This window comes from Limanda limanda, chromosome 15 (assembly GCF_963576545.1).
Source record: "Limanda limanda chromosome 15, fLimLim1.1, whole genome shotgun sequence".
In the NCBI taxonomy this organism is placed as follows: Eukaryota; Metazoa; Chordata; class Actinopteri; order Pleuronectiformes; family Pleuronectidae; genus Limanda; species Limanda limanda.
The window spans coordinates 5132949-5254844 of record NC_083650.1 but is presented as its reverse complement, the minus strand read 5'-3'; the positions used below and the strand labels follow the sequence as shown (position 1 = coordinate 5254844).

The 121896-nt window shown below is 44.0% G+C and overlaps 3 protein-coding genes across 4 annotated transcripts; 1 reads left to right on the top strand and 2 right to left on the bottom strand.

Moving 5' to 3' along the window:
- Positions 1 to 417: 417 nt before the first annotated feature.
- LOC133020941 (girdin-like) lies at positions 418 to 57902 on the top strand. Of its 2 annotated transcripts, none has more exons than XM_061087712.1 (35): positions 418 to 480; positions 622 to 722; positions 11346 to 11454; positions 24516 to 24585; positions 29982 to 30040; positions 30758 to 30841; positions 31285 to 31425; positions 32099 to 32271; positions 36078 to 36159; positions 36677 to 36835; positions 37294 to 37440; positions 37589 to 37733; positions 38211 to 38389; positions 39938 to 40075; positions 41046 to 41229; positions 41346 to 41476; positions 41572 to 41865; positions 42054 to 42236; positions 42604 to 42882; positions 42983 to 43107; positions 43469 to 43607; positions 44126 to 44302; positions 44403 to 44564; positions 45678 to 45955; positions 46175 to 46318; positions 46799 to 46985; positions 47585 to 47730; positions 47816 to 47908; positions 48450 to 48652; positions 50550 to 50627; positions 52171 to 52407; positions 52575 to 52622; positions 54321 to 54413; positions 54683 to 54960; positions 55967 to 57902. In XM_061087712.1, exons 1-35 carry the CDS (start codon positions 418 to 420, stop codon positions 56885 to 56887), a joined length of 6030 nt encoding a protein of 2009 aa, XP_060943695.1. In that variant the 3' UTR covers positions 56888 to 57902. The 2 variants fall into 2 exon arrangements, with proteins under 2 accessions (XP_060943695.1, XP_060943696.1); XM_061087713.1 differs by having other exon boundaries at positions 52572 to 52622.
- Positions 57903 to 63512: 5610 nt separating this feature from the next.
- On the bottom strand, positions 63513 to 109763 carry camk2g2 (calcium/calmodulin-dependent protein kinase (CaM kinase) II gamma 2). The gene is made up of 21 exons (XM_061087014.1): positions 109623 to 109763; positions 108216 to 108310; positions 88238 to 88297; positions 87071 to 87125; positions 86533 to 86598; positions 84420 to 84492; positions 81190 to 81292; positions 80875 to 80958; positions 80683 to 80777; positions 78932 to 79054; positions 78083 to 78166; positions 77838 to 77880; positions 76795 to 76854; positions 74247 to 74287; positions 72069 to 72149; positions 70688 to 70732; positions 69421 to 69475; positions 65711 to 65786; positions 65444 to 65538; positions 64715 to 64966; positions 63513 to 63788 (listed from the first exon to the last, which is right to left on the bottom strand). Exons 1-20 carry the CDS (start codon positions 109685 to 109687, stop codon positions 64734 to 64736), a joined length of 1632 nt encoding a protein of 543 aa, XP_060942997.1. The 5' UTR covers positions 109688 to 109763; the 3' UTR covers positions 63513 to 63788; positions 64715 to 64733.
- A 7685-nt stretch (positions 109764 to 117448) lies between these two features.
- si:dkey-174i8.1 (arylsulfatase I) lies at positions 117449 to 119769 on the bottom strand. The gene is made up of 3 exons (XM_061087704.1): positions 119465 to 119769; positions 118627 to 118959; positions 117449 to 118532 (listed from the first exon to the last, which is right to left on the bottom strand). The coding sequence occupies exons 1-3, from the start codon at positions 119767 to 119769 to the stop codon at positions 117449 to 117451; spliced, it is 1722 nt and encodes a 573-aa protein (XP_060943687.1).
- Positions 119770 to 121896: the final 2127 nt, after the last annotated feature.

Below are 121896 nucleotides of genomic sequence, written 5' to 3'. Positions count from 1 at the left end.
ACACATCTGGATCCTGTTCGCTGCTGGAGACCCCCCCCCCCCCCTCATTGGATTTGATTGGATTATTTCTCCTTAGAATTAGATTCCTGTGCGAGCGGCTCTCGTGTAGATAAACCAGAGGATACACGCGTTTATTAGCCCTGTTTGTTTATTTCTAACAAAGAAAACATGTGAGTCCTCGTCTCCTCCGCGAGGCAGACGAGCCCCGACCTCTGGAGCAGCTGGATCCTGTGGATTTACCTTTTTTCTTTGACCTCCTCCTCCAAGAAAAAAACCCCTTCGGGAAGGAGCCTTCCGCCGAAATGAGCCTCGATTTAATCGAATCAGCTTCCTGAGCGGAGTCTAAACAAACCAACACTTCTCACTGGGAGAAGCACATTGTTTTGTTTTTATCCCCAAATAAACGGAGAGAGCAATATGGAAAGCGAGGTTTTCACCCCTCTGCTGGAGCAGTTCATGCTCACGCCTCTGGTCTGCTGGGTAAGATCCTTAATGAGCCATTCAAACACACTGATCCCATCAATTAACCCCCCCCCCCCACACACACACACACCCACCCACCCCTGTGTGTGGTCAGTGATGATCCTAACACCTTTCTTTTCCTCTTCTCTCACTTTCCAGGTGAAGACAGTGGGCCAGCCCTCAATGGCCGATGGCACCAAGTTATCGGAATATGTTGCGTTAGTGGACGGGATTTACCTGAACGATATCATGCTGGAGATGTGAGTACCCCCCCCCCCCCCCCCATCTGTCAGGCCCCTGTCTGCAGTGGCCCCCGCACTGTCACAGGATTGGCCTCATGCATGCCTTGGGTCCTCAAACGCACCACGTTCAGCTGACTCCTATAGGCGTGATCACCATTATACTGTAGACACTTCCTGTAGTTTGACGTGTAGATGAATGCATGTGCAGCATATGGGGTTTGATTTGCATGCAGGGTCTGTGTAAGATGTGGAGGAGGGTTGAGATCTGCTAACTCACCCCGGGGCCTGTTTCTGTGGGGTCATCATCTCTTCAAGGACTCAAGCCTCAGTCCAGCTCCTGCGTGAATTGGATTGAAGTGAATGTAGGCTATGCACAAAGGGACCTTGTATTAAGGCCAATAAAGGGTCAGACTGTCAGAAATCTTGCAGACTGCTATTGTTAGGATCCGTGCACACTGTCTGCGAGCATGCACGGTGGAAGGAGGAAGCAGTCCCCAGCTTCCCACTGCTGCGTGTTTATATTTCCTCACCTCCCAGTGTCATCTGCAGCCGACTGGGAGACACCCCCCCCGCCCCTGGACGCTGCAGCGCTACCTGCTGTGCTGTAGATTAAACTGGAAATAGAAGCCTTAAGCAGGGACGCAGCCCACACAGCAATGCATCAGCTCACACACACACACACAGACACACACTTTGTTTCATTTCATCCACTGAAAGGGGAAGTAGGTGCTGCTGCAGGTCTCCTGACGGTGACACATGATGTTTGTCGGACGAGCCCGAGGCATCAGGTGTCAAATCTGTGACTTTCCAGTTGTGAACAATCACAGAAAACAATTTTTCCCCTTTCTTTGTCTGGCTCCACAATGCCGCGGCTGTTGCTTCCCTCTGGCCAAAGAGTTTTTCCATATTTTCCACTAATGCTCCTCTCAGCATTCAGCCCTCCTGCTAAGAGAGGAGCGGTTCACCATGCTTGCTTCCAGTGGAATGGATTTTTTCACTTCTTAAGAGATTTTACTGGTTCCCATTTTAATGGGATACCATCTTGCTTCAGAGTCTCCCACCTGAAGGTTAGTTTGGCAGATTGCACACGTCTCTCTTTGCATTTGTACCTGTGCAGAATTGACTTAAGCATGTAACGTGAACTGTTTGGAGAAGGATTAAGCTGGAGCTGTGTTGCATGAGGAGCTGATTAACCCGACGGGCTATTTCCTGTCTCTGGTCGGTGTCCTCTTCCTCCTCCTCCTCCTCCTCCTCCTCCTCCTCCTCCTCCTCCTCCTCCTCCTCCTCCTCCTCCTCCTCCTCCTCCTCCTCCTCAGCCTTCTTCCTCTGTCCTCCACATCCCGCTGCTCGGCCGTATCACTCTCACAGGATGATGCTTTCCTCCAGATTTCAACCATACCTCTTCCCCCCCTCTCTGTCTTGTTTTTTCATCCTCCCACTCATTCAAGCTGCTTGCAGACTCCCTGAGGACTCCCTCCAAACAGAGAGCGGTGTTTAGGGAGGCCACTGCAGGTTTAGTTGAACAAGCAAGGGCGTCTCTCGTCTCTTCCACAGGCAGCCTCTTCAAACCAGTGAAGAAGTCAGCAGTATTTTTAGAGTATTTTCCACTGTGTGGCGGAAAGCGAGCGGAAGGATATGAGAGGGACGGGTTGGATGAGTGAGAATGAGGCAGCAAATGATTTACCGAAATGGTTAAGAAGCTTCAACGTAGGAGAGAGTGAAAAAAGGGTGGCGTGCTGGAGTTGAGGAGCCACATGGCATCTCCTCAGCTCTGTGTATTAAGACTAAGATGTGTGATGAGACACTCAGTAGGATTTCTGTCTGTAAATAGATGGAATGAGCTGGACGGGAGTTTTCTGGGGTCGGTCGAGTGCTCCAGCAGAGGACAGGGGACGCTGAGCTGAAATGAACTGTGTCTGGCTTAGTAATCGCCTGACAGGATGTCGGGGGCTTGCCTGTCACAGCCAGCTCTGTGTGTTTATATTTGTGTGTGCACTTTTCTGCAGGGCTTCTGTGTCTGCGTGGGTGTGTGGGTGTGTGTGTGAGTCTTCCCCCCCCCTGTGCATTTGGGTTTGGACAGAGGCAGCTGTTGGTAGTTGTCTTGGCCGGCCACCCTCCCACACAGAGGGCCTACAGTGTGGGTCAGATGTTATGTTGGTGAGACTGCTCTTTGTTTGCCTGCTTCCCTTTACCAGCTCTGTGTGTTCACCTCCAGCAGCTCGGCTCAGTTAAACAAAACAGACCGTGTCATTAGCCAAAGTGGATGTTAGAGCTCATGCATCTGAACCTTGCAGGAGGCTTCAAAATGGAAACATCCACGGAAAACACATCTATAATTTCCACAAGTCCTGCCCATGAACATCATAAATTATTGAGATTTTAGATATTGCACCGTAGCAGATGAAATCAGAGTCTTAAACTCGACTATAATTGAAAGCCAGCGAGAAGAATTGAGTCTAGACAAATGATTTAGAAGTTTCTAGGGTCTGAGCGGTTCAGATATGAAGCGATAAGATGTTCCAGAGATTAGAAGCAGCCTATGCAAAGGCCCATTCACCTCTACTGGTCAGAATTCAGTCTTAAAAGGCAGAAATAAAGGCAGTTTGTTCACAGTTGAAGCTGCGTGTTGACTGGAAGAACAAAAAGGCTGTGAAGTAATTTCTGCCTCCTGCCCTCCAACACTGTTACTCATTAAAAGAAGCTTAGAAACCAGGTGAGTTTTCCACTTTCTCTCAAGAGCTGTAGGTAATAATCCCTGGGGTTTGTATTCACTTTCTCTCTTGGGCTCCCAAATCAAATCAAAGTTGTTTGTATTGCCCATATTCACAAATCACAATCTGTACAAGGTGGAACAAGGGAGGGATCCACCCACCAGGACATATCTATAAATGTTTAAATCCCTTATTCTAAAAAAGAAAATGCCCCAGAATCACAATCACCTTGAAATATATTGTTCCGAGTGTTACTTGAGATCCTGCTGCTTTGCGATTGATGCGTTGGTGCTGAAAAGTGTCTGGCTGTGTCTCGGCCTCGAGCCAGAAGCTGTTGTTTACACTCTGAAAACACTCGATTTCACCACCGGTATAACACCAACTGGGAGACAGAAACCTTAAGTGCTGCCAAGAAACTCGCTCGCTTTACAGAGTGGATGATAAAACTCTTAAAGAAAAAAAACAAGTCACACGTAATGATTTTACTTGAAAATATTTCTGCACTCAGGCTGGAGAAACATGAGCTTTCCCCATTTTTTACTGTTGATGGCAGCTGTCGTGTTGCAAACTGCAGAGCTACAGAGCGAACGGCTCCGTGTGACACTCAGACACAGACATGGCAGACAGGCTGGCAGCAGTTGTCGTCAGGGCAGCACGGGAGGGGGAGAAAAAAAGAGAGACCCCAGGATTATCTAACGGTTTGCTGACACCCAGATGGCACCACTGCCTCCTCCTCCTCCTCCTCCTCCTCTTCCTCTTGTGACTGACATTACCCAGCCAATTACATTTCCTCCTCGCTGCTGTCAAACCAATTACTCTGTTCCCGCTCTGCAAGTGGGGGCCAATTAAATGTTGGTCAGAGTGACAAGCGTCCTGTTGAATTTCTTTGCTTTGCCGGCAAATCTGTGGATTGTTGTTGGGTCAGTTTGTGACCCAGAGTTATATAAGTGAGGAAGTTCATGTGTCCTGTGTGATTTTTTTTTTTTTCTTGCATGGTCGAGTAATCCATGTTCAATCCTGAGAACGAGTCACGAATGGATTTTTTGCAAATTTGACTGCGCTTGTGAATGGATAAAACATGTGTGGGGTTTACACGCAAAGAATGCAGCCATGCCTGTTGTGAAGGGGAAGGTCTCTGTCCAGGCAGATCTTTGCATATCTGTGAATCTGTCTGAATGGTTTCACACTCTGAGGATGAATATGAGTAGAAATGAGCTGAAGCCAAATGTCAGATTCCAGCACTTTTCCTATCCGCATATTTCATCTGCAGACGATGTTGCCTGCCAGTGGTTGTCTCTCTTAAAGAGGTGAACCAATGAGTCAGTGAATATGCAGCTACACTGACTCGTTAGATTTTTTTTTTCTCAAGGCCACATCACAGTGCATCCACTGGGTGAGGTGATTCAAACAGGATGCAGTCGTCAGCGCGCCTGTCATCACTTCCTGACTTGACAGAATTGGCTTTTCCACACAAACACGCTCACAAACTGACCGATGGCCTTTTGTAGGAGAGTTTTCATTTTGTCAAACGAATGCATTGTACACACGCTATGGTTTGTTGTTTTCTGTCCGATGCCTCCTTTTATTCTCTGGTAATCGTTGTTTCAAACATATGGAGGCTACATAAGGCCGGGTGTTGTTGCTCCAGCAGAATATTCTGAGGTTAGAAAAACCATCTGTCACAGTTTATTACTACAGAAAGAATCCAGATACAGACACAGACAGTAAGAGGTTTGAGTCAGATTGTTTCTTTTTTATTTATTACAATCTTTCATTGATTCTTTTCTACTTTGAATAAGACCTGCAGGGCTCTGAGGATCCAAGGGGATGGAAGTAGTGGAGGCGGATTGGCGCATGAATCATTATTTAATAACTCAAGACAAAAACAATGTTTATGGAGATCTTTTTGAGAAATAATTAAGCAAACGTCATAATTTAAATTTAATTGATAAATATCTTTAATATGCCACTTAGATGCATTTACTATGATGGTCTCGGAACATCTCTTTTTCACTGTATCTCCCTCCTCATCGTTCCTCTTCTCTCGCCTTGTTTTCCTCCACCCTTCACTTCCTTATCCTTTCTGATGATCTCTCTGCCGTTCCTTCTCCTGCTGTTTCCCTCTTCATCTCTGCTGTTCCATGCCTCACCTCATCCCTCCCTCCTCTTTCTCCTCTCTCCTTGTTTTCTTTGAGCACCACGCTGAAACCTTTTGTTGGATGTTTCGAGGGCTAGTTACCGCAGATTCCAGAGATTCCAGCTGGACTGTAGAGAGGAAGCAGGCCGAGCTGCTGCTGAGGGGGTGGGCCTGTTCGGTTCCCTCCCTCCGCTGGTGCTGCTGTTTGGACCGTGGGGTCCAACGCTTAGAAGCAAACATTAATCTGCCAACTCTTATTATCATCTTTGTGTCGTGGTGTCCTCGCTGTATCTGTCGGGCGGGAGGATTGTTTATCAGAGTCGGACAGGAAACAGCAGCTGTGACCTTGAGAGGACAAAACTTTAACAAGGCTGTGATGATGTGAAGCACTCTGAACTCCAGAACTAAGGATGTGAAACCCACAGGGACCATTTTAGGACTTTAGATGCAGCTTTCCATGAGGTTTTCAGCTGCGGTAAATCAAAATCAACCTAATCTAAGCTGCATTGCTAATTTAGGATACTTTAAATCAGTAGTTCTTATTCATTTAACTTAAAGGGAACCAGGCCTTTATTTGAGACTGAGATGTAATCAGAGACATGTGGTTATTTGTAGTTTCCCCTTCTTTATATCTGATTATAATAGATCTGCCTGTGTGTTAATTTGCTGTTGATGCACTTTGCACTTAATGCAAACTCAACACTTCCTCCATCTGCTTCATGTTACAGGCCCTTCAGTGGCAAGGGGGGGTTTATAATCCCTTCTGCTCCCTGGAAGAAATACATCTGCAGGATGTGTTGAGTTCTCATTAACAGCAGCTTAACTTTGAGAATATACAATCGAGTGGATTTAATCTGTGACGAAGTTCAATAAATGTGTTAATAAGAAGATGGGGGCGGCAGAGAAGTGGCACCATGCTATATTGACCTCATGAGACCATTATAATACTGAGTGCTTTCAGTACAAAGTGATGCATGTGATCAACCTGACACGAGTGGGTCCAGCTGCTGTCCCTATAGAGACAGTGGGAAGGTAAAGGAATGGGAAGAGGCCCCGAGGAAACAGAAGGACAAAGACTGGGAGAGAAACGAGTCCATGTAAAAGTCGACACACGGAAACAGGCAGATGAGAATCCACACAGCAGCAGTCAGATTCCCACTGTTTACATTCTACAGTTCCCAGAGGGGGGTGGGGGATAGGATGTATTCATCATGAGTAAAAACTAAATATTGACATACCTGCAATACCGAACAGTTATTTTTAAATGACAGAAAGGCGGTGGATGTAAAATGAGAGTTGATGCTGTTCCTCTGCAACATTTGTATTTATATTAGTAGAAGTACATTTTATTCATCTGAAGTGTAGTTCCTCTCTGGTTTGATATTAATTGCGTTTGTAAATTCGTTGCCTGTTTCTCATTTAGAAACTTCCACTTGTGTGTTGACTTGTACTAATGTACAGTAAAGTACACACAGTACAACAGTAAACATTCAGACTAACTTGAGTTGTTCTCTTTGCATTTATAATTTGATTTATAAAACCAGATTCCATTTTATCCCCTTTGATATCTACGGATATTTGGCGATGAAACATCCTGAAAGTTTTAACATTAAATCATCCCTCCATCCATCATTAATACCCCTTGTGTTGTGTTGTGTTGTGTTGGGTTGGGTTGTGAGTGGATGACTTGCTCGTGTTGCTGTCGCCGTGTTCTAATTTGTGGATGTTACTGAACCACCCACAGAATTATCCTGAACCGAACTGTTAACCTTGGCACGGCTTCTAATAAGAGCTCATCCTCCTGAGATTCCTCTGACTGAAGCTGTCTGGCACAAGTGTGTGTGTGTGTGTGTGTGTGTGTGTGTGTCACATATGGAGGCACCAACACACACACTCCCCTGCTGTGTTTGGACAGAGCAGCTCATGAGCTCTATCCCGAGCACGTGGCCAAATGTAGCATGAATTCTCTCTTTTATGTGTGTGCATTTAGCCTGCTTTGTGAGTGAGCAAGTGTGCCTGGCTGCCCATGCTGACTGTAATGTAGCCTGTCATATATAGGTTAGCACTACTCCCCAACCTAACCAGCCCATGGAAGCCGGGAGATGGGAGGAGAAAGCCCGCGGGCCCGAGGCTGCACACAAGGCTGCGGTGGCCATCGACAGCATCGGCTTATTGACTCGCCGTCTGGTCGACTCGCTGACTAGTCGTCTGCCTCGCTGGCTGTTGAGCCGGCTCCCAGCCCGTCTAGCCTTAATCTGTTTGTCTATCTCAGGTCGACTTTATCAGCAGGAACAGGGAATAAGTGGGATTCTTGACTCCTGTTAGCGTTTTAATCCGCCTGCTCCACCACAGGGGGCGGATGAGCACGTGCTTGTATGTGTGGAATGAGAGCCAGACGGGTGAAATTTATAGCGTCGCCCTGATGTTGTTGTTGTCGTGTCGGCTGCCTGACTCCGATTGTGATGGAATGTGTGAATGTTTATGTTTTTCTCTTTTTGCCGTTTTTCTCTCTTTCTGCCGCGTTTTCCTCTCACACACACAGATCGTTGAGCGCGTCGCCCTCCTCGCCCTGACAGGATTACAGCCTCCTCTGTGCTTTCTAATTAATGGGTTAAATAGACCCCCTACAATGGACCTCCAAAAGGGGCAGAGTGTGTGGAGGGGAGGGGCGGATGGGAAGGTCACATGACTCCTAATTTAGACTCCTATTAAAAAGAACCCTGTGTCTCTCTGATTAGCGTGTGTGTGTGTGTGTGTGTGTGTGTGTGTGTGTGTGTGTGTGTGTGTGTGTGTGTGTGTGTGTGTGTGTGTGTGTGTGTGTGTGTGTGTGTGTGTGTGTGTGTGTGTGTGTGTGTGTGTGTGTGTGTGTGTGTGTGTGTGTGTGTGTGTGTGTGTGTGTGTGTGATGGCCGAGGATGATGCAACGCCTAATTAACACGTCTATACTGCAGCCAATTGACTCGAGACCAGCTATTTCATTTGAAACCAAAAATTCTGTGAGTTGCCTTTATTCTATGTGAGACCTACTGCGCTTTTATCTAAATTTAGGAGTGAGCTACTGAAGCAATATTCCAGAAGAATCCTTCACAACACTGCTTCCTGTGAAACGGTTGTACGTTTTATCAGTCTCAGTAGAAACAGGGCAGCAGCAGCAGCATGGCTAATTGACCAGAAAGCTGCTATTCAACCAGAAGTCCCCTGTGTCTGCAGGCATCCACCAAGCCTGAACGTCCTTTAACAAGATGAGGAATCCTTCACCTTTGACCTCTTCTCTCAGACGGAGCCAGACTGATGAATATGCTTAAAAGAAAACCGCGATCATACACTGCCTCTGCTGTATATCAGGATGGCTTGAGCTGTGCACAGATGCAGACTTGGTCGTGTCTTTCCGTGGTGCAAGAGCACAGATGCAGACATGCGCACACACACATGCATGACTACACATGTGCTACACTGCACATGCATGCATGCATTCACAAGCAGCCAGGACTCTCCTCCCCCCCTACTTGCAGCACCATGACCCTTCTATATAGGTCATGGGATGCACATGCTTTGAAGTCTGAAGTGTGTGTGATTGAAAAACAGACTTGCTCTCAAATTGTGTTGATGTTGGGCTCTGTACAACATCTATATCATATCTATATCATATCAACATCTATCATAATATCTATTCTATAAAATTCTTAGTGGTTATTATTAATTCATTTAACTCAACCCACACCAAGAGCCAGGCCTTCATAGTGTTTCGTCAGCTGTGACAGCGGGTCTGCTGTCATCAAAAATTCTAATAGATGATGGAATTTACAGCTGAACGTTTCCCAAAAGAAATCGTAACTGTAATTATTTCAAAGATTGTGTTACGATTGGGGATTTTCGAGGAAATAGTCATTGTTGCATTACATTATCAGTGAAGAAATATGACAATGTGGTGTTCTGCACCAAACAAGCCTGTCCCCTGTTGTCTGGAGGAAAGTAATTGTAGGCTGTGACATCTCTGTAACAGCCCAGCGCTTCATTTCTCTAATGATACATGAAGGATTTACACAGAGTGGGGGATTTGTTTGGTTTTTACGAGGGGGAATAGTCCTTTAACCTTTTCAAAATAAACTGCTGATCCCAGGATTTAGTTAACAGCAGGACCTACACTCACCTGCTCACACAAATTCTCCTCATACACACGGAGCACTTTCTCTCTCTAAGGGAGGGGGGATGGGTGGATTATATATACATGTTCAGCTCCTGCTGTTTTACTTATTCATGATATAATGATTTTGATCATACTTGGATACAACATTTATTATGGGATTTACTTGTGGCATTGCTGAGGCACATTCATCCTCACTGTCGTGTTGCCTGGTTACTTCATCACTGAAGCTGGGTTAGAAGTAAGAGCCTTCTTCTTTGTCTGCATCCTAACGTTTGGACTTACTGAGTCCCTCCACCTCACTGTCTCACACGCTTGTTTGATAAGTTTGTAAAGTGTCTGCTACTCGGTGAAACCTTCTCTGTTGTGTAAAGTGGGCAGTGTAGGAAAGAGGAATTTCCCTCGGGCATCAGTAAACATCACATTAAGGCCACAGGTCTGGTGTTGGTCTGTTTAACCTTTCTCTTGTAAATATGCAGAACTACCACTTTTAACATGCTCCTAGTTTAGCTACACTATCTGTAAATTTAGTTTATTTTGTGAAATAAGGTTGGATATTCTGACGGTGATGGCAATATATATGCAAATTTGGTTTGTTGTAGGTGGCAGCGGTTGGGGAGGTGGTCCTGTGTTAGCGTGAGGAATGTGTGAGGCTCAATAAAACATGTTGACACCCGTGATAACATCAGCCGCCATGCATGCTCCTTTTTTAAAAGTCCCTCAGGCAACACACATCAACACAAAGCGTCTGTACTGTACGAGAACCAAGACGAAGCCTCTTGTGTTTGATTGAGACATGAGAGTCATGAGAGAATCGTTGACCTTATTTCTGAGTTTAGATGTTAACTCCATCATGAAAACCCCACCCAGTAGAAGTACAGTCTGCAGAAGGTGTCAAGCAAAAACAAAAATCTATGATCTAATTGTTCAATACAAATATAAACGCTCCACAAACAGGTTGAATTGGATTAAAGCGTTATTTAATTTGAAGATCACACGAGCCATCAGATGAAAAGAGCAGGTTCTCTATTTGTCTGTGGTGTCTTTAACACGCTTATGATACGTAAACAAAGAGCCCATTGTCACTGGGCTGCTAATGGTTTCAGTCAAACACACGCCCGTCCCATCGCACACGGCAAAGCAGCGTCAGACTGGGAAACACACTTGAGCTGTTTTCCGATTTGAAATGAAAATATCTGGAAATCGGATCCAAACATTTTCTGGAGGTGCAGCAGGAGATTCACTGGGTCTGAAAATATCTGGAACATTCAGATGAGAGTCGGATCATAAGTCAAAGATGCTGTTGTCGACCCTAATCGTCTAAAGCTCTCAGATCTCGTTGTCTTTGTAAGTTGACATCTTTGTTGGCATCTTCTAGAGATATTTATATTATTTTTCATTCAGTTTTGGATCACCTGAATGTTACGCACATTATTTTCTCACATGGGCTCCACTCTGACATTCTACCAGGGGGTAGCCAGGAAAAGTTCTGGAAAAGGTCCAGAGCAACCAATTTGGATATTTGCGTTCTCAAATACAACCCCTCTGGAAAGATTTCTGGAAACGTATCTGTCCATGTCTGAAAGCAGCCTTAGAAACATGAACTTTTACCTTTGCTATAAACCATGTATGTCATGTGTTTGTCCACAGAAATCCTAAGGCCACGGTGCAGAGGACCAACAAGAAAGTGAACAATGACCCCACCCTGCGCATCCAGAACCTCTCCATTCTCATCAGGCAGATTAAAGCCTATTATCAGGTAAGACGTCACGTCTCACATCTCGATGAACAACTTGTGAAGCGCTGAATTCAGACTCTACACTTATGTCTGACCCGAGCTGGTCCACATTCAAACATCTTACATCTTATGTTACAGTGAAGAAAGTCACGGCTTTCACTCACACACACAGAAATGTGTCCACAAGCATGTACCACTTAAAGACTTGGCAGTAGGAACAGATGTATTTGCAGATATGTGTGTGTGTTGCGGTATCATGACCCTGATCCAGATGTTGGACACGGACCAGTGAATATACGGAGGAACCAGGAATGTGAAACACTGATGTGGTTCTGCTGATAAACGTCTCCAGTTACGTTTCTGTTTTTTATCTCTTAAAACACATCTCGTGCTGCGTCTCCCTCCTGGATGAGGATCCTGATCCTTGTCTCAGCCTCATCGTGGATTCAGTTTGTCTCAGTTTTACTCGACAGACGACTAGAGCCACAGAAAGCAAATCACATCATTTGACTTGGTGGCTTTCATCAGAGAGGTGTGAAGGAGGATGGATGTGCATTTGTGGAGAAAGCTTCAGACCCTGTTGGTCTAAATGTTAATTGACATGAAGGAAAACGCAGAAGAACACTACGATTTACAGCTCGGGTTTTGGATTTAGGGCCCACTCACACATATGTGAAGGGAATATCGTGGGTCAAAGTTCACCGAAGATGAAACCCATGCGAAGCCACGCTTGCGGTTTGCTGCCACACTTTGACCTCGTCTTTCATCAGCGTCTGGAACTGTTGTGCAGCTGTTCCGCTCGTTGTGAAACCTGTGAGCTCGTCAGCGAATTCAAACGACGCAGAGAGAATGTGATTCGGTGCGTTTGCGGCGACAGGGTCTCATCTGCGTCTCTGATTACGAGGAATCGAGCGTGACCCGGCACGCTGCTGCAGGAATGCTATCGTGTCAAAGCAGCCACACTAGCACAGATGCAGATTTCCCACACTTTAGACTGAGGACTGTGACCCATCCCCTCAGGGCCTGTTAATTATCATGTAGCACTGACACAAAGAAATATCAACTGGTGTAATAATGAACTGTAAGACGGCTTTTGAGGTTTTGGCCTGATTCTCTGCAGCTTGATAATGTTAAAATAACCCTCAACAGTTCTTGAGGTTTTTCTTTTTAAGTATTTAGAAGGCGAGGACTGTCTGTGATTGGTTCGTTGCCGTGTGAGATCTGGTTTTCCTTTTGCTTCCTAAAAAATCCTGTTAATCACTCCCGGGTCATCTTATTTAAACAATCAGCCTATTGTGTGGACTTTGACGTTATAAGCTCACAAAGCTCCGCTAGGCCCGACGCAAGCAGCCGGCTGAATTATCTCTCTGTGGAGTCACCGGGGGGGTCAGTGACTCGGCTCGGGTTAAGTCTTGACCAGCAGAGTTGGTGGATGATGAGATGACGGGGGGGTTAAGGACATTACCGGGGGCTGCAGAGTGACACTATTAGCTTCGGGACAGACCCTGTGTCTTCATTGTCCAGGATCCAGCATATTTGTTGTGTTTAACCTTTTAACCAAATGTTTATGTAGAGAATTTGAAATGGACCTTTTTTGCCTTTGAATGTGTGTGTACTTTGCATATGATTCTGCATTTAATCCCTTTCTTAACGTTTATGATTTTGGTCAGTGGACACACTCACTGAAAATGCATGTTTGATAAATGTGTTGTTATTTGAGGAGGATAATTGAAGGTGGTAGATGTTGTCTTTGAGGATCTACATGCAGATCTAGAAATACATCAATTAACCCACACTACTGGATGATCCGGGGTGGTTAAGCTTCGCGAGTCAACAATCTCTTGTTCATCAACAGTCTTTCTCTAAACTTGTATTTGTCCCTGCGTCGCTCTGTTTGACCTTGTGGTCCCTCCATTGTTCAGGCCCATATGTCTGCTCTGCCTCACAGAGACCACCTACAGGTTAGGGTCTCTGCGTTCCTCTGCTCGGCTTTGTCTGCCCCCCCCTCGATGGTCTTTTATGGCCCCTGCTCATCTCTGAGTCTGTCAGTGAGCCGGTGGTGAGATGGATGAGCTTGTTTTAAAGTGGACATTTTATTGTGTGTGACAAAAACCCCTGCTTGTCATGTGGTTTTTGATTACACAGGGTTATCAGTTTGTGAAATTGTGAGGTTTGGATGACTAAAAAAAGTCATGAGTAGAGTTTAAAAACAGTTTACAAATTTGAGGTGGATCAACTATGTTTTATACTTCCTCACAATGTATTATTTTAAATTGGACTTAAGTTAATTAATTAATTGATGATGCCAGGTTCTCTTCCACTATGTCAAAGAAAGTGTTCAAATAAACTCCTGGATCTGAATCTTTGTCCAGGACTCAATTTGCTTCTATGTTCCATGGTTCCACATGAGTTTCATGTAATCGTGTTCAGTAGTTTTCCGCGAAATCCTGCTGACAAACAAACAAACAAATAAACCAACAGACGTGAGCGAAAACGTAACCTGCTTGGAGGAGGTAGTAAAAAACAATTAAAGTGTTAAGAGGCCGGATCGTTGGAATCTAATCAAAGTGAAGACTCAGACTCGGATTAGAAATGTTCAGAAGTCGGCTAAGACACAGAATCCCAGAGCAGAGGCGAGTTTTACTTGGAAAGAGACGGATTATCTATCATTTGATCGTCAGTCGACTGGGACAGAGAAAACCACGAGATCCACGAAGCAGGGCTGCATTAATTCTGTTCTGTCATGCGTACATACAGCTTCATCAATGTCTGCATATGGTCAGTCTTGGATATATGCTTCTATCGTGATCTCTTTCTCCTGTCGTTGCTTTATCACTCACCGGTTGTAAGTTTTTCAGAGCCATATGGAAGAAGACATTCAGGTCTCCTGATAATGGATTTAGCAGGTTTTCAATTTACTGCAGCGCTCAGCACTATGGAAGAGGAGAACCGAGCGAGTAGAGGCCTCGCATGGTCGGTTGCTTCAAGTGATTTGATAACATGCTCTCAGTTAAGACTCTTTTTGATTTAATCATCCTGGTAATCTTATACCAGAACGGGTTGGAAATCAGCGATTGTTTGTCCACAGAGAGAAATGTTCAGAAAGCATCAGAGCATGAGCTTTTGACATGAGCTAAGTATGTTACAGTAATGCTCTTTAAACATCTCTGCTCTGCCCATAGGAGCGTTGAGTCGTCTGTTAAAACCCCATATTTCATTTAGATTGTCTGGGGAGGAGAAAAGAGGGAGTGGGGAGGAGGGGGGGGGCACACCCTAATTGAATTGGAGCCAACTCGCCAAACGATCCTCTGATGTCGAGAGAAAACCAATTAATTAACCTCTGTGAACCATCTGAGTCCGACACTTCAGGACCTCTCCTCAGACTCCCTCTCCTCCCCCGCCCTGTACAGTGAATACTGTTCCACTCACCCCCCCCCCCGTCCCCTTGCTGCTGTATGAGATGTAATAGTATCTGTGTGTGTGTGTGTGTGTGTGTGTGATTTTCCACATGGGCGTCGTTTGGAGTTCTGCTTTGAAGCTGTGAAAACGACGGGAAAAGACGAGAAATTCAATAACAATGGTTCTAATTTCATTGTGTGTGTCTGTGTGTGTGTGTGTGTGTGTGAGTGTCTGTGTGTGTGTGTCTGTGTGTGTTGGAAGTAGATTGCGTAGGAGTCGGTAGATGTCTAGACAGACTGATTTCTGGATATGGTTTATAGATCAAGGCTGAGCAGCTGTTAACGTGTGTGTGTGTGGGTGAATCCATTTGAACATACTGTGACATTTTACCGTTACAAATATGCACAAATAATAAATGTTGTTCCATATTTTGAATAATGTAATTATTACCCTGCCGCCTCCAGAGTGAGATATTAACTCTCTTCGGGGGGAGTTGTAGTTTCTCCAGTGGTCAGTCCAAATATCCGCTGGGGCCTCTTTTTCATTTAGTGGCATTGGTTTGGCATTCTTAAGGGGGTGTAATAAAAAGCCTCAGCCAGCTGAAGTAAACTTCTTTGTGCTTTTACTGGCTTTTCTCAAAGCTTCCTAAGTGAATCCCCTTTATCCTGGTTTATGAAAATCAGACTCCGAGAACATCCGTTGCCAGTCGATGTCAAAACGTCTCTTTCAAACTGATGGGGAAGAAGGGGAAGAAGAAAATGGCTGATTGAGTGAGAGCGTTTCTTAAACAAATCTGTAAGCTCCTTCACTGTCAGCTGGCTGATTGGTCTGCGAGTACAGTGCAGTTATTTTGCTCTGCTGCCTTCTTTAAGTGGAGGTTTTCCATGTTACTCTTTGGAATAAGAGCGGTTCTGTCCTCTCCGTGCCACTGCTTGGGTTTGGGGTGTGGTGTGAAGGCTGGGAGCTCTGTTTAGACGGTTTATAGAGCAACAGAGACCCCCATTCATGCCGGGCCTGGCCCTGAAGATCTGTGACTTTCGTAGGCAAAGCTCTGAGATTGGGTCACAAAGGATATGATATCAGGCCTTTTTAAGCTATTAATATTTGTAGACTGTTATCACTGAGCAGCATGGGAATATAGTGATGCCTCTGGGAACTAAAAAGGAGGTTTCACTGTCCTTTAGGAGAAAAGAAACATCCTTTCTGTCCTTTCTGTCAAACTCAGATTATGGACCTTGATAAACTTGTTTTTTTCTCATCGGCTCATTAAATACTGTGAATTATCAAGTGTTAAATGCTTTTTCTGCAAATTTCCTTCCCAATGAATCCTCTATATAAAAGTGTTTCATTGGAAATCCCCTCCAACTCTTCTTCTCTCTGTCCCTGTGAACAGATCAGTTTAGTAGGGCATGTGTTCGGAGCTGCAGGCTAATCTGTGTTGTCATGCAGACTTGCATGCTAGTGTGTCTGAATGCACTGTTGATGCCGCTCAGCTAGCTAACTAGCTAACTAGCTAACCTCATAGGCAGCCCATTTTGCTCTGGTATTAAAAACATTTCTTTGTTTGCTTTGGAGAATTTTTAAATACTTACTGGCTGTAAGGCGAGAAAAATGCAGAATCATGAAAATAAGATAAATGGCCTCATTAATAATTTGGCACCGCTTTAAAAATCATCTTGGTTCTGCCAAACCTACAAGCTACAAACGAGTTCACGGATTCCTGTCATTTACACAATTCCTCTTGAACAGTCGTTTTTCTGATCTCAAGCTGGAAGGGACGTCTTCTCATAAATGTCATCTTGGTGTCATTTCCTCCTTTTGACCTTCAAGTGACCCCCCCCCCCCCCCCGCTGTGAACAAGCACTCGCTCATCCTGAGACACATACATGCACATCCCCACTTTGTCGAGCGTGTTCCTGTTTACGCCCAGACCCACTCTGCAGTGGCATCATGTAATCACGTCCTCGGATGGGAACTGAACATGGTCTCACCGAAACAACACAGTGTGTCTGTGAGAACGTACTTTGTTTGTCTGTGCGTGTGCCTGCTGAGGAAAATGACACATGAAGGGAAAACGGCATCAGTTATGATGTAGAGAAGGTTCCCATATGTGAAAAGGAGCTATTTATAGGCAGCGAGCAGAGTCGATGTATTAAGGGGAAGCCAGAAGCTGGTTTCTTCTTTTCCATCACTGAACCAGAGCACATGGGGAGGGGGGGGGGAGTCTGCATCTGCAGTAGCAATGAGTCCATGGTAGAGGGAGAAAAATAAAACATAGCTTTAAGATTAGACTTGTAAACTGGTTTCAAGGTGTTCATGTGTTTTTTCAGCAGTCACACCTTCATAATGCATCCATTCATTTCTTATGCCGCTGATCCTTTGAGGGTCACAGGCAGCTGGAGCCAAACCCAGCTGACATCGAACAAGAGGCGAGGGACAGCCTGGACAGGTCGCATGTGTATCGCCTAAATATATATACATATAACGTTGAGGTCGTAATAGTAATTAACAGCTACTCTAAACCGTCACACTGTGAAAAACAATAATCGCAGCAGGTTGGTGAGTTCACTGCTATAAATTAATTAAACTGCATTATAAGAGTTGAAAGAACAATCTGCTTCATTTAAATGTCTCAGAATGATGATCTCTGAAGTCCAGGTTTAGTTTTGCACTATGATTTGAATTATGGTCTGGTTGAGGTTAATGTATACTTTGTGTGTTTGTGCATTTGCCTTCAGAGATAGTTGACACGTTAAGGGGAAATGGCATCAGTTATGATGTAGAGAAGGTTCCCATATGAAAAAAAGGAGCAATTTTTAGGCAGCGAGCAGAGTCGATGTATTAAGGGGAAGCCACATTGAACAAGAGGTGAGGTACGTCACATGTGTATCGTCTAAATATACATATATATATATATATTTATATATAACGTTGAGGTTGTAATAGTTATTAACAGTTACTCTAAACCGTCACACTTTGAAAAACAATAATCGGGGAGGTTGATGAGTTCACTACTATCGGTACATTAAACGGAATTTAAAACAAGAGTTGAAAGAACAATCGGCCTCATTTGAATGACTCAGAATGATGATTATGAGGTCCAGTCCAGGTTAGGTTTTACACTATGATTTGAATTATGGTCAGTTTGAGGTTATGGTGAAGCAGGAATTGGTCCTGGTTGAGGTTATGGATATGGTTTTGGTTTGGCTCTACAGTCAATGGAAGTCAATCCAAAGTCCTTGCAAACCTGTGCGTGGGTGAACTGTCTGTCGGGAGCCCCGAGGTGATGCGGCGGGGTTAGGGGGGGGCTGAGGGGTTGTGCTCCCCCGCCCCCCCGCCCCACCTGCCTCCACCTTTGTGACATGAGCAGCAGGATCAACCCGTCCACTCGTTCGGCTTCAGGGCTCAGTTGTTAAAAGCACTCTAGCTGATAGATAACAGCGCAGGACAAAAGAAAGCAGGTCCTAATGGCTCGTTCTCTCCTCCTCCTCATGTAATCGATGATCTCTCCATCTGGACCTCGGCCTCTGCTCTTTTCATCGGAGTTTACCGCTGAGTCGACTCAGCCGAGAGAAACTGTTGGTTTATTCCCTTTTGTATTATCAGGGCTAATCTAATGAATTAGCTGTTCAGTGGCTTCTTTAAACGAATTTGCACATAACCAGTAATGCTGTGATAAGGACGATGACTCATCCATTGTTCATTCTGCAGAGCTTCATTAACTATAATTTAAAAAATAAAGAAAGAACTAGTGTGAGAATGAAAAACATTTATTCCGTCTGTGAGTAGTGATTTATTGTGTTATTACCTGAGCTTGTGTGTGCGTCTGCCTTTTGTTTGTTTCATAGCAGGATCACGCAAACACTACTCAACAGATTTTGAAGTATGAATATCTTTAGTGAGGGAATCACTCTTGGGATCATCGTTGTTTTCCTGTTAAAAAAACAATTCCTTTGTTTGAATAAGAGTAAAGACTAAATCAGAGCGTAAGGACTCATCCAATAAGCCACGTAGTGAGTTCATTATAACGATGAACAGAAGGAAAAGCTTTATTTGCATTGATCGTGTTGGTGGGGATGAAGTGAGATCAGGTGTTAAGTGGTTTCTGTGTTTGTGTTTGATGAGAGAGAAGGAGGAACCACGCTCCTTCCCATTGTCGGTGGTAATAACCTTTTCAAGTTCATAATCTCTGCAGCTTTTCAGCAGGAGGGAAGTCCGCAGTGCTAAAGCCAGGAGAGAGAGAGAGAGAGAAAGAGTGTGTGTGCGTGTGTGTGTGTGTGTGTGTGTGTGTGTGTGTGTGTGTGTGTGTGTGTGTGTGTGTGTGTGTGTGTGTGTGTGTGTGTGTGTGTGTGTGTGTGTGTGTGTGTGTGTGTGTGTGTGTGTGTGTGTGTGTGTGTGTGTGTGTGTGTGTGTGTGTGTGTGTGTGTGTTTGTGTACACACATGGGGGGCTGAACATGTACTGTAATGCGTGTGTCAGTCTCACTGGTATTGGGAGAATAAACCCATCTCCCCGTTTCTATGGTAACACTCCATATCTGCGGAATGGGTGTGTGAAGGCTCTCAGGGTTCAGGCAGCGTTTGCACAAAAACACATACTCACTCACACACACACACACATAGACACAGCAGTAGTACAATTAATCCCTTGTTAAAGCTGTGGTGGTAGCGGAACTTGTATTTGGGTGGATAGACTGGTTGGAAGTGTGTGTCTGTGTGTGTGTGGGGGTGGGCTAGTTTAACAGACAGGGCTCCTGTGAGACAGAAACACAGAAGCCTTATAACGTTCCAATGACACCTCTATAATACAGACACGCACACGCACACACACACACAGACACACACACATGGCTACCTACTCATAAGAACATTAGCACAATTTGTCTCAGCATGGCCTTTACCATGTATTGTGTGTTTTTGTGTGTGTGTGTTGTGTGTGTTGTCTACCAGGCTACTGTCCCCATCAGAACAATAGCATCAGTCAGGACTTCCCCAATCTGCCCACTTTTAGCTGAATGAGTAAATTCCATTGCGTTTGACAAGCCCCCCTTTAAAGGACAGCTCTTATGTCCAAATCGTCTCGGTGGGATGGAAGAGGAGCCGGCGTGTGAGGAGCTGAGAGTCCTGCTGGAATCAATAATACAGCAGTGTAGTGTCAGGATGGGGGGGGGGGGGGCGGGGGGAGAAAAGGGGAAGATGCTGAGGAGAGGAGGAAGAGAGCAGGAGGCAGCTCGCTCATGCGTGACCGGAGTGAAAAATGATGGGATCAAAGCTGCGTCTCTCTCTCTTTCTCTTTCTCACATTCTCCTTCGTCCCTCCCCACCAGTTCCTCCTCCTCCTCCGCCTCCTCCCTCGTTCCCTCTCTGCGTGAATATTGGCTTTTTTTGGAACATCTGAATGACCGGTCCCCATGTGCAATTATTAGATTGTGAACTTTAAAGACCGACAGTGAAAAAAGCCAAGGACGTTTCTGCTGTCACAGCTCCAGCAAAGCGGGGGGGGGGGGGGGCTTTCTATGTGCATGTGTGCGTGCGTGTGTGTGTGTGCAGCACATCACGGTGACATGCTCAGCGTGCTGGTGGCTGGTCTCTCTCTCTCTCTCTCTCCTGCAGTGCCCGTCATGTTTTATGTATGAGAGCTAAGCCTTTGCCAGTTAATCCACGAGGCATATTAGTCGACTGTAGTCCAACTTTGTTAGTCGCCCGCAGCTAATCTGCAGAGCATGTTATTACCCACATGCCTCCAACATACAGTACATTTGACTAGCAATGTATTTGAGGCGCTGCATTAGGAGCACATGCATCATCCAGTTTTATTAACACGATAATTAAGGCGGTTTTATACCTGAAAACCTTAGGATGCAGTTTATGAAGCGATAAAGCTGTGATATGCCTGTTTAACTGTCTTTAAACTGTAAAATCAGGTGCAAAAAATAGATTAAAAAAATTGAAGTAAAGCCTTAAGCTCCACCAGGGACCAACTGTCCCTTTGACTACTTTTAAAATTCTGAATCTTTATCAAAATCCATAAATTATTTCCTGGGAAAAAGGTGCAATTGTAAAAAAAAACGGCAAAGTTAAAGATATTGATTCTTGGAACCAACCTTTTGCCCCAAAATTGTATATATTCATGTCCCATTCTTCCACCTAGTGTCGTGGACATCTGTAAAACTGTGTAAGAATGCTGGCTTTTCAATAAACAAAGTAAACGTTATGCTACATGCATTTAGTCTTTATTTCTAACAGTTCCAAGCCAACACCAGACAAAAGGAAGAAACCCTGACTCATGATTAAGAAAGGAAGGAAAAGTGATGCTGAGTAGCTGAGTGAAAAGACAGGAAATCTGTGGAAATGATTCATTTTCAGGGCAGAACAAGAAACAACACCATCTGTTTGTGTAAAAAGAAAAAAGTGATGCATAAACTAATCATTTCCTGTAATGTCGCTCCCTGTAAACTCAAACTCTTGAATCGCAGCTGTGTGAAGCCACAAGTGACAAAAGGAAATGTCGTCACTGCATCTCTGGGTGGCACGAAAGGAAAAGTGTGTGTGACGGCCTGAAAGCTGCTGACACAGCAACCACTTGGTGTCTTTGAAGGGGACAGGTGGGAGCGATGGGACAGGTGGTGTGTGTGTGTGTGTGTTTGTATATGTGCATAGTCATGTGTTTCACCCCTGTCTCTATCTGTTGGTTTGTATGTTTGTTTGTTTATAAGCAAGATTTCACAAAAACTCCAGGACGGATTTCAACGAAAATTGGTGGAAGGATGTAATAAAAAATGCTATAAAGATTTTTGGTACGGGTCCAAATTTAGGGTGGGAGCCAGATTTTGTTTTTAGGGGACTGTTCAGCTCTCTCACTGTCTTTCTAGTTTTCTATAAAGCTTAAAGCACAGTTGCAGTATTGCATACAGTGGCACACTGACATGTTTTCTTTAAATATTAAAAGACAATAGCAGAGACAACCTAGAATTTCTTCAGTCGCAGTTTTCTTGGAGATGCAGGTTCTGGTTTCTTCTTCCTCTTCTAGTTTTGGCAGATTTGGCTCCGACTTGTCGTCACACGGTGAATTGGTCGTCTCTCTGTGGCTGAGCTGATTATTCTGTCTGACGCTGGTGATGAGTCAATCGGACTCTTTCTCCAGAGATTATGGCTATTTGTTAATTTTAGACTGGAACTGCCTGATATTAGTCATCAGTGTTATTATGATCACAGTAAATCACCATCTTTATCTCATTCATGATATTTATACGAGTTAAATTCTGATCTCATTTGCGTATTTGATACATCTACACTTATTTCCACGTATGGCACCAGAAGAAACCATAACCTCTGTCCACACACACACACACACACACACACACACACACACACACACACACACACACACACACACACACACACACACACACACACACACACACACACACACACACACACACACACACACACACACACACACACACACACACACACACACACACACACACACACACACACACACCAGTGTAAACAGAGATGGATGGACATGGCAATTGGGGTCAGTGCTCTTATCACCACTGACAGGAAACCATGGCAACCACGCTCCTAACCTATTAACCACAACTGACGACCCCTGCAGCCCAAAATTAGACCTTCACCTCAGGTCATAGAGCCCTGTGTGCGTGTGTGTGGAGGTTAAAGCATAGATCTGTTTGTGAGGAGTTTGTCTTCTAGTCTTCATCTTCTTTGGGTTTCTAACAGTGGGTGTGATTTGTGTGGTTGGTTATCGCTTGGCAGTAACACAACTACACTGTCACTGTCACTTGTGTCTATGTCTATAGAAACTGTGAAACAGGACACACATGAAATAACACAAATACTTAAACTACAGTGTTACACATGTTGCTGTAGCTCCTTGTTTTGTCTAGCAGGCTGTGTTAGTATCGGCCTGAAACCAGATGCGAATGATCTACTGAGCCATCTGTCGCCTCATTCTTCACGTCTCCCTCTATAAACCGGTGGTTTTTCTTTTCTCCGCATAAAATCAAACAGGCGACAAAGGTTTAGACGACCGCAGGCGTCAGAGTCTCCTCTGCTGCCGGCTCTGATAAGGCAGATGTAGGTAGAAGTTGTGTTTGCAGCTGTACGTGTGCGTGTGTTTCCTCAAACACGAGCATGTTGAGCTCAAAGGAAGGTCTATGAGAAATGAGGGGAACTGATTTATGGTTCAGATGAAAATGTTGAAAGAAAGAATGGTAATTCGACATTTTATTAGCTCGCAGCTTCGGGAAATATATAGAAACAGTTTCCAACATCTGCATTGATGTGTAGTTCAATTTATGAGTTTATGACCATCAATCAACTTGCTCTGGAATAAACTGTTCACAGAACCTGGAAATACCAAATATTTCATCTGAAACAGGCTTGAACAGTTTTTTTGCAAGAACAGAATCTCAGATTTCTACATAGTTTGACTTATTCATTCCAAGAGAGGTGCTGAACCTCAACCAATAGTATCTGGTAGTCTACACAAATACAGGTTTTTATTATTCTCTCAGAAACATGGGGACGGTGTGTTAGGAATACAGAAACAAATTATACTAGATTATATAGTGAAATTGCATTACAGCAGCACAGATGTTCCTGGGTAGTCAACACCTTCCTGTGATGTCAGATTTCTTGCCCCGTGTTACCTCCACCATGAGGTAATGCAATATGTATAGGGCAGATGGTTAGAGGGGGGGGGCTTTCCCCAAACCCCTTACTTACTTATATAAACCTCTTTGTCGTGACTTCAGCACTAACCTGCACAGAGTAGTTGAACCGTGGCATCAGACGAGTTCAAGCTGCCATCAGGTGCATATGAAATATTCAAGTGACCAAAGCTTCACGTCCACTAGAAGAAACTGGTTTATACAACTCTAAAGGTTAAGACTATACAAATATTTTACCAGTCGCAGTGGGTTTCCTCGACCTTTTCAAGTGAATGCACCATCGCTCGAGTAATGAATATATGAATGTAAGTCATTTGTTGTTGCTGGTAGTTTTTGCTGCAGTGCCCACAATTTTAGAATAATTTGTCATAAGCCAGAACATCAAGAGAAATTAACTCCTTCCCCACTGTGTGTGTGTGTGTGTGTGTGTGTGTGTGTGTGTGTGTGTGGGTGTGTGTGTGTGTGTGTGTCTGTGCATATGTACACTATGTCTGCATAGGTGTTGTGAATTGCAGCTCATGGTTTCATTTTTGGTTTACATGATTGACATGTGAATGGAGGGGGCCCTGAGGCAGAACCCAAACCAGCAATTTAACCCACATAAATACATCTGTCACTCACATTCTCACACGTGCATACACGCAAACACACACACACACACACATGCACACACATGCACACACACACACCGGTCTAGTGTCTGTTTAAACTTTGCCCACATTATTACACAAAACTTAAATCTCAGACCTGCCATTGACTCATCAGTTACTATCTTTGATTGGAGATCGTATTTCGTCAGAGTCATGATGATCGTTGCTGTTGTGTTGTATTCTGTTACGGTGAAAAGAACGAATTTTTCATGTACATGTTAATGGCGTCATGAAAACTGTATTTCCTTATTTATTTGTATCCATAACTCTTTAAAAACAAAATCTGGTCCATTGCTTTCTCCTCCTGACCTCTTTCCTTCTCTATGTCTCTGTGTGACAGGAGATTCTCCAGCAGTTGGTCATGATGCCTTTACCCAACGTGCTGGTTCTGGGCCGGAACCCTTTGTCTGGTAAGTGTCACTCTGCTGAAAATACAACACACATTCATACCTTCTCTCCAACATCCCTCCTGTTGAGGGGTGGGAACATGAAACATACTTTCCTCACGTCAACAATAGAGACATTGGTAACAAAACTCTCACCACATGGACATTGGAGCCCAAACCTGTGGACTTGAAATTCTCTTTTAACCATTTCACAGCAGAGCTTTGACCTTCTGAACTGAGCACCATGTTATTTGATATGTCAGAGCAGCAAACGTAGAGCTAAGTATTTCGTAAAAAATACTTAGAGCACCTTGAGCCATGTGTGTTTTACAAAATACTCTAATCGGACCACGATGAAGCCTCTGACAGGCCATCATTTAAGATCAAGTTCATCTCACTAGTTGTGAAGATTTGTCTCGATGCAGAGTTGTTTACTACCCAGTCCACATAGATAATTTACTGGCAGAAAACCACTACAAGCTTACTGGGTTGCAGAAACGTTCATTGCCCTCGTCTACTTCCCTGCAAAATGCAATTATCGTCTCTTCAGAGTGAATTGTTTCCAGTCGCAGCTGCCGGAGCCTGTTGAAAGATAACTGCAGCTTTTCAAGCAGACCAAATAGCCTCTGAATCCCTTTTCCTCCCTCAGCTGCCGCACTGTCACGGTTTTCATCACTTCTCAGTTGTCACAGTCACCGGTTTATTTTTCATACGCCCCCGCCGGCACCAGGAGTAAACAGACCAACAAAAGGACACAGCGCTGAGCACACTTGCATTTGTGAGTGTGTCGTTGTGTCTGATTGTGTTTCTGTTTCGTGCAAGGATGAATATCGTGGCTGTTGATTTACCTTAGAGACGAAAAACAAATCTACCCCTGTTCTACCGATGTACCAATGTCATAATTTAAAAAAACAAAACAATCCAGTTCGCCCAATTCATGCCTCTGCTTCGAAGCTACGCATGTAGGTACGCACTGGGCCGAGCATTCATATTTGTGTTCAGATGTGTGTGTGAGTCGTGCTACAATTACACAGCTGAAAGGCTAGTGGCGGTACAGTTTCTATGCTGGTGTTGAGTGTCTTCTGGTTTCTGGTCCGCTAATTTACAGTTCTCTGGTGTCTCTGTCTGAGCTGATAGATGTTGATGAGCAGAGAACATTTCTGGGGAGGTGCGTTGGGTACACATCTACGAGTAGGCTACATCGACAAGGACAACACAAATGGCTATTTATGCACCAACAGCAATAAGTTAATTGTGTGTAATAGCGTCACTCAGGAAAAGGGAGAAGCATCAGTGTCCAGACGACCAAAAGAAGAAATTGCCGCGTTCAGCCAAGTGTCATCACTGACGATAAAAACCTGAATCTACTGCAGAGTCACTTGACCCAGGAGTGAATATTGATTTTCTCTATTCCCATTAGACACAAAAGTCAAACGTTAGTGGGTATTATTATATTTCATTAGTTTCGAATCACTGTGAAGCCGATGGCGATTCAGTCATTAACAGAACTTGTAAAATTAACATCTACCGTTTGAATATGTCATCGCCAGTTTTACTGCCCTACATATCTGAACACCACCATGGACAGCAGCTTCCAGATCTTCAGGCTTAAACATGAATTCAAGAGTAAAGCCCGTGCAGCTGAGAGCGGAGGGGCAGCCAGGAGCAAGTGGACCAGGCCTGAAGCTTCAGGCTGCATTCCTCTGGGTTCCTCCTGCCCTTTACCCTCCAGCTTGTCAGATAATCAGTCAGTCGGCCACTAAGTCCGGCCAGCGGTGGCGTCTGGCTCTGTGGCAGCCAGCTGAAAGTCATCGGCCATGTGGCTTTTATTATGCTCTCATTATGTGTGTGTTTAGTCGGTGGATGGGGGAAGGGTCTCTTCTCCACGCTGAACAGTGGGAATGCACTGTGGTTGTGCCCCCAGCGCCCTACCCCCCGGGCTCTGATCTACCCCGGTCGGCCTTGTACACACGGGCACAGAGACACACAGGCCCTGTTTATACCTGGCATCAACTGTCAGTGCTCTGTGTCTGGAGCTGCTTCATTCATGCAGTCAGTTGTTGTTGTTGTTGTTATTGGGGATGTTATTGCATGAATCTGGTTTGCATCAGTTATAAATACACAGCGATGAATATATGGCGACTGAAATAAATCATTTACTTCTGTACTGAAGGGAAACACAGCACAGACGACAGATCGCCGCCTAAAGATCCCACCAGCTGTTTATTTATCTAATATAAATATAGATGTCATGAATAAATATTGAGGTATAGACGACAGTGGTTGAGAGCTGACAGAAGGCACAAACCAGCGGGCTTGACATGTATATGCACGTCTCTCTCTGTGTGTGTGAGTGTTGATGCAGTATGTATATATTTGAAAGAGAAGTTCTGAGAAAAAGTCAGGCTATGCTATTTCTTTCAAGAAAAGTTTCAGTTTTGCGTATAGATAAATGTTGGTGAAAGAATTTCTGGAACTTCCTTTGAGAATAGAGCAGAAAATGTGCAGTAAATTCACAAATATTTCAAATATGTGCTGGTGCAAAACTGGAAGAATACAAATATCTCAGGATAAATAAGAGCTGTTAACATGTTACTTCCTAAGCAGATATTTACCCCCCCGCTTGAAAGTTCCAGAAATGATCCTGTTGTTGTGAGCATGTCTGACCCGGTCCTAAATTTGGAGACATTTCCCAGAGGTCATGTCTGAAAAAGGATTATGAAAAGGATGTAAGTGCAGAGTCACTGCTGAAAGTTGTACAACTAAACCGGAGAGAATGCTTGTTTGTTATTCTGTATTTTCCCGTCTTTGTGGTTATTCTCGGCTCGCTCAGTTGTCCGTTGTGTGGTTTCGTGCTTCGCTGCTCACGACTCTGACCTCAGCTCCAGGCAGTCTGCGTTTTCATGTCTCTCGTATCTTGTCTTCAAAAGCACAGAATCCCTAAAACAGTCTGAAAATAAAGTTCAGCTGTCTCTGTCCTCTGCTCCAGCGAAATGGCTGAATACACTCTGGCATGTTGTCATAGCAACATCAGATTGCATGTTCTGGTTTTACCACTGATGTGCAGCGTCACCGGGGCCTGGATGACTCTGACGGGGCAGAAAAGACGGCTGGAGCAGTGGGATTGCACATGCATGCAAACACACATTTCTATTTTCCTTTCTTATTCACTCACATCCTCGCAGACAGATTAACAATGACTCTGCAGGAAGGAGGGTTAGTCACTGTCCCTCCGACCTCTGGTTTCCTGCTCCGAGGAGGAAGCAGGGAGGTGGAACAGGAAGCGTGGACGAGTGGATGCAAAGGTGCAGATGTAACAATACAGAGGGAAGAAAGGAAGGATGGGTGGATGTGTGTTTCGGAGAAGAAATGAATGGTTGGGGTGAGAGGGAAGGAAGAGAGGGACAGAGAGAATACGAGGCCTGCAGAGAGATGGGGAACAACCTCCTCGCTGCTGCTGCTTGAGGGAGTTTTCTCTATTTTCGACCTTGCCTCCTTGACTTCCTCCCTCCCTCTCTCTCTCCCTCTCTCTCTCTCCGTTTCTCTATTTCTATATTCTCTCCTTGTGTTTTGTGTTGCTGATGCTCCATGGTGCTTTCCCCTCTTTTGTCTCCCGCTCTCCTTCTTTCATCTCTCCCCCTCCTCTTGTTCTCCCGCTCTCGCTGTATAAATAATTTATCCTATAAGGTCCCTTATCTCTCCTCCATTGCTCCGGTAGATTTGCTGAGCTAAATCCCCTTCCTTGACGAGCATGGGCTCCAATGGCTCCGGCAGAGAACCGCTAAACCCTGCAGCTGTGAGAATTAAGCCCGTCACCCTGCAGAAATTGCTCATAGTTGCTTTATATGTTTAATATTTCGTTTAAGATGACGAATGAGGTTGTGCATCTTCCTCTTGCTTTGAATAAGCCTGACCAAGCACATCACAATATTCACTTCGGTAACTGGAGCTATTCCTGACTTTGAGCTGGAAAGAACTGGAAAAAACAAAGTCTGTCTTACACCGAAATTACAGTTACAGCTTAATTTCTGTATTGTGTGCTAATGTTTGATATAAACAAATATTAACCATTCCTTATAAGTAAATCAACAGCTATATATATCCGTCCATGCACACACAGGGGAAACTATTGCTTCAGAGGTCCAGTTTTCCACTTGCTGTTCCACCAGAAATCCAGCCGGGCGTCAGTATGACCTGAAACTCAGCAGGTTTCTCACTCTACTCATCCAGGCTTGGATCCATTCTCTGCTGTCATGAGAACAATGTGAAACTCCGAAGGTCTAACTGTCTCTGCCACGTCGCGTCCCACAGGGAGGGTCTGGGTTGCTCAGTAACACAATGATTTGTGTGTCTCTATTGATTCAAGAGGAATGAGAAAGAAGAGACTGATTCGATTGTCGGGGGGGTTCTTTAAAAGTGATGGATAGATGCTGACACTGGGACACATTCTGTTTTGGCACATTGAGCTGCTCTGTCATTTGTGAGTCTCACTCTGAGGTGGTTCTTTTTTTTTCAGCAAAGATTATTCAGTAATTTGCAGTAGTTTTCTTCATCTAATTTGAAAAGACCCACAAATGCTAAAGACACAGGTTATATTAATTTTAATACATTTTCCATCCACATCTGTATCGGTAATAATCTCCATTCATACTCACACATCTGAGAACGCACATCATTCACACACACTGAGCATGTGCCAGTGTAAACATGCAGCAGATGGTTGGTTGCCTGGTTACAAAGAATACTACATATGTGGGTTCATGAATGTACGTGCAGATTGCAGCGAAGCGCCAAAGTTTTCAAACTAAGAACGGAGCCGGCGGCGTTTCCAATCTTCCAAACTCCGGAATTCGGATGGCAGACGTAACCATAGCAACAGTGATGCATTTCGCAGTAACGTCCTCCTGCTATTGAGCTGCTCCTGCTGTGATGATTGGCCCATTAACAGCAGACCACCCTCCACACCATGCCGTCACTAATCTGGATTTATTATTATTACTAGAGCCGGACAGCGTTAGCACTCATTGCCCCCTGGACCTCATGATGAGCTGGCTTATCACACACACACACACACATTGATGCACACAACTTGTAATAACTATACCAACTACTTAGTCAGTTTAACACACATACATGCTTGCACACACATACACACCACCTGGTTTACTTCTGTTCAGTCCCAAATCCCCCAGATGAGCTCAGGCCTGTTGAGCGTGATCGCAGCTGTTTCACCAGTTTCTGACAATGTGTCCTGACGTGTAGAAGAAGAGAGCCCCCCCCCCCCCTTTCACACACACACTGTGGAAAACACTGAATAATGGGCGACTGAATTACATCCAATCAACCAGGACAGAATAGCAGTGATAACAAATGATCTGCTGCAGACATGTTTACAGAAGGTTCTTTGTGTGTGTTTTTAGAACAAGGTCTGGAGGAGATGAAGAAACTGTTGCTGCTGCTGCTCGGCTGTGCTGTTCAGGTAAGAGCTCAGTTCACTTTAATGCTTCACACACGCAACAACAACGTTAGTTTAGAAAACCGGGAATAGATTTATGTTTATTACTTAATCTTGAAGTTATTTCATCTGAAGCCAGGAATCTGATTTGGATAGATTCCTCCTGTGATTGCTGCCATTTGGCCCCTTTTAATTATGTTAATAAACTCTAATTCTATCATCCAGTTAATGTTGTGCACTGACTGACTCAACAGACCTTTTCTGTCTCGGGACAAAGTCTTCATTCAGCCCTTCTCACATTTCCAACAAGATCACTGAACTTTCTCCAGCTCTAAAGACACTACTGTGTTCATGGGACGAACGCTGATTTAATATTCTGTTTATTTCATCTGTATTAAACTCTGCTGCACCTGCTGCTGAATCAGCGTCGGCACAAGCTGTATAAGTTAAATAAAGAGAAAAAGACTGAACCAGTTTCTTCCCAGTTTTCTAACTTATCTTCTGACGATAAGAGAGTAAAAAGATCTTTGTCTGATCCACAAGATAAAGTTGCCTTTTTTCTAGACACAGTTCCTCCTTTTCGGGAAAATGGTTTATCATATCAACTTCTGCTTCATGTCAGTGTTGAACTACTAACCTCAACATGACCTCTCCTCCTCTTCATCTCATAATATATACAATCTCTTCTTCCCCTTCCTCTCCTCTTCCTCTCCTCCTCCTCTCCTTGTCCTCCCTCTCCAGTGTGAGAAGAAGGAGGAGTACATCGAGCGAATCCAGATCCTGGACTTTCACAGCAAAGCTGCCATAGCGTCCCACATCCAAGAGGTATTTCCCCTCCCACAATAAACAAACTGGAGAGTGTTAATATGATTTATTTTCTTTGGCTCCATTACTTGATGTGTGGTTACAATGGAATTAGCACATCCAGAGTTTCAGCAGGTTTCAACAAGTTAAACACAAGAGTTGTTTACACCTTCCAAGACCACAATACATGAAATCCAGCAGCTTTGTCAAGCACGACAGATATGAAGGAATATTAAAGACCCAGAATTACTTGCATTTGTCCCTGATTGAAGATATAATGAAGTAGCTGAGTAGAGAATAACTCTCTATGTTAGATTTTGTTGCTGAGTAGAGAATAACTATCTATGTTAGATGGGTTTCCATGTGTTAAACACGTTTATTACCCAGTGTAAACAGTTTGATGGTTCACTACCACTGTAATTTTGTTTTTTATCAATCTTATAAAAGCATTCTTTGGATTTCAGGTGACTCATAACCAGGAGAACGTGGTGGACCTGCAGTGGTTGGAAAGTGGGGAGATGCCTCCTGAGGATTTAGACAGTTTGTCCAGGAACCTGGCTTTTCACCTCAAACACCTGGTGGACGAAAGGGACACACAGCTGGAGGTAATGGCACACACACAAACTCACACGCACTCATATACACATACACATACAAACGATTTGGTGCATCTAGGTTATGTGGAAACTTTCCCCCCCTTTTGTCATTACCACAAGAGAGCAGCCTCAGGAAGGAAGGGTTGAAACTGTTAACTGTCTCATGGTTGGTAGGTGTGTGTGTGTGTGTGTGTGTTTGTGCGTGTGTGTGTCTATATGCGTCACTAAATGAGTTTCCAACCCATAGGGTGCAGATGCCCACGACTGATACTGCAGTTGTGTGTTTGTGTGTGTGTGTGTGTGTCTGTGTGTGTGTGTGTCAGGGGTTCTAATAGCCTCCAGATTATCACTCTGTAGTCCAGCCGCTCTCAATTAAAATCCCATTTCCTGTCACGGCCACTGGAACAGAATAGGCTGTGTGTGGGACTGTGGAAGCAGTTTTTGCCCGAGCGCCTCCAGTCTTTTTTGGGGTTGGTGTCCATTGGCTGAACCCATTTATCTCCCCTGCTTTGTTTTGAGGTCCATTCTTGTCCCATTGTTTTATACCTGACCTTTATTTGTTCCTTTAGAACACAGCAACGAGTTCAATCTGATATTTTAAAAATGCTTTTTACCGTATGTTTTTTAAATCCTGATGTAAATCTCGCTCCCTGTCCCTCTCTTTCTTTCACCGTCCATCCAGACCATAGTGGAGTTGACCCAGGAGAGAGACTGTGTGCAGTTGTCTCCGCTGGCTCCCTGTCCGACCCAGTCCCCCGGGGACTCCCCCAGCATGAGGAGGACCGAGAGCCGGCAGCATCTCTCCGTGGAGCTGGCCGATGCCAAGGCCAAGATCAGACGCCTCCGACAGGAACTGTGAGTGTTTATCTGTCCGATAAGTAATTCCTGAAATTGAGCAAAGTGGGACAGAAATGGTGAAGAAACAGGAAATGTAAACAAGCCAGATTTGATCTCGGGAGCTAAATTACTTTAAAGACTTCATCCTGATATGTTATTGGCTGGAATACAACAGTGTCTATCACTGCTAATCTTGTCTGTTACTAAAGCTCCAGTTTTGCTTTTAATTGCTGTTTTCCTGCACGATTGATCTGAACTTCGAGCTCTGATGGTTATCGGCTACTTCCTTTGGACAAAAGTTAATTCAAGGTCGTCAAGGTCATTGCTTTAAATATCCCTGATGTGTGCAGGCTCCAGGTTAAATATACCCACCTACTGGAATGAAATGTAGGATCAGGTAGGAGAAAGGCCAAACAGATGTGGACCCTCATTTTAGTACGAATGGAACCTTGGGCATGAACGTGAGACCAGAACAAGTACGGAACATTTGGTCGACCCTTCAGTCACCAGTGAAACTAATTTTTGGATTAGATTTCATTGCAGTTCTGTGTTGGGTTCAGGTGGCTTCTAGTTCCAACATGGAAGGAGTCACTTTTACTCTTGAGTGGCTCTGATTTCCAGACTAGAAATCCAACTTTGGAACATAACGAATATATTGCCTCCGAATATGATGCAAAAAAACATTCAAAGCTGTTTGCAAATAAATGTGAGTCCTGCCTTGCTCACGAAGAACTTTCTGTTGATCTCCCATTGTGCACTTAGCTGGCGAAATAATGTAAGAACAGTCTTTTGTAATAGTCAGAAAACTATTAAAATGAGTCATCTTCATGCTGATTTCAGTGAATGATTTGGAGAAGGCCTCAGGTCATATTTAAGTGTATAAGCTCCTTTAATCTGCAGAAGATTTCGCTCCGTTTTCTTTGTCACGCAGACAATGGTGTGTGTCTGTGCGTGTGTGCGTGCGTGTGTGTCAACTGAAAGCTTAAATAATGTTCCTTTAACAAGTGGTTGTAAATCTGAATGGAGTGCAGGTCATCCTCTGCTCGGTCACATGAAAAGAGTTCAGACTTATTCATTGTGGCTCTGGTGGTAAAAAGCAGCGACGTTCATTACTGCAGACGTTTCCCTCAACCCACATCATGACGACTTCCTCACTGCACCTAAACAACACTGTAGAACAACAGACAACAGTCGGTTGCTCTGGTGTTTTCTACTGGTTGCTGTGGCGTTTTGGTCATGTGACGGGAGGACGGCCCAGGGACAAAGGGGGTCTCGCCGTGCTCATGAAGGCCGGTCACATGTTTGCGGCGTCCTCTCTTGGGAAGAAGAGTGTGTGTGTGTGTTGGTTGTGTGTGCATGCAACAAACACACACTCTGCATAGAAATACAGATGTGTCTAGTGTGTGGTCTTGTGTGTGTGAGGGAGATGGGGTCAGAGCCCGGGGGGGCTTGGGGGGGGGCTGGATCAGTGTTCCCACAGTGCTCTGTTTGTTAATCTGTCAGTTAAAGCTACTGCTGCTTTTCTTCTTCCTGTTCCAGCTCCGACCATTAAAATGCATTTAGAGTAAAACTGCATTTATGGGGGGGGGGGGTGCAGCTGATGCAGGATGACTTGGAAACACATGTTTCCAGCTGTTTCATAAGTCAATTGGTAAGAAACAGAATCTGTTGCAGTGGAAAATCATTACCCTTTTGCTGTTAATCACTTTTCTGGTTGACCGCGAACTCAACCAGCCAGTACACTCTGAATGTCAGCACAATAAATGATTAACTTCTACAAATTATAACTAACCTTGAAGCGATTTCTAGACGTGAACTCCAGACGAAGAGTGAGTCTGTGTAGAGCGGCAGGAGGCCGGACATGGCCTGTAAATGACATACTCTAATTTAGTCATCTCTTGATTCTTGTCTCTTTCCAAGATGACATTGTCGACGTCTTCTATCTGTATCAGAACCTCTTTTTAATTCTCAGATATTTGTATTTTGCATCTGTCAAATGTTTGAAACATCAGCAACACCCCCACTCGCCTCCTTTGAGACATTGTCCTTCGAAATGGGCTCACTTGGACATTTTCTGGACATTTTGCTAAGAAGTCTTGAAGGAGAAGTTCAGGAAAATGTCCTGAACAACTGACTCGGACATTTGCGTTCTCCCATACAGCCCAGACAGGCTGGGAATACTGGGCGCCTTTATTACTTTGCTTTTCAAACATAGTCGTGAATACAAGTGTGTGTGTCTGTGCGTGTGCAGACAAAACGAGTGTTAAACCATTAACATAAGCAGCAGAGCCGCAGCTGCATCCACAATATGAGCCCTGAGCTAATCTGCCATGCTACACTTGACAGGTGTTTGTGATATGGGCGTAGGAGGGTTGGGGGGGGGGGGGGGAGACCATGAAACGGCAAAATCTGAAATGGGCGAAGGGACACGAACTTCCTGAATGTCGAGTCGAATAACGTCAGCTGCGGGAGGGAGGAGAAGATAAACGAGAGAACAAGACAAGGAGGCTGCTCTTCCCTTATTGAGATGAGACTGCAAAGAGCTGTAATCAAATAGGCCATCAGATGCTGGGGGGGGTGCGGTTACACACACACACACACACACACACATACACACACATACTGAGCATCTCAGGAATGCAGTGGTTCAAAGCGCTGTGACACATTCTCCCTCTGTGGTCAGAAAGGGAGATGGTCACACACGGCACATGTGAAGACGCCGTGTCAGTTAAACTGTGTGAGCTGGTGGAACCAGGTTGGATTCTGTGGTTTCTCTAACACTCGCACACAAAGACAACCTTCTTCTCTTGTTCTCTAATCGTATGTGTTGTGGTCGTTTCACCAGAATGAAGGAGGATGAGGGGTTTTGAGCCACGGGGGCAGATTGTGTTTGTGCCTGAAGTAGTCACATGCCCCCCCCCCCCCCCCCCCCTTGTGTGATGAGGTTGTTGATCAGTGAGAGAAATTGTCTCCTGACCATCACGGCTCTAACGCACCAGGAACAATAGACTATTTTTTACTGAAGAAACTGGGTTTGTGGGTTTACTGATGTCTGAAGAAATCAACATGTGAGAATGAATAATGATTATATTTAAATCTTGCAGAAAGAAAAGTTTTTTCCTGTTAATCAATCGTTTGTTATTCTCTGCTCATTAAAAAGAGTTTAAAACCACAGCCGTCACTAATGAGCAAATAAAATACTTTAAACGGGTTATAATTAGACATTTATGTGTTATCATTTTTGAAATAAACGTTTTAATGAAATTACTTTTGGCCATATCGTCCAACCCTAGTTCGGTGTCCACGCTAAAAGCTGATTTAAGAGCTTCTCTTCCAAAACTCAACTGGAATGAAAATTGCACTGGAAATTTATAAAAAATACTTCAATACAGAATCGATAGCCTCTAAATACCAAAGCAGGACTTTTTTTAAAGTATTTTAGCAGTACCTCCTTCGTGACTTATAGCAATAATGTACTGAAACGAGCCACTAAAGCTACTGAAACTAAAGTAAAAGGTTCAGACTAATCCCATTATCTGTTCTGTGCAACCTTGTCAATAACTTTCCTCCATTAAATGATTTATCTCCAAGTCCTGAAATGGAAACATCCCTAAAGGAATGTCCTCTGAATCGATCCATGCACAAACACGCAGACTTAATAACAACTTGACATGTGATGTTTGTGTACGTTGAACAGAAACATCTATGTCCTTCTCTTCCTCCTGGCGCTCCCTCTGTCATCTCTCTATCTAGGTTACATTCCTCTATAACCTCGTTCCATCTTGTCTCCCCACCAACCCTCTCACCCTCTCCTCTTCTTTCAGAGAGGAGAAGAGCGAGCAGCTTCTGGACACCAGACAGGAGCTGGACAACACGGAGGTGGAGTTCAAGAGGCTTCAGCAAGAGGTGACGCCCCAGGTCACAGCAGCCGACACCAACCGAGACACAAACAGAGGACAAACGTCCACATAAAGCCTCGTCTCCTACACCTGCTCCTGTCTCCTCTGTCTCAGTGCTTTGTCTCTGCAGCGCTGCCAGGCTTTAATCAGCCTGCTGGGGCCTTAGCTCATTAGAGGCTATTAGAGCTATGTTTAGTCGAGCTGCAGCCTCACATGGCTTTTGATTTGCAGTGGGCGGCCGGCTGCAGTGTGGCCAACAGGGTGTAAACAAGGTGCATGAGTTCAGGGCAGGGAGGACAGTGTGTGTGTCTATGTGTGTGTGTCTATGTGTGTGAGTGTGTGTATTATCGATAGTTTATAGAGAGTTTGTGCTGCAAGTTGTTCATAGTTAATGTAGATGTAGTTTCATCTAGTCAATTCCTAAATATATATCTAATAAATTACACTTATTTATTGAATGCATTATTGTGAAAATACACATTTCCTCATATTGATGCTCTATATTTGTCTGTGACCCCCTGCAGAGCTTCCAGCTGCTGTCTGACGCCCGGTCGGCTCGGGCCTACCGCGACGAGCTGGACGCGCTCAGAGAGAAGGCCATCCGCGTGGACAAGCTGGAGAGCGAGCTGGGCCGATACAAGGAGAGGCTTCACGACATCGAGTTCTACAAAGCCAGAGTCGAGGTACACAACTCTAGACACACACACAGCGTTGTGTCAAATCAAGCAGAAGGAGGCATAAGCTTCATGTAGCTGAAATTAAAGCAACTGGGCTTTAAAGGAAATGATTCCTGACATTCACAAGGTTTACATTTTCTATAGAAAGGCAAGATTAAAAGAATTAACAAAAACGGTCAAAATAGTTTGACTTAGGGTTGACCTTCGGTTTTAAGACAAGATATAAAAGTTAAAAAATGTAATTGCTAAGGCCCGTATAACGAAGGCTTGTCTCTTCCTGCTATATCTTTAAAAAGTTACGAAACTTATATAAACTGTGAAGAGTAAGAGCTGATATATAATTCAAAAAACCTACTGAACCTAAGAATGTAGAGAATGTATGGGTACGACCACTATACAAGGACATTGCCTTACATTTCTATGCTAGCTGCTGCGGTCAGCTAATGATGTGTTGGTTCCTGCAGGAACTGAAGGAGGACAACCAGGTGCTGCTGGAGACCAAGAGCATGCTGGAGGAGCAGCTGGACGCCAGCAGGACGCGCTCGGACAAACTGCACCTCCTGGAGAAAGAGAATCTGCAGCTCAAGTCCAAGATCCACGACCTGGATTTGGTGAGATGACGGATTCATTATAGATCAGTGTTGCAGTGTCAGTGTAGTTTGATGGGATCATTACTACAGAGATGATTCAGCTAATGGGTGTGGATGGGAGTTTTAAAGGAGTGAGGGGAGTGAATAAAAACAAATCTGTTATCTCCAGGAGCGGGACTGTGAGCGTAAGCGGATGGAGGAGCTGCTGGAGGAGAACCTGGTGCTGGAGATGGCCCAGAAGCAGAGCATGGACGAGTCCCTGCACCTTGGCTGGGAGCTGGAGCAACTCTCCAAAACACCAGATCTCACTGAAGGTACGACACGACCTGAAATGTTTACGTTTATTACTGTATTGTACATTTTGAGTTAGAACCATCCTGCAGGTGCTGGTCACCTGAGTTGCTCCAGGTTGAAAAGCCTCAGATGGCAAACACACACACTCATTGGCTCTTGGCCCTGGCATCATCCCCGTAACCCTTGTGCATTTGCCAGCCTCCACTGTGTTTTCCTTCCACTTGGTTAAGACCTGTAATTAATATTCAGTGGCTCCTGAAGGATAATCTGTGCATTTGGATCATAAAAGCTGTTAAGAGGTTTAACTAACCAGCGATCGGGTTAATCACTTTGTTTGTGGGGCGATGGTATTGTTTGTTAGAATGGCACTTTAAACGCTTTACAGGCTTTGTATTAATTAAATGTTTGATGTAATAACTGTAACCCCATTCATATCAGCGTCTTGATTCTGGCGATGTAAAACACTGACGTTCTTTTCCTTGCTGTCATTGATTCAGCCCCTCAGAAGTCTCTGGGCGAGGAGGTGAACGAGCTGACCTCCAGCCGCCTGCTGAAGCTGGAGAAAGACAACCAGGCGCTGCTGAAGACCGTGGAGGAGCTCCGAGGAGCAGCCAGTCAGGACACCGTGAAGAAACTGGTGAAAGTCGGCCAAGAAAACCAGAAACTGAACCAAAAAGTAAGTTATTAACTTCGTATTCGCGCTATTTGTCCTCAGTGGGGTAAGAAGTGAGGTCTTGTTTTTTCCTTTCCACATTTCCTCATCTCACATTGTTGGAAACATTTTAAATGGTTTAAATATTCACATCATCACCATTTTCCAGTGGTGTACCTCAGGGCTTCATTCTCGGCCCAGGGTTTGTAATTCACATCAATGCTTCTGGTCTTCACTGCAGATAATACAAATGTCATATCTGACAATTTGATAGACTTTCCTTTTTATTTAAAAGATTCTTAACCTCAGATGATATAAGAACATGAGTAATCTTTTAGCTGCATAGTTTTCCAAGGAGAAAGAGGTTTATTCGACCTGTACAATTTCATATACATCTAACAATTAACCAAGCTGCCAAGTGAATCATAATAATAGAGAAAGTTATGTGGATGGATAAATGTGACATGTAAATGCAGTTTGAATTCAAGTTAAAATAAGAGAATAGTATTATAACCGTTTCTAACTGGAAACATTTTGTAGTTTCCTCCTCTGCCTCTTATCGGGGTCACCACTGAGATTAGCATATTGGACCAGCACCCCTCTGTGATATATCGCCCTAGCACTTGGCTTTAGACCTTTTCACACAGTGGCAGAGATAAATAAAAAGAAAGAGAGGGCATAGAGAATGGAGTAAAGGAGGATGAATGCAAAGCTGTAAATCCACGCAGCCCCTTCTCCTTTTCTCTCCCGGTCGGTTACTCTCCAACGCCCCTCGCTAAGAAAAGTCTCTCAGCTATTTTCAGAAACATAAGCCCCTCTCTGTTCCCGCTGAATAAAAAGCATGAAATTGTGTTTCTCTGTCTCCCACAAAGAGAAAATCTGAAGTGTTCTCCAGTCTTGAGGTCCAGAGTCATAACACATTAAACTGTGACTGCAGCTGCTGGTGTTTGCGTTTCTGTCACAGGGTAAATCTGGGGACAAGTTTCAGACTCAACAATAGTTCACTGGGGATGACGTGTTCTTTTGGGGACTAAAGCTGTAAACATGTTTTAGAAAAAGCCGCATTTTAGGGCTGAGGTTTGACAAGTAATGTTTATGATTAGGATGAGTCTTCAGGAAATTAATGCAAGTCTGTGTTAAATCCATGGAAAGTGTGCTCGTCAGATATTCAGTTTTTGTATCTGAACTTGACTTGAACCCGAGACAGTTTTTGAAAGTGGCACAGATTTTGTTCTAGTCACACCTGGTCATTGCTTGATTTCCCAGATTACAGTGACTTTTACATGTGTGCAGTGTAAAAGTCTACTCGTGTTTGGTGTGAACACAACATTTAAAATCAGCTCAGCTAATGTGAAAGGCTCCAACAATTGTGTGTTTGTTTTCTAGTTGCAACAGAATGAGATGCTATAAATATGTTTGAATCTTTGATTAATGATTGCACCAGCTTCTCTGTGATTGCAAAACAAAGTAAGTGATGCAGCAAAAAAAATCTATAATGGTGCATTACAGCACCATGAATTAACATAATTCAGACAGTGCAGCATTCTGAAATGCGTCTTTGTGTGTGTGCAGTTGGAGCAGCTACAGATGGAGCTGACCGCAGACAGAGACTCTCTTCGCAGCGCCGAGTCGCTCAGCACCGACCTGATGAAGGAGAAGGCTTTACTGGAGAAGACTCTGGAAACACTCCGGGAAAACTCTGAGAGACAGGTACACACACACACAAGGATTTCAATTCTCATTCTTGAAGTATTGAGGTGTAATTTTTCCTTTGCTACGACTGATTCCATCAGTTATCTTTGCGATGGCAGAGGCAGTTAGCTCATTCGCTCTAACATGGTTTAGAGACCAACATCTTTGAGAATGACTATAATTACATCACGCATTCATGTGCTCTTACTGTAGCTGTGTGCTGGACGGGCGTTTGGTCAGATGCAGACAAACAGAGCTTTGAGCATGTGCGTCATCCCGGTCGCTCGCTTCACAAAACCACCATTGATTCCTGTTGCCAGAAGCTCCGAGGAAATAACATGACTGAGCTGTGTAATTTACTCCAGTCTGTGCTGAGTTTCCCTGAGAGCAGTTTGTGTTCCATCCACGATTAAGGGGAATACAACTTTTTATTTTTAATGACTACTCAGATTGCTGTCACTCGTCGTTTGTCTGCTGGGACTTTGCAGCTGTTAACACCCATATCTGATACCTAGGATTCATTTAATCATCTCATTTGTCAAACTAAACTCGATGAGCTACAGAGGCAGAGACATCACGACATGCTGCACTCACAGATCACATAGGGCAGTTCCGTCCTTGTAATCATTGCTGTGGTTCAGGAGATCGAACGGGTCGTCCACTAACCAGGTCGGTGGTTCGATCCCTGTCTCCCCCATTCCGTAAGCCAAAGTGGGACAAATACTGGACCCCAAATAGCCCCTGACAGTTGTGCCAGAAATGTATGATTGATTTATGATGGAGAACGCACTCAATCATATATAATGAAAATATGAAGCCCGGCTCATACAACCCGTGTCATTCAATCAAGCGTGGCCTCTTAAATATTAAGACTAATGGAAAATCAAATTTTTAAAGTGGAGGAAGAGACGAGTAATAACTCTGTGGTATATAGGTCTTAATCATTTGTATTAAACGTGACCCTGGTCATTAAAACTCTTTTCTGCAGATGAAGGGTCTGGAGCAGGAGAACAAGCACCTGGGCCAGACGGTGTCGTCCCTGCGTCAGCGCTGCCAGGTCGGCGCCGAGGCCCGGGTCAAGGATGTGGAGAAAGAGAACCGCATCCTCCACGAGTCCATCTGCGAGACAACCGCCAAACTCAATAAGATGGAGTTTGAGAGAAAACAACTACGTGAGTAACAGTTTGGTTTTATCCAACCTTTCTTTTGTTGACATGGATTTGCTTTTTTTCTCGTTTTGAATGCCAGGATCAACATTTCGGTCGTTTGTGTGTCGTTTGTTACGCAGGTAAGGAGCTTGAAGTGATGAAGGAGAAAGGTGAGAGAGCAGAGGAGCTGGAGATTCAGATGCAGAAGATGCAAAGAGACAACGAGATCCTGCAGAAGAAACTCACCAGTCTCTCTATCACCTGTGAAAAGGTCTGTTGCATTAAAGCATCTAGAACTGTTTTGAAGCTGTGAGAGGAGCATAAGATAAAGTACGTAACCACCATCATCACCTGTTGTGTATGTAGGTGTCCTCTCTGGAGAAGGAGAATTCAGAGCTGGAGGCAGACGGCCGTCGTCTGAAGAAGAAGCTGGACGCACTGAAAAACATGGCCTTCCAGCTGGAGGCCCTGGAGAAGGAGAACTCCCAGCTGGAGGAGGAGAACCTGCAGGTCCGGCGCTCGGCCGAGAGCCTCCGGTCAGCTGGAGCCAAGGCGGCTCAGCTGGAAGCAGAGAACAGGGAGCTGGAGAGCGAGAGGAGCCAAATGAAGCGAAGCCTGGAACTGCTCAAAGCTTCATCCAAGAAGACTGAGAGACTAGAGGTAAGAGTTCAGCACTGCAGGACATGCAACAAGTAGTTTAGTGACATTACATTTTTTAATACAGTTTAATACCCAATGAATGTTCCTAAAGGTAAGTTACAGGGGTCTGGCGCACAGAGGCATTAGGGAGCGGCACAACTAGTTCACGAATGCTTTTAATATCCGATTTCTGGCTCTTCCTCTCCCAGGTGAGTTACCAGGGCCTAGATACGGAGAACCAGCGGCTGCAGAAGGCGTTAGAGAACAGCAGCAAGAAGATCCAGCAGCTGGAGGTGGAGCTGCAGGAGGTGGAGACCGAGAATCAAACCCTCCAACGCAACCTGGAGGAGCTGAAGATCTCCAGCAAACGCCTGGAGCAGCTGGAGCAGGAGGTACGGAAACAAAAGATTCACAAGCATGCATATAGAAGACAATAATCACAAATGGAAAACAGAAAAAGGCTGTTAGGGTTCAACAGGCACTGGAAAGGTATCGGCTCTTTTTTACTGATAAAGCATATACAAACTGGTTATTTGCCACTTGAGCCACTCTTGTAATTCATTCTGATAAAAATCGGCATGTTTCCCATTAGACTTGGATTATCCCAGATTATTTGTCAATATGGATTTTTGGCCCTTTGTGTTAATCCGTGTTAATTTTTATCCAAACACGTATCTACAAGGCATTTAGATTAAAACCTAATCCCACCAAATAATGCTCGATCCATCTGTTCTCCATTATGTCCGGTTCTTCCCACAGAACAAGACTCTGGAGCAGGAGAGCTCCCAGCTGGAGAAGGACAAGAAGATGCTGGAGAAGGAGAACAAGCGGCTGAGGCAGCAGGCGGAGATCCGCGACTCCAAGCTGGACGACGGCAACCAGCGCATCTCCAGCCTGGAGAAAGAGAATCGCACCATGGGCAAGGAGATGATCTTCTTCAGGGATTCCTGCACGAGGGTCAAGGACCTGGAGCGAGAGAACAAGGAGCTGGTCAAACAGTGCACCATCGAGAAGAGGATGCTTGTGGCCCTCAGAGAGGTGAGCAGAGCTTTAAGTGAAAGAACAGAACTTTAAGGAATATTTTTTATATGAAATGCAGATTAATTTAAAGAGTGTATATGTGTGTGTGTGTGTTTAGGAGCTTGTGAGTGAGAAGCTGCGGACTCAGCAGATGAATAATGATCTGGAGAAACTGACCCATGAGCTGGAGAAGATTGGACTGAACAAGGAAAGGCTGCTGCACGACGAGATCTCCGACGACAGGTAGCGACTCTCCGACGCTCACAGAAGCCACTTTGTTTACTGTTCTACGACGGCTCTTTGAACTGTTTCAGCCCTGAGCCCAAAATAGGAACTTATCTTTGGCTCAGAATCATTAAAAGTGATCAGCACAAGTGGGACGCAGCATAAATCAGGTCTGCGGCTTATTTTGGATCAGAGTCGAGCGCAGAGTCATCCTGAGGGAGATTTCAGAGCCAGTATCACCCCACCTGCTAAAGCATCGCCAAGAATTCAGTTGGCTGTGTGGTGATACACGACCTGTATTTAGGATTAGAGATGTGTGATCAAGTTTTCACACACACACACACACACACACCAAGCCAACTGAACCTTTTATTCTCAGGTTCAGGCTCCTGGAAACCAAACTGGAGTCGACACTGAAATCATCGTTGGAGATCAAAGAGGAGAAGATCGCCGCCCTGGAGGCCAGACTGCAGGAGTCGTCCAACCTCAACCAGCAACTTCGCCAGGAGCTCAAGACGGTGAGTAACACGTACACTTCTTTCAGACGAGCACCGAACTCTGGACATCTTCCAGAGGGAACACAAATGTCAGAGTCAAATATGAGTCAAACACTTGCACAAAAGCAGCACCACCGAAATACCGAAACATCACTTAAACCCCCAAATACCCAAAACAGCACTAGAAAGAGTGAAAACACTGAGGGCGTCTCGAGGCCGATGCATTATTTACTCCCCCACTCTTCCACTTCTATCGGTCAGTTTATCTATTCATGAGGTGGCAGGAGTCTGGGAGCGGTGGAGTGCAGCATGTCTGCTTTCCTCTGATGTTTTGTGTTTTGAACTTGTTGACATAAATCCAAAGCTTAATTAATGGGTGTAAAATTTAAGGTGTGTATGGATAAATTCCGGATTTAAACGGTAATGGATCCTGTCTGCTGTTATTTTACCATCATTTAGGTCTCACTGTACAAAAGTAGTCGGTTTCCTACTCTTTGACATCAATGAAATTTAGCTATTTCCTGTTTGCCTCCCTCCAGGTGAAGAAAAACTATGAAGCGCTGCGTCAGAGGGAGGAGGAGGAGAGGATGGTGCAGAGCTCGCCCCCTAGAGGAGGAGAGGAGCCCCAGCCGTTCAGCAAGTGGGAGAAGGAGAGTCATGAAACCACCAGGGAGCTGCTGAAGGTCAAAGACAGACTCATCGAGGTGGAGAGGAATGTAAGTGACCATGATGTCAGGAGATGGTTTACACAATACACAGCTTGCATTTTCCCACGTTCGAGATCTTAAAAGTGTGTGTGATTTCTTTTCTTCCCAGAATGCCACGCTGCAGGCGGAGAAGGCGGCGCTTCGGACTCAGCTCAAACAGCTGGAGACGCAGAGCTCCAACCTGCAGGCTCAGATAGTGGCGCTGCACAGACAGACCGCCTCCCTGCAGGAGAACAACACCACGCTGCAGACTCAGAACGCCAAGCTGCAGGTAAGATCCCATCATCCCATCATCCCATCATCCCATCATCCCATCATCCCATCATCCCATCATCCCATCATCCCATCATCCCTCATCCCAGTATCCTACACAACACCCAGTGTCAAGTAAATAATGACCTCACAGTAAATGAACGCTTCCAGAGAAACGAATGCATTAGATACAAAGAGAAAAGGCTGGCACAAGCAAGCAGGGACAGGATGGTGACCACATTTAAACAATTAACAATTATAGGACTGCAACAGAATCGGACTAATCAGGCTACATCTATTGCTAACACACACACAAACACACACACAAACACACACGTGGCTGCACTTGGTCATATTGCATCAAATTACAATTTCAGAATAAAGTTTTGACAAGTTTACTATATCGCCCAAATCTTTGTTGTTTAAAAGACTTGATCATATTTTGATACTTCCAACTTTCATGCACAATAAAGTTATATTGGAGCATTCATAATATATATATCTACATAAAGATATGACTATGAAATATACTGTATATGTATATTACAGTTCTACACGCCACCGGCTGCCCTCTGTAATTCCCTGTTGATACAGTTGTCAGGCTGCTCAGCTCCCTGCTGTGGATTTAGACTTGTTCTCCCTGTTTGGCAGCGATTCAAACCCTTCTTATGGGCGACAGGATTTGCACTGACCCATCAGAAGCTTCTGTCTGTTTCTGCAGGTTGCTCTGTGTCTCTTGATGTGGAAAGTGTGTGAGAGCACATGTTAGACAGGTGTTTGTGTGTGTGGGTGTGTCAAAGTTTCCACACTCTATAATGACTGAAGAGGGATTTGAGAAAAGGAAATCACTGTGACCACAAAGGAAACATGAAAAGAAACAGTTTTCCTGCTGGTTTTCTGTCAACGGTCATGACCACAACAAGAGAGAAGAAACCAAATAGAGACATAGCGCCCCCTATAGACTGAAATGGCAATAAAGTATACTTACAATACCTTATTTTCTTTGGTGTTTGATTAGAGGAGCCCAGTCATTGTTTTCACAATCCATTTCCCTCCGTATCCATCCCTTTCTCTACCTCTTCTTCCAAACCTCCCTCCTCACTTGCTTCTTCTCCTCCCTTGTCTCCGTCAGGTGGAGAACTCCGGCCTAAACTCGCAGAGCGGCGCCCTCATGGCCCAGAACGCCCAGCTGCAGACTCAGCAGAGCAGCGTGGAGGGCGAGCGGGAGGGAGCGCTGAAGGAGAAGGAGGAGCTGAGGTCCACCTACGAGCTGCTGCTCCGCGACCACGAGAAGCTGGCGGCGCTGCACGAGAGGCAGGCGGTGGAGTACGAGGCCCTGATCGTGAAGCACGGGGGTCTGAAGACCGCCCGCAAGAGCCTGGAGCAGCAGCACAGGGACCTGGAGGACCGGTGAGGGGGGGGCGGGGACACGCTCAAACAACCACACCACTTTGACCTTCTTCTGTTTGTTATCTTATGAGGGGAACCACTGAACAATCATTCAAATCAACCATGCTGAGGAACTAGAGGAACAATAGGAAGCTGTACACCCCTAGGATAATGAAAACATATCTGCTTTGTGTTATTTCTTTGTGTAACAGTTTGTATTGTGTGTTTTCATGAACGCAGGTACAAGCAGCTGCTACAGAGGAAGGGGGAGCTGGAGGAGCTGGAGAAGAACCTGAAGGAGCAGCAGGAGAAGATGGCGCTGGAGAATCAAACGCACAAAGACACAGCTGATCAATGCAAACTCCTCAAAGAGGAACACGACAGGTGGGATTCACCTGCGTCTAGATTGGTATCTTAAACGTGTAAAATAACAATACGTATGACTCAACCTTTTAAAATATTATACCTCATACATACACTCTGCATAAAAAATGCATCTCAGTGATTGTTTAGTGCTTGACCACTGAAATGTAAATGCACTATATAAACCACTATTGTTGCCAAATTATAGTAGTGATGGTTATTATTATTACAACATTATTACTATAGAAGGAATAAGAAGAAACTTTATTTATTATTATTATTATTAATAATAATAAATAAAGTTAATATTATTATTATTATTTATACAACCTCCTCAAAGTGCTCTACTATACAGAAATTAAAAACATCTGTAATAAAGCAATAGGAAACCAAAATTGAATATAAATACGAGGTTAAGCTTAGAACAACAGGTAAAATATTTAAAATAAGTGTATAACAATTATATATTTTTTATAAAGAGCATCTCTCCTCTCTCCGCAGACTTAACAGCACCCATCGCCAGCTGGTGAGGGACAATGAGAACCTGCAGCTGGACCATAAGAACACAAAGACCCAGCTGAACAGCGCCAAGCTGGACCAGACCAAGCTGGAGGCGGAGTTCTCCAAACTTCGGGAGCAGTACCAGCAGCTGGACATCACCTCCACCAAGCTCACCAACCAGTGTGAAGTGAGGAGCGACTTCTTCTCGTCTCGTCGCGTCTCTCCTCTTTTTTTATAGACTTTTTATTTAAATTATTTCCAAACGTGTACAATAGCCACGATCAATAGGTAAACAGCTTACAAGCTTACATGTACACTGAGTTATTCATATCCCCTTTCCCTCCATCCACCCTGAACCCAGGTAGACCAGACAACACAGAGACAGAAAGTTATTATTATTAATAAAAGATTTAACAAGAGCGGCAGAAATATACATAACTAGAAATTTCAATAATGAGTCGAAAGTTTATGGTGAAGTTGTCCATCTCCGTTATTCCTCAAATCTAGAAATGTCTCCTCTCCTCTCCTCTCCTTTCCTCTCCTTTCCTCTCCTCTCTAATTCTACAAACCGCTTCTTAAGTCAACTGTGTTGTGGATGGTTTATTGTATTTGAGCCAGGTATCGTAACATCTCTTTAATGTGTGTGTGTGTGTGTGTGTGTGTGTGTGTGTGTGTGTGTGTGTGTGTGTGTGTGTGTGTGTGTGTGTGTGTGTGTGTGTGTGTGTGTGTGTGTGTGTGTGTGTGTGTGTGTGTGTGTGTGTGTGTGTGTGTGTGTGTGTGTGTTAGTTGTTGAGCCAGCTGAAAGGAAACCTGGAGGAGGAGAATCGTCACCTGTTGGATCAGATCCAGACTCTGATGCTGCAGAATCGCACCCTGCTGGAACAGACCATGGAGAGCAAAGACCTGTTCTACGTGGAGCAAAGACAGTACATGTAAAGCACCTTGTCTGTTTGTTACCCAACAATACGTCTTTAAATTTGTTGCATTTTCACTCTCGTCTCATCTCTTCTGTTTCAGAGACAAGCTAAATGAGCTGAGGAGACAGAAGGAGAAGCTGGAGGAGAAGATCATGGACCAGTACAAGTTCTACGACCCCTCACCTCCACGCAGGTACACAGCAGCTTCATCAAGTTACACAATTAAAATGTTCGTTTAGCCTGCGGTGACGCTGTATCATGTGTGTGATGTAAAACTTCATGTCTGCTTGTTGACTCCTATCTCCGAGGGGAGGGAACGGAAGAAAACACTTTGACTGCAGCTTCAGTAAAGAGAAGCATCAAATATTAATGGTCGGCAGAGCTTTAAGCGTCTGTTTACTGCAGGGTTTTTAATCTTGAGAGGCTGAAATCAAACTGGAACGCACAGGAAACAGATCAGACTGTTGAAAAGCTTCCAACATCTTTATTCCTTTTTATTAACCTCTTCTCTTTGCTGCTGTGCTTCCCGGTAGAGTCTCTGTCTCACTCTCTGTCTCACTCTTTGTCTCACTCTCTGTATCACTCTCTGTCTCACTCTCTGTCTCACTCTCTGTCTCACTCTCTGTCTCACTCTCTGTCTCGTCTCTCTGTCTCACTCTCTGTCTCACTCTCTGTCTCACTCTCTGTCTCACTCTCTGTCTCACTCTCTGTCTCACTCTGTCTCTCCTCCGTAGGCGTGGCAACTGGATCACTCTGAAGATGAAGAAGCTCATAAAACCGAAGAGCCGCGAGAGAATGCGCTCGCTCACGCTGACGCCGTCTCGCTCGGAGTACGGCGACAGCTTCCTGAGCTTCCCCCCCGACAGCCAGGACAGCTCGTCCATCGGCTCCGGCTCCAACTCGCTGGACGACACGCTCACGCAGAAGAAGAGCAGCAGTGAGTACAGAGAAAACCACATCCACACAAACACAGAACCAAAGATTCAGAATCAGCACAGTTGAAGTTTCAAACATGAAGGCACTTTTCTGAGTGTTAAAATCAAGTTAAATGAGAAAAATCTGCTTTACAAACATAATATACTTCAAAATAAAGTTTTGAAAAAGATGCTCGGAAGTTCCTTCTGATGCTGAATGTGGTTTGACTGACACATAATAATGACCCACAAATTACAAGAAAACACACCACTGCTTGGTGAGTGTGTGAGTGTGTGAGTGTGTGAGTGTGTGAGTGTGTGAGTGTGTGAGTGTGTGAGTCTGAGTGAGAGAGAGTCTGAGTGTGTGTGTGTGTAAGAGAGAGAGAGAGAGTCTGAGTGGGTCTCTCTCCCTCTAACTGCCCCTTTGCTTCCTTATCTCTCTGCGAAGGGAGGAGAGGGCAGCCCCCCCATGCCCAAGGGCAGGGTTCCACCAATGGTATGCTGCGGATGGGAAGGGTGGGCGGGGTTTGTGACCCGACTGTCACGTCTCTCAGGGCATGTTTTCGTGAGTCTATCGTCTGTGTCTCTCGCCCATCCTAGTGGTTACGGCTGAGCTGTGCAGCGGCACGAGGTTGACTCCAGCACAGAACCGGTCCAGAAAGTGGACGCTCGCTGTCTGTGACATTCTGTAAGGGGCCCGCTAAAGTATAGTTTTATTTTGAAAAGCTGTCAACCCGCTGATCTGTGCAGTTCACCTGTAAATGAGACAGAAACGCCCTCTAACGTAGCATCCAAGCTATTAAATGGTGCAAAGCAGCTCCCTTCCATGTTAAAATCCAGGTTGGTCACATTCACTTGTATAGGATTGTATATATCTAGAGGAGCTAATCTATATGATAAACCAGTTTTACTTTTCAAACAAGCAGGAAATCACATTTACGACAAGTTTAAAATATTCCAGACATTTTGAGAATAAATTTGCAATATCACAGGAATAAAATCCTAATATATAAAAACATAATATTGGATATATAATACATAAATTATGACTTTTCCTTAATCTTTTTCCTCTTTGGCTGAATACTCTGTCATAAATAACAATAATATCTGTTATTCTGGGGATCGTCTGTACTCCCTGATGCTGTTCACCTGACCTTTGACCCCTTCACTCTCCTGATTGCACCGTTTAATGCTCTCCGTCTTCCGTGTGTCATCTAGGTGTGGTCATGTTGTTGTTGTTGTGGTTGTTAATGCGAAGTACAACACTAGTGAACATTAACATGACTGTGTTTGTGTGTGTGGCTGATAGACTGTGTGTGTGTGTGTGTGTGTGTTTGAATAATGTGTTTGCGTTATTATATTTGTTTGCATAACGTGTTTTTGTTAAAAAAAAAAAAAAGTCGGCCCATATGAGAAATATTCAAGTATTTTTTCTTAAGAAATCTATTTTATTTATTGTTAATTAATGAACGAGGCATGTTTTAAAAAAACTGTGGTGCTGAAAGTCTTCAGGGTTTAAAAAGCAAGAAAATTAGCATAAGTACAAGCTCATTTCAGCTTTTTTGCTCTAATTATTAATATTTTTCATGAAATAAGCGTATTTGACTTGTATTAAAGTGTATTTGTATAGAAATAGAAATGCAGTTGTAATCAAATTGCCGTGGTAATATGACAGGTGACAGTGTGTGTCAGGTTTGTGTGTGTTCTCCAGTCGAGGAGCTCAGCTCTCTCTCTGCATCCCCCCCGGCTCTCTGTTATAAAACGTTAACCACATCCTTCTGTTCTGCCCTCCTTTTTTCTTTCTTTCTTTCTTTCTTTTTGTTTTCTTTTCCTCCACCTCCTCCGGGAATGTGCTGTTGCTGTCTCTCCACCCTGTCTGTCTGTCTGTCTGTCTGTCTGTCTCTGGCTGCGCTCTGTCAGCTATAAAAAAGCTGCCTTTCATGAGGAACAGATCCAAGGACAAAGACAAGGCCAAGGCCATCTACCGGCGCTCCATGTGTAAGACCGCCGATAGCCGCCACGCTAGCCTCCTCCTCACCCCGCCTCCCCCCCCCCCTCCTCTCCCTGTCCTCGTCACACTAGGAGAAACAAAGAGGATCGGTCACTGATCTCGCCGTGTGTCTGCAGTGGGGGGGGTGGCAGGTTGAAACCTCCTGCAGTCACTCGATTGGATTTCCTCACATTTAATATTCATCCGATGATTTAAGGAGATGAACATTTATTTAAGATTCAAGTTTTGTTGCATCGTAGCCCCATGCTGCGTTTGGTGATCAGTGACTCGTCCTTTTTCCTAGTAACCTTAACCCCTCCTCCTCCGTCTCCTCCTCCTCCTCCTGCCGCCTCCACCTCCTCCTGTAGAGTCTCTACTCTTTTATGTGCGTTCACCAGTGTCACTTTACACAAACTTCACTAACTGAGTGTGAAAACACAGCTTGAGGTTTAGTCTCACAGAACAAAAAGCATCCTGAGTGAATTCTGTCTGTCAGTGTTTTCCTCTCTCATAGTTTTCAGCCTCGTCTGCTGAAGCTCATGTTTCACTTTAGTGATTGTTGGGGAATCACTCGGCAACGGGCAACTTATTGGGCAGCTCTGTCTCGTGATCTTGTGGTTTCTTTTTGTTTCATGTAAACCGATTGAAAGGCTGTGTGTGTGTGTGTGTGTGTGTTCAGAGAAGTGAGTGGGGGTTTGCCTTTCATGCGCCTGTGCTGTGTTCGCTCCATCTTTGATTACAGCATGACTCTTAAAAAGAAAACCCACCAACTGCCTGATCACCGCCGCTCACACTCACCATGGAGGACTTGAAATGGAGCCTCTCTCTCTCTCTCTCTCTATCTTGCTCTCTCGCTCTCTCTTTCTTGCTCTCTCTCTCTCTTTCTCTCTCTCTGCTGCATTTCAGATCTTATTCTGCTGACATGGACTCTCTGAGACTCAGATCTTTTATGTACATGCTGCTGCTGCTCGGAGCAGCTCTGCATGTCTTCATGCTTCTGTTCCATCACATCCAGCTCAGTAAACAAAGTGCATAAAGACAACGGCCTTTAAAAGTGAACAACTCAATAAAGAAACAACTATCTGGCTGAGATGGTGCCGGAACGAAGAAAGAAAAACCATGTGGCTGCAATCTTTATGCACTAAAGATCATATTTTATTTTATTTTTTGATTATACTCTCTGCCTGCACGTGCCGTGAGTTCTGAAATGTTGAATGTTGCATTCTTCAAGATTAATTCATAATGACATATCCAGATAAAACTCATATATATAAACTACATGAAGGCACTGACAACAAGATAAAGCTTGGAAACCTCCCGACCTCCAGCTAGATAGATTTTTAGCAAACCTAGGACATTGTAGATTTCATTTGATCCACTTTGCATCCCCGAGTCACTATGTCCTGCAGACGGGATGCAAAATGACTCTGACATCACATTTAAGAAAATAGTTTTGTCAAATGGATTTCTTACAAATCATTTGGCTTCAAAAGCTTAGACATTACTTAAGTTAAGATAAGATGTATAACTTTATTCCCTCCGTCCGTTCAGCCATGAATGACCTGCTGCAGACCATGGCGGTGGCGGGCGGCCCCGGGGCGCAGTGGGCGGGCAGCATCGAGAATCTAGACGGGGCCGAGGCCGGAGAGGGCGGCATGACGGGGAGCAGCCGGCGGGGGGGGCAGCGCATGAAGGAGCTCGCCTTCTCCACCAACGCCATCGACTGTGCGGCCCTCACGCTGCCCAGTGCGGGACGCAGCAGGGCCAAGCTGCGGCTGCAGGTCAAAGGTCAGGGTGCTGCTATTATAAGGTGTAAGAATAGATCGGTAGATATGTTTGGGATGAATGTTTCCCCTGGAAACGTGTAGTATAGTAGTAGACGTCTGAACATTTCTATGATGGTGGTGATATCGTAAAAAGCAGATGTAGCCTCACTCTGGTTTGTGTTTCAGCAGAGAACGTCTCCTGTGAGGACGTTGCCTCCGACGACCCAAAGAGTCAAGGTAAGACCCCACATCAAACTGTCAAATGAAAAGGAACCTTTCAAAACCAGGAATGTGAAAAGACTTGAAAATCTCCTAAAGAGAAGCAGGTCATGTCCCCGGGAGGTTTAATCTTTGGGCCGCGCTCCCGCTCTTCGATTAAAACCTGATCTACAGCTGGAAAAGCAATTTTTAGTGAAGAGCAAAAGAGCGAAGGGAGAGATCAGCCTCCATTGAAAGGAGGATTGACTCCATTCCAGGCTGCAGGGTGTTATCCAGGGCCGTTAATCTGTTGTCAGGCAACTATCCATCGGTTCTGTGCTGTTTTAATGTCGATGACCCAGTTGTTAAACTGCCACAAAACTACTGACACACATTCTCAGCACTTACACTAAGTCGGCACCCTCACGCCATCACTGCTCTTTCTTTTAAACTATTTCTTTTATTAGTTTCAGTAGGTTTTGTTTCCATCTACTCAAACCATTAAAAGATGCATGATCCCATCTGATCGTCACACTGGTTCCACAGGGCATCGGTGGAGCATTAGTGCCGAACCCGGACGCTATTTAGCTGATGATTTCCCAGAATGCACTCATAAAATCCAATACTGCCAGACGCATTGCTCCGGTGCATCTCTGTAATGGCTGCAGGACTCTGCCCTCGACTCTCACACACCGGACATTACTTCTAATGTATCAGCCATTACCTCATCCACTACAGATGGTATTATAGGCAAAGTCTTTAAACCATCTCTACATGTAACTTTAACTGGGGAACAGCACCCCCTGCAGGCACACATGGTGATTATTTCTGCATTACTGAACAGTGGATATTACCCACGATCCCTAGCTTCCTGAAGAGAGTTGCAGCTGTGTTTTTGGATTCTTCTTATTTAGGAACTTGAATTATTAAACATTTTCAGCATTTTCCTAGTGACTTATTCCTGCATCTTCATAAAAAGAAAGAGGCTTATTTAGGGAGCTGGTATTTATAAGTGTGTGAAGTGTGGTGCAGCTTTATTGAATCTAAGGAAACCCTGAAGTTATTCTAGTTCATGTATGGATCTGTGTGTGTATGGTATCAGGCCTGTGGGTGGATAGCAGTGCTTTGGCTCTGCCTCCTCCCCCTGTGGAGCGTTAGGTACAGAGCGCCCTGTAGCATCTGTAGTAAGGGACAACTCCTTGGCACTGAATCCACGCTGAGCCCCGGTGGTTTGATACCGATCAGTGATGTGAAGGCTCTTTTTTTAAATCGTCATTTGCAGTCGCCTGTGTCCTGAAAAGCAGTTTGAGATGATTTCACAGTCTCTGGTTTCCTCTCGACAAACACAGGAAAGACTTTTTCCTTCCTCTCACTTTCTACTTCTCCCATTTCTTCTTTTATTACTACTGATCTCCCTCAGCGTGTTCTCCAGCCCCAGGTCTATCAGTTCTCCTCCTCTCTGGATTATGGCGTCCTGTTCCTCTCCGTCAGTAGCTTTGGTTCCGACCTCTCGTGGAAGCGGCCTGGCACTCGGCCACCCTCCCTGTCCCTGTGCCTGGCAGCTGCCATCTGCCGCCCCAGCAGGAGGCAGCTCCCTCAAACTGTCGCCCTGTGCCTACGTGTGACTCTTTGTGTTGCTGCATGTTGTGTAGACGATACGTGGATGTGTATATATACGACCTAACTGTGTGTCTATTTGTGCGTGCGCATGTGTCTTCCCTCTTATCCCTCACCCAGCCACCACCAGACCCTCCAGTCTCCATAGCAACAGGACCACCAGTAGTAATAGTAACAATAACTCCCACCTCACTTCTCCTCTAGAGGGCAAAGGTACGCACCACCTTCCCGTAATCCCCCCTCCCTCCCTCCTCCACCTCTCAACCTCTCTTTCCATCCTCTTTCTCTCCCTTTGTCTTTTTCCTAAATGTCTTTATTTATCTCTTCATGGTTTAAAAAGTCAAAAAAAGCTTTATTCGAGCATTTCAGAATACATTTCTCTTCAATTATCTAATTCATTACTTTACATATTGGGTAAAAATATATACCGTAGTAAAATCTAAATGTCTCCAGGGTCTAATCATTGCCTCCGGCCCCCACAGGCACGCTGAACGGCAGCCTGAGCCGCCCGCACAGCGAGAGCAGCGGCGAGTTCAGCCTGAGCCTGGACCAGGAGGTGTGGTCGAGCAGCGGCAGCAGCCCGGTCCTGCAGCCCACCACCTCGCGCTCCTCCCACCAGAGCCCCATGCAGCTGCGCAGGTCACTGGACCCGACCGGCGCCGCAGGGAGCCCGGGACAAACCATCAGGAAGACGGGCTCCCCGGCCGGCGAGGTGCTCTCCCTGCAGCAGTTCCTGGACGAGGGCATCGATCCTGCAGAGGTGAGGCCTCCGACTTTCTGTTCCATCAGAACTTGCTCATAGACGTGACGCAGCATTACTCACAGCGACACTACCTAGACTCTGGAGCAGGTCCCGTCTTCAGAACGTTTTAAGATGATGCTCGATAACAAAACCTTTCACTGTTGTGCTCTAAATAAACGCTCTGGAACATTTTCAGTCAATCTCTCGCTTATTGAACCCGAGCGTGCTCAGATCTCGGCTGTTACCTCGAGGGAAGTCGGAGGATAAATAAGACTTGGTCCCTTTGTCTTTGTGGATGTGTTTTGTGTAACAGTTTTGTTGAGATATGGTTCAGGTGGCAGCAGAACGGGAAGAGAAACACAAACATCACTGATAACAGAAACCGAACCACGGCACTTAAATGTAAATCTACTTCCTGAACGTGTAGAGTAATTTATTAAATCTCAAACAAAGTCTGAGAGTTCAGTTCCGACAAATCTGAAGAGGATATCTCGCTCAAACTTTAAACACTTGTTATAATGGCGTCAAATTCCTGTTTTTGTATGAAGATCACGAAAAGAATAAATCTGAGTGATTACATGAGTCTCCAATCAAATTCATGGATCGTACTTTGAGGAGTGAATCCAAAGATTTAAATGAAATTCAAATGGAAACGAGGTCCCAAGCAAAGATGGAGCAATTTATGATGATGATGTTGTTTAAAATCGATTCAAGAGTGTCATCTTAAAAGTGACCGATAATTGCTTCAATTCAAAAATTTTAATTACGCCACTTCACTATACAATGGAGACTTCGATAGTGTTTGTGTTACTGGTACAGCTCATTGAACTCAAGATATGCTCAGCTATGACCAGGCTGGTTTGCAGTTATTCCATTTACAACCTCATATAATAGAGAAAAGCAGCAGAAAGAGTTTTTTGGAGTAAAATTAATGAATATATACTTAAATATTCATCAAAAAAAATATTTTGATAGAGCTGTACGATGTTCTGATGGTGTTGTACTGTTCCTGTGTCTTCTGTAGTCTGGCAGTCAGGAGAACCTCACCGTGGACTCACCTCGCCTCTCCACCTCCTCTGAGCACGTGCAGAAGGAACTCACCACCACAAAGAGCCGCGGCATATTACGCTCCGCCAGCGGGAGGGCGGCGCCGCTCAGCTCCGAGCGCCCGCCCAGATCCACGGGACAGCCGGGGCGCCCCACCCTGCGGAAGGCGGAGAGCACCCGCGTCCGAGGCTCCGTCCCCATGCGCTCCAGCCTCTCCTCGCAGGGCAAAGCCACGTCCGTCTCCGAGCGCCTTGACTCCGCCTCCTCCACGCTGCCCCGGGCCAGCAGCGTCATCTCCACGGCCGAGGGCTCCACGCGGCGCACCAGCATCCACGACCTGCTCTCCAAGGACAACCGGCAGCCGGTGTCCGTCGACGTCTCTCCTCCCATCGCCTCCACCAAGGCTGGGGTACGCTCCAAGCCTACAGCCAGTGAGTACCCCCCCATCAGCTCCAACCTAAAGGGATCCCTCATCACCACCGCCCCCCTGCCCAAGTCCCTCAGCTTACCCTGCCATAGCTTCGAGGACCCCGACCTCTCCACCCTCGAGTCCTTCCTCGGCCCTTCCTTCACCGTAGAGTCCGTGTTCATGGACTCCATTTTTAGCGAGTCAGGGGGGGGTAAAAACCTCCCCTTCCTGTCTCTGAACCCCACCCTAGTCAGCAACATCAGCGGGCTGCCTCTTACAAATAAACCCCCACCTGCCGCACCCGTCCCAAACCACGACTCCCCCCAAAACCAGACCCCTCCCTGCCAGTCTAACGGCCAAACGAGATCCGACCCGGCCAGTCCGGAGGTCTTTAACGAGGGCGTCGAGCCCGGTCAGGAGAATAATTCGGACCAGTCCCTGAACCCAGAGGACAACCAGTCCCTGTGGTACGAGTACGGGTGTGTGTGAATGACGAGGAGGGTCTGACTTAAAGAACGATGACAAATCCTCCTCTTCCTCCTCTGCATGTATTTATCAGAGCACTGTCTGTCTCTGTGTGGTGGATCGGTTTCCATGGTGCTGACTGGTGATTTGTTTTGTTTTTGCTTTTATTTTTATTTTGCTTTTGTCACCTCCTCCTGTTTTTTTCGGTCCCGGACTTTGAATGTTCCTCCGTCCAACAGCCTTCATGTCCTCATCCGATCTGTGTCACCTGCTAACAACCATCGTCTGTTTCACTGGGATCTGCTCATCTTTCTGTTTAGAGCTTGAATTGAGACTCGGCCCCAAAAGGAAACCAGTTAAAAAAACAAATCAAAGCATTGCATTGTGGGACAAATAATATATTCACTTGTGGTTTTTTATCATAATGTTCTATGGGAGTGTTTTGTTTTGTGTGTGTGTGTTTCACTTACCTGCATGGCTTCGTTCTGTCGCAGTCATTTTGATTCCTGTGATCAAAATGATCCTCTTTTTGTTTCCTTTGAGTGTGAACTGTGTGTTTTTGTACATTTTCTTGTATTTTCTTTTGCATTTATTAACTGGCGACCTTTTGGACGATGGGCTTCGACCTGGTTGACTTTGTGGGCTGGTGACAAAATGATGCAGCTTCATTCTCTCAACGATCTGAGCGGAGGATTGAGTTCAGTGAAAGTTGACGGTGACGGTAGAAGAACAGGAGGAGAACAATTATTATGTTTCAGGCACTTTTTTGACAGAGTTACAGACACATGGAGGCGTCAGAGCAAGTTGAGGATAGTTTCCCTCATCGTTGTGGGAATGAAGCTCCACCATTTCTTTTGGTATCTGGAAACTTCCCGACGCACCACACCTAGAGAATGGATTATTATTTGATTATGTATTTTTTCGATTGACAAGATCTTGTACAGATTGTTTTTAAGTTATAATCAAAGACGAGCACTGCCTAACGTGCTGACGCTTACAGAACCGCCTGCGTCTGGATCCTTATTTATTTCACCTTGTTTATTTTTCACTTTGCAGTGTCCGTTCTGAAGTTGCATGATTGTATTTATCTGGGATCCGGACGTTCAGGAGATGAAAATGTTCTGCTCACTGTCCACAGATGTAACATGAACGTTGCCTTTGTCCTACAGATGAGGAGGACAGAAAGTCTAAGAGCAGGAGTGGGGAGCAAAGCTGCTAAACCCTGCCTCCCCCCCCACACACACACACCCCCTGGTCTGTCTGGTAACATGCTGTGAGCGCGTGGTGAGTGAGTGCTGCCCGAGCGGGAGGAAGAAGGGGTTGTTGTGGTGGTGGTGGGTGGATGGGGGGTGCAGCATGGTCTCCATGGGAACCTCAAACATGGTGTAACAGATGTCGTCCATCCTGCCGTGCACTTGCCTCCCCTGCTTATTTAAGCTCCTCCTCCCCTCACTGTCCCTGTGCTGCCACCGAGCCTGACCCGGTCTGCATGGCATATGGGCCGTCTTCTCCCACGCTGCTCCCGAGACCCCCAGATAGAGAGGTCCCATGACTCCAGCATCCCCTCCTCCCTGACGTTACATTTGTCCCTCTGCTTAAGAAAAGTAGTCCCATGTGCCGCGTCCTGTTGCTGCATGGCTTTGGTTGTAGCGCTGAGATCCCTCCTCCCTCGACACTGCATGTAGACCCAGGCTGGCTGCTGTCTCCTCTTGTTCGTCACTTACAATCTTAACTGAAACCATTTTCTGACTTTTAACCTTCTTCTTTCTATTTTCCTCCACCTGTCCTTCACTTTTTTTCTAATCTGTGTCCTTCTCTTTCTTCTCGGACTCTTTCCGCTCCTCTTTGCTTGCCTGGGACTCAGAGAGAGAGAGGCGGCCTTGGAGCTGTGTGTCTGAAGCCTAGTAGAGTTAATCTGCTGAGACCGTCTACAGTGAGAAAAGATTGTATATCCCAGTTTTTTTTTTTTAATCCAGGACACGTCAGTAGAGAAAAACGTAACCTCCTGCTCAGTTTTGTTTTTCTTCCTTGAATCAAGGAAACGGCAGAAAAATACTAGAAAAGGTTGCGGTGACAGTTTTTTTTTTTCCCCTCTGAGTCGGCTGTGGCAGATCACGCTGCCACGTGTCGGACTCTGAGACGTGCACTAGTCTCTGCGGACTAAGGTTCAAGTGCCAATGTTCACTCGACAGCCAAAAGGGCGATTTTAAAACCAGACTGATGTCTCCATGTTGGACCTTCTGTGACAGCCGGACCTTCTTCTGCCCGATGCCATGATATTTGAAATAAATATTACTGTTTTTCCCAAAACGGGCACAAAACTCATCACTTACCGCGGATCTTTTACGAACCGTTTTTCAACGCATGACAGCACAAACATTTCAGACTCAATCTGCCGTATCACAATCTGCATGGAGCAATCAATCGAGCAATCAGCCAATCATCCCCCTTTCCTTTGTCCGGTCAAAGGTTCGAGTCCAGTGGGGATCTCTACTCGCCAGTATGCCAAAGGGACTGGAAGCCATGGCAGCTGTGGGATTGGCGTGTGCTGCCTGCCAATGACGGTTGTGTGATCTGAGAGAGACTTTTTGGGGGATTGTTCCAGGTCACCTATACGACAGAGAAACACCCTTCATCTTAGCTTAAATTATATATATATATATATCATCATACAGTAGCTCATTGATCTAATCGCACTGCATCATCTCATCTATCGCTTCCTATCCTGCTCTGAAAATAGAAATAAAGACAGTAAAAGCACACTGACGGTTCATAGACTCTGTGAAGCACCGTTCATCCATGGGACCGGACCACTGGACTGTAGGTGACCTGTAACTCGCCCGGTGCATTTACAGAACATGTGCACATTTCTGTTGCTGTGATGTTGAACGTGATGGATGAAGATGAAGATAAAGATGATGAGACCCAGTGTTTTTCTCCTTTTCCACTTTTACATAAACCCATTTGATGTAATTAAAACTCATCAAGACGAATGTGTGCTGTGTGTTTAATGCCCAGTTGTCCACACTATAGAAAAATGTCCTCATGTAACATATTTGATGACAAAATATGGTTTTGCATTTCATATAAAAGTCCGGTGCAGTATTCTACTATTCATATTAACATCTTTGAAAGAAATCCTACCGGGTATCATCTTTGCAATGTTGTAGTGTTGAATCACACTCAGCTGCCAGTTTATTAGGAACAGCAATTTAAAACAGGCCTGCCGTTAATTCCACCTTCATCAGGGATTCATCAGCTTTTGTTGAAACTCAAGGTGTAAATATAACTTAACAATCATTTTAGAAGCTGTAAGTTGTGGTGATGTTGAATTCAATTGTTTAGTGGTGGAAAGTACATAAAGTACATTTACTCAGGTGCCACACTTCAGTACAGCTCTGAGGTACTTGTACTTCAAGTATCATCATTCTATGCTACTTTCTACTCCAGTTTATTTCACACTAAGTACCCCACTTTAACTTTAACAGTTCAAAATCTACTTAACTCAGCTCCACTTCAGTCACAAACCATATAAAAGGGCTGCTAACATAATTATGTATAAATAACAGCAACATGAAGAACAAACAAACACTTGATAGTTTTAAACGTATGATTTTAATTAACTGTTTGGTCATGCAAAAAAATCCAGCATCCAATTGAAACTCAGAGTACAGACGTATGCAGCCTCTTTAGTATCAGGTTACAATGCAATAAACGTACTTACAGAGGATCAGGGTTTACGAGCTAAGGCTTCTCTAATCTTTATGCAGTTTAATGTGAGATAACATCGCTTGATTTCAAAACCTCAGACGGACCCATTTCATTACCTCGAGGATGCAAATAACATAGATTTTCATTTCTCTATCAAGGAAACAGTGAAAAAAATGACCAGAAAGTAGACATGCATACTTCTTCCATTTGTAAAAATGCATATATAGTGTGGCTTCTGAAGATCGTGGTGGTTTCAATTTTCCCTTTTTCGACATTTGTTTTGAGCTTTTCCAAGAATCTTTTTGTTTCCCTCTTAATCTGACATTTGTTACATGTTTGCCAAAGTATCTGAACTCAGTTTGAAAGTAAAGTTTATATGAAAAAGACACTAGAGGACAAGCTGCTTCAGCTGTGGTGAATAAACTCTCTTGTTTGTGCAATTAGCCCAAAGTTTATCTGTGTAAAGTCTAGATCTGGTCTTGTTTAATATAAAGTAGAAAAAACATTGCAATAAATCTCAGCAGCTGAAACATGGAGGTTATTCCTCTGGCAGTTTAGGAGACAATTACCTCTTTATTGTGACAATTACTTAATTAAGTTGTTTTCAGAGTACAAATATTCAGATTTCACATGAAATAATGTCCAGAAATGTAAATTAGATAATTAGATATTAGATATTATACAAAACCCTGCAAGTGCCTCATAATACATGGGTCATTTTAAAATCTTAAGCTTAAAATGTTTTATGACACCATATTTCAAGATTCTATTAATTGACCAGCTGCCAATTCTTCAGATGGAAATTGACTTTTCAGGAAAAATGTAGTTAATAATATTAATGGTAAATTATCAAGAACATCTGTGTCTTTCTAGCTGTGATAATATCTTTCTGCTTTTAACGTCCTGATATTGTTAAAACAACTTGATAAAGCCATCCAGATACTTTGGCAAACTCATGATTCGGCTGGTTTTAGATAACGGGTGAAGTTAAACTGCATCTTACACTAATCTAAACATTCCCACGACTGCGCGACAACACACACACACACACAATGAAAAGAAAAGCATCTCATGTCGGTGGCATCAACAGACAACAGGCCCAGAGCCCAAAGCACAGACAGAACCACTAAGAGCCATAAAAAAACATCACATCGTCGCAGTACTGATTTCAAAACACTTTGTTGTCATGGTGCAAAACGAGTTGGTGAGTGGGGGGGTGCACAGTTTTCATGGCGTGTCAGATATGTCACAACACTCAGAAGATACAGCAGGACGGTGCCACAGACACACACGATTCACGACAGCGTTAACAATCTGCTGATATGACAGACGTGTGGTGACGTGAAGCCTCGTGGTGTTTGTGAGCATCGGCCCGACCCCGGTGCACGGGTTACCATGGAGACGGGACAGACGCAGGCCCAGGGTCACACACTCACAAAGTTTCTACGACGTGGTGAAAGGAAAACAGTTGAACCACTGACACGACAATCTCTGCTCTCATGTGCTTTTGTAATGATGTGTCTCAATAGGATGATAAGTGTTTCTGCATCAACAGGAACAGTAGAAATCAATCTTGGCCTCCCTTCACTTCAACCCCCAATTTTTGTTATCGTAGCTAAAACAAGTGATCAAAATATCAACATCCAAACACTAACAACCACGACATTTACAAAGGAAACTGACAAAAGGGACCGAATCCACTGATTGCCTTGAGCGAAGGTCCCGGGACCCCCGAGCCGACGCAGCCCTCTTTCCCCTTTACGCCCTCAACATGCTTTTTAATATCGTACTTCACACAGAAGAACAGCGAGCCGACACGGACGACACACACACTTTAATAACACAATCCAAACTAGAGACAGGCGTGAGGGGGACATCGTCCGGAGGGTGAAGGTCACAGGGGTCACACGTGTCGAGAGGCGGGAATGATGGAAGCAGACGGGTGAGGGGGGGGGGGGTTCTCTCCCTCAGACGAGCAAACACAACAGCATCGAGTCTCTACATGTCTGTGTGGGAACAGTTCAGGCCGTTAGATCAGACGAGTCATGCTTCACACCAAACAACAAATTTAAACACGTACAACTAAGACGGTGGCGTTGCTGTGTGTGTGTCTGTGTGTGTGTGTGTGTGTGTGTGTGTGTGTGTGTGTGTGTCTGTGCCGGGAGAAGCTTTTAGGATCTGGAGCCACCAAGTGTAGACTCCAAACACTGGAGGCCGAGACGGACGGGGGTGCCTGCAACCTCAGGAAGAACTGGCCTGGACGAGGCTCAACCCAAAAGCACAGGGTTAATTTGTGTGTGTCTGTGTGTGTCTGTGTGTGTCTGTGTGTGTATTTACACCCCAGGACCTCAAAGCAGAAAAAAATCCATCCCTCTCATGCTGTAACCCCCCCCACCCCCCGGTACGTAAATCACGTTTCCCTCATTCTCTGATATAAATATCTATTTATACACAACTCTATTAAATAAAGTCCCTGTAAAAATGATCCTTTTTTTTCTTCAACACAAAATACTTTTAAAAGTCAGACGATAAAAATCAAACAGTTTAATGACACGATACAAAAAGTCGAAATAAGAACAGAGGTCCCTTTAGTAACGTCACTAAAACCCTTTTTAAACCTCGAGTCGAACCCGACACTGGAAACAGGTTCTTACCTTTTAATATCCCCTTGTTCCCATTAACCCCCCCCCCCGCTAACTGCAAAATAAACCACACTTCTATCAAAGTCGACATTCGGCTGCTCCCTCAACACACAAACACAAATCCACGGTTTATACTTGACCGCCCCTCAGTCCTATTCACTAAGTATGTGAAGTGTATAAATAACTTTTTTTTAAAAACATGTTAATACTTTTCCAGACAGCGGACAGACCAAAGAGGGGGGGGGGGGGGGGAGGATAAAGGCCGTGGGAGAAAAGGACCAGGACAGCACCACCCCTGTGTTGCCACCAGAAGCATGCACCCCCCCTCAGCCGGGCCCCTCATCTAACTAGGGTTTGGACTGGATTGGTGTTGGCCGGTCGTTCAGTCAAACCTCTGATATATATAATTTTTGGTTTGGTCTATTTTTCTGATAATATATTTTCCCCTCTTTTGTGTGTTTTTTTATTTTTTTGTTACAACTTTCCAAGCAGCCTCGTTCCCGACCAGGATCCAGGCGCCGATCCGGCCACGGAGAGAAAACGCTCCAAACAGCTTTAGAGTTCAGGCAAAGCTGCAGAGGGAAAAGTGAAGGGTCAGATTATTAGAGCCTGAACAGTGTCCGAGGGGTCAGGTCATCCACCAGCTCAGGATGTGATGGCCGGAGCATCGCTGATAAGTTTAGGTTGCAAATAAACTCTGTAAAGTACACAAATCAAAATCCAAGAGAGTAAGATCATACATTACAAAATAATCTCAACAAATTGCACAATCACATAGGTGTATCTTTATATTGCAGTATTACTTGTCGTACTAGAAGACCCTGAAATACACCTGAGGTACCGTGGCAAAGATAAAGATATGACAGGAGGTTAGAAGCAAATACAATCTACTTCACTTTGTATTGAGCTGGTGGCAGAAACCTGAAACTATTTCCACGGCTAAATACCAGAATCCATTTGTTTCTTGCAAATAGGCTGAACTGACCCTTTAACGTGCATAACTATCAAGTAATAATGCATCGATTTGTAAAATAAGATTATTGGTTTTCTTCCTGAAAATAAAATGACAAGAACAATTTCAACTGAACCTGCTTCTGAATCAGGACGAACAGGATAATATTTGTGGGGTTTTTTTTCTGTCGGAGCCTCCAGTAAATCTGAGACTTTTGTGTTGTCTCAGTTTTAATACAGACACTCACTCATCAGGAGAAGCCCTTCAGCAGGGACTATTCCCCCCCCCCCCCCCCCTGCGAGGGAGGAGGGGGAGAAAAACAATAAAGCTTTGCTGTCTTAAGGCAACAAGCTGCATATTGTTTTTAAGAGAGGATCCTGCACAATAAAAACCAAATAACCTGTGAAAAGTGTTTTCTCACAGCCTGTCGTGACACAAGCATGAGACATAAAACTGTTACTGCCCCGGTCAGACTGTTACAGAGACATAACAGATATATGACATATGATATAAGATATATGATATAAGACAGTATGATCACCGTACCGGAGCCTGGGTTGTGGGTTCACTGCAGCGGTGCCGCCGGTGCCCCTGAGCAGTGGAAGTGCACGTTGAGCCACTTGGCCTCGCGGCGGTGCCACACGCGCGTCTCCTCCGACTGGCAGGAGCGCGGCCGGCCCTGGGCGTCCATGTACTGCGTCAGGCGGATGTAGGCGATGCAGGCGGCGTCCTCTCCGATCAGATGCACGTGGGGGTTGAGGATGGTGGTGTGCACCGGCTTGCTGTTTTTACTCAGAACTGTGGGGACGGAGTTCAAATGTTGGATTTATCTGGTGTCACGGAGCATTTCACATTGGACAGACTGAATAACTGAGAACCACAGAGATTCTTAGGAGCGTCTACTCAGCTGATGTCCCTTAACTTTTGTTGCACAAGGAATCAAGTGTATTTATAAGATTCTCAGAGCCCATATGTTAATTTGTTTGTGGTCACAATATCAATCTTCCTCTTAGCTGAGCAGCACATTCACTCAATCAGTCCCTGACTTCTCTCACGCTCTTTCTCACATTGATAAAATGTCCATGTCTGTCAATCCAGAGCTACTGAAGGTGCAATGTAAGAGCTGGTTATGTCTGTTATAATGACACACAAACTTTGTAATTGGACACATCTGTAAACTGTATAGAGACACATTCAAGACGTAGTAATCCAGACGTGATCGGATCTCTTAGGCCTCTGATGATGATCCACAAAACAGACTGAAACTGAACGTACGATTATCAAAGTAGAACTTGTGGAAGTCCATTCCCTCCACCAGGTTTCCCAAAGCTTCCGGCTCAAAGGACGTGAGTCCAGGGTCACAGATTCTCCTGTCGGGAAACAGGAATAGACGTAAGGTTTCTGTGGTTTGAACATTTTGAAGTAATGCTTATTTTTTACAAGAATTATTTTTAGGTTGCAAAAGAAGTGATGGTGAAACAAGGCACTCAGAAACTGACATCTCCCCAGAGGCTTTTGTGTGAGTGGTGTTTTCAAACGTACGTGTAAGCCTCAAAATCCCCGTTGTTGATGGCTTCAATCAGCTGCTCTGTCATCTTTATGATCTCCTGTTTACGAGCTGGAAGCAGTGAGACACAAAGAGGAATGAGGGAGGAGGAGAGGAGACAACCACAACACGAAGATGGGTTTTAAATGGGAACATGCAAGTATCACTGAGTCACGGCCTGACGAGGCTGCGAACCTCTGACCTCAGTTCATGGAATGGGCGCCGCGCCTCCGGCAACAACGACCGTGACATTTGGAGTCAGCCTGTGCAGAACACACCACGCTGCTCCCTCCACGTTACATCCAGTGAATCACTAAATGTCTCAGAATGTGAACTCAACTAAGCTCAACTGAGTTCCTGGTTCAAATGTCACAGCCCCAAAAATACCACGACCCAGTGAAGGTCTCTATTTTTCCAAATACCACCAAACTATGCAGAAAAAAATTACCTAATTGCTCAGATACACCAGAAATTAACAAAATTTAGTCACAAAGGTCAAGAGAATTTAAGTGCCACTCCAGAAAAGCTCACACTGCAAACACACACCAGGGTTTATATCTGACAAATAAGTCTGTTTGTCGCCCCAAGTCTTCAAACTGTAAACAAGTGGTAAAGGAAAGTAGAACTGTATGAACGCTGCTTTAAGAGCCTTTTGCAAAACCACTGCACAACCTGCACAGCACTTACTCAGTTTGACGCTGCCGCCTGCAGGGGGCGACAGAGTGGACCTGGGTTCAGGACAGGAGCTCTGAGCTGGGGGGCTGCTAACAGCCTCCTGCAGGGCACCAGCTGCAGGTACAGTCACCCCAGTTAAACACCATTACAGTTAATATATAGCTGAGATCGAATTTCTACTCGACACTAAATATATGAAGCAGCGATTGTAAGAAACTGGATTGGAAATTGAGGAGCGGTAGTCTGGACTGGGAGCCAGTGGGTGGCAGCAAAGGACGGGAGAGGGGGAACTCGTGCAGTGACGGAGGAATGGAAGGGAAGAGCTCTGATGCTGAGTATCAGAGGGAAAAGTTCAGCACACAAAGGTCAGAGCTGAGAGTGGAGTCGGGCAAACTGCTGCTAACTTACAGGTGGGTGGTGGGCAGCGAGGAGACAGGGTCGGGGTCTGCTCCTCAACAGTGCTGCACTGGCTTAACACTGCACTGTCTGTACTAGTGGACAGACAGACAGCGGCCACTGTCCCCCATCATAAGACAAACACACAAACAGAGAGCGTGAGATGATCAGAAACTCATTATCCAGGATATCCAATGAATGGGTTGTTTAGATGCCAAAGTTCAGATAGCACGAGGTGATTCAGCTCGGTTTTGTCGGATCAAACTCAACAGTTGGTGGATTAAAAAGAAAACAAATCATCACTAGTTGAAATATTTGCTTCGTAAAAGCCTCAAACAAATGATTTAAATAATCCTGAATGAATTCTCTCTTGATCCTCTTTGATCTAATTCCTTGACCAAACGCTCAGACTAATTATTTTCCTTATGAACGAAACACAGAATAGAAGACACAGGTGTAGAGCTCAGTGAGCTGGAGACTGTGAGCAGCACAAACATGACGACCACACAGATCACATGCATCAGATTTGTATAAGTTTGAATGAAGTTTAGTTTAAAAGTGATGTTCACATAAGTTGCATCATATCAGGTGGTTTCAGCACAGAATTTAAATACGACTTTAACCTGTAATAACATATTTTTGTAGCCACTTGGGGAGAGTGGTCATTGCAAACACAACACTGACATATCGTATTTTAATCATTTATAAGTGAACAGTTTCTTATTACACATCCACCATTAAGATGTTATATTTTCAGTGGCGTTTGTTAGTTTCTGCAAAAACGACGGGAACCAGGGATTCTTCCAGTTTCCACATGTGGAAGTTACAGAGAAACATCATCATTCTATTGGAGTCATGTTTCTGGCCACATCATAAATACAAGTTCCATATATTCATAAAGTTCTGTTTTCCACCAACTCCTGAAAGACATAATCTGGCTCGTGAGTTCTAACTTTGTATGTCAGCCATTTGGTGCCGAGTGGGTGGTGTTCAGTGGGTTTCTTTGTTGCAGCCATTTGCCTGCTGTGACCAAAACAACACCATGAGTTCTGTGGCTGACAGCTAAACAATGAACTGAAGTCTACCGCTCCACAAAGAGAACTGACGATTCTCCTCCGCAGCCTACTTCATCTCATTGTTTCCACATTTAAAATATTGATCAGAAGTGAATTTGAGAACACTCAGATATCTGGTTGTGCTGGTGCAACAGGCTGCAGAGCTGCAGGTACCAAGTGTCATTCTGGTCACGTTCCTCTGTAACTACCAACGTGTCGACCCGGTGCTTCATCTCACAGAGCCGCTGTGTCCTCGTAGACAAACTTCAAATTCATGGAACTTTCCTTCTAAATCAACTTGAACTAAATGAATTCAGCCTCAGAGGCAGACGGAGGAGAGAGCGGCCTCTCGATTGCATGTCACTCTGAGATCGAGTGCCGGTAAACCCACGGAAAGCTGCTCAAGTAGCGAGATTAACTCTTTTCTGGAAAGCTGCGGGTAGCTCTGTCCTACTTCATCCACCTGAAAACATTCAGGCCTCATCCTCCGAGCGGAAGACGGCTAATTAAAGGCTTAGGTGGAGAGCGGCATTAATGCCGGCCTGCGTGCACACACACTCACACAACCAATCAAAAAAGAGGCAAAGGTGCCGACACACGGTCGAGAACAGTGAGCGTCAGAGTTGTTAATGAGGATGTCACACCAAACTCTTGAGCTGTTGAATAAAAATGTCTCTTCACTATCTAACCATGTTAGTTTTTACCGTGGACTACTCTGTATTGTTCCATATATACGTGCACAGGGTTTACACCTCATGTATCTTTCCTCTGATGCTCACAAGCATCTCTCATCTGAACGGATTCACTCACTGGACGGAGGCGACAGCACTGGTGGAGGAAGCTCTCAAACATTTGACTTGAAAGGTAGAAGAAAACTTTAAACTTTTTATAAACCGGGAAGAGTTTCCCCAAAGTCAAAATGTGTGGGTTTTGTGTGGGTTGCATTTTAGTTGTGTAGCCTGATCTCGCAGCTTTTCCTGGATTATCAACTTTATGTAAAAATACAAACACATCAAGATCTACCCAACAACTAAAGTAAAATGTCTTGCTTTAAAATATACTAAAATTACTTTCCCCTATTGCAGCAGCTTACTAATGTGTATTTCGGCTAATAAATTAATAATATTATTGTCATATTCATAACTTGCTGAGTCTCTTCTCAACACATTTCACGTTTTCTTCTTCACCAATGTTGCTGCTGTTGCTAATCGTGCTCACTCTAATTAGATCAATGGAACAATTCCGTTAGTGATTACTTTTTAAAAATAATAAGAATGTTGTGAACATGTAGCACAAGGCTTTGTTACACTGTAGAGGAGAAGAAATTACAGATATATGTCGTGGAGTTTAAGTAAAGAGAACCAGAAACTGAATCTATTTAAGAAAAGTACAGATATATGAAATATTTACTTAGTACAGTCACAGAGTAAATGTACTTTGTGACATCGTACCACTGAAACCTTTCCCCAGCAAACATGCACTACCTCTAATTTAAAGTGAAGAAATACACCAGGAGTTTGTCATAATGTTCTGTGGATGTAAAGTGAACCATGCAGAGAAGGTGGAAGTTGGACAAGTACCTTTCCTACCTTTCATGTCCTCCTCATCTGCGTTATTACAGCTCTCTGTGGAGCCCTGTCAGAGAGAGAGAGAGGTCCAGACAACAGAGGGAGGACAGAGGAGTGGGTGGGGAGAGAGAAAGACGAGGACAAGGGGAGACAGCGAGACAAATCATTCTTTTAATGCGTCAGAGAAAGGAATCGGTGGGGACGGTTTGGACACTCTGCCCACACGGACACAGAGACAACCTGACGGACAGATGGACGGGTGGACGACTCCCTCCCAGGAGCACAAACCAGCCAGGACCGCAGGGGAAGCACGGAGAGCCACGCACGCCAGAGAGGGCGTGAGCCAACTGAACAGCTGTCACTAAATGTAACACAAGGGTGTGTGTGTGTGTAACTGCAGCAAGTCAGTGTTGTTAAGAATTAGTGAGAAAGAGTCAAGAAAGGTTTGTAACAGTGTAAATGTTTAGTGATCTACACCGAGCAAATAAGGTGGTTAGAGCTGGTTCCAGGTTTAGGAACAAACCTGAGGTGAGTGTTAGAGGCCGGGCAGGATCTCTTTTAGATCCGTGTGAAAAGGAAACAACCAGCGTGAAGTTACACTATGACTGATTCAAATCGATTCACACTGAGCCGTAGCATTCTGTAGTTACCGGAGTTAAATAGATAATTAAACTTCACTAAATAAGGTGAAAAATCCAGTTTTTTGTTCATCAAGCCCAGTATGTCAAAAAATATAATCTTTTAACCAATAACATTGAAACTAGCTCAAAGTTCATGTGGTAAAAACATATTTTAATGGATTAAATTTAATTTAAAATTATGCAATAAACGTAACTGCTAATTATTTTCCTTATTCTTATTATCTATTTATCTATTATCAAAAAATGTAATCACAATATTTTTGGACGTTTGAATTTCAGCTTTTTTCACCGATGAACTTTAGTAGTAAAGCAGTAGGAAACTCCTGCATTCAAATATTAAACCATTATTTAAAAAGGAAGAATAAGCAAGTCCAATTATTAATTGACAAAGTTAAGAAACTTATTGTTTTTATTCTTCAAGATTATTCATATACAAGTTATGAAGCTAATAGTGTTTTTTAATGTAATGCAATCTATTAAAATATACATTGAAAGTCTACAGTGGCTTTCTGATTCCAGTCAGGAGGAGGAATATTTGTCTTTTAGTATGAAGTAATATTCAGAGAAAATCCTCCACGAGTTACCTGCGAGTGTTAGTAATGGCTGCTGGTGGCTGCTGGTGGCAGGAGGAGGCTTACCTTGGTGCCGTCAGCTGGGTTGTGTACCACAGTGGTCTGGGCTTCCTGGGGGGAGGTAGGACACACTTTACCATGCAGGGATGGAATGGATGAACAAGGGGAAAAGGGTGGACGGGGATTCACCAGAGAAGATGCCAGGGAATATCAACGTATTCCGTGACGACAGACGACAGACAGGTGTGCTCGCAGAGGAGCTGCAGTACAGAAGCTGTGGATCATTTCTGGTGAGTGAACAGATGAGGTTCAGCGTCCGGTCGTCTACAGGAGCTTTTTTTAAATCCTCCAAAATGCACCAACAGCCATGAACACAAATATTCACCTGCCAGGGTCACGACTGAGGAGGAGGAGGGTCCTGTGAGGGAGTGAATCAATAACCAATTTCAAATTTCTGACTCATTTATCGTTTTATGGTTGATGTCAACCATCTGTATCTTCTGCATTAGTGTTTGTGAAGCCGCTCCTCATCCTCAGTCGTGAGTCTTCCACACAAACATTAAGCAATAAGCAATTCAACATCTCTGAGTCATCACAGTCACACTTCTGATCCCGACCAACACGGAAACCAACACCCAGGAACCTGAGAACATGCAGCCCCCTTGATTGCGTGTTGGATTGTGGGGAATCAAAAAGTATTTAAAAACGTTTTGGGTATTTTAAGCCTTAATTATAATCATCTAGTGATTTACTTAATGGGGAAAAGTACAGTTCCTTGGTGTTTTTGGAGACAGCCTTTTTCAAGCTCTACTGTATGTTTCATACATGGCTCCATTCCACAACATAGACAATAACAGGGGCTGCATCCTCATACAATCCTCAGGTCTCTATTACACGTCCACTCCAGCTCCTGTTTCACCCAGAACTCCTCATCGTCCACATATATCAATATCATAAAAATAACCCAAGCCCGTCTTTTGATGTCGTAAGACTTTCAGGGTTTGTTTTTTTCGAGCTCTGCTTTCCAATAAATTGCAATAACCCCGTCTGACTTCGAAAGCAAAGCGCCGGAGCTCAGGTGACACACAGAGGAGTCACCGAGGCTTGATTGAAGCGTCTGCTGTGGGGCCGCAAAATGAAAGTCATTCGTCTACCTGTCGATGTTGTGCACTGTGTAAATATCCACAGGAGGTCTGGGTAAAACAGGAGCCAGGGGAGACGCTCCAACAAGAAACATAACAACAACACAGCCATTTAATTTTAAAGTCATCAAATCCATCACAATAATTTGTGTTCACGACAGAAGCAGAGAGGATGAGGGACAGAGTAGATTTGACTCCACATGGGATGTGACAGGAAGATGAGAACTAAAACATCAAAAAGATGGAGACAGTGACGTGGTGCCAGGGAAAAGCAACGTGAGAGAAACCAAATAGAGATGGGGTACCATTGGTGCTGAAGATGACATGCTGCTGTCTTTGGTGCTGCTGCTGCTGACTACACTGTTTTTACTGCTGTCTCCCTGCGACTGGGGCAAAGAAACACAACACAGAATGACTCCCACTGCTCCCGCTGGGGCTAAACCTACAAACCACAGAAAATAGAGCCGCTAAATGGCCAATATCACTATCCCATATATTGTAGGACAGTAAGATTTAAAGCTACATAACCCAGGAGTGGGACGTGTGATGCTAAACAGATTTGTCTGATTATCTGTATCAGGCATCTGCACCTTACTGCCTCGTGCATTTCACAGCAGTTATTGTTGTTGTAGTTGTTTTTAAATCCTCCTGTTGGTCTGTTGATCTTTAACATGACCTCTCTTTATCATCAGGAGCAGATTAAACGTCTTCAACAAGTTCATAATGTGTTGAACTGATACATGTAGATTTTAAACCTGTTTATTCATTGACTGATAAACTCTTTGAGTCTAGCCTCCTTTTTCTACACCTGCTTTCAACGACTATAACTTCCGCAGAAAGAAAATAAAAAAGTACAGATGAGTCAGTACATGCATTTCAAATATAAATATCACAAATTTAAATCTAACACAAGTTCCAGAAATGAAAGTTTTTGAATATAGTCACCAGTCCGCGTCTGTGCATGGAGTGAGAAACCTTGAGTTTGTTCTCTAATTGTTGAGCTTGTGCGTGGAAGTGTGTATTACTTGTTATTTAATGACTCAAACCAAAAGTTAATAAAACATTTGCTTTTCACCCATTTTTTATCTTTTTCCAGACAGAAATGATCCTCCATAGATTTTACATAAAACTCAACAATTAGTGACGAGGATTTAGATGCTCTCCTGCTCACAAATAGCATCTAGTTTCAATTTTATCGGGAAAATAATTAAAGTAATGAAGTACGATGCAGAATTCGTACAAAAAAATAACATAATTTACTAAATTACACTGTTAAGTTTCTAACAAGCCTGAACTCTTATCTGCAGGTGACCAAGACAGCTGTTTTAATTCAGAGGAAGAAGGAAGAAAACAACTGAAACTCAAATCAAAAAAAAAAGATGATACAATAAATATACAATAGTTGAAAATGGGGAAATGATTGTATATTGATGTTAACGGTGATTACAAATTCTATGAGGTCAGGGATGACAAATTTGATGTCAAAATGCCTGATTTGATCCATAGGTCGGACGGAGGGGGGGGGGGGGGTGTGTGTGTATCTGTCACTTGTCAGGATTGGAAATGGTTTCGGTGACACCTATGAAAGAACAGGGGGCGATGCCGAGATGTTGGATGAAGTTAGGAAATCCAAACAAAAAGCGGACAAGACGGAAAATGTCATAGACGACGCGCCTCAGGCATCTCTGCGTTAAGGGGGGGGGGATCAACTGAAACGGAGGCGGGGGGGGAGGAGGAGACACGTATAATGAAAAATGGATGAAAACGACAGAGCCGATCTCACCATCAAACAAACACTCGAGCTGGACTTCCTTTTCTGACAGACAGCAATGGAGAGGAGGAAAAGATAAGGGGTCATCGAGAAACAAGGAACTAATCAAAGTCGTAAAAAAATAAAAAATAAATAAAAGAAGTGAAGCTGCCATTTTGATCCCAGAAAGAGGGGGGGCGGAGCAAAAATATTGAAACCACCGGTGGAGCAGTTTGATTTATTGGAGGGCTGGATTATTTATTATTTAATTTACTGTTTGCAAGAGGAATTTTGTGTTGGGCGCTTGTTGATCATGGCGCTTCACTGCATGCACTGAGGCTGTCGATCAAACCGAGCAGCAGGACGTGATGGAGGCGCCAATCGCTCAGAAGAAATAAATGGTGGTAAAAACAAACATCCTAAACGTCTAAGACTCTTTATAATGTCCCTTATTTTCTCATAAACACGATCAACCCACATCTTGATATTTTAATGTCTGTCTTTTCTACTGAGCCCCAAAAACATTTAAATCAGATTTAAAAGAGTAGGAAAGACTCTGGAACACAGAGGTAACACAACTTAAAGGACATACTTCTGTTTTCATATCAAAACACACGCACAGGTTATTACTGAGCAGTCGGGGGGGGGGGGACTGAAAGGGAGACAGCAGAAGACAGGAAGAGTCAGAAGGACAGGAAGAGTCGATGAGTCCCTCTCGGGTCAGAGAACTTACCTTCACACCGTCCGACTTTTTGTTTAGTAAAGTTTTGCACGCTGAAAGAAAGAGAGAAAGAAGATGAGAACATTCACACAAACAGGGAAGAGGCCGAGATCGCTCGCTCAGCAGAACTAACAAACTCAAATAAAGGTCAAATAAATGAAGTCCAGTGATAAGGTGAATCTCATGTGACAATAATATATCTCTGAGAAGAACCGCTGCTTAATGTTTAAAAGGAAATTGGATATTTATGAAACTGAGAATGTAAAACAAACTTGGAGAACGAAAGAAAAACGGATTAAAACAAATATTATTAAAATTTAAATCGTTTCAGAGCAGGTGCGAGCCCTGAAGGTGTTTATCCCTTTTGTATTCCAATGTTTACACTAAATATAAAGTGAGAAATGAGTCATAATTATAATATAGTAAATTAAAGCATATGAGTTCATTGGTTAGATTTTTTAGTTATCAATTTAATCTTTAGAGTCAAAACTGTGATGATAAAAAATATAATAAGAAATATCTCACAGACCAAACGATAACTTACTGTCTGTAAGTGCAAATTAAAAACTCTGACCTGTTGTCATGCACCTGAACTCTGGAGCACAAAGTTAAAACCACACAAAAGACAAAATAACGAGTAAAAACACACACAGAGAGATGTACAGTTGCTTCAGAAAGTCTTCAGGCATCTTTAGTTTTTCTCATTTACTAAAACATTTGAGTTCTTTGGCAGCTTTGCTTCTTCTTGGTCACGTCTCTACAAGCTCTGCAGCCCTGAACCTGAACAGTTTATCTTTCCTGTCAGATCCTTTCCAGCTGCGTCAGGTCTACAGAGAATTCCTCAGTGGCTTGAGGTTTGTCCTGACATGCAGTGTCAACTGTGAAGGGTCGGAACACTTGTTTATCAATGAGACATTTCAGTTTTCAGTTCCCTGTAGAAGCAAATCTACAATGTGACGGAGCCTGAATACTTTCTGAGACGACTGTGGACTAAAAATAAACACATACAAACATTGAGTCACGTCTCGATGATTCGCCCCTTACCTTCAATTTATAAAGAAGAAAGGAGGGCGATGAAGAAGACAAGAAAAACATTAAAATATTGTAAATATATAATAATACTCATTAACATCTGAACTGAAAACCCCCTTCAGGCTGTTTTGGATTCATGCAAAGTGGTTTAGAAACACGTCTGACATGCAGCATCCACCTCAGACCTGCTCAGTCTCTGAACAGTGACCGAGCAGAAACCTGTAAACACAGGGCGTCATCTCTGCAGCACGGCAGGAGACGAAGCTCGATCAAAACAAGAAAATCCATTATTGACAACTCGTCAGCAAAGGATCCACCTGATCAAAACACAGTTCCCGTGTGAATGGCCGTTCGACAGCTCGTCGGACATTCACCTGCAAAGGGCTCAGGATGCTTCACACAAACTGGGTCTATAAAAACGATCTGACATTTTGTCTGAAGCATTCTGCGGCGTGAGGCATTTTATGGTTTTGTCTGTTCACACAAAATATATAAACAGGCAGGAGAGAGAAGCAAAAGAAGAGATCACACAGGACACTGCACTCGCTCCTCCAGCTTCCCATGCAGGCTGGTATACTGGACACTACTGGACGCTCATTCACATGCTTGGCTGGCTTTCAGTGCCAGAGCCGTGCAGAGGAGATGCAGCGAGCACAGGCATCGACTGGGCATCGACTGGGCATCGACTGGGCATCAGCCGCGTGCTGGAGATACAAACCAATTCAAAGGAGGTAGAACCAGTGAGTGTTAAGCTGGGCAGACACCGTGCAACTTTAGAAATGTTGTTAAATTCTACCTCAATCTGTAGGACTAAATCTATGTGAGACACTCAGGACACTTTACGTTTCGTGGCTCCTCATTGGTGTTTTTGTCAAAGAAGGAGGCGATATTTGTTGAAATAGGGAGGAACTAGCTACTTTGATCATAATTGCGATTCTGTGATGAAACATCTAAAAAAAAAAAAAAGATGTTTCAGCATAAGGACATGCAGGCAGTTAAATAAAATGTAATTAAATATGAGGCTTCTACATTGTAAACTGATCTCTCCATACAAGCTGACTACTTTACTGTAGGAATAGCTTAATCTTTTCTTACTTTCGGCGATAAACTACATTTCCTGTTTAAACGGGCTGATTGTCAACTGTTAGAGAGCCCGAATGGCGGCCGACCACAAACTCCGACGTGTCAGTAAATCATCCGAACCATCTGACAGCTGTAAACTACACGAGAAACAATGCATGACAAAGCTGAGAGATTCCATCCGGGAGGGTTCTCTTTGTTCATGAGAGCGTCAGGACACGCAGCCAATACTGAAGGTCAGTCGTATTTTTTCATTTACATGTTGGTGCGTGTATGTGTGTGTGTAAGATGCCCCAGTGCAATGACGACCATTCTCAGGTGGTCCATCAGTGAGCAGGCAGCAGGCAACAGGGGGAAGGGGGGGGTTCGAGCAGCCCAGGACACATGCCAACAACCCAAGTGCAACGTTGGCAGCGCCCGACTCCGACTCCCCCACTGGCAGACGTACCTTCCGTTGCCATTGCGGCCGTGCTGGTGGTAGCGGCCGGGCTGGTGTGCTGTCGTCCCACTATTGGACAGAGAGGGATTCAATGTGGAGCCACAGGTGGGACAAGAGCCTCACTGGAGCCAGACAGCATTCGTCTTCCTAAAGCTTTACTTCAGATTTACTGTGTCATCCAACGAGCTGCTCACCATTCATGACATTTTAACTTCATAGAAATTCCCCTGAAACTCCCTTTTCAGTTGCAGACGAGAAAACAGGAATGCAAGAGCCACACGACAGAAACACAAAAGCACCTGGATCAACTTCTGCATTCGTGCTGCAGCTTTTGTGTCGTTTGAATTTGTGTTGTGGCTCCTGTGGTTGTGTTGTAACATTTGCATTCACGATGTGGCTCTTGCATTTGTTTCCTGTTAATGCACTTAGTGTGAGACGTCTCGGCCACCGAAACTGACAGATGGGAAACCTTTGTACCAACATGCTTCTATCTCATCTCCATGGACACTGTGGTAAACATGCCTACAGTTCTGTGTGAAGCAGCTCAGAGGTCTGCCCTGCTCAGTCGGCATCAATCTTGACCAGTAAGAAGCAGTTGGCCCTGATCCACCGGAGCTACTTTACTTACATGAAAGTATATAAACACTGTGGCCAGCAGCCGTAATGCATTAGCTCGCTAGGGCGAGGTCCAGAGAGCAAATAGGAGCGTTCAATCAGAAAGTGTTTCAGAGATCAAACCGCTTACGAGGAGGAAATCCAAGCCAAACCCCCGGAGTGCGAAATGAAAACTGCAGACAAAGCTGACAAGCAGCTCGGACAAGAGTAAACATGTGCAGCGAAGGGGGGGCGGGGGGGGAGGAAACCACAAACAGGAAGTAGAGCAGCAGGACATCATTTGAAGGATCAGGAAAAGACAAGTTCTCACAGAAATCTATTTCAAATTAGACTTAATGACTTAATAACAGATAGTTTGAATCCGAGTTTCTTCTTTGTTTGGCTTCATTCACATTTAGGTATCGTTGTTATTACTGTGATGAGTCAGTGAAGCTCACCTGAAAAGTTCCTGGACACCAGCATTGTTGTGAGGATGGCTCCCTACAGACACACAAAGATCCACAGTTTAAGTATTTGTGTTTTTCAGCCGTGTGTGTGTGTGTGTGTGTGTGTGTGTGTGTGTGTGTGTGTGTGTGTGTGTGTGTGTGTGTGTGTGTGTGTGTGTGTGTGTGTGTGTGTGTGTGTGTGTGTGTGTGTGTGTGTGTGTGTGTGTGTGTGTGTGTGTGTGTGTGTGTATGCTCACTTTAAGTTTCCTCCTGGCGTTGAACTTGCGGAGACATTCCACAGTCTCTTGACGGTGCATCATGGAGGCCACAGTGGAGCGTTGCTGTGTGAGGGCAGATAATCACAACTTGAGTGTTACACCATGTCGGGGGGGTGCACTCACTCCATTATAACTGAACGACAAGGAGGACAGACAGAGTGGAGGCAAAGAGTCCATTACTCCTGCATTAGGACACCTCCCAGTTCAATAACTGCTCCTTGGGGTGAGCGTTGATGCTACTGCTACACAGTCTGGGGTCAAGTATTGATTTAAACATCAATAGGATCCAAACAGATTGAATTAATCCATCAAAGGTAAAGAAACTTCATAGCGCTCTAAGTATTTTCCTCTCTGTTGCTGTGAAGTGCAAACGAGCAGTGAAACTGGATTTGGTCATTTACAGAGAAAACCAAGAAATACCACATGTTTGGCAAATCAGGTGAATTCTGACATATCCACTTATCTGGTTCTTTGATTAAAAGTTACCTGAAGGTCGAAACGAGCATTTTGGGAAGAAACATCAATGTCAGGTGTATTTGACAACTATGCTTTCGACAATCAAACAGTTTTAATTAAGTCGTATTTGCTTTGAGAGCAATCGAAACGATCGTTTCTTTCAACCCAAAGTTACAAATCCTCTTCTAGTAAACAAGACAGATAAGTGAGCATCTGCTTAGTTCGATGTGATTTGAAAACTTAGCTGTTTGACCAACTCCTGGTCTTGGTTTAAACAGCTGGGAGCCGGAAATAAACAACTTAACATGTTTGACAAAAAGAAAGTGATGACTTTCCCACGCTGGACGTGTAAAGGTGACGTGTGTGACTTACGCAGACCCAGGGATGCTTGATGGCCTGGTCGGCAGTGATCCTTTTGGCCGGGTTGATCGTCAACATCTGATTGATCAGATTCTTGGCCTCAGGGGTCACGGTGTCCCACTCAGGAGAAGGAAACTGACAAAAGCAGAAATAAGAAATGTTAAGAATGTGTTTTATATATATAGTTATGAAAACATGTGAAGATACAACTTGTGATCTGAAATTGAAACATCTTCATATTATTTATTAATTATTTAAGAAATGTTGTAGAGCCCTGCAAATACAAACTGGACAGTGAAGCATGAATCACAGGATTCTAGACCTGCAGAACCACTTATTCTGCTTTTAAATGGCGATTTAAGAAAGATAATATTTAGTCCAATCAAAAAAGATCATGACGACCAACTAAAAGAGTTTAAACAAATGCATCTCTCTCCTTATTGAATATGAAATAATGGAGGACATCACGAATATTAATAGTGTTGACAGAGGTGACACTGAACATTTTCATCTCAGCCAAACGCTGGGTTCAGGTAAAATAAATGTGCATCAATTACCAACTTGTCAATAACTAAATGTGCCTTTTTGTTTATGAACACAATCTCTGTTGAGTGTAAAGCAAACAAGCAGCAGAAGAGGAGTTATGGTGTGTGCGCAATAAAACTGGAAATTATAGAGCTGTAAAATTATCTTTGAGATTTTTACGAGTTCAGTGGACGATCATAATCACATCAACTCCCCTTAGTGGAACAGCTCTTCCTCCTCATCTCCCTTTTATTTTGCACCTTTCATTTGTCTTCATAAATCACTTCATCGCACGCTGGCTTCTGTTAAACACATTTGATGATTCCTAATGGAATAATAATCACGATAAAGATGATTGTATCATATTTAGTGAACCGGAGGCGTTCAGATTGTGACAGAAACTCAATGAAAACCACAGAACTAATTAGTCCCATGTAATTTACTATGTTGGACAGGGCAGTCGATTTATTGTAACTTTATACTTTCCTGTTACTTTCTTGTCACTGTGTCGTGTTTGTTCCTGATGATTTCTCAGGATTATTAATTTATTCATTTTTAAATACGTGAGAGAACTAAGCGTCAGTTGTCAATTAGAGACATAACTGATGGAAGGTATCTACACGACTATGAGGATGTTGGAGAAGTGCACATTGTTATTAGTGCTTGTCGCAGTCGCTTCATATCAGTGTTCTTATTATGCACATTCATTAGATTTGGTTGCTTGCAATTATGGAAATTAATACGGGTATTAAATTTCTATCTCCCGGAGGACTTTGACAAGATCTGATAAATAAGCCTATTGCTCTCTCTACATAGTAATCGCTGCAGATTAAAAATGATCCAATGACAAGAGGCAAGCAATTAAAACTTGAAATGTAATATTTAAATGAGTTTGTGCGACAGAATGTGTTATCTGATGAGACTTGAGATGAAGCTGTCCTGCAGGGCTCGTGTCGGGAGTTGACATTCACGTCCATTATATTGCAAACAGGAAACAGAGCGCGTGTGGTAGAGTTCACGGTTCATGCAGTTCAAGATTCTAGGGAACCTGCGAGAGGAGCTTCCCCCGATCAATAGTTTGACATTAATAATAGATCAAATAACCAAGTGAATTCTCGGGTGGCCTTTATAATCACCTAAGTGGCAATTTCCTCTCCTCCACAGTTGAAGCTAACTTTAAACCTTCGCCGTGTTTACGTGATGTTTTGATAAACAGATGCAGAGGAGAGTGAACTCACGTCGTAAGCACCAGCCTTGATCTGTTGGTAGAGTTTGTGTTGGTCCTCGTCCCAGAAGGGGGGGTAGCCCACCAGCAAGATGTACAGGATCACACCTGACGCACACAAACACACACACACATATTCTCTATGAATAAATGTACGTGAGAAGGAGTTGTGTCAGACTACATGCATTGATTCTGGTTGACTGACCACATGCCCATATGTCGACTGGTTTGCCGTACGGGTCCTTCCTCAGCACCTCTGGAGACAGGTATCCTGGAGTTCCTGCAAAACCTGCACAAACACAAACACAAACTTACTAATTTACATTGTCAGTGAGTTTTGCACAGAAAAACAATCTATTTACCCTCATCATCATCTCTTTTCTCTAATAGTTACAAAACCCAGCATATTGTTTTCAAGTTCTGAGCCAACAAGCTCCAAACTACTTTCCTACTTTAAAGTGAAAACTGGTAGAATGAGGCGACAAATTCTAATTGTTATGAGCCGAGTGTGATTTCTTACCAAACCAGGCCTGCTGCTCCCCCTGCACCTCGATGGCAAGACCGAAGTCTGCCAGCTTCACCGCTGCTCCCTTCATCTTACTGGCCAGCAGCAGGTTCTCTGGCTGCAACACAGACACACACACAGACATTCAGGATGAAATGTTTCACTCAGGTCGACAACTGAGGACTGTTTTCAACATTTCTTTGTCAGATAGTATTTGTGTAAAAGGTCAAAAATACACAAACATTTCCATCCAGAGCTGGAAAAGCTAAGACTTGAGGGTCAAAAATCAATCAGGCGTTTACTAAGATCCGGTTTTCAAATTCGTCTTTGGAAAAACTCCTAGGTTTACCATGATATACAATAAATCATATATGAGGAGGAAATAATACAATATAGATATAAGAGGAAAAAATACACTTCATTAAAAGGACGAAGCAGATAAGCATGTCCCCTCCTTCAGAAAACGACTCTCCAGTGGGAATGAGCCATGAACTGGACAAGCAGGCGACAAAGGAAGAATCTCTTCACTCAGCTCCGACAGGATTTGACATTTCCACACTCGTCCGACTGAGTGAGAAGTCCGGACTTGAGCTGTGTTTTACTTTGTGTGAAAGTGTGTCCTCACTTTCCTCATTTTGATCTCCGTGCTTCATAGTTACTCTCACTCAAGGAGAAGAGACCGAGGAAACATGTGAGGTCAAGTGAAATCTGACGAGAGGTCACGTACTGATTAAAGCTGCACAGCTGTTTCAGATTCACTTCCTAAAGGTTTCCTCCTTAATAAAGGGATAGTGAATATGACTGTATGATACAGCTGCTGTAAATACATGTGCAACCCAGCCAAGTGGAAATGCACCTTGTGTACACTTTTGTTAAAGAGATGAAATGTGCTAAACCAGCACAAAGGTCACACGACTCTTTCCCTTCTCTCTCTCTCTCTCTCTCTGCTCGTCTCACACAAGCTCTTCCTCAGCAAAGGAGAATCCGGAGAAAAGCTTATACACAGCAGCTTTACTCTAGGATCCTGTGAAGCGTCGTAGGATTGTGGACGAGCTCGTGCAGCTGCAAAATAGGACGTCTTTGTGTTTCCTAATCTGTCACATGACCCTGACTTCTCACCTCGTAGCTACTCACACACCTGATTCATTGACATTGTTGTCGCCTCATTTGCACATTGAGATCTGATCACATCCAGAGCAGAACAGAGATAAGAACCTTTGTTAATGTGTAAATGTTAAAAGCCTGTGATCACAGGTCATTGTTCGAATAATTTATCCAGATAACAGCAGGTTAATACCACGTGTCAATGTGCGGCTTAAACAGCACGACACAGTGTGGTGACCCCATGTGTTTGTGTGTTCAAGTTCAGTGGCTTTTCCACGGATTTTAAAATCACGATATGTTTTAAGGTTATAGTATTAGAAGTAGAGTTAGAGAAAGTCTCAGGGAAATCTGCGTAAATACGACGACCTCTGAAGCCACAGAGACGTGTGTGTGTGTGTGTGTGTGTGTGTGTGTGTGTGTGTGTGTGTGTGCCTTAAGGGCAAACGTCTTTGCAGTGATATCTGTCCTCATAGCCTCCAATGCAGACAGATGTATGACACTCGCAACCGTCTTTGTGCTTAGCCTGTTTCTTCTCATCTCTCTCTCTCCATCTAGTACTTCATCATCCACCCATCCCTCCATCCTCCCATCATTGCCCCCCTCTATAGGTCAGAGCGGAGACAATGGGTAGAACAATAGAACAGACAATAGAACGCACAGGGACAGAGAGCTGGAGAAGAAGCAACTCGAGAAAAGAGATAGAGAGAGACAGATCGAGATAGATAGATGGGAGGTGGCATAATGAGTCCCTCCGCTGGTGCTGCTGCAGCCGGGTGACCTCACCCTACAGTTACCATGGCAACCCAGCCTGCCACCAGCCAAGAGCACTAAACTCTCTCTCTCTCTTTCTCTAATTCTTGTTTTCCCCGTCAGTGAGTGGCCCCCCCGAGATGACGGCGAGGCAGACATGTGATGCGTGCGAGTGTGAGGTCGCACCGCTCCGCACTTTGTTGCATCATTAGTCTATTTATGGAAGAAAGTTCTTTGAAACAATTTAAATACTTATAAAAATAATGTTTCTGTCTTTTTGTTTGTTGTACAAATAGTTTCAACACAAACTAAATCTTTAAAACTGTTTTTTTTGGGGATGATTTGAGGGCTATAAATACAACTTTGAAATATAATTGTTGATAAAGTTAATAAAGTTTGTTTGCAGCAGGTTTAAAATGTAAAAAAACATCTTATTACCTTGGGTTTTATATATGTTCTTTATCTGCTTGTTCAACATCTTCATTCAGATATTACAGGGGTCCGATTCACTACTGATTCGGACTGGGTCTTTCTGTGTGGGGTTTGCATGATCTCCGAACACGTAATATCAGCTGGGATTCGTGACCCTCAGAGGATAAGCAGTATAAACCATTAAAGAACAAACTGCAGTAATGATGCACAGACAGCGAATGACAAAGATCCATATGCAGCATAAAAACAAATGAATAGAAACAGAAGTCCATTCACACCTCACACAGAAAACTGATTTTATAATTGTGTCTCAGTTTATTTTCCACTTACGTCTCCTTCCTCAAAAAATAATGGTGTAATTTTGCTCCATCGCATAAACGATTATTGCACAAAATATTAAAGTTTAGGACTCTGAACTGAGTGTTGGCAATAAAATGAAAAGAACAAGGATGTAATTATTCGGGGGATTGACTCTCACAGATGATATTTATTAAAATGAAACACCGCGGCTGAGGAGGTCGGGGGGGGCGCTCGCTCTCTGCCAGGGGTGAACGAGCTCGCTGCGAGGGAAATCGCCACTGGCCGTCATCTCACCCACAGACAGGCTATTAATAGCAGCTGGTCTGCTTTCGTCACTCCTCAGCAATGAAGGAGGGAGCGGAGAGGGAGGAGGGGAACAGATGAAAAAATAGTTGGGGGGGTATAGATTTAGGGGAAGATGGGAATGGAGAGATAAGGAGGAGAGCAGGCAGGTGATGATGAGAGGGATGACGCTCATCCCTTAAGTTGCTCTTAACGTCACAGCATGACGTCTGTGCGAGTGTGTGTGTGTGTTTAGACCTGTTGTGTATGCCCACTAACGCATTTTATCCTCTTTCACCACACACACACACACACACACACATTTATATATAACTAGTCTGTAAGATCGCAGGGGGGGGGCGTCCCGTTGAACTCACCTTGAGGTCCCTGTGCACGATGTCATGCGTGTGGATGTGACTGACGCTCTCCAGGATCTGATTGATGCAGTGGCTGCAGGAGAAAGAGGGATGAGGAAGAGAGGAGACACACATCTGTCAGTGCACAACATCTGCACGACCTCAGACTGAAGGAAAGACAGAACTAGAACCAGACTCTGGCCCTTTCAGTCGACTTGCATGTTTTTCCCGACCCACAATGAAGTCATTTGACCTTTGACCAGTGAAATCAGTTAATCCTCGAGTCTGAATGAACATTTGTGCCAAACGATTCTCTGGAGGCGTCGTTAGGATGACGAGGTCATGAGTCAACCATGACCTTTGACCTAATCTTTGAGCCCAAATGATTGTTTTTACTTAAGATATTCCTTTAAGGGTGTTTCTGAGATGTTGCATTCACGAGCCAAAACATGTGAATGGTCACACAGACCTTGACCTTTGACGACCAAAATCTGATCAGTTCATCTTTGAGCCCAAATTAACGTTTTGAACTAAGAAAATCCTTCAAAGCGTTCTTAGGATATCTTGTTCACCAGAATGTGAAGAACGGACAACATGACAACATCGCGCATTGAATATGATTTATAAACATTATATGAAAACTCTAAACTCTTAGCGCTCTGTTGTGCGTCAGTGTGATTAATCGTCGGGCTGCAACTTACTGTCATTACCTAATAATCATTTCAGTTTCTGATTAACCTGCTGATTTTTTGGGGTAGTTTGTAATGAAATGTCAACGTGTTCAGTTTGCATCGATAGAAAACTGAAAAAACAACATCCCCGAATTGAGGGTGCAGAAATATTGCAAGATCCACATGGGAGTTAAATCTGCTGCATTTTTTATGTGACTGAATGTGTGGAAGGAAGTGGAGTGAGCAGGGTGTGTGTGTGTGTGTGTGTGTGTGTGTGTGTGTGTGTCTGTGTGGTGCTTACGTAAGCTTGTCCTAAGCTTGCACATAAGCAATTTAACTGGTCTGTTGCACAGTTAAAATAACTATTATTTCATTTAAATTAAATTGAGCTTGACAGACTAACGGTGAAGTCGCGGTCGGCAGCAGGAGGATTTCTCTCTTTTTTTTTTAACAGGAGAGTGGTGTCCTCTCGCTGTCAGACAGACTCAACAGAAAGAGCCGCTGGCGTTGTGTCCAAATTAGGACGAAACCTGGACTCCACACTTTATTCTCCTCTACCCAGTCATTCCAGCATTTCACTACTAAGCCCATTTTATCCCCCTATCCTGTTTCTGCAGCTACTAAAAGTGCTCATCAGAAAGCATGCTCCTGTCTTTACTCTCTTTAGCATCTTCATGATCGAATAGTTTTAATTTAACTTAGTCGGTAACAGATTAGTGTTACCGACTGTTTGAAGATGACTTCTCGTCGGTTTTAGTTTGTGAGCACATCAGGTTTGGTTTAAGGTCTTTTTGTTAAGTTTAATGTCTCCACACCAACTGGACCTGTCTCGTTTCAGTACCGGCTCTAAAAACAACATCTCATAATCTTTCAGGTTTTCTTTCCTGCATTGTGTTAGTCTTTTTGTTTGTGTAAAAGTTATATAAAGTTAAAAAGCCTAAAGTCCAGTTAAACAGGAAAACCCCATCCTGAAGCCCCTGATAAACTTTGTCAGTCCAGCCAATACTTCCTCATGATTGTGATGTCACGTCACATTACTTTCTATACATTCATCATCTCACTTCTTAAAACACATCATTACTATTTATTATTATTATTTAGTTTATGAGTAAAGTACTTTGTTACTTTTTGTTTTAACCGGCAGTCAGGTAATGTGCTCCAGTTCTAAAAACGAACTGCATCTTCCAACAACACACTCAAAATAAGGTTTCCAGACTGAGGACAGCTTGGTCATTATTTATTAATGAAATTAAATTTAAAAACCGGAGTCACATGGTCAAAGAGAAAGTGTCGACTGTGTAACAAGCTCAGAGAACTGAGCAAGCATTTCTTCTGCTGCTGAAGCACAAAGTACATTTTGTTCTTTCAGTTTTGCTCTGACAGCCGGACGTTTGAATTTAGGTGGACAGCAAATATGATAAAACACAGGAAAATAAGCATGTGAGCGAGAGGAGAAACCGTACCTGGCATCGGCCTCGCTGTAATACTCCCTCGCAACGATGTCCTCAAACAGCTCTCCTCCAGTGACCCTGCACACAGACACAAGGAAGAAAGAGCTGGATCATAATGAAACAAATCAGACATGTGAATTTAAATGGATCTAGTGAATCTAAAGGTGGATTATAAGTGGACTGTTGGTGGAGGTGGGTTCTCTACTGAGCCACATTCTAGTTTCCTAAAGCCATTAATCGTATGAAAAAGAGAACTTGCTCCTCCCGACAGTTCAAATCATTTTTATTTGTGGGTAAAACACGACGACAGCGAAGTGACCTTCACGTCACACATGTGAAAAACGACTCCTTTCATTCAGCTCAGAGGGAAAATTGATTTTCTGTGCTGCTGCAGACAGAGACCGTCATGGAAAATACAAAAACTGAAAAACAACTTAGATTTACTTGTTGCTTAGGTGGAGCAATTCATCCTGGAATGACCCGTGTGTGTGGCATGTGTGTGTGGGAGTGTGTGCATGTGTGTGCATCTGTGTTAATGTGATTAACTCACAGGTCAAAGACGAGGTAATGGAAGCCTTCCTCTGAGATGCTTTCATGGAGCCGTACTACAGACAGAGAAACAAACAGAGACACAGTTTTTGGGTTAATACAAATTTGATCATGTTAATTAAAGTCTACATGGTAACATAATTTTAATAAGATAATAAGATACAGATAATAAAAGGATAATAACTATATACGAGTGTGTGGAGGGCAGCAGTGGTGATAATTGCTTGTGCTTTATCACCACTTTGAGCTTTAATGCATTTGCTTGTACTTTTGCTTTATTTGAAAACTTCCTCATCAACATCAAACCAGATGATAAAATTAAAAAACACATCAGAACAAAAGTAAAAACTATTCTGAAGAGACAATAATAACAACAATCATAATAAATCACAATAATAACTGAAGATTTCACCGAATCAGCAGCAACAAGAAGAATCAGGTATAATCAAAAGTAATTATACCTGATGAAATGAATTCAATACAGAGACGATTTCGTTTTCAAAAGAAAGAAATGTCTTGATAAAGCAGCTTCTTTTTAGACACAATGGAAAATATTGAATAATTAAAATCCTTTCAAAGTCGCCCTGGATCTAAAAATACATGCGTCGTGTCTGTGTGTTTCAGTACAATGAAAGATAATAAACATTAAAAATCATTCAACACACATATGAATAAAGGGTCATGGGGGCTTCGCCACACATATTAATGACATTTTTCATGTGTATTGTATTTTTATGCAGCTCTATACTCCTACTAGGTTTCATGTTTGGAGTTTCACGAGCCAAGATCTTAGAAAAGGGACCAGGTAAAGAAACCATTACATTTTGAGGCAGATAAGGACGAAGAGGCAAATCCAGGGAACTTTTTCAGGATCTCCTGCATGTAAATGTGGTTTAATGAGGAGACTGTTGGGTCTTGGTGGACGTATACTACTTCCTGTCATTCTAAATGCAATTATTGTTATTTTTCACACATGCAGCAGTGACGTATGCAGGACAACAAACACTGAGGAAGTAAAACCAGTTCCAACAAAACATAAAGTTTGACAGATCTGTGACCGAGTCCTTTTGTCCGACTGAAACCCGAACTTTGGAAGAGACAGTTCCAAACATCTGTCCCCAGCTGGTGCTCTGATCCTTTAGCCTGTGGAAAAGAAAAAGAGACTCACCTATATTTGGATGTTTCAGCAGCCGGCAGATTCTCGCCTCTCGGTCCAACTTCTGGTGATCTGAGGAGAGAGAAGAGCAGAGCGGAGAATCAGTGACGACACATCAACACAAGAAGGAGAAGCAATTATAGGCAACACACAAAATTACCCAACAATACCGGCAATGAAACAGTCACTGAATCTGACTCAAATCTCATGTTGTTCAGTATCATTTTTTTCAACATGGCATTTTGAAAACAGATTTTTCTACATAACCTTTAAACACATGTTAAATATTTAAGTGCTCATAAATTATGAATCGTATGTTCAGTTTTTCCAAAGTAAAGATTTTTGCAGCTATTACATCTTGATATCTTGTTTGGGAGGATTTCAAAAGCGCCCTGTGACTGATTAAGACTGATTAAAAAACTGTCTTTTAACTAGGCGGCTAAATCACACAAACACGCAGACACACTTTATTCGCTGTCTCTCCCGTCTCCCCTGCTCCTCCTACTCCGCTCAGAACAAAAGGTTTTCATCTAAATCTGCCATTTTACAACCGACATCACAGCGTTAGCAACCGGAGGAGACGGCCGAACAGTTTCAGCAGCCGACGGAATGTCGTAAAGGTAAAACACAGACAACCAGACAAGCTACTGGGCCAGAGGCTGTCGACTGGGATGAGATCGAACACGCACACGCTTTTTTGCACTTAGTGAAATTAGTCTTGTGGGTCCGGCCTTAATATAATCAGTGTCCAGTTAATGATTGTAATGGCGACAGGAGAATATGTGTGTGTGTGTGTGTGTGTGTGTGTGTGTGTGTGTGTGTGTGTCTATGTGTGTGTTGTGTTTGTGTGTGTATGTGTGAGGCTGCATATTTAGGACAGATTGGTAGTAGGACTGTTATAGCAGATAGATACAGTGAATGGCATCTCCTATTAAAGGGTGTTAAAGGGTCAAGTTCACACTGGACTCTCCTGCCACCAACCAGCTGCTGGTCACAGGGGACAGATTGGATGCTTTTGTGGGTGTGTCTGTGTGTGGGGGTGTGTGTGTGTCTGTGTGTGTGTGAGGCAGAGACACTGGAAATCCCTAATCCACGGCCCCAGCGTCGGCTTCGGGCAGTGTCACAGTGTCTAGATGATCAAGAACCTTAGTGGCACAACTGCAATCATTTCTATTTTTCCAGAATATGGAAATGAATTCTGGGAAATGCCCATTAGAGATGCACTGATGAACTGATCAATTCATTTAGTTGATTAAAAGAAAATTATTGATGATTATTCATTTGTCGAGCAAAAATATCAAAAGATCTGCAGGTTTCCGCTTCTTAAATGTGAGTATTTGATCATTTTCTTGGTCATTTATTTATTCACTTGTTAAGTGTTAACAATTCCTCGTTGTCATAGTAATCTCAGAGAGTTTTGCTCAGTATGGAAAGTGTTGGGCAGATTAATGGATATTACTTTGTTTAAATGTTTTATTACCTGCAGTGTTTTTTTACTGTACAGTTCAAATAGGCAAATGATATTAAGGACGACAACTCCAAAGCTCAAAATGTGAAATATAAAAGTTGTCTGTGGGATACGTGTCCTGCAAAGGACACGCATCCCCCGTCTGATTAAATCACAAGATATGAGTGACTCACAGGTGACACATACATTTTCCAAAACAGCAGAAATATAATCCAAGATGGAAAGGAGCAGAGGAAGCCCAACAGCATATCTGTGCAGGAGTAATTATCTAATCTTGTTGTGTCCTGGGATCTGTTCTCACAGCAGTAGACCAGAGAAACAAACACTGATCTACATTCTTCTTCAATTACTCTTTGGAAGTGAGAGATGGGGCTGCACGGAGAAAACAGAGATGAAAAGAGAAGAAAGGAGTCGTGTTTAAACCTGTCAAGAGAAAGTATGTTTGGTGACCAGGTTTAACCCCCATGAGTCAGCGGCATCAACGAGAGCTGGTTACACAAAACATCAACACCAACTTTAGAGCAAATGTCAGTCAACACATCAGATCCTCAGCTTTAGTGTTGCTGGTCACTCGGGGTTGTACAGTAAGTACAAAACCAGAAATCCCAGAGTTTGACGCCACTGAAAAGAAAACTAATCGACTTGTGTCCAATAACTGAAGCCACATAAGAGGATGGAGGAGCCCTGAGGATAGAGAAGGCTTCACTGGAAAAACACGGGAGGAAAGTGGATATGGAAATACTTCCTTCCTCTGCAGCAAACACTGAGGGGCCTTTAAAAGGCAATGGAAAATCCATGCCATGACTATAATGTAATTATGTAATTTGTGGTGTTGTGTGCATACAATGCATTTAAAACATTTGACAGTTAAATGAACGTGAACTCGTAGTCTCAAGGACAAGGTAGTCAGCTTAAATTCATTTGTGTTTTTCTAGATGCTGAGAAAACCCCTCACATTTCACTGGAACATCACATATCTGTAAAGTTCCTTTGAATCTTCTGTTGCCACCGACAAGCTCCTGCAGGAAAACACATGAAGGGAGGAAACATGATCCCGACTTTGACCTCAAACCTCTGACCCGCGGTGCTAAGCCAATCAGCTGCAGCCTTTATACTGCATGTGTCCAAAACACAAACCTGTTCATGCAGGCCGCCGCTGCTCAGTTCAATATCCGTGCTTTTGTGCAGACCTCACAGACGAAACACAAGCTTTAATCTGACCAGTGTGTTCAGAGGATGAGGAATCAAAGCAGCGAGACATTCCTAAACCTTCTTCTCAGAGCCAAACATGGACTATTTTGGCTGCTTTGATTCTTAGAATTCGGATCTGCCAGCAAAAATAGGACTATTTCTTTTTTTTTTTAAGCTGGCCTGGGACACCGGCTTTATTATGCTTGGGATGGCAGACAGATTTGGCAGCAGGCTGCTTTAAAAACACTAGAAGCTGACTGAGGAGTTTCAATAGAAAGATGAGAATAAGTGCAGGATTCAAAAGGACTAATTGTATAGAAAAAACGAATAGAAACCCAGGAGAGTGACCGCAGCTCGACAGAAGCTGATCAGTGTCAAACACAGAAGGTAACTGCCGGCTCTTCATAGAAACAAGAGGCTCTTCAGTGTAAGTGTGCAACTGTTTCCAAACTGGACAAACGTTGGGTTGGGAGTCTCACTGTTGTGGTAACGGATATTTAATCCTGTGCAACAATGTGGGCCTGCAGTCGAGTGGCCTCCAATAAAACCAGCAGAAAGGTCAAAGCACGGAGCCTGAACATCAAATTTCAGATTAATATAGTGGCAGGATTCCCCTATTGTATTTTAGGAGCTCAGAATGTACACGCAATTAAAAGGATTAGTTTTCATACTAGCTTTTCAGACCTTTATCATTTGTATCAATGAAGGCAGGCGAAACAAATATCTCTATATAAAAGCAATAAAGTTTGAAAGCCCACTAGACATTACTAAATCTCTATGAAGTTGAATCAACAACTCTTGAAAACCGTTTCAACACAGCACTTAGCCCAATTGGACTATATGATGGCCGACAGCCGACTATGAGCAGACTGGAGCAGCGGATGGATGGATGGATGGATGGATGGATGGATGGATGGATAGATGGATGGAGGGAGGGAGGGAGGGAGGGAGGGAGGGAGGGAGGGATGGAGGGAGGGAGGGAGGGATGGATGGATGGATGGACTGACGGAGGGATGGATGGCTTCTTAGAGCCCACATCCACTGTTTGGGAAACAATCCATACCCCCTCCCCCATGTATATAAATGAACTTCTGCCTACTGGGAAATAATTAGACAATACAAGACAAACTGACGATGGATAAACTGAGTGCGTGTAGCTGATAGCAAACATAGCGACTCCCTCTTGGGAGAAGAAAACATTTCACGATTTGCAGATGATCGTGAATTGTATCGGTCTCTTAACACAGGAGTCAAAGTGTCTCTTCTCCTCAGGGGCCGTCAGCGCAGCCTGAGTCAACACAGATCACGGTTGCCATGTTCTCATCTGATTGGAACCAACCTGGCAACCTGCAGCCTCAGCAGAGCTTGCTATTAGCAGGACGAGTCGCTGAGTAGACACAACGAGCAGCTTCTCCATGACACCACCCAGGTTACTGGCATCAACACAATATATATGATGCATCATCATATAACGTTTCCGAAGTTTAACATCAAAACAAACCCTGAATTGGCTAAATTGAAGTATCCTGAGATAAACACGATTATCATTTAGAAGAATGATTGCCCAGCAGTTTTAGTCCCGAGTGTCCCTGACATATTGCATTTAAAATAATATGAGGTCCCTGTGACCTTTGACCATTGAATTCTAATAAATTGATCTTTGAGGTCAAAATTTGAGGCACAATTGAACTGTCGTTTAGAAGAGGCCATTGTGACCTTGACATTTGACCATCCAATTCTAATATGGATTTTCTTGAAGCGTGATAAAACAGCCCATTGACGAGGCAAACAAAGGGGTTTGTGAGGTCATTGTGAACTTTGACCTCCAAAAACCATGCGTCCAACTGAACGTTTCTACCAGTTTTGAAGAAATTCCCTCAAAGCGTTGTTGAGATATCAAGTTTCTGCTCATTCTTGACATCTGTGTTTGCGACAACAGGGACATGAACCAATTAAGATTTTGACCTCAACCTTAAAAAGAAAGAAAACAGATCTGAAAGAAACAAGACACGAGTATGTGAGTGTGTGAGTGGGTGTGTGGCTCTCGAGGAGTTTACTGCAACGTGTGGCTGAGCTTGTTAACCGCTGGGAGCTGGGAGGCAATGTCTCTCTATCTGAGGGTGAGACGAGATGAAAGGAAGAGCAGCTGATACGGGATAAATGAGAGACAGAGCGACAGAAACCGACGAGCAGACAGAAAGAAAAACAGACCGAGACTTCTGGTCAGTGTGGCCCACGAGCAGACGCCTAAAAATAGATCCAATCCTCCTCCGACTTACAGGCCTGAATCACACTGACCTGCCCTGCATCGCCGAGCACAGAGACACAATGAGACAGTAAGTGAGAGACGAAGACACAGAGACACACGGACAGATGGAGGCGTCCCAAAAAATAAGAAGAAGAAAGAAGGAGGTGAGTTTCTGACACTGATTTGATATGATCTCTTGTTCTGTCCTGTCCCGTCTCTGCTGCCTCCATCAACAAGTGTCTCCAGTCGGACGCCCGGCTCTGCTCAGAGGTCGGCCTGGTGTCAGTGGGTCAGAGCTGAGGCTCATGTGACCGACTCGGAGCCAACAGCATGATGAGGTGAACGTGATGATGAGCGATGGCGGATGAGGACAGTGTTACACTGACGACAGCGGTGATAAAACCACTAATGGGCACAAAACCTGGATATATGATACTTGAGGCAGTATGTTAACACCTGGTACTTCTTTTATTCACAGCTATTTATCATGGACAGACACGACAGGAGATTATAATGAGAACAAGACTGTCAGACGCAGCAGAGCAGGAAGATATTCCCCAGCTGACATTGGGTAAGAGGTGGCATCACAGTGATGAAATATAGGGACTAAACAACCACCGCTGCTCACATTCACACCCACGGCCAATTAAGGGTCTCCAACAAAAATCTCAGCTGCATGACTTTGGACAGGGAGGCACCCGGGAGCCTGGAGGAAACCTACAGACAAAGAGCGACCCCGGTTGGTCGGTAGGTTCCAACTAAGAACCTTGGAGCTGTGAGGGTTGAACTGCATTTTCCTTTTCAACACGTTTTACTTCCAAAAGATGTGATGTGTTAATGTGTAGAATTTGGAGTCATAAAGCAATGACTCCTGAGGCAGTGACAGCTGAGTAGCAACAGTAAATGAGAAATCAAACACATCCAATTTGCGACTGAGTAATTGATGTCTCCATTGATGTAGTTTTTGATTTTAAAGGAATCACCCAACTCCTCAAACCTCCTCACCCTGTCCACCAGTGACTCCAGTCATTGATCTTCTGCAGTGACAGAGAGACAGACACCGGCTGGGATGTAACAGAGCCCAGAGACGACCGTGTGCACTGCCACAACTCAGCCATAACGGAGAGAAGATTAGAAGCAAAGAAAGGAGAAAGACAAGAGTCTGCAGACGTGGGCCGTGGCTGTGAGATCACCACAGAAACTACAATTCATCCAGATCGGAAAACCACTGTGTCCAATTTCATCAATTTATCCCATTTTGAAGACATGTCAATTAAACTAAACAAAAAAATAAATCTATCAACTTCATGGCGGAGTTCCGGGAAACGTGCGGGATCAGCAAAGTCAGAAATGATAGTTCTGGTAGTGTAGCATTAGCTAGAGCTAGCTAAATCAGGCAGGCAATATTTCACGCTGGAAAGTCCCACCAGTAAAAAACTAACGGAGACATGTGGGCTAACGTAAGCAAGACTTCAGTTTTCCAGGGCTGGACTGGTATTGCTTATTATAACACTAGCAACAGGCCATACAACAGAATGGCATACAGCTGTTACGATACTTAACAAGGTATTTACAGTTCTCACTATTGGCCGTTAAGTCGAGTCCAGCTCTTTGGAATCATATTTCATAAAGCTAAAAATGGTATTAGAATGTCTCTAGTGGACACAATATATTTCAATGTTCCTAAAGCATAATTTTACATGTTTTGAAAAACCTTTAGATGAACCTGCTCTTCCTGATGATTCCAGCTCAGACGACCATAATTTACATTATAAAAATCAAACAGCTTCCATCACTTGTACTGCGGCTGTGTCGACCTTTGCAGTTGACCTTCCTGAGTGCGCAGCTTTTCCCCAAGTGTAGAAAATGGCTCCTTTTATTTCCGTCTCTCGAGCACGCCTCATCTGCAAAATACTGTCGCACAAGCTTCCTCTGCTGTGACCCGGCGGCCGCTCGCTGACGGCTCGTCTCAGCATTTGCTCTGAACACAAGTCGTGTATTTACATTGTGAAATTCACCGCAGCTCAAGTTAAACTGATGATTATGACAACAGGATTTGCTGAGTCAGGGCTCTTGCATGCTTTTCGGATTTCACACTCGGGATGAAAGACAGCAGCTCTGCAGCGTGTGTGTGTGTGTGTGTGTGTGTGTGTGTGTGTGTGTGTGTGTGTGTGTGTGTGTGTGTGTGTGTGTGTGTGTGTGTGTGTGTATGTGTCAGAGTGGCTCAACCAAACCATAGTGTCACACTGTGGATCTTTCCTTCCTCTCATTTCGTAACGTTCTCTGTTCCGAGTTTCATTTTGCGTGTTTAAAGCACAGTTTTAAGTCAATGTGTGTGTGTGTGTGTTTGGCGCCCTGGGTGTGTTGAGTTGATACATTAAATGGAGCTTAAACAGACCTTAGCGGACCTGCTGCAAGAGCCTTTTAACATCCCGTTGCTGCACAGCATTGTGTAAAGAGTGTGTGTGTCCGAGCAAGGACTCCTGGCAGCGTTTAGTTAGAAAAGGTCACTCTGACCAACAGAAGGGGGGTGGTTTGTCTTCTTCATGATCTCTAAAACTGAGGTCATTTAATCGTGGAAGCACAAATATTAAATATGTGTATTTAAATTGATTTGGTCTACAGGTATAACAGCAATACAACAATTAACCTGAAATAAGACAGTTCAGGTCGATAAAGAGTGAAATACATTTGACAAATAATAAACGTATCAAATAAAATACTAAATATTTCCCGTTTACTTTCACATATAGTCTGTGAAATGTGTTGTTTTCTCCCCTTTAAACACCAGCTGCACTTCTTTAGAAACACACTCTACTTTGAGTTTAGCTGGTTGTCTCAGGGACCTTGTTGCAAACATCAGGGCGTGTACTGAACAGCACATGCCAAGAGCAATATGGAAGATTGACAGGTAACCGATCTCTGTCCATTAAGTTATGCTTCCATAGATAAAACGTGATGTAAGAAAAAGTGATAAATGCGTTCACATTACACAATAATTACAAGATGATCCTACTAAGTTCATTGATTGATCATTTTTAGGCGTAAATGTTTAAAAAGGTTTCAATTGCTAGTTTCCTGGTTGTAATAACAAACCCAAAATGCTTGTATATTAAACTGATCTCTTAATAAAGTTGTTTTAATAAGTACACTTGGAGAATATACGATTTTTCTACACATGCACATACACACAGCAGATTTACCGCTGACCCACGGGCACTGTTACATGGTTAATGCCGATGTTGTTATGGGATAATCAAGAGATATGCTGGAGTAAACAGGACAGAGCTGGAAGGAGTTTGTTCCTCAAATGTTGGTCAGGTAACTTTTGGACTATTCCCATTCTTGAAAGTTAATATCTATTAGTGAAATGACAAATACGTCCATGGTTTTTTAAACAAATAACAATGCTGTCATTGGTACTGCAGATGTGCTAATATACGGAAGTCTAGCATGTTAGCTTGTTGGAAAAATGGAGATTACTCAAGTACTACAAGTACAGAACTATAATAATGGAGGAAATTTCCCTCTGGACCAAACTGATAGAACAGACCACCACTGGCAGAAGAGGGAAAATATCCTCCATAAGGTATTGTATGGCAAATATCCCTTTTTTCCTTCTTTCATTTTTTATCAAATTTAAAGTGAGAAAGTCCTGTTCATTGGTGTTGCATCATCATCTCATCAGTTTCGTCTACTGACCCCAAACTCATGGTCTTAGTTTTATTTTTCTCTTCAAATAATGGATCTGAGCAGAGAACTGGTCCCGTGTGTGAAAGTTCTAACAGGAGGGAAAACAAATATATTTATTGAAATATAAACAGCAGCCACGTATTGTTTCTTACAATCATGCCAGACCAGTTTATTCCTCCTGTTATCTCAACTATAACAGCGCTGTGGCCACGCAAATACAAAACCAGATTAAAGGTAAATTTGATTTATCAGCACTCGGCCAGGTCACCAAGCCACGTCGTTAAGTACTTTTGGAAGCTTATCAGCATCAGAGTCGAGAGCATGAACCTGGTGCTCTTTCTAACTTAATAAAAAAGTGCTCGTATGAAGGCAATTTGAAATATTCAGTGAAAGAAAACTATTTGTGCACCTGATAATGATAAATCGATCCTGATGTCGCAATCAAACCCTAATGAAAAAGAAATGGGATTGAAACTTGATATTTTACAATCAACTTTATTATAAATAACTATAAATAAATAGAAAACAAATTCAATGAAATATAGATAATATAGGAAATAAATAAATAAAATACACAAATAAAAATATTTTAATGTTAAATGTAAACATAAATGCACATGTTCTCTTCATTGTGAAAAGCTTGCATCTGCTGATTTGTTTTCTCAATCAAAATATTGACAAGTAGAATGTTCAAAAATATGTGCGACGAGTCGACCACCCAAATCAGTGCTGAGAACGTCTTTAGGCAAATAGCGGCTCCTTTATTCCAGCACATAAAAAACAGTCTCCAGCCTTGATGTGTCAGAGAAGAGCCTCGATCCTCATTTTGTGATAACTAATAACACATATCAGTCTTGTAGAGCCAAGAGGAGATTTTCCTCTCTGACAGCGAACATGGGTCAGAGCCCGTCCGCTGCTCTGGGGCGAGAAACAGCCACCCTGTCATCAGCTGCTATCGCCACTCGTTGCCAAACACTGTATTTAATGTATTTGAAGTTGACTTGTGTCCAACTTTGGCTTTAAAGGGATTTTTAACACTTGTTGGAAAGGTTTTATTGTACTGGACATAACTAGCTGTCAATCTGCCTCCACTTCATCACATGTCACAGAAACCGGGTGAATAACAAACCAGTGGACTTGTGGAACCAGTCCTGCTTGTTGTATATGCAAAGACTAGAGTAGTAAAATGAGTTGTGAATACATTGTATCAATAAGTACTGGATTAAATAAATACCAACTTCAAAATATAATGTCTAATTTAGACAAAAGAATGCAAAGTTCTATTTTTACGATCCTAGTTCTCGAACACTGGAACAAATGCTGAGAACAAACCTCCTGATATTGTGGCAGCTCTCTTTTGAAATGATGATCCACCAGTGAACAAACCACCATTTGCACTGAACTGTGTCAAGGCTGCAGGCCCCGACTATTACTGTGAGCTGACTTATATTATGAAAGGCTGTTTTGATTGTTACCTTGGAAGCAGACACAAACGCACCAACTGCTCTGGTGGTGGGCCAGTCAACAGGAGCACACACTTTCAACCAGGCCGCACACTGGTTTCCATTGACTTTATTCAGACACTACAAACTGTTGTTGGAGCAGTGGAGCAGCTTTCAGCCGTGGATTAGCAAATGATTTTAACAAAGCCAAGAGCCTGCAGGCAGGTGTCCATTGTTGAGGTGAAAGTAAGATTAAACAGACATAGCTGACAAGGCATCAAAGACAGGAGAGAACAATAGAGTGAGTGTGTGATTGACCATGGGTGTGTGTTTGTGTGCGGTTGGTCCTACATCCCACTCCTGGGAAACAACCAGCCTTGTGCAAAGAAGCCGTAATGTAAATGGAGATAAATGATAACAAAAGGAGAACAAATATTGACATAGATCTCTGTTGTGTGTGTGTGTGTGTGTATGTGGCTGTATATGTGTGTGTCTGTTTCCAGGTTTTGGTTGTGTTGCGTCTGCATACACCAACAAAATGATCAGATATGTAAAGTGACAGGGTGTGGACAGAGCCGTCTGTGGCTTGTAGAAATAATAACCAACTTTGAAAAGGAGATTACTGAGGGGAATGAGTCCAGAGGTGAAAGATATTAAATAAGGCAGCAACAGTCGTGTTTAGAAATATGAAACTTAAAACAATGAGGTATGCTTTGGCTATATCTATACAAATGTAACACTAAGGCAACCATAACAGGCTAAAAGTGTTCAATCTTCACTTTTTTTATTATTAACAAATCCTGTGACAAGAGTCAAATGTGTTTAATGTGTGTCCAAAGCTTAATTTATGTTATTCCTCTCTGTCATAGAACACTTTTACATAAAATGACATGTTCCATCATTACAACAGCAGTGTAGTTTATTCTCTATAGAGAACAAAATGTATATAAATCAGTCTCAGAAAACTGACCACAACTAATGCACAATTTCTGTTATGTCATTTATAACCATTACAATGCACATCTCTTAACGTCTGAAGATTTCAGTGTTCATTAGAAACTAAGTGCTTCTGGTTTGCCGCTGACAGAGTGGTTAAGTGCTGAGAGTCAGGCTGAAAGCAATTACACTGGAAACTGAAAGAGACATGGGTGTGAACAGCAGGGCAGACGGCACACAGCTCTGTGTATAAGAGTGTGAATGTGCACATGAAGTCCAATGTACTGAAACGCACGTCCTGCAGACCTTTGTGGACGAGCACAGACGGAAAGTATAAATTAAACTTAAAGCACTGTTTGTTTATTTCCATGAGATCTGCTGTCTTCCAGCTTCTGCAGCTGAGAGGTATCCGATTTTCAGGAAGTCTTGCAACATGCTAACATTATGACTAACTAACACAGGCCCAGACTGGCAGTGTGTTGGACTGACTGTAAAATGGACAGTGCTTTCCATAGAATCTGATTCAATCAATGGCGTTAGCTCCAGATAAGAGACAAGGGTGATAAGGGTTAATTATTGTGATATTCCAATGAACAGGAACAAAGCATTTTCTCATGTGCATCCAGGTGACAAGTGCACATAATAGACAGATGTTACACTCAGGTCTGCCTACTGAGTCCTGTATGCCTGTTGTGGAAATGCATACAGCTAAAACAGTATCTACACAGATTTAACCTCCCTGCAAAGGACAGTAAAAACTTTATGGATGTTTCGGGGACGACCTGAAGGCCAAATAGTTAGGATTTATATCGACTCTTAGTCGGCTCCGGGCATTAACTGCATTTCATTCCCTTATTTTCTCATCCTGCCTCTCGAGACTCTCTCTCTCTCTCTTCCCCACTCTGTGTCGAAATAAAACAAAAAGGCCAATAACAAAATGTACTTAAAAACTTTATGGATGTTTTTAACGGTCCACCAAACCATTCATATTTTTCCTAGTGCTGCTGATGGTGTGACAGAGAAAGAGAAACAGTGAGACAACGATCGCTGCACAGAGCTCTACAATAAAGCAACACTGCTCTACATACTATTATAGTGAGTTGGAAACCAGTTAGATCAGTGATTCTCAAACTGTGGGAGGTATTACAGGTGGGGCGCGCAAGCGCGACCGCGAGGGGGAAATGTGACGGCGGGTTCGACCAATACACCGAAGCGCCCCGAAGTGCCGCGCAGCTCAGTTCTCTGGCGCACAGCCGCCTGGCTGTTCACTAGCGTTTTCCCGCGCCGGTCGACTTGACGGCGAAACCGTCGTTGCATGTGTATGTTATTTATAATACAGTTAAGTTAAGTTAAACTTGGCCTATTTCCTCATAATTTTTTGGGGCAGGGGAGCGGGTGGGGCATGAAAAATATTCTCGCTCATAAATGGGGCATGACGGAAAAAGTTTGAGAACCACTGAGTTAGATGAAGACAGGCCGCCAAAGGCTGGGTAAATATTGGGAAACACTCGGGGAGCTATGTTGATTTTACAAGTAAAGAACTGTTGTAAAGTCTGACAGACTATAAGTGTGAGAGTGAAAGAACTCTGGAGGTGTGGTGTTACTGACTGTAGACAAACAACCCTTTAAACAACCATATACACTAGGCTGTTTCTCTCTTTAACCTCCGATATGACCCAGAGGAGTGTTTCCTGAACCGGTGCCACTACAGTAAGTTTTAACGAGGACGTCTGCGCTGAATAAAAAAGATGATATCTCTGCTCCATCAGTGTTGTGTGAGAGGAATGTTTAGTTGGTGGAGTGCTCTCTTCAGACTAGCAGAGACCAGAAAGGTGCTTTTTACTTCTCCCTCTGCCCAGCACTTTGTCAAACCATCATCTCACACACCGCACAGACCTAACTCTGGAAAATACTGTGTGAATTAAATCCTTGATATGAACGTATAAAAGTATCAACTTGAAATGGGGCCGTGATATCAAAGCCCTCAAAGCCGCAGTAAATAAAAAGTCACATTTTCAAAGACATTTTCTGGAAAACATAAATTTGTGTGATTGACAGGCGGCCGTTCTGAATGCGTTTCCACTGGAGCGGAGGACTTGAGATTCAAACGGGCAATCTGACTGCACTGTGTTACTATTCATCACACACGACTCCTGGTGATAATGGTGAAGCGTTTTATGTAATTGTGTCTGTCAGGTGTGAAGGATAGGATGCATGTAAGGTGAGCGTTACCATGGGGACAAGCTGCTTGATTGACAGCACGACGGTGAGTGCGTGATCGAGAATAGATTATCCCTGGGCAAGTCTGACAAGCTCAGAGAGCCAGGCCTGGCATTTTCAGCAATTTATCAGTGTTTACAATAAATATCAATCTATTAAATAAATTAAAAAAACATTAACAGAAACTTTAAGGATACGAAGGCATGTGAATATTTGGTTTAATCAATAACATCAGAAAAATAACACATATTATATTTTACTGGCCTTATATTGACAAAACAATTCACCAATTAATCGAGGGGGGAAAAAACAATGATCCCCTTTTCAGGAAGTGTCAGTCTGGTTGTGTTGTTCACATCAGCCCCACAAAACAACCTTAATCAATTTACTGCTTAAAACCACAACAACAACAACAAAAAATCACCTTCACACGTGGCTCACATTATGTGCTGTGAATACATGTGAGACACGGAAGGTAAAACATTCAGGAGTCGAACACAGAGGCAAAAAGAAAAGAGAGACGTGTCAGTGCGAGCGCTGCCAGCAAGATGTGATCTAATTGTCACACACACACACTCAAAAACACAGAAACACACAACACAGTCACACGTACATTATTACTGGAGGCCTCTCCCATGTGTATACCTGGATTTATTGCCTTGATCTCCAACTGTTATAATAAAAACTCTGCTACACTGCTGGTAACTTACTTACCTGTTAAGTGTAATTATTGCACTCATCTCAGAACTGAATAGAGCGTGTGTGTGTGTGTGTGTTGTAAACCCAAATAACCGGTTCATTCATACACATAATTATCTCTGATCTACAGCCGCAAGCACACATGAATATTAATTTGTACTGAAACTCGACCCGAGGTTGTCGGGTTCGGAGAAAACATTTTGAATGAAGTCCTCACAGGACGTAAAGAGTAGTTTATTCTATACTAGAAAATCTCAAAGTCTTCAGTGTATAACTGGTTGTCAGAATGGGTGTGACTTCAACCAATTACTCGTATAATTGTATCAGTTGACAAAGTGCACATTACGTCAGACTTGTTGACAGGGAGCTTTATGTGGCAGAGCCAGAATCCTTTAACCAACCAGCGCCACAGTAGAGCACATACCTCCAGCAAGGCCCCACAGTCCTCTTGTGAAACCACATTTAAATTCACTAGATCCAGACTTTTAAGCTTCCTGGCCAAGGCAATGATAAATAATGACAACTTTAAATGAAACTAACACTATTTTAGGCATCATTTCATATTGTTGCCGTCTTATAAAGCTTGGGAATTCAGCTTTGCGTGACAAATCAATCTGAATCCCCTGGAAAGTAAAAGATTCAACCGGCATATCCTGTTCTTGTTCGGCGCTATATGGCAAATAAAAAATGTATTCAAGTTGGCTCCCACATGACGCCATATGCTTCAGACGCAGGAGGGGGTAACGATGATGGATAGATGAGAAAGAAAAAGAGGGCAAGATGGATATGACAGGAAGAGAGTCTTGGAAAGAGAGTCTCACACACACTCAATATAAAAGCCTTGATAAGCATAGATGCTGTGGGAGGATCGACACCGTGCGCGTGTTTTAACGTACTATTTCTCTCCTGAGCATATATCCCTGGCCGTCTCACTCTCCCTTTCCATATCTACATCTTTCTCTTTCCATTTACGATTCTCACTCTCTCCCTCTCATTAAATATTCACAGCCGGGGCCCATTAAACATTCACCGCGCAGTGCTGCTACGTTTATCTGCCCTTCGCCAATCAGCCTCCAGCGAGAGCACTAGAAGCCCACCACACAGCTCGAGAACACGTTCACACACACACACACACGTCGTCTGCCCGCATGGCCTGTGATGCGGCAGCCTTTGCGGAGAGGGGGAGGAGGAGGAGGAGGAGGAAGAAGCGGCAGAAGAGACGAAGGGAAGGGTGGCGGAGGAAAAAATTAGACGCATGAGAGAAAAGCAGATGAAGACAGGAAGCTGAGAGAAGGAGTGCGAGGGTCCTGTCTTCAGCTCCTGTCCGTGTTCAGTGAGAGCAGAGCAGCCTCACACCTCAATAATTCAACAGTGGGACAAGTGCCACCAGCCTCCTCCCCTCTCTGTCTCTGACATCACAAGGCCTCAGCTAATAATGGTGTAAAAATACATTTGCTTTATTGTTTGACACAATACGTGACACATAATTGTGGCTAAAAATAACATGATACAGCGTCAGGGTAGATCTTTAAATGTTTCCTTGTAGAGTTTCTCAGTCATCGGCCTCTCATGCGTCTGATAGTGAAGACACACTCCTGTTTCAATCCATTTTCAATCAATCAGATAAACAGGGCTGCCAAAGTGCAGGTGACCTACACTGAATAAAGTACCTGAACGCATCCTGACCCTGGTGCTTTGGCCCTCACATAGAACAGGCTACTGATGATGGACCCAGATACTAACAAAGACAATATATTGATATAATTAGGTGAAAGCAATGTAGCAGAACCAATCACAAAATAGTTAACCAACATTAAAATATATCACTGATGACACAACTCTCAATATTCACAATAAAAACCTTGGTAAATTTGTGTCCATATGTTTATCCGTAGAGCAATTATTTAGAACATGATAACATATGATCATACATAATATATATGATGTAGCAGGGCTCCATGCAGGGAGGGGGGGCAGGAGGGCACTGGCCCAAGCTGAAATCTGAAAGACAATTTTTTAAATATTCCTTGACGGCTTTGCTCAAAGCTAAGAAGCTGTTGACTTAAATCTGCTCCTGATTTAGAAAAATCCTATGTGATGTTGATTAAAAGTTGAGATTCAATTAACTGTCGGTAAAAGCAACAAATCTGTGAAGCTCCAACAAGTCGACTGAAGCCACACTTCACCATTGCAGACCCAGGATAGGAGTCAGTGGAGTGAATTCTTCCACCAAGACCCAACACTTCTCATACATTCTATCAAGCTTTTCATCGAGATCCATGAATCTGTGAAAAGGTCCCAAAACACCTTAACTCAAAATGTTAAGAAAGTTCCTGGATCCGCCTCCTGATCCAGATCCACAACTGAATACAAGGGCTTCTTCCCTGGTGCATTACACAAGTATGAATCTTTTCATCGCAGATACTTTCTCAGCTTCTGTGAGTGAACATATGAGACACAACAGTTACTCTCATGACTGTGTGTTGGTCACGTGCTGCAGTCCGCCCCTGACTAATGATTCAGCCTCACAGAGTTTCATTTAGTTGGACTGGGGACAAAAGGTCTGTACATCCATGTCTTAATAACACTAATAACCCAAACTGCTGCAGGGATGCTCTTGATTAAACCCTCAAGCATGCAGCAGTGACGTCACAGCAGATGTTTCATTACATGTCGAAGCTGATTGACCTGTTTGGCAGGCACTGGTTTTCTTGGGAGTTTCAGCCCCATGTTATTCTGTTAAGAACGTTGAAAAGTGATCAAATTAAGAGGGAAACATATTCTGCTCATACTCAGGTTCATGATATTGATTAGTAGCCTACTAAGGTTTAGATGCTCTAAACTTCACAAAACTGATCACTTTCCTGATATTGTCCAATGCTGCTGCTCCTCTTTTCAGCCTCTGTTTGAAAGACCTGGTTTTAGCTCCTGTCTCTTTAAAGGCCCCCCCTACCCATAAATGCCAGTCTGCTCTGATTGGCCAGCTGGCCCACTCTGTTGTGATTGGTCAACCGTTTTAGATGCATGTTGGAATTTGGTGGCCGCTCTCACGCTCGCCGGGTGTGCATTATGCAAATATCAGCCATAATGATGTCACATGACATCACGATTCCCTGGAAGTATCAGCTGGACGCCTGACGAGGAGCCTGAGGAACAGTGATAGATATGGTGGAGAGGAGCCGCTATTACTTTTTGACTTTGTATATATTTTACATCCACAAAAAACCCGCTTAAGAAAAGAAGAACATAAAAAGCTCCATGTCTGAAAGTGTTTTTATAAATACACTGCTGCATCATCAGTGGACGCAGTAAAAGCAGAAGATTGTTGATGGCGGTGAGCTCCAGAAATGGAAAGCAGCAGGCAAAAGTAAAAACAAAACAGCCAACGCTGACTTCCTCATATACAAGCACTTGTGCGGTTTGGTTTGGATAAAACAGACGAGCTACTGCACTGAACCCTCTGTCAGAAAAGAGATATGGAAATATCTTCTAATCTTAGCTTTATTGTATCTGTGTGAAAATCTTACCCCCGACTTCTGGTGCTTAAAATGGATGATTGATTGGAGCGTCTGCTGGAGACGCACAGAGGTCACAGCTGACGACAGAAAGCCACAGAGAGCAGACGGCCCTATCTCCCCTGAACATCAGCGCACACAGAAGCTTGTGGGAGCCCTTCGACATTACAGCAACATCAGCTCATGGGCACACTTCCCCTCTGAACTTCTGCTTCCCACGATTTTTTTTATCAGGTAGCTGCTGACGCCTCAGGCTACAATAATTATCTTTATCTACTTCTGTAAACTGATGCTGCACTCGCCACCGCTTATCGTCTGAAATACAGTACTCGCAGCTCAGTGTCGGTTTTGGAATGGAGGACAGACTCAGACGCTGTATATTCAGAGTCTATTTTATTTGTATTCTAGTTGCATACATTGGATTGTATAAGTGGTTTCTTATTATTATAGTCATTGTGATGTAAAATATCAAGCCACAATTAGATTTTTTGTGTCGGGTCAAGTATCGTCAGCAGTCAGGCTGTAATGTGGAGCTGAACCTTTGAACACCCTTGTTGCAATGTGTAATTTAACACACGTGCCACTACTCCAGCAACTACACTTTTCATTCTCTCTTCATTGTCCCTGTCTGTTTACTTTTGTCTGTTTGTATGTGTCAGTTCACACGTAAGTCGAAGTGACAGACCACGTGTGTGTGGGCGTGTGTGTGCGTGTGTGTATCTGTCTGAGCAACTGTGTGTATGTATGAGACGCCATGCGACCCAGTCATAATCGCTGACCTCACCACGAGCCAATGTGCCCTCCCCCGAGCCACAGAAAACACAGCTTAATCCCCTGTTCCCTGCACACACACACAATCACACACACACACACACACACACACATAGCTTGGAGTTCCTAATAACAAGATATTGCTCCTCCAGCTGTTAGCGTGCTGTAATAATGCCCCCTAGCCCATCCTGTGACTCTCTGTCTCCATCACATCATCTGGAAATGCCCCCAAATAATTAAAAAGGGGTAAAGATCTACATGAATGAAACAATTAAATTCACGAGTTGATTGACTTTACATGACCGTAAAAAAAGGAATGCATACACACATTTTTCTCCCTCCCTTTTATTTAGTTGTCACCCTGGTGTGTGTGTGTGTGTGTGTGTGTGTGTGTTGACAGTATACAGTCAAGCCTTGTGCGCATATTGTGAAGTGTGAGAACCGTGAAAAAGGTGAGAAAGAAATGTGTGCAACCGTGTTTGTGCTATAAGTAAGAAAAGAGCAGTCACATATGTGTGTGTGTGTGTGTGTGTGTGTGTGTGTGTGTGTGTGTGTGTGTGTGTGTGTGTGTGTTTGTCACCGCGATTCTCACACACACAGACACAGATACACACAAAGCGGCCTCGCTGCCAGACAGTCTCTGGGATGAAGAGTTTCACCCCTGCTGTTGCCGGGTTACTGGCTCCGGACCACTGCCAACACAGTCCTCCAACACAACACAACAAACACACACACACAAGATCAGATCGCCTTGTGAGAAAAGGGTTTTAAAAGGACTTTCCTTACATCAATCTTTTGTCTAAAAAGATGTGAGGGAGGGGACAGGAGACGGGAACACACAGCATCAAAAGGAATGAAAATGATAAGGAGGGGTGGGTGTGTTTGAGAAAGACAGGAAGGCGGGGGAGGGGGGGGGGCTGCCTCCCCTGGGAAAAGAGCAGCACAATCAGTCCAGAACTGGCCCTGATCTGCAGCTCCCTGCATCGCTCAACCTTCTGTGGCCTTGTCTGACACGGACATGGACAAACATGCAGCACATGCACAATCTGCAACTCACACACACACACACACACGCACAAACACACACCAACACAAGATGAGACACAATGAACGGACCATTACATACTAGTGCAAAGAGCGAGGGTCAAATTAACCTGCACATACACGTTTCTCCTCGTTAAAAGTGAAATGTTTTTCCTCCAGTTGGTATTGCTGAGTTTCTATAATATTATATATTAAGTTATCTTGAGATAATTCATGTTGTGATTTGGTGCTACACAAACAAAACTCAATTGAACATCTAATGAAGGAAATACATGTGTGGGGCCACTGGAGCATATATTCATTTACATGTCCGAAGAATTTGGGGTTAAATTGATTAATCCTTGTATAAGTTTTCTTTTAGTAAAACTCTGAAACACCACATGGGTTGAACTGTTCTGCTTCGTGTCAGTAATTAACTTTGTGGATGTGTTATCATAACCAATACTATTTAAAATCAGCCGTCATAAACCTGAAATATGTCGTCCTGCAAACTGCTGGAACGCTTGCACGTACCGTCCCTTGCAAGAGAACAACAGGAACCACAACAAACCGAGAGATGGTTCTGATGGAACACTCCACAGAACCTCATTGTGCGACTCTAAACCTCGGCCCTCCAGCTTTCCAGGAATCTCCCCCGGTCGGACAGAGGCTCGCTGCTCTCAAGGAAATAATCCGCCTCCACTGAGCAGTGTGTCAGATCCTCAGTGACTCCTCGCCCTCTAAGGCCGAGCGGCACGTGGTGGGGACATCCTGCTGCACTCACCTCGGGCTGAGAGCTTTTTGGTGTTAATGATCTTGGCAGCATACTCCTGGCCGGTGGACTTCTTGATGCACCGACGCACGATGGAGAAGGCGCCCCTGGAACGAGACAAACAACACAACATCCGTGAGACCACTTCAGACATAGGGAAAAACTCGGCATCAGATAATTTGTGCATCACACAGACTGCACACGTCACACACACACACACACACACACACACACACACACACACACACACACACACACACACACACACACACACACACACACACACACACACACACACACACACACACACACACACACACACACACACACACACACACACACACACACACACACACACACACACACACACACACACACACACGGGGGGCAGAGGAAGACACATGCATAATTCAGACAGTCTGATATTCTGTGTGGGAGATGTGAGAAGGGGTCGTGGCCACTAGTGCGTGTCAGGCGAGGGGGGGGGGGGTGGGAGAGAGGGCTCCATCGTGAAGAGGCAGCCTGTCATTAGCTCACAGTGGGTGGGGGGGGGGGGGGTGTGAGCGAGGCTGCAGAGGAATGAAGGTGTGAAGAGGAAAGCTGACATTTAGCCGGGTTTGGTCGGCCCGGCCCTCGCTGGTGTTGTGCACACGCCTCCTGCACGCTGGGTGCTTGAGCTGGAGAGATGAGGTGTTAAAGAGAGAGAGGATCACCACCGGAACGGCTCCTCTCATCAGCTCAGACCGCGGAGGCAGGAACAGATAGATAAATAAATAAATAAATAAATAAGGGGGCAACCACAGCGTTGTTTGCAGCAGCAGCAGCAGCCCTGTCTTCGTCTCTCTCTCTTTCTAATTGGCTTGACATATACAGCAGCCCTGCAGTGTGCACGCGCACACGTGCACGGCCGAGCTGCACGGTGGAGCTCGGAGGTGCCACGACCACCACCAGCACCATCTCCACTCCCACCATCTCCACCACCACCAGCAGCAGCAGCACCAGGGGGCCGTTTCCCACCTGGTGGACGCGATGTGTCCAGGGGCGGAGCTGCTGCGGCCACGGACCCCCTGTAGGGCAGCGGCCCGGGGGGGGGGGGACCCAGGACCCCAGGACCCCCCGCTGCTCTGACAGCGCTGGAGTGAAACCCGCACAGTGGCAGAGGAAGAAAAACGTGCACACACACCCACACACACACCCCCCCACATACACACCAACATACATATATACATGCACAGTGAATGCAACAAGAGCCCAAGCAGCGTGTGTGTGTGTGTGTGTGTGTGTGTGTGTGTGTGTGTGTGTGTGTGTGTGTGTGTGTGTGTGTGTGTGTGTGTGTGTGTGTGTGTGTGTGTGTGTGTGTGTGTGTGTGTGTGTGTGTGTGTGTGTGTGTGTGTGTGTGTGTGTCTGTCTGTCTCTTACTTTCCCAGCTCCTCGAACAGCTGGTACTCGTCAGTGAAGCGCGTGCAGGTCACCACTGTGGACATGTTGACTCGAGACGATCCACCTCGCGCTCCCGTGGCCTCGCGCTGGGTTTCTCCTCTTTTCACCGTGTGTGGAAGGGAGGAGTGCGCGTGAAGAGAGAGAGAGAGAGAGAGAGAGAGAGAAGGAGAGAGACGAGCAGGGAGTGGGAGGAGAGAGGGGGGAGCTGTAGTAACAAAGATCGTCTATTGTGATGATGTGTCACGATGCGGGTTTTTTTTAAATGAATGTTGGTTGTTGTTTAAACTGACAGTGTTTAGAAAAAACGCTTCTTACAAGTAAAAGTCCCTCGTTGCAATTTATACTTAATTAAAAGTTAAGTTTAAGCAGAAAAATGTACATAGTAAAGTGTGGATGGATTTCTGACGGGAGGGCGATACGAAGATGGACGACATGACACATAGCTACAGCATCTTGATCACCCCCTGGTGGTTGGTTGCGATGCTGGTCATAATTCGTGCGTCTCCTGTGACCAATCATGGAAGGAGCTGACGCCGTGTGCCATTACACCTCAAGCTCGACCCTTGGAATGATGTCACACCCAAGTAGCCTAACCCGAGTTGGTTAGCGTTCCAGTTACGCAGGAACAATGTGCCATTACGTTAACCAGTAAGCCATTCTTAGCATAACCAGTTAAACGCATTGTGCAGTATCACATCCATTTTGACATGAAATGGTCAGTAAACACACGTGTAACTATAATCACGATAATGAAGGCTACGTTGAAAGCATTCGTTAATGTGATCAGTTATTATGAAAACTCTTTTTAAGGGGCACTCAATTGATTACGCTTCAGAGCACTTGAAGGAGCCACATGAAGGATGATTACCTTCAGTCCAAAAATCACTGGATCCTACAATTCACATCATGCAATTTAAAATCCGATGTGTACACTACATTCTGAAACACTTTCTGTTTGGTAAATGCCAAAATTCCTCACGCTGAAGTTCATAGATTTATAAAACAGGCATTAAATTGTCCTGCAGCCATGTTTTGTTATAATGTGTTGTCGAGCCAGAATAAATGGCAGAGTGAGACCTCCTTCTTCCTCCTCCTCTGTGCCAGTGGAGGTAGAGGAGAGATGAAAACCACGCGAGATCTGTGGCGCTGAGCTGCAGATCCAGGCTCAGTTTCACCATCTCTTCAGTTTATGTGTGAAAGCAAGAGGCTGACTCCAGATCAGCTGAGAGGAGCAACGTCCTCGACGGCTCATCTCATGGAGCGAGGCTGTGATGCCGCAATATTTCAATATTGGCACAAAGCACTGAGCTGCATGGCCACGATCCTGCTTCGGTTTTAAAACGCCATTATGCACTGAGCTTCCCAAACAGGAGACATCCTCAAAATGTAACAATCGGGAAACAAGATTCACCATTTTGATATAAATTAAAATATAAAAGATCTGGCAACAATAATCATATCAAAATCTTCTTTTTTAACAGAACCCCACTGATATGCATAGCTTCCATAATAACTCCTGCTATAGCAAAAACAAATCTGTATATTTCTTATATATATATTTAAATAATGAACGATTTATTTTGAATTTATTCATTTATTTGCTTCTCATGTATATATTTATACTAGCAAAGCTCCTCATCATCGTCGAGCTAAATGTTTTTATACACCTGATTGATCTTTACGTATCTTTAACTTCTCTCTGAATGGTTGGTATGAGAAATCTTAGGATGCAAATATACAGGCTTCCAAAATATATTGATGCAATAAATTAAATATATATGTATATCAGATAGAATAAACCCAGCTTTAATTACAAATTACAGAGTAAAACCTCTTTCTGGAGACATTGCTGAGAACTCGTGTGCATCTGCAAGTATCTTTAACGTATCTTTAACTTCTCTCTGAATGGTTGGTATGAGAAATCTTAGGATGCAGATAGACAGGCTCCCCAAATAATTGAATGCAAAGAATTATATATATCAGATAGAATAAACCCAGCTTTAATATCAAATTAAAGAGTAAAGCCTCTCTTTGGTGACATTGCTGAGAACTCGTGTGCATCTGCAAGTTGTGTGAAAGGTTTACAAGTAGCTGCTGCTTCAGGGTCACAGGCCTGAGAGGCTGGAATCTGCAGCTCTGAGCTCCACTGTTACCACCCCCCCGTCAAACCTGCCGCCGTGCACGCAGCCCAGGACTCATCTGACAGGCTCGTCGCGGAGAAAAACACAGCAATTCAGCAATTAATAGGACGGTACCTCTGCACCCCCGCTAATTAGGCTTTCATATCAGCGCGGCTCCCTGTAATTAAGGCAGAAACTGGTTGCGCTGCGTCTGTGCTCATCGCAAACACTCATTAATCGCCAGCAAAGCTCTCTAAACACTGCTCCAGATATTCACTCACAGTTCAGAGGCGAGGCGGAGGAGGACGGGAGGAGAGAGGCGATGCACATGGCTGCGTTTACACATGCTGAACCTACCGAGCTGCACTAATACACCGTATGATTTAACACACAGAGAGGAACATTAATTCTGGGATTCAATTTCCTATTTCTTTCCAAGGAAAATTGTTAATTGAGCTTTCGGTCATCTCTCTGGAAGTAGGACCAGAAAGAAAGGAAATGTTTTATTTGTTTTTTTGAGAATGGCGGCAGGGTTACAAACTTGACCAGACAAATGGCAGGAAGAGAATAGTTGCGTAGTGAAATGAAGGAGGGTGAGCAGCTTTCTATTTATAGTATGGATCTACTAACTGAACTGAGAACAGCTGTAGAGGAAGGTGGCTCATTATCAGGTGACTGGTAATCGTAACCTAACCCTAGAGAACTCAACAGGAGGACAGGTGAGGACAGACCGGAGCAGGACGGTGGATTTAACAAAGTACATTTACCTGTCGCTGTATTTTTTTTGCACGACGCGCTACATAATTTCTTATATTCTTAAAAACAATCAATAATGAGAGGCTAATTGATCAAGTGATGTTTGACGCTGACTTCTGAGAGCAAATCACTGAGGGAAAGGAAAAAGTTAAATGGATTCAGTCCAAATCTCAGCCATAAGGCCCCGTCACACATACACACACATAATTTTTTTTAATTTTAATACTTTAAGTATGTATAAAAGCAAGTACTTCCTTTTGCCTAAGTTAATATAAGTTTAAGTTAGTATTCATCATCACCCTTAGAAAAGGGCTTGAGTGGCTTGTTGCTCTCCTCTCACTTTCTGCAGCCAGCTAAAAGACTTTCTATTCCTTTATTTTCACCCACTCTTCCCTAAAGATCGTATCCAGTTGAGAGTTTTTATAGTCCGTCTTGAAAACTCAGCAAGTCTAACAAAAGCTTGTGTTTCTGTTCTCAAGGTCAAATTCTTTTCAGTTTCACTTTGAGTATGTGGTCCTTGCTTAATAGTTGGGTAAGGGTTCAGATTAGATAAGATAAGCTAGATAATCTTTTATATATATACACAAACATATACAAAACAGAAAAAGTAGTAGAAAATCTCCATAGTAACCCAATCAGATATTGTATTCTCAAATAAGGTCCTTCTTGAAAAGTTCCGGAAGATATCCAGAATTAAGTGCGTATACTTCACGACTAAAAGCAGCTTTATTGTGAAAGAACAGCCGAACCTTCATGAGACAATCATGGACATATCAGTGTCTACGTCTACAGAAATTAAAACTGAATTCAAGTTCTATATATTTGGTTGTATTTACATTTTTTTAATATTATTAATAATAGTCTATGGTAAAATGGTAAAATTATCAAATCTTAATTATATTTCTTTGTCTTGACGGTTTGATAACAATGTCCTAGGAATCGCTGCCATTTTATTAATTAGTTGGACCTGCATGTTGGTCATTGATACAAGACATGAGAGAAGAGGCACCTCCAGGCTTCCGTACATTCACACTCTGAACGGAGCTTTTCTGCATAATGACTATTCTCACTTTGGTTAAGTGCAACTTTGTTAGTAATGGTTGATGTAAAGTATCTTTCAATGTGCAACAAGCGCAAAGAGCTGAAGCCGCTTGCAGGGATGAGACAGTAACAGCAGCGAGAGGGAGTGACTCACTCAACAAGAAGGTTTTCTACTTGGTTCATGGCTGCGCCGCGTTTCTTTCTCTCCTCCCTCACGCTGAAGAGCAAGAACAAGACTTTTCATGTTTTTTGACGTGTGTGTGTGTGTGTATGTGTGTGTGTGTGTGTATGTGTCTTTCCCTAGTGACACCCAGGGGTCAAACCTTCCTATCTGCAGCCCATTGATTGTCATTCAGTTAATTCTTTTTCCTGTTTTAACCTTAACAGTTTCCTTGGGAACCGTCTGTTATCACACTCCAGTACATTAGCGCGGGTCTATTCTCTTTCATTGTCAATTATTTAATCATCACATTTCCCCACGTAAGCATTTAACAGCACATCAGGGCTGTTTCAATACTTAATGGGCTGCGATTTACGATACAGGAGCCTTAAGTGAATGTGTCCCAGTCCGGTCATCGATCCCGCTCGGTCTCCCTGAGCCTCGAGAAGCGGAACAGTTCCAGCCATATGTGCCGGATAAGAAAATAAAGTTATATTTAAAACTGCATCTCCATTCAACGTCACAACTTCACCAAGGAATGTGAAGATCGGAAGTTAGCCTCACCTTCAAGTGATTATCCAACAGTGGATATGACAGCTCCCACCCACATACTGGATAACACTGTGTGTTCCTGTGTGAGTGTGTGTGTGTTTGTGTGACACCTCCTCCGTGATTTATGTAAGCTGACAGTGCCTTATTTCTGCGGGCCATGACAGTGTACTGGGAATCAGATGTGTGGGCATCAAACCATTGTCTTCAACAGTTTCTCACATGTACGGGACTGTGAGGGTCTCTGAGCAGCGTCGCTACCGTGACCCAGAAGCAGTCTCATCACATCTCATCATGGAGTCTACACACACACACCCACGCACGCACACGCACACACACACACACACACCAGTGTGTTCATCCAGCTTCATTGCTCCTTGGAGTGATGCCATATCAGCCGTGGACTCAGCGCAGATGGATATTCATTGAGAGTAGAAACCCTCCAGTGGTTTGATTTCGAGTATTTCCCATAAAGACGGAGGTCACAGAAATTTCTCGAGTGTTTATGAAATGGCTTTTGTGTTTCCTCGACGAGCTGCAGCCGACAAACCACAACAAACAAAGGATCCTTTTTAGGTCTTAACTTTGATGAATATTCATGGATCAAACTCATTTGGATTGTTGAAGGCTCATAATCATGTCAGTCAGCCGTCCTTTCATCTGCTATTTTGCTTATCCTTTGAATTGCCACCGTATTTGCACATTTTAGCTCCAGATAAATGTGTCATTGTTTGAGCTGAACAGGGATGTAGGACGTTGTCCGCTATGACGTATATGTAATATTATTTAAATGGGATTTGTTAACAAAATAATGTAGCAAATCTACAGCCTTATCTTTTAAACTTTCATTATATCCTTAAGTTAACTATATTCGACATGTGTTATGTAGTTGCACTGAGGCAATCTTCACTAAATCTGATCCAAAGGCGCCTCAGACATGTCCCATGCATGCAGACCCCCGGGGAACTCTCTCCTCCCTCCTCCACGCTTCTTATTTAACCATACGCCACAGAGCTCTGAGCGAAACACAGCTAATACTCCTAACTCTGTGTTCAAATGAGCCAAAACAAGTGAGTAGGATGGAGAACAAAACAAGAGAGAGAGAGCGATAGAGAGAGTGAGAGAGAGACGAGAGGAATAGAGAGATGAGGGAGGGAGAGAGAGGGGGTGGTTTGCAGAGGGAATGAGCAAAGAGCTGAGGGACAAATGGAGGGAGGACGACAGAGAGGGAGGAAGAGGAGGAGGAGGAGGAGGAGGAGGAGGAGGCAAATATGAGAGTTGACCAGAGGGGTATGAAACGGAGGAAGAGATACAGTTGAATATTCATTATCAGGCCACTGGGGAGAAATCTACAGTTCACCGTGTGTGTGTGTGTATGTGTGTGTGTGTGTGTGTGTGTGTGTGTGTGTGTGTGTGTGTGTGTGTGTGTGTGTGTGTGTGTGTGTGTGTGTGTGTGTGTGTGTGTGTGTGTATGTGTGTGTGTGTGCTTACTGCTGATGCTCACATCCAGACGTGAGGACCTCCTCACCTAACTGTGCTGCAGCTGCGTCCTGAACATGCTGAACGAGACCAGCCCCCCCCCGAATTCCCTTCTGTCAAAGCTACGTCAGCAGCACAACAGCAGCTTCACCAGCAGATCCATCACATCCAATCAGACGGCATGAGCCTAAACTCTGGCGTCCCGGGGATCTATCCCTAAGAAACTCATCCTCACTACTGCTCTAGTGCATCTCTGGTTTAGGTTCCTTGCCAGTGTTCATTGTTCAGGATGTAGTGTGTGTGTGTGATGGAGGTGGAGAGGTGGAGAGGTGGAGGACTGCATCCTGTCAACCAATCCAATCTTGTCTTAAAACATGTTTGGGCTTTTTTGCACATCTACATAATGCATGCAGATCACAGACTGTATATCACGATGGATGCTGGCTGTAATGTAGGTCAAACTCTGGCTCCTAATTACATTAAAAGCACAAGATGGCAGTAACCACATCCAGGAAATATTTTTGTATCCTTACATTCTTAATATAGAGTAGTATATTTTAAAGGTCAGTCATTTCTGAATCATTTCCTCAGTAGTTCACCAGTTACTCTAGGGAAAATTACTACTTTCCCTAGAGTAGAAACATTTTGTCCATTTTAATGACCATTTATTAATAAATTGCCTGTTGCAAATTCCCCATTTTTGCATGTTCACACGACCTGAAATAAGTATTACCCCAATAATTAATCTGAATGAATCACATAAAAGTCCCAAATTAAGTAGATATTTCTGTTTAGATCATTTGCATCAGATTCTCAGGATTTTAAAATACAGAATATGAGTTAAATATCGTTTTAAAAAGGCCAGAGACGAATGATGGTGTCAGCTGCAGAGACTGGACCTTGTGAGTCGTGGGAAGAGGAGTGACTGTGTGTAACCCCTATGAAGAGAAGTACAAGGTGACATTTGACAAAAACAACTGCCCTGGGTGTCTCTGTGTCATCAGGGTCCTCCTGGCTGATCGGGACAGGAGAGACAGCGAGGTCGTCCTCTGTGCCTGTCTTCATCTCACCATCTCTCCGGGCCTCATTTCCACTCGCACGCATTCTATCTGTATTTGTATTAATCAAAGTATTCATGAACGTAGACATACATGCACAATGACACACACACACACACACACAGACACACACAGCTCCCTATGCAGGCCAGCGACAGCCCAAAGTCACCCTGCTGCCGTTTGGCCGCAGGACAGAGAGTGAGTCAGCTCAGCAAGCCGCACGCCTCTGGATGCTCTGACTATCAACTCGCCTGCTTATCTGCCGACCTTATCTGCCGACTTCTGATCACGAGTCGCTCATGTCTGTCTGACCTGCCTGGTCGTCTGCTCCTCGGTATTTGAAATTGACTCCATCTCCTTTTTACTTTCACTCTCGTGTCTGAAACCTCCGACCCACAAATATCAAACTACGACAAGAACTTCATTCACGACTTTATGTCCAAAGGTGAGTTTATATTCAGGAAGGAGGAAGGTATATTCCAAAATACTTCTGTCGCTTTTAATGTGCAAAACAACACATCTTCACATTTTAAATGATACATTGCATCTCACCCCTCCACCTTTGAGAGAACAGTCGTTCATAACAGGTCTTAACACTTAATACAGCCTCGTCAACACCTGTCAGTCCGATTAATAACACATTTAGAACAGGGTGTTCCTGTGTAGACGTGATGCCACCTTTTTGAAGAGGGCTTTTAATTTGCATAACTTGCAGTGTTTAATCTTCATCATCTTTTCTTTAATGCCACCCTCCTCCTCGCTGTTCCCTTGCTCTCCCTCCAGGTCCAGCCAGGGACCCCATACCCCTCCATGGAGCTCTGGGTCCGCCATAGGGTCATCAGGAGGATTCATGGCCGTCACAGCTGTCTGGTTGTACTCGGCCAGCCTGGTCATCAGATGTCTCACCACCTCTGGACGAGCCTCTGCCAGGTCCGTCCTCTCGTAGGGGTCTGAGGAGACGTTAAACAGCCAAACTGATTTCCCCAGCTTGTTGCGCCGCTTCTCCAGCCTCTGCCACCGCTCCGGACCGACAGGGAGAGCCTGTGGTGGGATCCAGTCCCCGTCACCCACATTTCCTGTCAATAGCTTCCAGTCCCCGGCCCGTATCGCAGCCCTCACGGCCGTGTCCCAGATCCCAAACCCGTTGAGTACCAGTGCCTTGTCGTATGGCTCTCCAGGCTTCCTGGAGACCGGGTCAATGTTGAAGAGGATTTCAGTGCGGGGAGAGCGAAGGCCCTCGCTGATACTGCCCCACACGTCGTGACCGTCGAGGTCAAGGTGGGAGTGCTGGGCCCCTGCCAGCCCCAGTAGCGTGGGATACCAGTCAGAGACGTGCATCAGCGCCCTGCTCACCACACCCTTCCTCTTCAGGAGGGGACTGTGGACGAAGCCCACCGCCCTGATGCCGCCTTCCCAGTAAGTCCCTTTGCCTCCTCTCAGCGGCCAGTTGCTGGCTCCAGAGAGCGGCTGCCCTCCATTATCAGAGGAGTAGATCAGTACTGAGTTTTCATAGAAGCCACTTGTCTTCAGTTGCTGAACCACTTGTCCAACCCCGTCATCCAGACAGCTCAGCATGGCTGCATAGTGACGCCGGAGCCGATTGCTCTGGGAATCATACTGATGCAGAAACTGATCTGGTACCTGTAAGGGTGTGTGGGCGGCCTGAAGGGACAGATAGAGGAAGAGGGGTTTATGCGGGTCGTGGCTCCTCAGTATCTGCTTCACTCTGGTTGGACGGAGGGAACGTTGGAAAGTTTTTAAAAGAGTCTCAAGTGTGTCTGATATATGAATCTAGTTACATTTAAAGGGCCGTGCCTCACCTCTCTGTGTAAAGCAGAGTGGAGTAGTTGCCCGTCAACTCCCAGGCGGGCCGCTCTCCGTCGTGCAGGTCGAACCCACAAGCCTCCGCCCCGTCACAGCTCCGATAAGAGAAGTGGTCTCCGCTGCCGGTCAGCGTGCCCAGGAAACTCTGAAAGCCGCGTCCCGTGGGCAGGCAGCCTGACCTGCAGAAGCCCAGGTGCCATTTACCCACCATGTGCGTGGCGTACCCGGCCTCGACCAGACGCTCCGGGAGGGTGGGTGTGTCCGGGGGCAGGCAGAGGGGCTGACGGGGGCGGATGATTGAATGCTGGAGTCCGGTGTGAATCTGGTAGCTGGGGAGGGCGAGAGAGGGAGAGTGTGAGATGTGAAAGAAACTTGATAAGATTTATACGATCACACAGCAATGAGAGATTTCACAGAGGGTTTAGGAAATATTGGACACAATCGCACACTGTTATTCATCATAAAGCCAAAATGTCTGTGAACTAATTTTACTTTTTGCAGTATACACCAGAAAACTCTTTAATCTGCACTGAATAAATATATATGTATATGTTGGTCAGTAATTCCCTCACCAAGGCCCAGTCCCCTTATGAAACCATATTTTAAATTTACTAGATCTACATCTACATTACTAAAAATGGTTTTCTAAATCAAGATCCATTTATCATTCTCTGAGAAATTCCAGTAATTCAATAAAACAAATAATCTGGTGACTGATCTTGATAACAGAATTATTTGTTTCTTTTCTAGCCTTGTACGTATTGAAACCCTAAAGACAAAAATCCTATCTAATCAGACACTGATAAAAGTCAGAACAGTGAAGTGATAACTCACCGTCCCGTCATTAGTTGACTGCGAGAGGGCGAGCAGATCGGCTGGACGTAATAATTCTCCAGTTTGACCCCGTCTGCAGCCAGCTGGTCCAGCACAGGCGTGTGGATGTCTGAGCCGTGGTAGCCGATGTCTGCGTAACCCTGGTCGTCCACCATGATGAAGATGAGGTGAGGAGGCCTGGACGCTTCCACCTCTTCTGTGCCTTCTCCTTCATTCGGAGGCAACGCTTCACCCTGGCAGACAAGGCCACAGCGTAAAGTCAAACCAACGACCAGGAGAAGCACCGAGAAACTCCCTGTTTTCATTTCTGGCATCGCTCTGAAGCAAATATCTACTTTCGTCTGATTTTGTCTGTATTTTCTGTTCAGCTTAGTCTGCGGTCGATTAATCTCGAGCTGGATCACCCCTCCGACAGAACGACTAATGGGCCGAGCTCTGTGTCCGAGGAGCACGTCCAAAAGTCTTATCTGTCCATTCAGTCTTCTTCTTCTGGGGCTTATTACTGGTTTTGTGAGATGAGCCGATGGCAGCTGCTGTGATAGGTGGAGAAAAAACTGCTCTGTCTGAGATGGGAAAATACTTGGTACAGAGGTGTGTGTGTGTGTGTGTGTGTGTGTGTGTTTGGGTATGTGTGTGTGTGTTTGGGTGTATGTGGAGAGAGAGTGAGTGTGTGTAAGTGTGTGTGTGTGTGAGACTCCCCTCTTTGCAGTTCATTGCTACATACTTCCAGGCGCCTTTTACGATGGTTGGCAAGACCAGGGTTACTGTAAATACAGTACATACACACACACACACACACACTCACTCACACACACACACACACACACACTCACACACACACCTTAATGTCGTCTAACTCTTGTGACATTTGAAGTCTAAACGTTATATATGAAGCTAGAAGACTGGACAATAGCAAACAGATAACCTGGGTGAAATATTACAAGATCTAACAAAAACACATTTTATAAAGGTTTATAAATGAATATATATGTTTGAACACAAACAGCAAATAGATGTCAAATACAAGAATCACTACCTGCATCACTTGTTGCATTGCTGTGCATGCAAAAGCTGTATTAAAGCCACTGTTAAAAACCACTATAGACGTTGCAGAAATATGTTCTTCGGATTTACAAGAAGCAACCATGAATAGTCTGTTATAATAAAGCAATTTGTATAAATACAATCATATTACAGATTTTCTTTCTTCGTACTGTTCTGTCCGCCGAAGATGATATTCTGCAGAGATTTCCCGTAAACTGCATGATTCAAAGTACACAGTAAATCCTTAATGCAAATCAATTAATCCCTGTCGTCCCTCTCTCGTTGCTTGATGCAGCTCAGTTAATAGAGACGCCCGATTGACAATTACCGCCCAAAACCAATCGGACATCGGAGCAACATCCGGTGTCGTGATGAGAATGTGTATCGACCGCGCGGCTCTTAGCCTCCACCTCAGAGCCGTCTCCTTCCCATAATGCTGAGGAAAAATCAATGGCTCAGATACAAGTCCATTTCATAGAAGGAAACTCGTGTTGCCTCGCCCTGTGGGAAATTTCCCCAGGTTTTTTGGCCACAGTAAGAGAGAAGCACATGCTGGAGGATTTGGGATCTGTGAGGTGGGAACGACGAAGATGAGGGAAGAATGAGGGTAACAAAGTAGGAAGGGGGGGGGGGGCACTCAAGTGGATCAGATGAAACAAACGGAAATTGTGGGGAAATGAGGATGTGTGACAAAAAGAGATTGAGCAGAAAGACGGAGGAAAAAGAGAGTGAGACGGAATAAAGTGCAGACGAGAAAGCGAGAGCCTCCCTGTCTGAGATGAGGAAGTAGAACATAAACAAAGTGGCATAAAAGGAGCAGTCACTTTGTCTTGTGTGTGCGTCTGGGTCTCTGGGTGTAGCCATCAGTTCGCCTCAGGGAGATGCAGAGAGACATGAACTCCGTTTTACTGCTGAGAAGAGGGGGAGAGAGGGAGGGAGGGAGGGAGGCTTTAAAAATGGAAAGTGACAAATGTCTTCTTGGGGAAGGGAAAAAGAGAGAGAGAGAGAGAGAGAGAGAGAGAGAGAGAGAGAGAGAGAGAGAGAGAGAGAGAGAGAGAGAGAGAGATTGTGGTCTTTTCTCAACTGGCTGAAGATTTTAGATGGGTGTGAATTTCACAAAATAAACAGACCTTTTTTTACAGGTCAGCTAAGATATCAGAATCCCAAGAATTCAAAAGATGCATAATTTCATATTTTCAGTTTTGATTTCCCCAAAAAGCTTAATATCTTAAGTCTTAACTAGGATCAACCAGTACTGTTTTACCAATCAGTTCACCTTGACAGGCAACTGGTCAAAGTGTGAAGAAATTCTCTACTGTCAGACTTGAGATGTCACGTACAAGAGACCAACAACATGTTTTGTTCGACAACCAAGATTGTAACCATGA

Coding starts and splice junctions, on each gene's coding strand:
- LOC133020941 (XM_061087713.1), top strand. CDS start 418: ATGGAAAGCGAGGTTTTCACCCCTCTGCTGGAGCAGTTCATGCTCACG. Junction 41,230..41,345: donor GTTTGAGAGAAAACAACTAC/GTGAGTAACAGT, acceptor TTTGTTACGCAG/GTAAGGAGCTTGAAGTGATG. Junction 44,565..45,677: donor CTCAGAACGCCAAGCTGCAG/GTAAGATCCCAT, acceptor TGTCTCCGTCAG/GTGGAGAACTCCGGCCTAAA.
- camk2g2 (XM_061087014.1), bottom strand. CDS start 109,687: ATGTCCACAGTGGTGACCTGCACGCGCTTCACTGACGAGTACCAGCTG. Junction 87,126..88,237: donor GCTGAAACATCCAAATATAG/GTGAGTCTCTTT, acceptor CTCTGTCTGTAG/TACGGCTCCATGAAAGCATC. Junction 70,733..72,068: donor TGTCATCTTCAGCACCAATG/GTACCCCATCTC, acceptor ACCTCCCCCCAG/GAAGCCCAGACCACTGTGGT.
- si:dkey-174i8.1 (XM_061087704.1), bottom strand. CDS start 119,769: ATGAAAACAGGGAGTTTCTCGGTGCTTCTCCTGGTCGTTGGTTTGACT. Junction 118,960..119,464: donor AGTCAACTAATGACGGGACG/GTGAGTTATCAC, acceptor CGCCCTCCCCAG/CTACCAGATTCACACCGGAC. Junction 118,533..118,626: donor ACTCTGCTTTACACAGAGAG/GTGAGGCACGGC, acceptor CCGTCCAACCAG/AGTGAAGCAGATACTGAGGA.